General features: G+C 43.3%; 1 protein-coding gene across 1 annotated transcript; it reads left to right on the top strand.

The window, feature by feature from the left end:
* Positions 1-47,978: 47,978 nt before the first annotated feature.
* Positions 47,979-124,424, top strand: LOC126095413 (uncharacterized). The gene is made up of 8 exons (XM_049910211.1): positions 47,979-48,237; positions 56,575-56,785; positions 68,439-68,718; positions 87,668-87,839; positions 99,967-100,230; positions 112,521-112,748; positions 118,938-119,103; positions 124,076-124,424. Exons 1-8 carry the CDS (start codon positions 48,118-48,120, stop codon positions 124,213-124,215), a joined length of 1,581 nt encoding a protein of 526 aa, XP_049766168.1. The 5' UTR covers positions 47,979-48,117; the 3' UTR covers positions 124,216-124,424.
* The last annotated feature ends 19,755 nt before the right edge of the window (positions 124,425-144,179 follow it).

Below are 144,179 nucleotides of genomic sequence, written 5' to 3'. Positions count from 1 at the left end.
ATTCTACCACAAGACATATAACGTACCGTTATCTCAACGACCTGCTGTGTGGCAAGAATTAAAACAAATGTTAGACTGGAAGGTCACTGAACCATCCACCTCACCTTATTGTAGTCCTCTACTTGTTGTCAAAAAATCAAATGGAAGCATTAGGTTAGTGGTAGACGCACGAGCAATTAATGAAATAATTTTACCGGTTCACACAAAACCCGAAAATTTAGAAGAGCAATTACAGAAATTTCTAGATGCAAAATATTTTTCCACAACAGATCTCGCTAATTCGTTTTGGCAGGTGGGTATCACTCCTGATTCACGGAAATATACTGCATTTATGTTCGGGGGGCGAACCTATCAGTTTTGTGTTCTACCTTTCGGACTGAATGTCAGCTCTGGGGTATTCATTACAGCCCTGGATACCGTGCTTGGCGACGTTTTAGTTGAGACAGTCACACACTATATAGATGATATACTGATAGCTACACAGTCTTGGAAGGAACACGTTGGCACACTTCAAAGAATTTTAGAAAAATACGCACACCAAGATCTTAGAGCATTTCATGCTGAATAATGTCAGTCATACCCATCAAAATATTGCTAAGCAACTCGAAAAACTCTGTTGTTACAACACAGATAATAAGTAGTGTAGAAATTTTCATTTCAGCGGTTCCAGAGTCGCAGTTGAAGACAGAAGAACTCTTCTTTCAGCGCGCGCCTCCACCTGGAAGACGGAATATCAAAATAAAATTTATGATTACGTAGCAGTGAATGATATATTAATTTTTCACGGAACATTTGTTATTGTAGGTACCACTGACTTGGTATGACACCTGACGAACCGACAGACGTCATCTGTGAAGCGATCTTTTACTTTGAGAAATAGATTAGACGCACATCTCTCAACACGAAAAGCATCTATCAGTAGTCAAGGCCACACAGACACTCTACACACACGCACAAAACGCGAGGAATCGAACATTTTTTCTCTCTTACTATTTTGAATATTTATTGAGTAGTGAAAACGCCTGGTCTTGCCTACTGATGTAATGAATGTTGTGTCTAACCTATCTTAATTTCAGATGACATCACGTGACACAATGTAATAACCTATAGCTATGTAATGATGATGCAAACATGTTTATGTGCAACTGTATTATGTTTATGCTAAGAAAATATGTGACGTGTGTATGTATAATTACTTATTTTTTTTAACTGATGTATCATGTAACTGTTACTATGTAAAAAAAAATTTGAACAAAACGAGTGCCAAAAAGACATTGCATAGTGAACCTCTGTTCACGGACATTAACGAACATTACTAACTCTGCAACTACGCAGAAACCTATGTAAAAAAAAAAAAAAGGTTAATGCCATTCATTATGCAGCGTATCTATGTAAACGCGATGAATGATTTCTTTTATTAATAACTACGAACATTTAGGTGAGCTATATTCAGCAAAAAAAACTGAAAATGTGAAGTGCATAATTCGTGCATCGTCTAGTGACATTACTACAGTACCTAACTTCAAGATGTTAACTGGATTAAATGGACACAAAGTGCCTGTCCAGAAAACAACACGACGGGTGGAAGAATTTTGGTTGGAACTTCAGGGAATGAAATGTTCTCGAAATGTGACGGACACTCTTACCTGGACTGTCCAAGGATCGACGCCAGCTATGTGCCGTCCGAGGTTCTGCAACCAAGCTTCCACGGAATGTAAAAAAAAAACGAACTGCACGTGGACCAATTACTCGACGGGTCACGTCTGATCTGTAATGAGCAATGCCTTTAGTCACAACGAACTGCATCACAACGACTATAATGGAAATGGGAAATGGACACGCTTATGTATTAATCACGTTGTTATACAACGATGTTACTGTGATCAAAAAAAAAAAAAAAAACTTTACCACGACGATACAACCTGTAAAAAAAAAAAATTATTGTGCAGCAGATGAATATGAACTGTAATAACGACACGATGTGTATAGGTCAACGCACCTGAAACATACGGACATTTTTCTTTGAAGTATTTCAAAACAATACTATGTAACTAAGAACATTCAACAATCTAAGTTGTATTGTGTTATAACAAATATTGTAAATTTAAAACTAAGTTACCTGTCATAGAATGTAGTCTTCATATGTAATCTTGGTTGAATATTTTCTTTGTGCAACGACTGAGAAACGCGCGCACACGAACAATATGAACTGCAATACTGTGCCGCGTGATCTAACTGTACGATATAACGGCAGTGCCGGAGTCACACAGACGCTTCTGCGCATGCGCGCACTCTATCTGCCAACATAAGAACTTTTACGGCGCACCCGCGTCATTCAAATTTTGTATATAATGTGTATAATGTAAGTCATGTAAATAGTTGTAGATAACTTAGATTTTCTTGTGCCTTTAGGTGAATTGCTCGCCTGCAGGTGTGTCCTTTCGCCTCGCAATTCAGGGGGCAATATAAAGGCACATTTACATGCCGAGCGTGAGTTTCCTCGGAAACTCGAAATATTAATTAAATAAATAATCAGTGACAAATAAATAAAGCCTATGGCACACAACTGCAGCGCTGTGTCGCTGATAAAACAAAAGCACAATTACGTTACTCTTATGTTTGATTAAGAAAAAAGGAGAGAGCTCTGGTAGAAGTGGTGCGAGAAGCACGTATTTTATTCTATTGTCTGGCACACCGCCATATTTCATGTTATAGAAGAATACTGCGAGTTGCAACCAGACTAGGCACTCGATTCTGTAAAGAATTTATATTTATAAAAGTAAGTAGGATTATGAACTGTAGGCTTATTCATTGAATATATCTGATTTAACTAACTGTGTAACTTTTTTATGTTTAGTAGACAATCACCTCTGTACGACGTATTGGCATGGCTGGCAAATTATTGAAATATTGAGATTTAGATTATGAGTCCGCACCTACCGCAGCAGTCTTTGGAAACGATTTATTTACGAAGTCCGATTATTTCAGTTTTATTTCACGGTCAACTACGAGTAACATTGCCTTTATGAGAAAGTCATTGTCAAGCGTCTGATACCGAATAATTAAACGTCCACGTTCCAGATAAGCAAATATTTATTACAATTACAATCACAATCACCATCATACAGATAGAGTATAATTAATATTTAAATAATATATTTTATTTATTTTATTTATTTTATAGTTTGTTTAAGTATCCAATTAGAGCCAATTTGATGTATTGTTAATGTTTCATGTGTTGTTGTTTATTATTTTGTGTTTAGTCTTAATAAATCATATTGTTATTTTGGACAGAACTTTCATTCTGTTAATCAGTAGAGCAACCCCATCATTCCTCACTATGTTAATGAAACCTTCGTTTATTTAACTTATTTATCAAATTAAATTATTGCAGGTGCCAAACTCTCTTCTACTCCACTGGCAGGGTTGATTAGAGTCAGTTCGCGTATTTTTTTTATCCTTGTGCAACAGCAAAAGTTGGAGTTAGAATAGGGGGGCTTAGATCATCATGTACACATGTAGATTCTAGAAGAATTGAGTGTTAAATACACTGCTAGCCCCGGCACCTCGCAGTATAACGCCTGCACCCACAGGCAGTTAAATATAGAGGTCATCACTATCAGATAGCCATTTGGAAATGCTCCATAATGCCGTAAACTCTTTCAGTTTCCATATACTGAGATGTCTTCCACATTTCTGTCTATAAGAAACACCATCTCTCTCTTTTATTACAACTATTCTGGGTATTGTGGGAGCAGCTAAGTTTACGGCAAGCAATGTTCAGCTTCCTGAGAGATTCAAGGGATCGAAACGTGTTAATATCGGTCAAGTACCTGACACAGATCTCATATTCATGGTAGAAAAATGTATGTACTTCGATGTGTTGTAGCAACAAACAATGCACCAAACTGCTTCTGAAATAACAACACAAGATAGTCTGTGGGATATAGTCTTCCTCTGGTACAGGTGACAAAACCTCACACAGGCCTTTGGAAGGTACTTCGATCACTGGCCGCCTCCTCCATTGGACCAATACATGTATTCCAATATACCACATATTGTGGCTTTTATGACATTTCTTAATTTCAAAATTTCTAGCCTATGAATATGTTTAACATGTAAGCACAGCACAACGCAACAACGAAAAATAGATCTCAGGAGAAAGATAAAGACTGCATGCTAAAATTAATATTGAAATTAAAACAGATTTAACACTTCATTCATCCTCTTCTTCAATACTATGAGCTTCCTCGTGCTTCAAATCGTGGTAGAATTCGTGGTAAACCGTTTGAATAATGTTCATCTGGCAGATGAGAAACAGATCAGAAAATGTTTCCTGTGAAATTGGCAGTTATGACGAATATGGATATGGCAAGTCCCCTACAGCATGCCCTACACTTGGCCTGCGACCTCGAAACTTGTGCATTACATCAATAGTATTGTCATATGAGTCATGTTCACATTTATATGACATCGTCCGTGGTTCTTCCTCTCTCATTGCTCTTATACCAGATCATCTTACCCTTTCGACGTCTTCAGCTTTAGTCTAGTTTCGGACTATGGATGAAGCACCTTTGAAACCAAAGCAGTCCTTCTGTGACATCTCATGTACATCACACCTTTTTCCGTTTCGCTTGGCTGTTGCTGCAAGGGTGTACCACTGCAGTGGCACACAAATGTGAGCGCCTTCTTTTGCCCTCTCGACAGTACTGTGCATGTTATCTCCTTCATTCTGGGTGTGTCTCTTCTCAAGAAAATTATGGGTAATCGAATCAATTTATAGAGTACTAACATCGTACAGACACATGAAAAATATAAGCCTGTTTCAGTATTGACCACGCAATTGTCATAAAAGAAAGAAATATTCTTGTAGCCTTTCTCTCTTTGCTGCATTAGGAATCTGTAGACGTAGCTACTTATATCTAAGCTACCTCCAGTTGCCTTCTAACACGTAAAACACTTACCAGTTTCCTTTCGTACTGCCATGTTGAAGATAGACAGATTGTAGGTGCTCAGCTTTCTTCTGTAATAGAGAAAAGATACATCACAGTGTGGAGTGCTGAGTACCTACAGTAAATTAAAACGGGCACACAAAATGTACTGTCAATTTGCGCCTTCATCTTGTCAGCATCTTTTTCTGTTAGGCTCATGTATGTTTTTCAGATGTCATTGTATTTATTCCTGTAAAGCAGTCTTATTTTGTGATTTAGCATTCTTGTAGGCCTCACATTCACCACATGCATCCTTTTTAGGTTGGAAAAACCACGATTGTATTCTGCAGTGAAAACCATTTCATATCTTTTCTTGTATATTGTGATTCTACTTCAGCAAATGAATCTATATGATTTCTTATACCTTTCATAATGTTATTTGATATTCGTTGATGATTCTTGTGCTTTCCACGTTTTCTCTTACTCACTATACCTTCTGGACTAGTTTTCCCTAAAATTGTCTCTACCTACTGATCGGTAATAAGAAATTTCTGCAAAAACAGTTTTGCGTACCTCTACTACTTGATTTTCAAAAATAAATGTATACTGCAAAGTGCAAGTACTCCCGGACGTAATACCATCTTCCAAATTCTTTATATTTACACTTGCACCTTGCAGCTATTCCACAACCTAGGCCCATCAGCTTTTCTTGCATTTCTTTTCCGCTTGAATTAATGTATCCCTTTCCCTTCTGATAAGCTTCTTTTCTAATTTCTTTAAAGAATCCAAAAAACTGGTTCGAATGTAGCAGGTTAATTACACTTCCATAATATCAATTGCCTGTGCATTTATGTAGAGTTGCTTCGACAGTTTAATCAGGGTTGGTTGCTGACTGCTCACGAACGCTATTATCCATCCCATCTGAATTCTCAATTACGAGAGCCTACACTTTTTAGCAAGCACGTGAAAATCCTATAACAACAGTAATAATAATAATCATAATAACAATTTAGCCCAATATGTGCAATAATGCTTAGCCTACAATCATATTATTACCTTCTTGATTGTTGCTTGTTTACTGTCTAGGCGAACGACTACTCTTACGTAGTACATGTTCGTGTCTTGTGTTTTCTGATAAACAATCTGGTTACCGAAAATCGTTCCTTCTTGCTTTCTCTGAAGTCATTTGTAACATTAATCTGGAACGTCTCATTTTATGCTTTCAGCCAAAGGACAAAATGTAAGCTAGATTAGGCTGTATACAACAGACACATTGTATTGTAACCTGGTTCCTTGACTGTTACTACAACACGTTTAATATGAGCATTGAAATACAGTAATCATACGGCATGACTGGGTGACATTGGACAATAAACACAACACTAAATAGATAAAAAGCTTCAAACAAAACCTGCTGCTTCAGACAACTCCTTTTGTCGCGCATCACAAGGACGAAAGGCTTCAGTGAAACCAACATTAACTGTGCCGTGATATACAAATCTGTTTCGTTCTGCTCGATGAAAGAAAATCGCCAGAGCAGTTGCGATAAAAAGGCCACGCAACGAACCGAAGATAAGAGTGTAAAAGGATCGCAACGGCAGTCGCAACTGTATTGTACTGAAACTACACGGAGTTTGTAGCTACGATGATGGGATATCTTCTTTGTATGACGGATCAGTAAGCGGAGCTATATGGTTCAAATGGCTCTGAGCACTATGCGACTTAACTTCTGAAGTCATCAGTCGCCTAGAACTTAGAACTAATTAAACCTAACTAACCTAAGGTTCAAATGGTTCAAATGGCTCTGAGCACTATGGGACTCAATTGCAGGGGTCATCAGTCCCCTAGAACTTAGACCTACTTAAATCTAAGGACATCACACACATCCATGCCCGAGGCAGGATTCGAACCTGCGACCGTAGCGATCGCGCGGTTCCAGACTGTAGCGCCTAGAGCCGCTCGGCCACACCGGCCGGCAACTAACCTAAGGAAATCACACACATCCATGCCCGAGGCAGGATTCGAACCTGCGACCGTAGCTGTCGCTCGGTTCCAGACTGTAGCGCCTAGAACCGCACGGCCACTTCGGCCGACTAAGCGGAGCTGTTATCATTTTATTTCACAGACAGGAGACTAAGCTTGGGCAACACAGTGGTATTGTATCTTCATATTCTCCGTAAAGTGTAGTTACGTACCGTCGAGCGGTGGGAGAGCAACCTGACTGTCGCTCGTCATACGGTCCGAAAGCCTGAGGTGCCATTTCAGCTTTTACCACGACCCATTTGAATGTTATCTGCGGGATCCTTATACAATAACTGAACATCGAAGACATTGTACGCCCGGTTTTATCGTGAAAACCATCCCGGGCTTACGTTTCAGCAAGATAATGCATGCCAGCAAACGGCGACAGTTTCTGATACTTGTCTTTGTCCCAGAAGCTGAAAAAACCGCTACAGTATTTACCATCACACGACCGGTTTCGGACACTTATACGCCCATCTTCAGGTGTCGTAACTTGGTGCTGTGACTCCCGAGCGCCACAGTGGACGCGCACGAGGCGTATTGTACTACATACGAGATCAGAGCTTCTGGTACAATGCTCAGTTGCGGATGTTGCGCCAACAGGATAGTTTTCACTTGTCTTTGTGCTTGCTAAACACTACCTTAGCCAGATCTCTCCAGATCTCTCCCCAGTTCAAACATTTGGACCATTGTGGGCAGCGTACACCAACTAGTTTTTGATGTTGATGATCTCACGCACCAGTTTTATAGTATTTGGCACGATATCACCGAGGAGGACATCCAACAACTCCGTCAATCAATAACGAACCGAATATCTACACTATTGGTCATTAAAATTGCTACACCAAGAAGAAATGCAGATGATAAACGGGTATTCATTGGACAAATATATTATACTAGAACTGACATGTGACTACATTTTCACGCAATTTGGGTGCGTATATCCTGAGAAATCAGTACCCAGAACAACCACAAAAAAAAAATGGTTCAAATGGCTCTGAGCACTATGGGACTTAACATCAGTCCCCTAGAACTTAGAACTACTTAAACGTAACCAACCTAAGGACATCACACACATCCATGGCCGAGGCAGGATTCGAACCTGCGACCGCAGCGGTCACGCGGCTCCAGACAAGCGCCTGGAACCGCACGGCCACACCGGCAGGCGAACAACCAACTCTGTCCGTAATAACGGCCTTGATACGCCTGGGTATTGAGTCAAACAGAGCTTGGATGGCGTGTACAGGTACAGCTGCCCATGCAGCTTCAACGCGGTACCATAGTTCATCAACAGTAGTGATGGACGTATTGTGACGAGCCAGTTGCTCGTCCACCATTGACCAGACGTTTTCAATTGGTGAGAGATCTGGAGGATGTGCTGGCGAGGGCAGCAAACGAACATTTTCTGTATTCAGAAAGGCCCGTACAGGACCTGCAACATGCGGTCGTGCATTATCCTGCTGAAATGTAGGGTATCGCAGGGATCGAATGAAGGGTAGAGCCACGGGTCGCAACATATCTGAAATGTATCGTCCACTGTTCAAAGTCCGTCAGTGCGAACAAGAGGTGACCGAGACGTGTAACCAATGGCACTCCATACCATCACGCAGGGTGATACGCCAGTATGGCGCTTTCAATGTGTGGTCGCCGCGATGTCCCCAAACACGGATGCGCCATCATGATGCTGTAAACAGAACCTGGATTCATCCGAAACAATGACGTTTCGCCATTCGTGCACCCAGGTTCGTCGTTGAGTACACCATCGTAGGCGTTCCTGTCGGTGATGCAGCGTCAAGGGTGACAACAGCCATGGTCTCCGAGCTGATAGTCCATGCTGCTGCGAATTTCGTCGAACTGTTCGTGCAGATGGTTGTTGTCTTGCAAACGTCCCCATCCGTTGACTCAGGGATCGAGACGTGGCTGCACAATCCGTTACAGCCATGCGGATAATATGCCTATCACATCGACTGCTAGTGATACGAGGCCGTTGGGATCGAGCACGGCGTTCCGTATGACCCTCCTGAACCTGCCGATTCCATATTCTGCTAACAGTCGTTGGATGTCGACCAACGCGAGCGCCAATGTCGCGATACGAACCGCAATCGCGAAAGGCTACAATCCGATCTTTATCACAGTCGGAAACGTGATGGTACGCATTTCTCCTCCTTACACGAGGCATCACAACAACGTTTCACCAGGCAACGCGGGTCAACTGCTGTTTGTGTATGAGAAATCGGTTGGAAACTTTCCTCATGTCAGCACGTTGTGGGTGTCGCCACCGGCACCAGCCTTGTGTCAATCCTCTGAAAAGCTAATCATTTGCATATCACAGCATCTTCTTCCGGTCAGTTAAATTTCGCGTCTGTAGCACATCTTCGTGGTGTAGCAATTTTCATGGCCAGTAGTGTACTTGCACAATGGCGAGAGATAATCAATGCTTTATTGACTTCCTGAATTTGTGGAACTCTTTCTCTTCAATAAATCATCTAATTTTTCTGAAATTGTGATCATCTGTTTATATGCACATGTACATCACAGCTACCGATTTCCGTCCCTTTGGGGTAATTCCTTCGTGGTGCGTCGTTTTTCTTTGTCTTAGAGTGTATTTGCACTAATGTTTGTGGGAAACGGTTGCAGAGAGCTGATTGTGGTACTGGACCACGCAACATCCAGCGGTGTTGGGGAAGGTGAAGTGACTTGGCACTCAGTTCAGCACGAGGGCAATACACCGGTAGCCAAAATAAGTCCCGCCGCCTCTGGTCTTGAGCTGTAAACATTTAACAAGCTATGTATATTCGATTACTTTGTATTCTTGTTTGCGAAAATCCAGTTTTAATTAAAGTAACGCCGCATCTGAATTACTCTAAGTATTTCACAACAGCGAGGGAATTAACAGAGTATTAAGTGTAAACTGTGTTCTCAGAGTACATGAGCCGCTGGGTTGCAGCAGATATTTTTGACTCTGTTTTGTAGTTGGAACTTGGTCGAAGCGACAGAATATTTCAGTGTGAATTTTAATAGGCTGAAAAGTTTTATTTCACATGAAAATAATCACGAACAGAGCGAAATATTTACCCCTGGAATTTTATAAAAACAGACAACTGAGACTTTTGGACGACCTATGTAGAGCATAAGGTTACCAAAGGTTTTACGTAGTCAGATGCAGTAATTAGTTAGGACCATCATTTCAGTTAACCACTGCGCATTTGTTGGAGATGTACTTTAGGCGCCTACTGCAGGCGACTGACTTAGACTGCACTTACGATGTTACGATTCTTGTCGCGCCCACAACTGGAAGAGTGTGAAGAGACAGACAGTGTAACAAAATTCAATAAATCAGATCACAGTAGACAGACCATTACAAGGTATAGGAAGGAACTTCAGTACTTCTATATTCGACGTTCAAACGACTGGGTCTTCTGAGATATTTTCGCCAGTGGTTTCGTGCCGATTAGAGAGCGGTCTTCTGCTCCTAAGTGGCGCAAATTGCGGTTAATGTAACCCACACTCATGCCGTTTTAAACTAATTCTTACGAACACGATTATATAATTTAACAGACGAGTTAAATTTTACCACTGATGTTGAAGCACATTTGATAAATCTACATCCTCATGACTAATCTGCAATTGAAACGTAAGTGCTTGACAAAGGGTTCATAGAACCACTTTCAATCTATTTCTCGTTCCACTCTTGAATAGCACCTAAATCTTTCCATGCGACATCTGATTCCTCATATTTTATGTTGGCTGCCATTGGTCCATGTGCGGTTGAGAGTCATCAAAACACTGTCGCAATCGGCGTAAAAAGTTAGTGACTGAATTTTCGTGAAAATATCTCGTCCCAACGAGAAACGCCTTTCTTATAATCATTCACACACGACTTGCTTAACATATGCGGGACACTCTCACCGCTATTTCAGGACAATATGAAACGAGCTGCACGTCTTTCAATCTTAGCAATACCCTCCGTCAATCATATGTGTTAAGCATCTTTAGCGCGCAGCAGTTTTCCAGAAGGGGACAGACGAGCATAGTATAGGCAGCCTCTTACGTAGATTTGTTAATTTGAAGATGAAAGGAGGGGGAGGAGCGTAAATAAGACGGCAAATTGAGCAATATAACGGGGTCGCTTACATCACTACAGGCAAATGATTGAATGTCCTTCTGACCAACAGGCCTGTGTATCTCGAGCACTTAAAAGCCGAGCATGTGGCCTCTTGGAAGGTTTACATTCACGTTTGCCGCAATAGCACGCTTCCATTGCTCTATTCTACGTGAAACACTGGCAATGGCGTTGGCTCGAAGGCTGAAATTACAAAGACCATCTGCTGCTGAGCGCTGCTGGTGACCGATGTGCTCCAAACAATAGGGGCTAATTTATCACCACAGAGCGCTATTAACAGGGTCTTAAATGCCTGCTGCGCAGCTGCACAGAGAGTACGACCCAAATGTGGTTAGCCACACAGCAGACACTTCCTGATAACATAGCTTCCGCACAGTCAAATTACGTTAATAAGAAAGGCATTCGAGGAAGTAACACTTGTTCTATGGCCACAGATTGCCACTACATTACTTAACAGCACGTGTTGTAAAACACAGACATCATCGCTGGAAGGAAGGAAGTATAGCGTTTAGACTTTCGTCGGCCACAAGTACGTCATAACTTACAATGGTCATCTCATCCAAGACAGCATTCCTCTCGTCCCCACAGCAGAGCTAATCATCTCCTATGTGTCACTTTCAACCTGTCCCAAATCACCTACTCCTATAAATATAAGCCTCTTCCACGAAACGGTGATCTAACCGTGTGTATCTGCACTTACAGACACACAAGTCTTCCCAGATAACTCCTTACGTCCAGATCTCAGATGATTCAAAAGAGGAACTTGTAACATCGTCGAGTGACTCCATAATCTCCAACAAATGACGCTAGCAGCTCACTCAGTCTTTCACCTGAGTGCCACAGTGACATAGTGCTAGTGCAGTGGATACCGATGCCACCATACTCAGCACATTTCCACTCATAACGCTCCCCACTCTCTTACAAGCAGACCGAGATCGTGATCCATTGCCCAGATCATCTCAATGACAAATCTCTTCCCCTCACCGCTTTTCAATCCGCAGATCCATTCTGATAATGCATTTACTCCTACACTATACCCGGCACTAGCGACGGAGTCCGAGATACAAAGCTACCAATATAACCATAGTAGCTTAAAATGTTCATCACCTCCATCACACTATTCGTTATCGTATTAAGATCGCCAATTTGAGTTAGTTAAATATGCATCTTTTCATATTTTAATATTTCTGCTTTCCACTTTTATAGTGAAATTTGTAAATCAGTAGCTAAATAGCAGATATTAGCAGATGTCACTCTAGTAATTATAATAATAAAAGAAACGATGCCATTAGACACGTAGTGCGAAAGGCATTGCACAAGAACAAGAAAGGAAGTCAGCAGTACTGTTTTCAACGGAAGGCGATGAAGAGAGACCATGGAAAACCGTAATATGGATTGTCAGTCGAGGATGTCAGTATCACTACATTCGAGTAATAGTGCCCTAGATACCTGGACCATTCCCAGCACTTGGGCGATGAATGCCTTAAGACAGAAATTGTTAACATTTTGCAGGTAATTACACGAGAATGTGCGCGTTTATTACCCGAAATTTATTATACTAATAAAAATGTGTGCTGTATCAGCGCTGCGAGAAAATTTCAGAAAGTGAGATACACATATTACGATAAGTCAAGTAATTTTTATTGAAAGCTGCACTACGCGTCCAAGTGCCACACAAACATTCCACTGTTTACTTGTAGTTCAGGCACAGACCATTTATTAATATCGATATTAGACGGTCGATGCCAGTGACACTGAGGCTGATTGGAATAGATTGACACAACGCAATCCGGTCTTCGGACTTTAATTTAGATTCAACACCTACATAGTTCAATTTGTTACGTAATGGTTACTCACTTTCTGATGTAAGTGGTACGTTTCGTTGCTTAGAGTTCCTCGTGCACTTACTGTGCTGATAAAGCAGGATGTATCTTTGGACTCTGCCCTTTTGCCGTCATGTTTATCCCCACATTGCCGCTTAGACCTGTAGATAAAAACACATCTTTGTCATCAGGCGATGGCTCACAGAGCACACTGATAGCATAATCCGGATAAAACGACGCGGATCAATCATTTAGATAACTCCTGTTATATCTATAGGTGGATGGCTATCCTTTCCTAAATTTAATTCGCATCTTCCTACTATATTGTACCTCGAACATGTGTCACCTAATTGGCTCTTTGGCATTTTAGCTATTTCACAACGAAATGTGCCGCTACAGCATCATACAAGCACTACATACAGAGGGAATATATTCAAGTAATACTGGAAGATGACGTCAGAGAAACCGAACACACGCCCTCACACATCAATAACACTTTTGAATCACATCTTTGTTTCTCAGTTCATGGCACAGGAAACAAAAACTAGCTCTGAGTCTTGCGTATATGTTCATTTGCAATGTGAACAGATCCAGTTGGAAAAACCCCTCGTGAAACGACAAAATGCTTTATTTAACAAAAGGACTTTTTTCACAGATCTCTTGAGCAACGCTTATATGTGCGCGGATGCAGACGTGAAACCGTCGTGGCACACCATCGATGAGATCACTGAGCCAGCCCTTGTCCAGATTATCAAAATTTTCAATTGCTATTCTGCGTAAGTCGTGCAGAGTAGGTGATCCTTGTCGACGTCCTATAACAGCTCGTGTCAAAAGACGACACACATGTTCGTGGAATTTGTCCGGGGAACAGGGAGGCCACTCCATTCTGATGATCTACCATAATGAGAGAACGTGTTCACGGGATTAGCACGATGGGTATGAGAATTACCGTTCATCTTTATCTACACGAAACTGTCATAAAAATGTTGACGATACCGGCCCGCTACTGATTCCAGCATCTCGTAACCGTACCGCAGAGCAGCGAAATTAACTCCAACAACCATGATATGGTAAGGTGGCATCATGCAATTCCACCTCTGGACATCACTCCATCTTTTGCACATGTATCACACAGTGTTGGAGGCGTTTGATATTACCAGATTGTTTCTCCAAACACCTTGTCTGCGACAATCGGGGTATTAATGGTGCGAATTTCGTCTCCCAATCCTGGTGGCGTCCATTAAGCGTTACTTCTTGCCCATCAGTAACGGAGTCTATGGTGTTGTTCTGCACGACGTGGTGCTCGCCGTGGTTGTCGGGAAAGGAAACTCGCATCATTCAATCGTCTCCCAACAGTTTGATGCGGTAAATTACTTCCAGTAGCCTCTTGGAACGCCGAATTAAGTTCTGGAGCAGTTAGTCCACGGTTCGTTGGCTGAAAAGTCGTAGACATCGATCGTCCAGTGTCCTTATCGAAATGGCGGCCCGTGCGGTAAGTCCTTAAAACAGTACCCGTCAATTGGAACCGGTTTCCTGTCCACACCACATCACTTTAGACTCTGGTCCTCACGACGAGCAACTTCCTTAGTTCACAAAAATGGTTCAAATGGTTCGAATGGCTCTGAGCACTATGGAACTTAGCTTCTGAGGTCATCAGTCCCCTAGAACTTCTTAAACCTAACTAACCTAAGGACGTCACACACATCGATGCCCGAGGCAGGATTCGAACCTGCGACCGCAGCGGTCGCGCGGTTCCAGACTGAAGCGCCTAGAACCGCTCGGCCTCATCGGCCGGCCCATAGTTCACAAGCCTTCAGTGCGTGATGCGATGGCGTGAAGCCGATCACTGGTCGCTATTGTCGTTCGAGACGTGCTAGGTGTACACTCTACTTTTCCACAGAGAGTCTCTAGTCTCTAGTGGTGCTTTACTGTCAACTGAAATACTACAGTTCATTCTACTGCGGCGTTCTATCCATAGCTAGCGCACATGGTAACTGTGTGTGTTTATAAACAACATCATTGGTGACCTTCCGATCGTTGCAGGAACCAATAGCAACATCTGCACGACATAGAAGGGTGATGCAACACGTTTGTAAATGTTTGCAGTTCTGTGCAGTTGTGAAATGTAGAACCTATCACTCGTCGAAGGATAGGACGGCTACTAAGACTGGTTACGATGCCGCCAGTTAAGCTTTAAGTATGAAGTTGAATACTACTAAATGCCCGTGCTGTGTAAAGACCACAACTGCAGGAATTTTCCTCATTAAACATGTATTTGGAGGTGTGAACTGATAGTCGTACTGGACGATGCTGTATCGAATATGAGAGAAAACCAACAGCTGTTCTAGCAACATGACACTGTGGCTCGCTGTAACATGTAACAAGGAAACATCTCAACTTATTTGAAAAAGATACAAGAATTAAACCATCAACCAGAGACGAAGGATAAACACTCGGAACAATGAGCAGAACGCAGATTATGATTTAACGGAATAATCGTTGTTGTTGTTGTTGTGGTCTTCAGTCCTGAGACTGGTTTGATGCAGCTCTCCATGCTACTCTATCCTGTGCAAGCTTCTTCATCTCCCAGTATCTACTGCAACCTACATCCTTCTGAATCTGCTTAGTGTATTCATCTCTTGGTCTCCCTCTACGATTTTTACCCTCCACACTGCCCTCCAATGCTAAATTTGTGATCCCTTGATGCCTCAAAACATGTCCTACCAAACGATCCCTTCTTCTGGTCAACTTGTGCCACAAACTCCTCTTCTCCCCAATCCTATTCAGTACCTCCTCATTAGTTATGTGATCTAGCCATCTAATCTTCAGCATTCTTCTGTAGCACCACATTTCGAAAGCTTCTATTCTCTTCTTGTCCAAACTATTTATCGTCCATGTTTCACTTCCATACATGGCTACACTCCATACAAATACTTTCAGAAATGACTTCCTGACACTTAAATCTATACTCGATGTTAACAAATTCCTCTTCTTGAGAAACGCTTTCCTTGCCATTGCCAGTCTACATTTTATATCCTCTCTACTTCGACCATCATCGGTTATTTTACTCCCTAAATAGCAAAACTCCTTTACTACTTTAAGTTTCTCATTTCCTAATCTAATTCCCTCAGCATCACCCGACTTAATTTGACTACATTCCATTATCCTCGTTTTACTTTTGTTGATGTTCATCTTATATCCTACTTTCAAGACACTGTCCATTCCGTTCAACTGCTCTTCCAAGTCCTTTGCTGTCTCTGACAGAATTACAATGTCATCGGCGAACCTCAAAGTTTTTACTTCTTCTCCATGAATTTTAATACCTACTCCGAATTTTTCTTTTGTTTCCTTTACTGCTTGCTCAATATACAGATTGAATAACATCGGGGAGAGGCTACAACCCTGTCTTACTCCTTTCCCAACCACTGCTTCCCTTTCATGCCCCTCGACTCTGAACCACAATTCACTCTCGCAGGGAACGCTTGCGAAACAATCGTGCGATAAACTTTTGAGTGGTGTTCGTCGATGTGGGAAGCACACTAAGTTAGAGTAATGGAATAGATGGAGAAGACCCATAGGAGATCTTGGTGCTTCATCACGATGTTTTTCTACTCAGTGTGGAAGAGTCACAACAGTACTCGGTAAACTGTGGTGGGAAGCTTTACACTTAACATTAGGAGAGCTCACGTTCTAATACACATGAAGGAACTTATTACATCATAAATCTTACACAGTTTTCACGATGGAAAAACTACAGAAATTAAGGGGTGTACGGATGGTTACCGACAATATTTATTCTGGCGCATAGCCCACGGCCGGCCGGAGTGGCCGTGCGGTTCTAGGCGCTACAGTCTGGAACCGAGCGACCCTTACGGTCGCAGGTTCGAATCCTGCCTCGGGCATGGATGTGTGTGATGTCCTTAGGTTAGTTAGGTTTAATTAGTTCTAAGTTCTAGGTGACTGATGACCTCAGAAGTTAAGTCGCATAGTACTCAGAGCCATTTGAACCATAGCCCACGAAAGTACGGGCAAGGGGGAAAGTGATTATGATAAAGCAACATTCTTCCGACAGACACCGTACCGTGACTTCCAAATTACAGCTGTTGACACTGGTGTTCGTTTTCTATTCTTCAACTCTGATTATTAAAAAAGATCAGTCTGGAAATTTGGACTCCGTGAAAGTTAACATAACAAACAGAGGAAACAAGATTAGCATTTAAACGCCCCGTCCTGTCGAAGTGACGTCAACAGAGATGAAGCACAACCTTGGATAGGGAAAGCTGGGGAACGAAATCGGCTGTGTGGTTCCCACAGGAGTAATTCCGGCGTGTGAGTTATGTGATTTAGAAGAAACTAAACCTGTACGGTCGGAAGCTGATTTGAACCGCCCCGTTCCCGAAAGCGAATACAATGTAATGACACTGTCCCAGCTCACTTGGCGCCAGACGTAACAGGATAAAATGAATTGTATTAAACGAAATGTTTCCGTTTCCTTGTAATTAGCGTCTGAATATCACACTAAGTGCTGCGAGCGAAGAATAAAAGTCGCATGCACTCGACACCGACTATGAGGGAAAATTTACTGCTTATTCCTACAAGACAACCCTGAAATTTTTGTTCAAATGGTGATAGGAAGATTATTATTTTTTTTATTTTCCTGGCTGTCTATTTTATCCTGTGCACTGGCGTCGTGTGGGTCATGGACATTAATTACTGCAGTAGCTCTGATGTCTTATAATAGCCCATTATAATGAAACTATACATACGAGTGTACAAGAAACTAAGTTAATGCATCGTCAGTGTTGTTCTAATTTAGTGTACCAGCAACAAAAGTCCACTTGTCGTCAGCACAGCTAAGTCACAGCACCGGCGGTGCAGTTCATTTCCAGCAGTTGGTGCTCAAGTCATAATCAAGACAGAACGGTGCCTCACATATTTCATGCGATCTATGTCCACAGCAGACAGACTGCAGCATTCGGAAACAAAGCCCGCAATATCTGTACGCGAGAAGTCACAAAAATTAGCTTACTGTATCACTGAAAACTTAAATCAGTTCCCACGGTATGCGATTATTCCAAGATACAGAAAGATTTTAGGGCTCATGGATAATCGCTTAAAAATTATTGAACACCTTTGTTCATAAAAAAGATATGGTTCGATGTTACTGTCAAGGCGACATCTAATTGTGCCCTACAAATAAAGTCATAAAACAAGGACAATGAAGATGGCGTATGTCTAATATGTTTCTCCATTCGATTTCCGACCTGTTTCATAAATAGTAATGCAATTTTCACATAAAAAGGCAGTCTTTGTTACAGGTATTTATTTTAAATTTTAAGCGTTTCGCTTCTAGAGGCGCTTATTCAGAATTTCTTAAACAGCGTAAAAGGCACTAGTAAGTTAAGAAATAAAAGTTTTAATCAACTTCAGGTATGTTCTTGGCGCAGTTAGTTAAAGAGGAAATTATTTATTTTGTCAGTGGTCAACTTTTCGGTGACACATCATGCAAACCGGTCACATTACCTGCATGGTACATAGAAAAATGAAACGCCTTTATGGTTCGAAGTTCGTCGTGTTAATTCCTTAAAGTGGGCAGGTCGACCAGCCAAGTAATATGATTTCAACGTTTTCTCTAAATGCGTTATATAGTTCGATATACTCTCTCGTCTCACACACAGAATAATAGCGTCAACAGAGAGTGTTTGTTCTCTCGAACAGCTGACAACGAATCTCACCCTACACATTCGACGTGCGTAGTCATAAGGAAAACAGCAGTTACCTGTTGGTTGCCGGCCAAGGTTCTGGAGAACGGCAATCTCCTCAATAAAAGCCAGTCTGAATTTCTCAAAGAGAGATCTTGCGAAACTCAGTTCGCTCTGTTCCTCCATAAGATACACAGGGCGATAGACAACGGCGCTCAGTTTGATGTCGTGTTCCTTGACTACAAGAAGACATTTGGCACAGTCAGGAACTGCCGTTTAATGAAAGAAATACGAACTTGCTGAGTGTCAGACAGATTTCTTGCACATACACTCCTGGAAATTGAAATAAGAACACCGTGAATTCATTGTCCCAGGAAGGGGAAACTTTATTGACACATTCCTGGGGTCAGATACATCACATGATCACACTGACAGAACCACAGGCACACAGACACAGGCAACAGAGCATGCACAATGTCGGCACTAGTACAGTGTATATCCACCTTTCGCAGCAATGCAGGCTGCTATTCTCCCATGGAGACGATCGTAGAGATGCTGGATGTAGTCCTGTGGAACGGCTTGCCATGCTGTAAGTAGGCTGTTTATGTTTTCTTTATGTAAGTTTGCTGTTTATGTTTTCTTATTGGCAACGTTACGTAGCGCTCTCTGTATGAAAATCACTGGCTGTGCTGTGTGCAGTATGTGGCTAGTTTGCATTGTTGCCTGCCATTGTTGTCATGAACTGCTATAGCTGGATGTGAACAGCAGATTGCGTTGGGCAGTTGGAGGTGAGCCGCCAGCAGTGGTGGACGTGGGGAGAGAGATGGCGGAGTTTTGATAATCTGTAAGACTGAATGTCAATTATGAATATTAAGGTAAATACATTGTTTGTTCTCTATTAATATCTTTCATTTGCTAACTATCCCTATCAGTAGTTAGTACCTTCAGTAGTTTGAATCTTTTATTTAGCTGGCAGTAGTGGCGCTCGCTGTTTTGCAGTAGCTTGAGTAGCGAAGATTTTTGTGAGGTAAGTGATTTGTGAAAGGTATAGGTTAAAGTTAGTCAGGGCCATTGTTTTGTAGGGGTTATTGAAAGTCAGATTGCGTTGCGCTAAATAATATTGTGTGTCAGGTTAAGCACAGGCTTGTATAATTGTTCTAAGTGGACGTTTCACATGTAAAATTGTTCAAAGGGGACGTTTCATATGTCGACCCTTAGCCTAGGATACCTCACTGGAATCTTCTGATTTTTTTCTTGTAGTTTGTGTATTTAGTGTAGCTTTTGTTTATTGCTAGTGCGTAATTGTAGAGAGAATCTCCTTTGTAGTTGCAGTCTTTCATTGTTGTACTGTAAAACAGTTGTGGCATGCATGTAGATTTGCACCAAGTATTTCGCAGCTGCAATTAACTAGATATTATTTTCAGTGCTATGTTAATGTGTTCTCCTATTTTTGCTCTTCAAATTGTGTTTTTCTGTGTTATCGTGTGAAATATTGTCACAATAATGGCGTGTGAAAAACGTAACACTCGGCTCCAAAGTAAACTGAGAAACGACAGTGAAGACGAAAGCAATGTGTTAGCGCCACTGTGTAATGAGTTAACTAATGTTCAAAGTAGTAATTTGGTAACTGTGCATAGGGAAATGGAGCGGACGTCAAACAATGGCGTAGACAGTCAAACAGGTAGTGAACAGGGAAGCATTATCGATCGGTCGGTCGGCAACAGCTCGCCTCAGGAATCCGAAATGATAGGACACAATATTGCAAATACTGTAGATTCAGGTTTTGCGTCCTCACCGTTTTCTCAAATAAGTCAAGACACATTTTCAGCTTGTCAAAATGTGAATGTTGCCGGCGCAAATGCACTGCCGAAAAGAGTAGAGGAACAGATTCCAGACACTAATGCATTGTTATTACAACTAATGCAACAAATGGAACAAAATCAGAGACAGATGGGACAAAATCTTCAAAAGTTAGACACAATGGAACAAAATCTTAAAAAGTTAGACACAGTGGAACAAAATCTTAAAAAGTTAGACACAGTGGAACAAAATCTTAAAAAGTTAGACACAGTGGAACAAAATCTTCAAAAGTTAGACACAATGGAACAAAATCTTCGGAAGTTAGACACCACACTTGAACAAACACGTGAAGATCTAACTACTGAGTTACATAACATTGAATCGAAATGCCAAAAAGTCTGTAATGACGTAAAAACACAAATTTGTGAGCATTTTCAGCCTATTTTTTCGCGGCATGAAAATGCATTACAGAATCACGAAGCAGCCATAAAAGAGCTGCAAACTATTGTTCATGAAAATCATGAGACCTTGCAAGCTAAAATGGACTCAGTTGCATCTACCGATTCGGTTACGCAACTTGCAAAAACTCAGGAAAACTTAAAGGACACAGTAGAAAGACACATGGGGGAAATTAGTTCATTATCAGAGAAAGTAGCCGAACTTTCGGATCAGGTCACTAACTTATCTACAAAGGTAGATGATGATCTGAATGACACAAGACCCATAGCCTTCACTGACACAGAAGAGTATGAACAAATTAGAAAATTCAAACAAAATCAAAATCAAATCAATACACAGTACAAAAGAGAAATCCGGGAAGTACAAGATCAGTTGACACAGGTAATACAAGAATTACATATTTCAGAGGATACTCGCGCTCCAACACGGGAAGAGGAACTTAGAAATACGGAAAAGCCACAAAATAATAGCACAGGGCATTTCGGTAATTATGAAAGAAATTGGCAAGGTACACCGAATTTTGAGATGGAACCGACGAAACGACGTGACAATGACCGACATGCTACCCGCCGACACGATGATTTTGACTATAAGCTGTTCATTACTACACGTAAATTCAAAACATTTAAGAATTCTGGCAACGACATTCATCCACAAGCATGGCTCCATCAATTCTCTCATTGTTTCCCTCCCAACTGGTCATTGGAGCACAGGTTAGAATTTATGTGTGGCTACTTAGAGAATGAACCAGCTGTAAGAATGCGATCGGTCATTCACGATTGCCACAGTGAAGGAGAATTTTACCATGCCTTCCTCTCAGCATATTGGTCTCAAGCCACACAAGACCGCGTAAAACATAGCATCATGATGATGAAACACTTTGAACAATCTGAATTTTCCAGTCTTGTCAAATATTTTGAAGACATGTTGCACAAGAATCAGTACCTATCAAACCCATACAGCCCCTCAGAACTCATCCGCATTTGCTTAATCAAACTGCCTGAACATTTACGACATATTATTTTGGTAGGACGTTGCAAAGACGACATTGAAGCTTTTCAGGGATTGTTACAAGAACTGGAAATTGACACAGACAGTCGCGGGATGCGAAAACAGGAAAACAATCACTACAGGTCACATCCGTCTCAATTCCGTGACGACAGAAACAATAAATGGCCACGACAAACCTATTCTTACAACGTAAATCGTGACCAAAACAGACACCACCCATATGATAACCACTGGCAGAGTAATAGTTACAGGGAAAGATCACCTTTCCGCGGTAATGACTATCACAGAGACAATCAGAGAAACAGACAATATGGGAACCAAAATAACTATTATCAAGGGAGACAGAACAACTTTAGACGCAACGGTCCAGCACGCAGTTACGACTCAGGCAGAAATTCTCCACCACATGACCGACAAGAAAGAAACTATCGAACCTACCGACATGACGACAGACGATATGATCGTAACGACAGACCTGAATTGCATCAGAACTGGCGAGTTTTAAACAGAGCTGGGCCCTCTGGGCAAGGCGAATTTGTGGAAGTTAGGTCTCCAAATCCCAATAACGACGCGCGCCAACAAAGAGACAATAGGCGATGACTCACACCGCTGGCAGCCACAATATGTACTTATGAAACTGATGACGCTGCTGCCGTAGCTAGTAATTACGTAAAAATGGAAGACATTAGAGACATCTTACTCCAGGAACACGACGTAAAACATAACAACATTGCATATCCTGTGATCCACATTACTGTAAATGACGTAAAATTTACGGCAGTACTTGACTCTGCCAGTCCCATTTCAGTAATTAGTGAAACAGCTTTTAGCAAATGCAACAAATCGAACGATTGCCCCACACTTCCGTTACGTAAGATTAAATTACAAGGTGCAATCTTTGGAAAAAGTGTAGATGTACGCCAACAAACCAATTTAGAATTCTTTTGCCAAAGCCACAGCTTCTCTATGAACTTTCTTATTGTTCCATTATTGTCGACGGAAATTATACTGGGAGTAGACTTTTTGAATGAATACAAAGCAATTTTAAGCTTTCACGATGCTGAAATAAGTTTAGAGAAAGAAGGTATGTCAATAGCTTTGAAATTTGAAGACTGGCTCTCAAACCATGATGAGGAAATTAATCGGCTTTACCTTCTGTTAGATAACAGTTCGGAATTTTCTACGGAACTAGACACTAACAATCACTCTGCAAGTACTGACAGGGATGACATCGACGGCATATTTGAAACTAATGAGTTAATTCAGAATAAAATTCAAACAATTGAGAATTGTAATGACACTGATAGGCAGGACCTTTTTGAGATTTTACAAGCACATTCCACAGTTTTTACTCACAAAACAGGAACAATCAAGGGGTTTCAATACCAATTTCGTGTTCGTGAGCATACTAAATTTTGTGTTAGACCATACGTAATTCCAGCACATTATAGGGACCGTGTTAGAACAGAAATACAATCTATGCTTGACGAGGGCATTATTGAGCCTGCAGTAAGCTCATACAACAATCCGTTACATGTTGTTGAGAAGAAAAATGGATCGATCAGACTTGTCTTAGATTCGAGACAAATCAATACTATCATTATTCCTGAAACAGACAGGCCGCAGACGATGGAAGAACTTCTTCAAAATTTTAATGGTGTAAAAGTGTTGTCTTCCATTGATCTCAGATCCAGCTTTTATCAGATCGAACTTCATCCAGAATGTAGAAAATACACAGCTTTCCTTTGTTTCGGCGTTTGTTATCAGTTTCGGAAACTTCCTTTTGGTTTGAACATTTCTTCAGCAGCATTCATTCGCGGGTTAAATTCCATATTACCTGAGTTCTTAAAACGTCACATCACCTTATATGTGGACGATATTCTAATAGCAGAAGCTTCATGGGAACAACATAACCGCATACTCAACAGTTTGTTACGTATTTTTGCAGAATCTGGAATTACAGTTAACTTGGAAAAGTCTGAATTCGGTAGGACAAAGGTGAAGTTTTTGGGACATATTATTTCTTCTGAAGGCATTCAGCCGGATCCTGAAAAGTTAGAAGCAATCAGAGCCATTCCAGTTCCATCCACAAAAAGACAAGTCCGCAGTTTTCTAGGTCTCGTAAATTTTTACCGTCGTTTTCTGAATATGCAAATTCTAGTTACACCAAAACTTTGTTCTCTCACTGGAAAAAATACTATTTGGAACTGGGACGAACAAGCACAGTTGGAATTCAATTCTTTGAAAGAATCGCTACTTAACGCGCCAATACTAGCTCATCGAGATCTGTCACAAGATTTCTGCTTTAGCACGGATTCTTCTAAAGTCGGTCTTGGTGCCCATTTATTTCAAGAAGCCATAGAAAATGACACTACCATACAGAAAACCATTGCTTTTGCTAGCCGAGTGCTAACAAAATCTGAAAAAAATTATTCCGTTACTGAATTAGAAGCTTTAGCTATCGTTTGGGCATTTAACAAATTTCGTTTCTTTCTTTCTGGTAAGCACGTAAAAGTATACAGTGATCATCGTGCATTACAGTTTCTTATGTCTTCAAAATTAAATCATGATAGGTTAAAACGTTGGGCATTGTTTCTGCAAGAATTCCGCTTCACAATAGTCTACATTCCCGGCAAGGAGAACATTGTTGCGGACGCGCTGTCACGCGCACCGGCTGGGCTTGAGAAACGTAACACAGAAGGCAACCTCGAGAAAAATTTCAGTATTCTTTACATTCAGAAAGTCGCCTTTGAAAACTTCATCACCACATCTTTAAAGGACATTGCTCATGAACAAGATAAAGATCCGATTTGGAAAGATATCAAAAGTAAATGGCATGAAAAGACACACACTCAGATTCGGCATTATTACCTAGTTAGAAACAACATACTTTTCAAACGCTGCACTGTTGATGACAAGCTATGGGTACTTTGCATTCCAGACGATTTTGTTAATAAGCTCATTTGGTACATTCATTTCAGCTACGCACATTTTGGTCCACGAAAATGTTATCATATTCTTCGAACGACTTGTTATTTTAACAATATGGAAAAGCGAATTCGAAGAGTCTTGTCTATTTGTAAACTTTGTCAAAAGGCGAAACCATCTACTATCTCACATCGTGCTCCGTTGTTTCCTATTATTCCTTCCAAATTAAAAGAATTTGCTGCTGTTGATCTCTTGGGACCCCTTGTCACAACATCGAATGGATTTTCGTACGTTCTAGTCGCTGTTGAACTTACTTCAAAATTTGTTTCTTTCACTCCGTTACGTAAAGCCACTGGACGGTCTGTATCCAACGCCTTTGTTAAAAATTTCTTACGTGAAGTGGGACACGTTAGTAAAGTCATTTCAGATAACGGACCGCAATTCAGATCTGCTGTTTGGTCACGCATGCTTCGGAATCATAAAATCAAACCTGTTTTTATTTCATTGTATTCACCACACTGTAACCCGTCTGAACGGATTATGAAAGAAATCAATAAGCTTTGCAGACTTTATTGTCACAGAAAGCATCAGCATTGGGACAGATATTTACACTTATTTCAAAATGTGCTGAATGAAATGCCTCATGATTCCACTGCTTTACCACCTACTCTTGTACTGAAGAATGTAGAACCTCCGAACAGAATCAGAGAGCTTGTACCTTTCCCGAATACACGTAAACTTCGACACAAAGACATAATTGATTTGGCTCTTAAAAATATAAAATCTGCAGCAGACAAAAGGAGAAAACTACACGGTAAAGCAAATGCAAAGAAATTATGTATTGGTCAGAAAGTTCTCATTAAAGCTCATTCATTGTCACATAAGAAGAAACACTTGAGTCACAAATTCTTTCTAGTTTACAATGGACCTTACAGAATCCGACGTATACCACATGATAATTGCGTTGAAGTTGAAACTCTGCGTACTAGGAAGAGTAAAGGTTTACACCACATTTCTCATGTAAAACCATTTATTGACAGATAATCTGCTTTTTAACTTAGTCTTTGCAATTTTCACTTCACGCTACTTGTACAATTTGTCACACTGAGAATCTGTTAACATGCAACAATGTTTGAAGTTAAATATCCAGTAAGAACCAAGAGAACTTATTTAAACAGAAATTACGAATGCATTGTTATTGCGAACAGACGACACAGTGTAATTGTGTGTGTACATTCTTGCTTGTTAGTTGCACGATTAGAACATTTACCAGCACTGCTAATGAAATTTTCATGCAACATTTTGGTTTGCTTACGAGTGGATTCTGGATTTGGTGCTTTCTGTGAAATGCCAGATGACACAGTGGTTGGTTTGTGTGACAGCTACATGATTATATCACGACATTACTAATGAGTGACAATTTACAATGTTGCTTTTGCGGTGTATCTGTTTGATATCTGCACAGTTTTTCTGAATTCTTCTGTAAAGTAAAACATGTTTTAGTGGTGACTTTTGTGCTATTGCTACAAGGAGACAGCCTTTTCCGTAGCACAACAATACTTTACAGCACAGTAATTTCTTCATCGCAACAATAAGCATAATAACTAAGTTATCTATACGCAAAGCATTTCACTTTTGTTTATCATGAGGTAAGTACATTGACTTCTGCAGAACTTAGCTTTCGGAGGACAATAACTACGACACTTCCCAGAGATTATCTTACAGCAAGACGCACATTTAGCGCTACAGGACACGTATTTGAGTGATTAATTTTGTACTTAAAACATTTATTTTTAGAGATTTTTGAATTACAAAGAAAGTTTTTCGTGACACATTTCATTTCATTGCTGTAAGCTGTAATACCTGAGGATATAATTACAATAAACCTCAGGGGGGTACACGCCTACTTTGTGTACCATGTGTTTGGCAAGCACAAGGAGCCCTAGCTAATATGGTATTTGCTTATACAATTTAACACATCGGTACCATATTTCTCTAACACATAAATTACACAGCTATCTGATCATTTAACAGAGAAACAAACATCTTTTTACTACGTCAGTGACACATGTTTACGCAATTACAGAGTTGGATTACTTCACACTTAAGAAATTGTACTTTGTCTGTACTTTGTGAACTGTTCATATTTTTTCGGAACCATTGTGATATTATGAGAGCTTTGAATGATGTATTTGGTATGAGATCATGATTTTTAAAGTACGTTTGAGGTAGATGACACTACTGAAATGAGCAGAGAATTTTCTTTAGGTTTTGAAATCATTGGAGGAAGCTACGACGTTTTTGACATTTGACTGAGGTGTTATGATGTTATTTTTACGACGACGATGTGTATTATGCTGTTGAGGTATGTTTATGTCAATAAGATGATGCTACCATATATGAGGAAGGTGATTACCTGTTTATATGTATATGAATAATGAAAAGAAGATAGGGACTCTTGACTTGTGAAAAAGGTTGTTGGAAACCAAGAATCGTACTTTAAGAGTTATGAAATGTGTGTGTAAATGCGTGAATGAGACTGTCACTGCAGCGGAAACTGCTGTCGTAAATATTTCCGTAAGAAATTTAAGTGACCACCTGCACGTGCGTCGTCGGCACACAGCTGTGTCAGACACCTGGAGAACAAGCCATTAGAGTGAGGGCCTTTCCGGAAGCACAGGTAGAAAAACAAAAAAGGGGTTAACCATGCTATTGACAATCCTTTGTAGAGGGCATCGCTAATGCGACACGCTCGCTACTTGAAAACATATGATTTTTGTAATGCGTTGTGGGCACACAGCTGTGTCAAACACCTGGAGAACAAGCCATTAGGGCGTGCCTTTCATCGCTAATGCGACACCCTCGTTACTTAAAAACATATGATTACTCGCACTTTGTGCTAATTATTGAAATGCTTATGAATTGACAAGAAATATTCGTACATCTGCACACCTGATTATGACAAGAGTCTTTGTACGAGAGTTGAGAGCAATTAACTTATGAAATGAAATGTCACATGACTACTGAATGACATTTTTATGCTTTGGTTTGCGTAATTGCTTATTTCATTTGATATCTGGTTTCCAGCTGTGTTGCAGCATTAGTTTTATAAAATAAACTTAGATGCATTTGCTAATGTGAACTCTTTCTGTCAACAGATCTATTAAATAATTATTTTATGATCCACATTCTTTAAAAAAGGAGCACTTGGAAAGGAAAGAACAATAAGAAGGAACTAGTAACAGTAACACATAATTTTCTTTTCAAGTACATGGTAATATTTTTTTTACAATCAGTTGTTATGGTGCACCACTTTAATTACATAGACATTAAGATGTGAATATGCATTTCCCCTGTCTGCATTGTTGTTTTTACTGTAATATTTTTTCTGCTTGAGCTATGTCATGTTTAGGTATAAGTTGCTGCTGTTTGTCAGGCATAGTGTTACTGAATTTGACTTTGTGTTACTCTTCTAAGCTAGTTTTTCTTGTTTCCTGCATTGCCTTATATTAGTTGTAATATTGCACTTGCTTTGCTAATTTATGCTGCTTGCTTTGCCATCTCTATATTTTGTCATTGATGTTTGTGTTAATTATTTTTTTTTTTTGCTGCATTGCCTCGTCCCTTGGTATATATATCTGAGCTCAGTAGATTTAAGTTAGCTTAAGAGGGGGTAGACTATATAAGAAACTGACTATGGAGAATAGGTAAAGAATGCATTGCGAAGAAAGATTTGGGCCCCAATGAGTATTGTACAATCAGAAATAATTATTTTGAAAGAAATATGAATGGAATACAGGAAGGAGGTATAGGTAGGATTATCTTGGAAATAGATGATGAGGTAAGATAATGGAAAATAAATAATGAGGTAAGAAATATGTGAACATATAAATACAGAAAGCATGCTTGGATAGGATTTTTTTGGTGGAAGCAAAGGTTGAAATAAGACGAACGATCTATGGAATGAAGGGAGATCTCCAAGCAAAATACTGCAGTAAAACAAACCCTGTCCTTTCCTCTTTGCTGCTTTTTCCCAATATGTAATTGTGTGTTGTCCTTTCCTTTTTGTGTTATTCCGCTATATGTTTGTGTACCCTTGTGTATTTGTGTTTTTTTTCTGTCTTTATGTGTTTAGCTGATGAGAGCTATGTTGTAGAATTTTTCTAATATTCTGTTATTTTCTTTGTAAAGATGCTTAGACATTATTTATTCTGTTTTGTTTTAATGCTCATGTGTGAAGTTGACGTTTCAAAAGTGATTCTGATCTTTTATGTATGTACTCATGTCATCATTCCTGTAACACTGATGTATATGTTTATTTCTATTCTTTTGTAAAGCCTGTACTACAAATGTTATCTGTATTGTTATGTTTTTAATGATGTATTTTGTATCTTTGTAATTGTATTCTTATGTTATATAATTGTAATTGATGCCAGTTAATCAAATTAAGTAACTTGTAAGCATTCATTTCACTGCACACATTTCTGTTGGTCATAGTATATGGACGATATGTGAGAAGTAGGGACTGTTAGTGTTTGCACGTGTGTTAATAATTCAGCAAGGGACTGGATAACAGCATTGCTGGTTCTAAGGACAATTCCCAAAAACTTTGTGAATGCACAAGTGGTGGTTATGGACTTGCTCTATTATCCGCAAGACTCTTCAATGGTGATTGTGCACCTGCACAGTCACAACAGATGGCTGCTGGCCATCTCTACAAGGACTACAGTGGGTCTGCATCTCTGGTGGCCCACCAATACTCTCTACCAGGACTACAGTGGGTCTACTCTGTGATGACCTACCTACCAATATTCTTCGAAACGTCGACTGACTCTGCTGTGGGTTTGCTCTGTTGTGGCCCATTACCTGTCAGCATGTCAAGAGTCAGCACTGTCTTTCCCTTGGAAGGACAACACTACTTCTTCAAGACTGCATGGAAATCCACTACTTCTATGTGCAATTTCTTTTACTAATGAGACTTTGTGAAAAACAAAAACTGTAATTACTATTATGATGAACAATCTGGACTGTCTTTATGGACTGTGAGAAAATTTTAGCTTTTGACCAACATTGTATAAATAAGTGTGTGCATTTTATATCTTTGTTACTGTAATTATGAAAAAATTTTTCAAATCTGTATTGGCCACTGCCCAAAAACATTTGTAAAATTTTTTGTGGGGAGCATGGGGGCTATGTAAGTAGGCTGTTTATGTTTTCTTTATGTAAGTTTGCTGTTTATGTTTTCTTATTGGCAACGTTACGTAGCGCTCTCTGTATGAAAATCACTGGCTGTGCTGTGTGCAGTATGTGGCTAGTTTGCATTGTTGCCTGCCATTGTTGTCATGAACTGCTATAGCTGGATGTGAACAGCAGATTGCGTTGGGCAGTTGGAGGTGAGCCGCCAGCAGTGGTGGACGTGGGGAGAGAGATGGCGGAGTTTTGATAATCTGTAAGACTGAATGTCAATGGGTTCGATGACGGTTTGGATGTACCGTGCACTATTCAGTGTCCCCTCGACGATCACCAGTGGTGTACGGCCAGTGTAGGAGATCGCTCCCCACACCATGATGCCGGGTGTTGGCCCTGTGTGCCTCGGTCGTATGCAGTCCTGATTGTGGCGCTCACCTGCACGGCGCCAAACACGCATACGACCATCATTGGCACCAAGGCAGAAGCGACTCTCATCGCTGAAGACGACACGTCTCCATTCGTCCCTCCATTCATGCCTGTCGCGACACCACTGGAGGCGGGCTGCACGATGTTGGGGCGTGAGCGGAAGACGGCCTAACGGTGTGCGGGACCGTAGCCCAGCTTCATGGAGACGGTTGCGAATGGTCCTCGCCGATACCCCAGGAGCAACAGTGTCCCTAATTTGCTGGGAAGTGGCGGTGCGGTCCCCTACGGCACTGCGTAGGATCCTACGGTCTTGGCGTCTGGTCCCAGGTCGACGGGCACGTGCACCTTCCGCCGACCACTGGCCACAACATCGATGTACTGTGGAGACCTCACGCCCCACGTGTTGAGCAATTCGGCGGTACGTCCACCCGGCCTCCCGCATGCCCACTATACGCCCTCGCTCAAAGTCTGTCAACTGCACATATGGTTCACGTCCACGCTGTCGCGGCATGCTACCAGTGTTAAAGACTGCGATGGAGCTCCGTATGCCACGGCAAACTGGCTGACACTGACGGCGGCGGTGCACAAATGCTGCGCAGCTAGCGCCATTCGACGGCCAACACCGCGGTTCCTGGTGTGTTCGCTGTGCGGTGCGTGTGATCATTGCTTGTACAGCCCTCTCGCAGTGTCCGGAGCAAGTATGGTGGGTCTGACACACCGGTGTCAATGTGTTCTTTTTTCCATTTCCAGGAGTGTAGATCTCAACACGTCGCTGTTAACGGAACGAAATCGACAGGTGTGAACATTATTTCCGTAGTACCCCGAGGAATAGTGACAGGACCGTTACTATTTACAGTGCATATAAATGACGCAGTACAAAGCATCGGAAGTTCTTTAAGCCTTTTCGCAGATGATGCGATTGTGTACAAGAAAGTAGAAACGCCAGAAGACAGTATCGATCTGCAGAATGACCTGAAGAGGATTGATGAATGGTTTAGGCTCTGGCAGTTGATCCTGAACATAAATAAATGAATCATTCGACGCGTGCATAGGAGAAGAAATCCACTACTGTAAAACTTCACTACTAATGACAAATGGTTCAAATGGCTCTGAGCACTATGGAACTTAACAGCTGTGGTCATCAGTCCCCTAGAACTTAGAACTACTTAAACCTAACTAACCTAAGGACATCACACACATCCATGCCCGAGGCAGGATTCGAACCTGCGACCGTAGCAGTCGCACGGTTCCGAACTGCGCGCCTAGAACCGCGAGTACTAATGCCAAATTTCTGAAAACAGTAAGTACTGTAGAATATGCAGGAATAGCTATCAAGAGCGACCTTAACAAGCGTGACGACATAAAACAAAGAGAAGGAAAAACAGATACCACACCGAGATTCATAGCAAGAATTTTAAGGAAACAATACTCGGTCACGAAGGAAGTGGCTTACAAGGCGTTTGATCGACCGATTCTGGAGTATTGTTCAACAATTTGGGATTATTACCGGGTAGGACCGATAGACGAGATCGAGAAGATCCAACGAAGAACGGCGCGTTTCGTCACTGGGTAGTTTAGTCGGTACGGGGGCGTTACAGACATGCTCAAAGAACTCCTGTGGCAGATGTTACAAGAAAGGCGTTGCGCATCATGGAGAAGTTTTCTATTGAAATTTCGAGAGAGCACTTTCCGGGAAGAGTTGGACAACATAGTACTTCCTTCCTCATACATCTCGTGAAATGACTACAGCAAAAAGTATTCGAGAAGTTAGAGCTAATACAGAGATTTACCGACAATCATTCTTCCCACGCACCATCCGCGAGTGGAACAAGGAAGGGGATTAGTGGGTGGTGCGCCAGACGTACCCTCCGCCACACACCGTTAGGTGGTTTGCGGACTCTGATGTGACTGTAGATGTTTCCTACGTTCTTTGAAATTCATGCCACGACGAATCTATGCTTTGGTGCAAGAAAACAGTGCACGCCATTATATCCATCTGTTAACGTTGAACCGTGTAGATTTACTTGTATACATGGAAGTGTGATATTGTGAACTTACTGACGAAACATGCAGAAAATGTAATGGGCCAGAGTATCTGAAGGCAGCATACTATTCCTCTGACTCCATCCCATTGACCTGTCTAATGGTTGTTTTCTGTTTAGCCATTGTCACGAGAAAGGCGAATCCAGTGTCAGTTGTGTACTGCGTTAGCGGGAATCTTGTTAGTTATATTTAAAAAGCGGATATAAACACAACTGGCGACAGTGAAGGTAATGTAATATCTCGCATAGTTTCAGTATCTATGATACAGGGTAAAGTATTTTGGCTCCGTCTGATAAACATCAGAAAGCGAGCAAAGTTGAAAAGTCAAAGTACGAATGATCCCCGCAAGTGCGACGACAAGAGCAAAGTGCACCAGCGAAATTATTGCTACCGTACGCCTTCATTAAACGACCCGAGTTCAAAGATCATCTTACTCTGTCTCGAGTGTAATGCAGTGTAAGTACTTAATTTCTCCATAGTAAGATTGCAGATTATATCTCCGCGAGTTTATCGATGTTTAGTATTTCACGAAATGCGAGATAAAATAATTCACTCTTCAACAAAAATTAGTTTCTCAAGTGTATCAGAAGCCTTCTGATTGTAAGTTGCTAAGGTGCACACTTTTTTCCAGAGTCACTGACTAGTTTTTAGTCATAAAACTTCAAAGGCCCACTCATACTTGGAAGTTGAGCGTCCCTCAGATTACTTTGTTACAGTCATATAAGTTCACATTGTTGAAATAATTTAAGCTTAACGAAGTATAAAAGAGAATGAGTGTTGATTTTTATATTTAAGTAAAGCAGCCATCTGAACACGTCAGTGATTTAGTCCACAGTGGTACTAATTTCTGCTTCGCCCAATGAACCATGTAGAGTGCCAATTAGCCTACATGGCGGCCAACAGTTTACTGAGAAATCCACAAAACTGTGACTTTCAGCATTTCATATAATTGTTAAACGAATTTAAAAATTTTAAATTCTGTCACAATAATTTTATTGGCAAGTATAGTCTTAGTTTTACACAATAACACAAATATTACAGTTAGGACCTGTGTATATGTCTTGTGGTAGCGTAACTAATGGTGCACCAATTACCCAAACTATATTTATCTACAGAATGAATTTTCCACTCTGCAGCTGAGTGTATGCCGATAGGAAACTTCCTGGCAGATTACAATATCTCACAGGCTGTGGCTAAGCCATGTCTCCACATCATCCTTTCGTCCGGGAGTGCCAGTCTCGTAAGTTTCGCAGGATGTGATATACTGGCGGAAGTAAAATTATGAGGAGAGCAGTCGTGAGACGTACTCGTGTGGCTCAGTTGCTAGAGCACTTAACCACGAAAGGCAAGGCTCTCGTGCCACACACTTTTAAACTACCAATATGTTTTATATACACTACTGACCATTAAAATTGCTACACCAAGAAGAATGATAAACGGGTATTCATTGGACAAATATATTCTACTAGAACTGACATGTGATTACATTTTCACGCAATTTGGGTGCATAGATCCTGAGAAATCAGTACCCAGAACAACCACCTATGGCCGTAAAAATGGCCTTGATACGCCTGGGCATTGAGTCAAACAGAGCTTGGATGGCGTGTACAGGTACAGTTGCCCATCCAGCTTCAACACGATACCACAGTTCAGCAAGAGTAGTGACTGGCGTATTGTGACGAGCCAGTTGCTCGGCCACCATTGACCAGATGTTTTCAATTGGTGAGAGATGGAGAATGCGCTGGCCAGGGCAGCAGTCGAACGTTTTCTGTATCCGGAAAGGCCCGTACAGTACCTGCAACATGCGGTCTGCATTATCCTGCTGAAATGTAGCGTTTCGCAGAGATCGAATGAAGGGTAGAGCCATGGGTCGTAACACATCTGAAATGTAACGTCCACTGATCAAGTGCCGTCAGTGCGAACAAGAGGTGACCGAGACGTGTAACCAATGGCACCCCATACCATCAAGCCAGGTGATACGCCAGTATGGCGATGACGAATATATGTTTCCAATGTGCGTTCACCGCGATGTCGCCAAACATGGATGCGAGCATCATGATGCTATAACAGAACCTGGATCCATCCGAAAAAATGGCGTTTTGCCATTCGTGCGCCCAGGTTCGGCTTTGAGCACACCATCGCAGGCGCTCCTGTCTGTGATGCAGCGTCAGGGGTATACGCAGCCATGGTCTCCGGGCTGATAATCCATGCTGCTACAAACGTCGTCGTTGTCTTGCAAACGTCCCCATCTGTTGGCTCAGGGATCAAGACGTGGCTGCACGATCCGTTACAGCCATGCTTATAAGATGCCTGTCATCTCGACTGCTAGTGATACGAGGCCGTTGGGATCCACCACGGCGTTCCGTATTACTCCACTGAACCCACCGATTCCGTATTCTGCTAACAGTCATTGGATATGGACCAACGCGAGCAGCAATGTCGCGATACGATAAACGGCAATCGCGATAGGCTACAATCCAACCTTTTATCAAAGTCGGAAACGTGATGGTACGCATTTCTCCTCCTTACACGAGGCATCACAACAACGTTTCACCAGGCAACGTCGGTCAACTGCTGTTTGTGTATGAGAAATCGGTTGGAAACTTTCCTCATGTCAGCACGTTGTAGGTGTCGCCACCTGCGCCAACCATGTTCAAATGCTCTGAAAAGCTAGCCATTTGCATATCACAGCATTTTATTCCTTTCGGTTAAATTTCTCGTCTGTAGCACGTTATCGTCGTGGTGTAGCAATTTTAATGGCCAGTAGTGTATCCTTATTGTTTGGAATGAGAACACTTAGTAATTTGCAGCAAACGTTACACATAAATTCGAAACTTTTCGGAATTTTTTGACTCGTACAACCCTAAAAAATAACTAAAGTAAAAAAGGTTGTCGTTTATTATATTTCCGCCGTTCATGCAGTTAAACTTTGCCGTCAGGCATGATGTTTTAATGTATCACTTGTTTACTACTACCATTATTCGCAACGCATTTCAGTGACGGCATTCACACATACGACCGAATGTACCTCTAAAATTACGTCATGAGGCAACACGTAGTTCAGCAGGGTTGAGATGCGTGAAAAACTAGCTTATCATAAAACGGAGCACACTTTACCTAGTCTATGTTCATTCACTGTTTGATAATAAGAGCACATAGTGGCTTTCAAGATATTTTAAATAAAATTTCAAACGTTTTCTAAACTTTTTTTCGCTTAGAGATACACAAACTAATGTGTGAATAATCTGAACCTAATGAAACAAAAATAATTAGGGGTTTTGCGCTTTCACGCATAAAGTTTTTCTGTGCTGAATAGCAAATATTTGACGCATGAACTCATTTCTAAAGGAATAAGGTGTTTGGAGTTCCTTTATAGATAGGAGATCGATCCTTTAAAGATTCTGGAGGCGAAATTACTGGTTTATTACGAGTAAATTTACTTGTCCAGAGGTAAATGTAATGTCAAGTGTCGGCAAAAGTTCCAATGACATTCTGGAAAATGAACTCGAAACATCTTGATTGATGGCCCGGCTCCCTTAGGACGGACCAATGAAATCGCTGATTACCAGACAGAAAAGTATCATGTTCAGCGTGAAGCCCCCCGATAGCTTGATGGCGTCTTGTTATATTACGAGTCAGCAGTAAGAGACAACAGCGTAGTGGAGAAGAACGATTTATTTTGAATTCAGTTTTTGACGGACTTTGATTCATTTCAACATATCAACTCAGCGGTTGGCAAGTATTAAATACGTGATGAATGGCTATAAATGAATGTAAGTTCTGCAACTAAAGTCTCTACGTGCGCAAATGTTGTAGAAAAGCGAGCTTCCGACCGCGCTTGACAGAACGAGCAAGTTGCGGCAGAGTCCTCTCGCACCGGCACTAGTATACGTCGTCAGCATTCCGAGTCAGAGATATCATTATATCCAACTAGCCGCTATTCAACGAGACGAAGGCCGCCGATGAACTGCCATTTAATAGTTAAAAGCAATGGAATTTTGAACTGATTGTCTAAATTGATTCCCCTACGGTTTTTGGGATTTAGAAGTTCAATTCTGATTTGAGTCTCGCTAGGGAAGGCTACACTTAGAGCTGGTAGGTACAAGCTCTAATTAATCTGCATGTCTAACAGTCACCGGGAAAGACAATAGATATCAGATCTAGGTTGGATCGCGACTAATAAATTGTGTGAAAATATTAAATTTTTGAGTTGATGTTTCGTCAGTGTTGTCGATCAGAACATAGTGTGACCAAGTTGTTAGACGTGTTAAGCAGTGTATCTGCTTCAGTTTATATTGTTCCGCGAAAGAAAGTAAGGTACGTTACACTAATTGGTTCGAGTCGGATCATAGGACTGGAGAGATTTTTGCTACCATCGAATATGTGGAGGAACTGGTTAATTGAGGCTGCAGTTGAGTGGATAAAGTTTATTAGTGTTCACGTGGTGTGCGAAGAAACGGGATAGCATGCCGTTGTAAAGTTAAGCGCTAATTTTCGGAAACTGTGTTCCATATTTGGAGAAGTTGATCTTTGAAGGTGTTAGTCAGTCATTGGACTGGACTTAGAGTGCGATTCCTGGTATTCCTGGCTTGCACAAAACGCTAGAAGTCGATGCGTTTAAGTTGGTTGATGTATTCATGCACGCTCTAAGGTAACTGAGCGGTTGCGGCATTTGTTTGGACGCCCACTCTAGCGTAGTTGAGTGATGAGCGGTTTATGTTGGTGTATATTTTGAGTACGCACTACAGGGTTACTGATGTGTTAACTGTGATTTTGTATACCATTGAGTTTAAGTCTCAATTGGTGTTTTATAAAGCCAGGAACCAGGATCGACTCGACGTACGTAAAAGAGGACACAGTTATTGTTCCCCGTAAAATTTGTGACACTAATGTTTGATATTAGACTTTGTACCCTAGCGGAACCAATTAATATTATTCGACGATATTCAATTCCATTGCTTGGTAGGATTACGAATGGTCAGGTCAAAAACTAGACTCAAAGAATCAGTGTCATATTGAGATTTTACTACGATCTAGAAATCAGTAATTAGAGAAAAAATACATAATTAGATCTCATTAGAGAAAAGTATGATAACGTCTTTATTCACGTAACGGTTATTTCAAGGTTCAAAGAGAAAGAAATAAGAAAAAGGAAGAACAAGAAATAACGTTTACAGAACTTAAAGAGAATTAATAGTTGGCTATCGCAGGGATCAATATCGCTATATCTCTGGTTTGCAATGAAATCATAACTTTGGTTGCTACGTTCGGAATTATTGCAATAATAAACGGTTTCTTAAATTTAACGAAACAAGGATGTGTTGTGATTTACCGTAAGTAAGTGAAACGTTGACACGGCGAATATTTATTACGCGTTTTTAGATGATTGTCTTTTATAGTAGTGAGTGAAAGATCTTCGTTAAGTAAACTGTAACGATCGTTAGCGTGAACAGCGTGAATAACAAGCGATAGATATATTTCGGGCTCTTAAAGTTGTTTGATGTCAGTAACAGACATTAATAATTTGAATGATTACTAATAACGCCATAATTGGCGCAATTTTACTGAGAATTCTTTTACTGTTGTCGTCAGTAGCCACCCACGTTACGGCTCATTAACGATCGTATTTAGGTTTCAGATAACGAGCAGTGTGCACAAGATTTAATTAAATCCTAATTAGCATAAATATAAGTATTGATACTGAAGCGTGTTGACCCTTAACCACTTTAACATATAGAAACACTATTGACGAGTGTAATATTGGCACCGTGTGTACAGTGTAGTAGGGACGTGTAACCTGTGTACTGTTTTAGTCGGATGCAAAGTTTGTGCTCAGTTCCTATTACATTCACTCTATTAAACATCTTGGACTAAAATTTAACGATTTGAATTAGTACTCGGATGAGGGGTTGTCTAGTCTTGAAGGAGGGCTCCTTTCACTCTACAAATTAGAGACACGTATCGACACACCAATGTGCATAAATCTAAGTGGCATAGCACAGTACAGGTTCCTTGACTTTATTCGACATTAACTACGAAATGTGTAAATTCTGAATACTTTAACGTTGTGAGGAACGTAGTAGCACACTTGTCAGCACAAAAAAATGGCGTCATGCCATGCAGAAATCAATGGCACTAGAGCGTATACCGCTCCTCATAAAAGTGAACACTTATTTTTGTGAACGTAGTTGAAGGAAATGCGCTTATTGAAGCACGAAGCACGTACCATCTAAAAATAAACAAGATCTGCTCCGTATCTTTCCTTGGATTTCAGATATGAAAAAACCACTCGGTGCCGTGGTTGGGATTGGATGTTAAATGATAATAAGTACCTGATTGTCGTAGTTCCTAGTGCAATGACTCCGTAACAGACAGACTAAAAAGCTAGTTTCGTCGTCAGGATCAGGATAAATCTCATTTTCGGTAACTATATTTTGTTTTAATGCGTTAATTTATTTAATCTAGAGAAAACACGAATTAATGGAACTAACACTCCACTGCTCTTAATAAGAATTTTTTCAGCCTTCAAGAGGGAACAGCATGTGATTTATTCACCAGTTAATATGCCATCCAAAGCCCTTCAGCTTCAGTGACCATCTGCATCTTGCGAGGAAAGGACTCCACACCAGAAATAGACCTCTCATTTTATGTTACCTCCTATCGACTAGGTACGCTAGCTAGAGCGACGCTCCAAAATTCGGCAGATATTCTTTGTGCGGGGTCAGGCAAGTTTTATCGTATGGTTCGTGTGGTCTCCAGGTATAAGTCTTCAATAGAGCACAGGGTGTGATACAGATGGAGGCCAGTCGAGAAAGGATTTTTTTTTTTTACTTTTATGTTATTTTAATACCTGTACAAATCAGGTAGGCTGGCAGCGGCACACTACGCCGCTCTTCAGCCATAGTGTTGAAATAGTATAAGAACGGAGAATGATAAGGAACATAGCGACGGGCAAAAGAGAGAGGTCACAGAGACACCAAAAACACGGAGTCGTTCACACGTGATGATAACAACACTGAAAACAAGTTGACAAGGTGCACAGAACACTGATGAATCCGACGGCACAAGTGAACGTAGAAGCGGGACGGCGGACACTAAAAACACTAAACGACGTCACACACACGAGACACAGAAGGCGATGATCTCCGGCGCGTGAATGTTCACTATGCGTGTGCAAGTCCGGGGACCTGCCAAGAGAGGAGGAGGAGGAAGGGGAGTGGGAGAGCGAGAGGGGAGAGCAGAGATGCCACGGGCAGGGGAGATAGGGGGGAGGGAGGAACGGGGAGGGGAAGCGCGGGGGAAGAGGGGTGGAGGGAGGGGATGGGGGAAAAGGAAAGAGAAGGGAAGAGAAGAGAAGGGAGGGAGGGTTCCGAAAAGAAAGGACACCGGAAGTGGGGGGCGGGGCAGGGTCAAAGTTGATAGGAGGGGTAGATGGAGGGGATGAGGACATCATCAGGGAGGGGGAGCTGGCGGAAGCCACCTTGGGAGAGGGTAAGGAGGGTGGAGAGATGGAGACCGGGTGGGACGTGGGAATACAGGCGCGGCAGAGGGCGGGGATGGGAGAGGATCGGGGATATGAGTGGGTGAGGAAGATCAAGTTTACGGGAGGTGTACAGGATCCGTATCCTTTCAAGGAAAAGGAGGAGGTGGGGGAAGGGGATGAGATCATACAGGATCCGCGTGGGGGAGGGGAGACGGATGCGATAGGCAAGGCGGGGAGCATGGCGTTCAAGGATTTGGAGGGATTTATAAAAGGGAGGGGGGGTGGAGATCCAGGCTGGATGGGCGTAACAAAGGATAGGGTGGATGAGGGATTTATAGGTGTGGAGGATTGTGGAGGGGTCCAGACCCCACATGCGGCCGGAAAGGAACTTGAGGAGACGGAGTCGGCAACGTGCCTTGGCTTGGATTGTCTGGAGATGGGGAGTCCAGGACAGGCGACGGTCGAGGGTGACGCCAAGCTACTTAAGGGTGGGAGTGAGGGTGATAGGACGGCCATAGATGGTGAGATAGAAATCAAGGAGGCGGAAGGAAGGGGTGGTTTTGCCTACAATTATCGCCTGGGTTTTGGAGGGATTCGAGAAAGGAAATCTCACTGTGTGCTAAATAAACACTATTGCACCGTAGCTGAAACGCGCACTGGATCCTGATCTCGCTGAAAACAGATTAATTTCTCAGAATATAGTTGTCACACTAACGGGATCGTAATGTTACCCATAATATGAAAGTATTGGGCAGCATCGAGTCGGTCATCTATCGCGCGAAGCATTTCTTGCTCTCCTCGACGCATCCCGTGACTCGGAGGTTATCTATACAGATGGCTCGATGGTCGATGGCCGTGTGGGGTACGCTTACGCTCATGCGGACTATGTAGATCAGCGCTCCTTGCCGGACGGCTGCAGTGTTTACACCGCAGAGCTAACAGCCATTTTTCGTGCCCTTGAGCGTATTCGTACCAGCGCTGGGGAGTCTTTTGTCATTTGCAGTGACTCTCTCAGTAGTCTACAGGCTCTTGACCAGTGCTACCCACGCCATCCCATTGTTGTTGCCATCCAGGAGCGTGGACGTTCAGTGGTGTTCATATGGACCCCGGGACACGTTGGGATAGCGGGAAACGAACACGCCGACAAGTTAGCTAAAGAAGCCACCCGCAAACTGCTCTTGGAGATCGGCCTCCCGGCAACTGATCTCTGATCGGTGTTATGCCGTCGGGTCTTTGGGATGTGGGCATACGAATGGCGCACTCTGTCTGTACCCAACAAGCTGCGGCGTGTAAAGGAGACCACGACCGTGTGGGGTTCCTCCATGCGGGCCTCTCGCAGGGATTCTGTTATTCTCTGTAGGCTCCGCATTGGTCACTCTTGGCTGACGCATGGTCATCTGCTGCGTCGAGAGGACCCCCCTCATTGTCGCTGTGGTGCAACCATGACGGTGGCCCATCTGTTGTTGGAATGTCCTCTTTTAACCGCTCTCAGGCGTGCATTTAATCTCCAGGGTGATTTATCATCTCTTTTAGGTGACAATGTCTCTCTGGCAGATCGGGTTTTAAGTTTTATTCGCCCAAGCCGCTTTTATAGGTCCATTTAATTTTATTACATCACCCTCTTTTGTGCTGTATCTTTTACTTTGTTTTGTGTTCTAATTCGACTCCACCCTAATCTTTTAGGCTGGAGGTTTTAACGTGTTGCAGAGTGGCTGGCTCATCCTATTATTCTCGTGATCAGCCAGCCACAGTCCTCTGCTGTGCAGTTTTAATTCCTTCTGCCTTTGTTCTCTATGTAGTTTTTGTTACTGCGCTCCGTTTTCCGTGTTGTCTTACCATTGACCATGGGGCTTTTCTTCCCTCGGAATTTTTATTTTAGTGCTTCGCCTGACTGGTGGATGGTTTCACTGTGCTCTGTGTTTTTATGAAGCAAGGGACCGATGACCTTTGCAGTTTGGTCCCTTTAATCTTTAAACCAACCAACCAATCAACCATGTCAGCTGCACGGAAACCCACCCAGCCCCAAACCGCCACAGAACCAAGGTCCCTTCGAGAAGGCTCGCGGATGTACGGTATTTGGGATCAAAACGGACGACATGTGGTTCGTATGCTCATACTGGACCGTCATTCTCTGTGGAAAGCAATGTTTCGTATGAAAACATAGGTAGTACTTTTCGCTAGTCGGAAACGCTAATCGGTGGAGTCGTAACTTCCCCTTGATAAGCGACACGTTTGCCACATAACCATGTGGATCGACCTGGGTAACTGTGCTTAAGAAAGGATATTGCCGTGGTATGTTCTATATCTGTGTCTAATACTCTTACACGGCAGAATCACGCTACCACAAGCCTGTTCGAATCTCCAGTGTTACGATATCGTTTTATCCATCTCGCGCAGGGCTCACAGGCGTGTCATACCGGGTTGCAGGCTCTGAACCAGTCTAATTCGAGGAATACTCTGTTGTCTACGATGTAAGGCTCTTCAATAAAGTGGCGGGACTACAGCGAGGTGGTTCAGGTATCTGTTCTTGAATTGTGACTTTTATAGATCGGATGGTCCAATGACAGACATAACTTGTCGCGTTGGACTGTCAGTGAAATGCAGTGTACCGTAATACTGTGACCACATATGGGGATAACGTATTATTTGACTACACGCTCCAGAATGACATTCCCCTTCAGATAAGGTGATCCTGCAAGAAATTTAAGCAGCTTAGTCTCTCTAAATGTGATTATGCAGGCTTCAGCTCACCAGGCCTAAATTGAAAAAATATCGACATCAACAGAGCTTTATTACTTTGAAACACTCGTGTAGTCCGTGTTCTCTTACGGTTGAGAAATACGTTCTCTTAAGGCCAAAGACAAGCAGCGTATTAATGCATTTGAGCTTTGGTGCTGGTGCAAGATGCTGTGCGTAAACTGGACCGAAGGAAGAACTAATCTTGCCATTATTGAACAACGCAATATCCACAGGCGTCTTTCTCTTCGTAATAACCAAAAGTTCTCCAGTTCTTTAACCGTATTGTGAAAAGAGGTGGAGAAAATATATGAGACAACAATCATTGAGGGAAAGACAGAGTGCACGTAACCGAGAGGGGGGAGGGGAACACAGTGAGCAAGTGGATTGTTCGAATCAAAAAGACCTCTAATGTACCTCTGTAAGTAGGCTATTTATGTTGGTAACGCCACGTAGCGCTCTATATGAAAATCACTGACTGTGCTGTGTGAAGTCTGTGGCAGGTTGGCATTGTTTCACCTCTTCAGCACACTTTGAGAGGAGTTGGTAACCGACCGCAATGGGAAAGCTTGGTTCATGGAGTCACGACGCTCAGCAATGATCACGACTTATGACTGATGATGACTTCCAGCTAGAGTGTTGGCACATAGATAGCTGATGTCAGGACGTCATGATTTCAAATTCCTCTACCTATGTTTTATATTTTTCACGTGGATGATTAAAAGTGTTTAAAGAAACTAAAGATTGAGTTTATTTTGTGGAATAATTACAGAATAATGTAACAATGTAGGTAAGAATAACAGAAATCATAACGACTCTTGTTTCACATTCTAATTCAGGCTGTTTCTCATCGTTAACTAATTACACAGAGGCTCGTTTACATGACTATACACCAAGTTTCTTTTTCGGTGATTTTTATAGAAAAGAAATGTGCAAGTGACAAAAGTTCTTTTAACCAATATGTATTGCGGAGAAGATTTGTGTGTTAAAAGTGCTTTCGTGACATTTACCACTCGATGCGTTGTCAATCCGAAGCTGAGGAACAGACTGTGTGAACGATAATACCACAGGCCCCGTTTCCTTCTTATAGCCCCTGGTTGCATCGCATTTGTACTTGTATGGCACACAGGATAGGAGTTGAATGGGAAAGTGACCAGGTTTGAGTCTTGATCAGACATACGCATTTAACTTACATATCATTTGACGATCAGCATCTATATGAAACATCTTTCCAAATTATTTGCTGAAAGCAAGTTTCGTGGCGTCAACTGCAATGGGTATAGATGTATTACCCTACTGAGACATAAGAAAATTTGTACCTGATGCAGGTTTGAACCCAGACTTTCAGGTTGATGCGTGAGATTGCCTTAACCATTTCGACTGCACTTGCATGCCCCCCAGCCCAATCAAAACCTCCATACATTCGCTGCCCACGTCTTTACATAGTTGTATTATTACGTCTGCCTTTGAGTTCGCAACATTATTTGATTCACGCTGAAGGAGAACGACACCGCCACCAGGAATGGAGACCATTTTTATCGACCTATGTCCCGTCTCGGCTTACGATAGATACAATTTGAAGATCAGCAGCTGTATGAAATATTATTCCAAACGATTCAGCTGCGGTGGGTAGGCCACAGACATGACATATGGAGGTTTGTATCGGGCCGGGGAGCGTTCATGGATAGCTGAAAGGGTTATGGTAGCAGCTCACAATAGGCGGGAAGACCGGGTTCGAGTCCCATTCCGGCAGAAATTTTCATATGTCACATTGGGTAAAACAGCTATACGCACTGAAGATGACGTCACGAAATTCGTAGCGAGTAATTTGGAACATGTGTTTCAATCGTCACGGACGTTAACGGCGGCGTACACTTAGCTATCACTAATGTATATTTTGAGTAGTATCTCTTTATGAAAACTGGAAAACGATGGTTATTTCGATCCTGAAACAGTCTCTGAAACAAACACTATAATGACGTGACGGATATATTCCACGATGTGGGGACCTCTGACCAAATGATAAGGGTCCGATCACATGTGACAGCAGATATAAGATGACAATGAGCATGCTTGTATAAAGTAATTGCACACACCGTAATGCAAAGCACTTTGTAATCTGGTAACATAAGAGGGAAATTAAGTCAAGTTTACTGTGTCAAAAAAGACAGTCCTTCATTAGCCGTAGATGAGCCTTTGACTCCTTTTTAATCAAATCATTCGTCTCACTTATGAGGGAGAAGCTGAATTACCATTCCTCAAAACACCGGAGTTCTTCTGCGACATCTGGTTGCACATTAATTGAAACTGAACGCTACAGTTGACAATTACATTGCAATTTTATTCTCACAAAAGACTAAGAATAATATAAAAGTGGACTAATAAGGGAGATCCCTCAGAACAGGAATATGTATTTAAACCTTTTTACACAGAACATCTCGCATTTCTAACCACAACTGCGACGGCGTGTAATTGTATTGGTCTTGCTTTGTATTCAGCAGCGCTTCCTGTCTCGGACGAGCAGAAAGTAACTGCCGTGTTTAGTATACGTGCGTCAGTGTTGTCAGACATGTATAGCAAAAATCAAAGAAGCGAGTAACGTTTGGAACGTTTTAAATATTATGGGATCCAAGTAGAGAAGTAGTTATCTAACGGAAGACAGTGAAGGAAAGGACGATGGCATTTTCGTGATGTTCTCGGTGGATGTGATTATTCAGAAACGTTAATATTAATTTGACTACTCAACCGAAGTTATATCAGACAGGGCTGTGGATGAAGAAAGCGACTTTATAGATGGTAACAGGATTAATAGTGGTTAAGATTGTAGTGCTAGTGACAGTGGCGGCGACACTACGCCTCAATGACAAGCTAACAGTTATTTGCCAGAAAAGAAATCCAATGCTGTTAGCACTTAACAAAATTTTCTGAAGAACGTCTTGAACATATTTTTGATGATTATCATACAGTTCCACTTAAATCTGTGCCCTGCAACAACTCGTTATTGTAGATACATCCGTCTGCAGAAAGTACATGGAACATCTAAATAATAGTTGATTATGTGGAGCAAAAGTACGTAATGGAACTGGATACAAAACAACACATTCTATTCCATTTTACCATAGCAAGGAATGAAAGAAATTATGTCCATTACTGGCGCTTGAAATTTTAGGCAATGCAAAAAATAAGCGAAATTGGGTACACAAGTTTAAATGTTTTTCAGGTTTGAAAGCACATCTCAATGTAGACAAGGGTAACGTGCTGCGAATTCATAGAAAGGAAGATCCTTTATCCTTTAGCTAGAATATAGCAGGTCAGCAACTGGAAGCAGTTAATTCCATAAATTATCTGGTAGTAGGCATTAGTAGTGATTTGAAATGGAATGACCATATAAACTTAATCGTTGGTAAAGCAGATGCCAGACAGATTCATTGGAAGAATCCTAAGGAAATGCAGTCCGAAAACAAAGGAAGTAGGTTACAGTACACTTGCTGGCCCACTGCTTGATTACTGCTCACCGGTGTGGAACCCGTACCAGCTAGTGTTGATAGAAGAGGTAGAGAAGACCCAACGGAGAGCAGCGCGCTTCGTTACAGGATCATTTAGTAATCGCGAATCGTTACGGACATGATAGACAGACTCCAGTGGAAGACTCTGCAAGAGATACGCTCAGTACCTCGGTACGGGCTTTTGTTGAAGTTTCGAGAACATACCTTTACCGAGGAGTCAAGCAGTACATTACTCCCACCTACGTATACCTCGCGAAGGGACCATGAGGATAAAATCAGAGATATTCGAGTCCACACAGAGGCATACCGACAATCTTTCTTTCCACGAACAATACGAGACTGTACTAGAAGGGAGAACCGATAGAGGTACTCAGGGTACCCTCCGCCACACACCGTCAGGTGGCTTGCGGAGTATGGATGTAGATGTAGATGTAGATGTAGAGCGTGCCGTACATATATCACTGCTTTCATGACAGCCAGAAACGTAGAGGAAGACCAAGTTATTCACCATTCTGGGGTACGTTTTGTCGAAGAAATAAACCGGAAAACTGTTAGTTTCCAGATACAACAACAATGAATTTGGAACACTGGTCAAAGAAGATTTAAATATGAACTAACTTCTAATCAGACACTATCTAAAAAAGGGGGAAAAATCAACAGTGGCCTTTGTCCAGTGTGCACACAAAACAACTCATACTTATAAAACAGATGTCGAATTTTCAGTGATTGGACACCTAACAAAGAAACTGTAAATTTGTCTTCAGAAAAATACTTTCGGACCTAAGGTTAAAAAGGCTACTGAAATCACTCTTCCTTTAAACATACATTTCGATGCTGGCAGAAGTGATAAAATGTCAAAAGACTGTTTAAAATCCTTTTTCGTGAATACTGTTAATGGTAATGTTGCAAATAAATCGAGGTATACTACTTCGTAAGTCTTGGAGTGGTCACAAGCATATAACAAAAGTAAATGATTCATTTGCGGGTAAGGACATTGAATGCGTGATCATTCAGCCAAAAACAACAAAATACGTACATATATTTCCTCCGACAACAGAATATACATGCAAGAATGTAACAGACTCCATAAGGAGTGTCTTCAGTGACTTCGACACAAAATTAGGAAACAGAATTTTCACAATGAAAGTGCGTTCCATTGTTCAATACCCGTTGTCTGCTCCAGTGTTTCAGCCTATGCTTTATATCTCTGACAAGCACCTGGGTACTCCCGCACATGTTGCTGAATTCGAGAATATGAATTAAGTGGTGCTTGATTTGACAGCTCAAGAATATTTTTCTGAGGAATATCCAAATATTGCTTTCGCCAAACATGCCTATCGTGATTTCATGCATTTTGTGAGGAACCTCCAGTACATTTTTTAAGCCCGATAGTGGGCAAACCAAGAGTAACACAATCTACAGCTTTCACCATCCTAATGACAGTGATACGCAAAGCTTGTAGTTCGAGCCGAGATCTGTAAACTCGAATGACATGCGTCGCTATCTGAACTTTACTCCGCCAGGCCGAGCAAGAAGGACTCAGCAATCTCTGTCCCGTCACCTTTGCTCTGTTTATAATCACTATCTCGCAACTCTGTATTAAAAGAAAGTGCAGCATATGGTGCGATCTTTTATCTCCGCGTTATCAATGGCGGATGATGTAATAGGGAGAGTAACGCACTCGCTGATACACGGCCAGACACATTAAGCGCTTGCTTCCAGCTATCGACGACGTCGATCCATTCACGAGAAAATCCAAAGGTCAATGGACTACATCAAGATATCACTATATCACGGGCTGCAGTCACTGTGCACTTATAAAAGCCTTACTCAAGGAAAACCATCGCAGTTAGTTACTAGCTACATACACATACATAGTGAGACCAAGGTTTACTCTTCGTTTCTTCCTAGCACTCACCGAATCCGAACCAGCTATGGTCCAATCGAAAGACGACAAAATTCAGCGCGGTCCAAAGAGCAACGCACCGCTTCCCGACAACTTGGCTCGATACACTCTGGAGAAATTGCGCCAGCACGGAGACGCAGTTGCTCTGGTAAGTACTGGCTCTCCCTCTAAAACTTCATTGAACAACTATTCCACAGAACAGCCGTGGCGGAGACATTTAGTACATCAGCAACAATGTGGAATTAGTGAAAGACGCTTTCCGAATCCAGAGCGGTCACCCTGGCAGCTGGTATCATTGGTACACAAATAGTGATAAAAGTACAGCTCACAGCCTGTGACATGGCCGTGACTTTCTTTCTCCTTCCCGTCTCCTCTTTCGTAGGGGAGACCTCGTGGAAGCACGATGCGGGAATGAAAAGAAAAACTTCGGTCCGTAGAGGAGGACCAAGCAGATAAAATACATGCGTTCAGTTAAGCTGTCGCTGGTTCTCACCGCCATACCCGGATATAGCGAATATCGGATGGAGTGTCATACATCAGTTACAATGAATATTTACCTGTTTGTCTGCCATCAGTATTTCCGCTGGTTAAACCAGGTCTTGATTTCTTTGTACACAGCCATTCATATCATACTAGTTCTTCCAGTTATCTGCGCTACTTACTCCACATTTTACCGGTCTTCACAACATCCCCTCACCCCTTCCTTTATTTTCAAATCAGCTTTCACGGCCGCTTTCTCGAATATAGTGTCTTTCATCAGCAACCATTCTTTTAAATTTTTTTCATGGTTTTGTCTAGCTCGACATTTCAGATGCATACAGGGCTGCATTCCGGACGTTGTATTATTTCTACCACCGGAAAGTTTGCAACATTGGCATTTGAGTTAGAGACGATTTTGAAATAAGGTTATGGCTTCTGCGTCGTCAAAAATTTGGGAAGACGAGGTCTTTGGATCAAATAATCTAACGGGATACCGAAAATGGTGTTCTTGGCTAGGCAATTGCTGTTGCAAAATGAAATTAAGCGTGAAAACGAGAAAAGACGTCAGACGCAGCGACTTCCACTGGAGGAATGACAAACTGGATTAGCTAACTCGGACGACATGCGTCGCTGTCTGAACTTTACCCCGCTAGTCCGAGTTAAGAGGACTCAACAAATCTATGCCCCGTCACCTTTGCTCTGTTTATAATCACTATCTCACAACTCTGTATTAAAAGAAGGTGCAGCATACGGTGCGATCTATTATCTCCGCGCTATCAGTGGCGGATGCCTGTGAATATCCTGAGAAATATAGTCAGGTTTGCTACACGGCTGCGTCGATTTGACATTGGCGTTCAACAACGAGTTAAGCCGCACTGAGGATGTTGAAAGGCATACGTGAACCGTAATCATGCATGGCAGTGTCCCACACAATTGTTATCGTACTGTCCACCTAAGATGTTTGTCCTGACCTGTGAAGTTCTCAAGATACACTCGTGGGGTGGTTATATACATCGGATCTCGACTTTTTTTGTTTTTGTTTCTAAAGTGGGAGACAGTGACAACTAGGCTGACATAAGCACACCGGCAAATAATTAGTTAGCAAGTTAAAGGAGCACGCTGATCGTTTTGGAGCCCTCTAGGTCGTATACTAATGATATCAGGTGCTCATGTGATCCCCCACTGCCAAGGTCAAGTCACTGCAGGAAAGCGGTCTCTACTTGCCCATCGGTTGTACGGCACCATCAAAGTAAGGTGTATCGAAATGGACACGTAAGAGAATGAGAGAAAGTAGCTATCGTGCCTGGACGTGCCCAGATCACTGTAAACAAGATCAGTTTGTTGGTGAATCAACGTTGACCATACAACTTTCTGTAGAAAATGGTGTACTGTTCCCAGACATATAAAACGCCGTAGGAACAGTGGTCATTAGATTATAGTAACCGACAGGAACTGGAGGTGGGTACCACGCCTTGTCGATGACAAGAGGTTTTAAGCACGACAGGTGTTGTGGGTTGGCAGGAGAGCCAACACCGGTTTACTAGAGGAAGCCGCAAGGCACGTGTTTTAGCTCACGCAGGCTGGCGTGAGGTCTGGAACAGGACAAGAAAATCAGACTTTAGAAAAACGGACGTAGCTGGTGGAATACTTAACTTCAATCGATAAATGGTGAACGTCGCTCTTGACGGTACATTATTCATAATATCAATAGTAACTGGTAATGGCGCCTTGCTAGGTCGTAGCAAATAACATAGCTGAAGGCTATGCTAACTATCGTCTCAGCAAATGAGAGCGTATTTTGTCAGTGAACCATCGCTAGCAAAGTCGGTTGTACAACTGGGCGAGTGCTAGGAAGTCTCTCTAGACCTGCCGTGTGGCGGCGCTCGGTCTGCAATCACTGATAGTGATCCGACGTATACTAACGGACCGCGGCCGATTTAAAGGCTACCACCTAGCAAGTGTGGTGCCTGGCGGTGACACCACAACAGGTACTGTGGCCGACAGTGAATGGAGGGCCATCTCAACCTCTTTCCGAACTTACCGCATGCAATAAACATTTGTAGTCGGGTTCCTCCGAAAAGATCATTGTCTACACCATTGCACATGGCTGCGCCTCTTCACATAAACTGGATGATTGCTGACTGGAGACGGGTAGTGTAGTCCGACGAATCACGATTTTTCCTCTTTTCAAAAAATGGGTGGTTGATTGGTTTGGCATTAAAGGGAGTAAACTGTGTGGTTATGAGTCCCTGTTTCCTCAGCCACACAGGTCTCTGATTCAAATCATAGCCCAAAGGACTCAAATGATGTAAAACGATGAATGGACTACCAGACGAAAGAGGCCTTCAACCCGCACTGCGTGAATGGGCTGGCGCAGGCAGAAGATGGTTCTGTGATGTTTTGGTGGTGTTTCTCGTACCAGTATCAGCGCCCACTCGTTCAGACTACCGTAACCATTAACGAGGATGTTCATTTGAGTGTCACCCTAGGCCAGCGTTGCCCTTCCTTCTACATTTTGATGATGAGTATGCTGTGGACCGTGTAGTTCCCCACTGTAACGGCCTCGTTCACCGGGCTGCTTACATACGTCTTTGGTTTGATGAACATTGAGGCACATTATCGCACCAGTCTGCCCGCTAAAACACGCTGTTCGAACCGATAGAACCGATAGAAAATTCCTATGATAACTTGAAACAACACGTGAAACGTAGTATTCAACATTCTAGAAATCTGGTAGTTCTACCGAATCCAACAACCAATGAGTGGCTTCAACTGAAATACAGCATATCTCCTCATCACCGAATAGAGCCCATTATCAAGGCCAGGGACGATGTTCTTCGTTTTTAGCGTGGTTTCTCCTGGGTCGACAGATTTTTCTTTGTTCTCTGCGTGTCTGGTTCAGTATGCGTCGAGAAGGTTCACCACTTATCACTATGTTTACTTAGCAATCAATGTTTTCTTCGAAGATTCAAAGTCGATGCAGTAACAACATTTTTGTATCATTCTATTTTACTGCAATAAATAAGGTACACGCAACAAATAACTACATAGAGGTGAGATTATGATCATGAAATTCGCAGTCAGTTTCTACACGAAATATTGTTCAGCAAAACATTCGGGTGCTCAAGTCGCTACCTGGACTGTGTAGTAACTACAAGTAACGCATTTTTTGATACTCTTTGATATTGTATGAATGTTCGGAAATTTTGTGGAAAGTTGCTATGGGACCAAACTGCTGACGTTATTGGTCCCTAGGTTCACACACTACTTAATCTAACTTAAACTAACTTATGCTAAGAACAACACACACACCCATGCCCGAGGGAGGACTCGAACCTCCGACAGAGGGAGCCGCACAAACCGTGGCAAGGCGCCTCAGAACGCACGGCTACCCCGCGCGGCATCGAATGTTTGGCTTCGTACTTGAACGACAGCACTTGTACTTAACTAAACTTTTTATTATTATTATTATTATTATTATTATTTTGCATACTTCCTGAGTGCGAAAATTTAGGGTTACGTGTGTAGTTGCTGCGGTATGACCTCGTAATAAGAGAGTGGTTTGAAAAGTTCTCAGAATGGAATAGAAACTAGTTCTTACATCACTGAAACTTTTTTTTATTTTTCAATCTGGTCTCCTTGTAGATTAATGCAGTTGGTCCAACGATGTTCCAGTGCCTTGATCCCATCTCGAAAATGATTTTCCTCCAGGCCTGCAAAGTAGTTGCCAACTCCGGCAACTTCGATTGAAGTAAATCTTCGTCCACCACGAAAAATTTTCACTTTTGGGAAGAGATGGAAGTCTGACGGAGCCATATCAGGTGAATTTCCAGCATTTTGAATCGGAGATCCTTCATGACCATTTTGTGCACTTTTGCAATGATTTCTAGAATAGTGACACATCTTCGCCAACATCTAAGCTCTCCCGACCAAATTTAAATTCATTTATCCACTTGGCAACAGTTGAATATGAAGGAACAGAGTCCCCCAGTGTATTCTGGAAATGATATGGGCTTGTAATTTAGTGGATTACTTCTATTGTCTTTCTTGAAGGATTTAGCAAGAGCAGACTAATAGATGCCATTATGATTGGAGATAGTAACCCAGTTGGACAAGGATGGCAGAAAAAATAGGCCATGAATTGCCTAAAACTTAAAGAGTATAACAAAACGCTGGACTCTATTATATTGCTATCAACTTTTCTTTACGAAGTACTTAATCACTGCTGGAATCCATCTTCGCAAATTACTACGCGGGAACAACAACAGTGCCACGTCACCGCCACAGCTCTCTTCCAAGAGCACTGACGTGGCACGTGTTTACAGGCACCAGTCCAATGAATGTCACGTGAACAACTCGTTGCACTAGTGCTGACCTCTCGTGGTGATTCCGAGAACTTTTCAGACCACTCTTGTAGAAATTGAAACTAAAGTATTGCGCTGCACCATCAAAACAACAAAAATACTCCCTTACCAGTGACAGAAATTTTCAGTTTTTAGTTGTACGTTTCAGACAGACGTTCATTGCCTACGAGACAATCACACTCTGCAGTCTGCCATCATAACTATTATGATCTGAGTGCTGTTAGGTGTTACCTTTGTGAGTCCTCCATTCAAAATTTATACTTTTCAAATTGCAGTTCGTAGTAGTAGTAGTAGTAGTAGTAGCAGTAGAAGAAGAAGAAGAAGAAGAAGAAGTGCCAAGGAGATTACTACTCTTATTCAGTCCGAGCTTGTGCTCCATTTCAAGGAAGCCTATAATCAGTATGATGCAAAACTGTAATATTTATTCTTCGTTCCTTTGTCTTGGAAGATAGATTCGAGGATACATGTACATAAGGGAGTGATTACCACAATTAAAAAAATTGGGCTTATATTCACTTTGATTTGTGCTAAAAACCAATCATATAATAGAGACCAGCGTTTTGTTATACTCTTTAAGTTTTAGACAATTCATGGTCTACTTTTTCCGTCATCCTTGTCCAACTGGTCTACTAGCTCCAACCATAATGACATCTATTAGTCTGCTCTTGCTAAGCCCTTCAAGAAAGACAATAGGAGTAATCCACTAAATTACAGGCCCATATCATTAACGTCGATATACAGCTGGATTTTGGAACATATATTGTGTTCAAACATTATGAAATACCTCTAAGACAAAGGTTTATTGACATACAGTCAACACGAATTTAGAAAAATCGTTCTAATGAAACACAACTAGCTCTTTGCTCACACGAAGTGTTGGGTGCTATCGACAACAGATTTCATATTGATTCCGCATTTCTAGGTTTACAACAGGCTTTTGACACCGTACCTCAAGGGCGTCTGGTAATCAAATTGCGTGCTTATGGAATACCGTCTCAGTTATGTAAATGAATTCGTAATTTCCTGCAAAAGAGATCACAATTGGTAGTAACTGATGGGAAGTCGTCGAGTAAAACAAAAGTGATTTCTGGCGTTCGTCAGGGTACTGTTATAGGCTCTCTGCTGTTCCTTACCTGTATAGACTATTCTGGAGACAATCTGAGACAATGTCCTAGGTTGTTTTCAGAAGATATTGCCGTTTATCGTTCTAGTAAAGTCATCATAAGGTCAATATCAATTATAAAACGATTTAGATAAGGTATTTGTATGGTGCAAAAATTGGCAATTGACCTTAAATAATGAAAAGTGTGACGCCATCCATATGCTTACTAAAAGAATACGGCAAACATTTGTTACTCAATAAATCAATCAAATCTAAAGACTGCAAATTCAGCTAAAAACCTAAGAAATACAGTAACGAACTACATAAATTGGGAAGAACACATAGAAAGTGTTTTTGGGAAGGCGAAAAAAAGACTGTGTCAATTGGCGGAACACTTAGAAGACATAATAGATCTACTAAAGAGACTTTGTACACTACGACTGTCTGTCCTGTTTTGGAGTACTGCAGCACGGTGTGGGACCGTTACCAGATAAGATTAACATAGTACATCGAGAAAGCTCAAACAACTACAGCACGTTCTGCATTATCGAGAAATGGGCGACAGAATATCATGGACATGATACAGGTTTGGGGACATAATTAAAACAAACAAGTTTCTTATTGCGACGGGATCTCCTCACGAAATTCCAATGACCAGCTTTCTCTTCCGAATGATAAAATGTTTTGTTAACACCAACCTACATAGGGAGAAACGAACATCATAATAAAATAAGGGAAATCAGAGCTCTCACGGGAAGATGCAGATGTTATTTCCGCGTGCTGTTCGAGAGTGGATTAACAGTAATATTGTGAAGCTGATTCCATGAACACATATACATCTACAATTGTACTCCGCAAGACACCCAATGGTGTGTGGCGGAGGTCACTTTACGTGTCACTGTCATTACCTCCCATTCCTGTTCCAGTCGCGTATTGTTCGCGGGAAGAACGACTGCCGTAAAGCCTCCGTGCGCGCTCGAATCTCTCTGATTTTGCACTCGTGATCTGCTCGGGAGGTATAAGTAGGGGGAAGCAATATATTCGATACCTCATTCAGAAACGCAAGCTCTCGGAAGCTGGACAGAAAGCTACACCGCGATGCAGAGCACCTCTCTTGCAGAGTTTGCCACTTGAGTTTGCTAACCCAGTGACGAAACGCGCCGCTCTTCTTTGAATCTTCTCTATCTCCTCTGTCAACCCGACCTGGTACGCATCCCACACTGATGAGCAATACTCAAGTATAGGTCGAACGAGTGCTTTGTGAGCCACCTCCTTTGTTGATGGACCACAATTTCTAAGGACTCTCCCAATGAATCTCAACCTGGCACACGCCTTACCAACAATTAATCTTACATGATCATTCCACTTCAAATCGTTCCGTACGCATACGCCCAGATATTTTACGGAAATAATTGATACCGATGTTTGTTTCGCTATCATATAATCATACAATAAAGGATCCTTCTTTCTATGTATTCGCAATGCATTACATTTGTCTATGTTAAGTGTCAGTTGCCACTCCCTGCACCAAGTACCTATCCGCTGCAGATCTTCCTGCATTTCACTGCAATTTTCTAATGCTGCAACTTCTCTGTATACTACAGCATCATCCGCGTAAGGCCGCATGGAACTTCCGACACTATCTACTTGGTCATTCATATATATTGTGAAAAGCAATGGTCCCATAACACTCCCCTGTGGCACGCCAGAGGTTACTTTAATGTCTGTAGACGTCTCTCCATTGAGAACAACATGCTGTATTCTGTTTGCTAAAAACTCTTCAGTCCAGCCACACAGCTGGTCTGATATTCCGTAGGCTCTTACTTTGTTTATCAGGCGACAGTACGGGGCCGTATTGAACGCCTTCCGGAAGTCAAGGAAAATAGCGTCTACCTGGGAGCCTGTATGTAATATTTTCTGGGTCTCATGAACAAATAAAGCGAGTTGGGTGTCACACGATCGCTGTTTCCGGAACCCATGTTGATTCCTACAGAGTAGATTCTGGGTTTCCAGAAATGACACGATACGCGAGCAAAAAACCTGTTCTAAAATTCTACAACAGATCGATGTCAGAGTTATAGGCCTATAGTTTTGCGCATCTGCTCGATGACCCTTCTTGAAAACTGGAACTACCTGTGCTCTTTTCCAATCATTTGGAACCTTCCGTTGCTCTAGAGACTTGCGGTACACGGCTGTTAGAAGGGGGGCAAGTTCTTTTGCGTACTCTGTGTAGAATCGAATTGGTATCCCGTCAGGTCTAGTGGACTTTCCTCTGTTGAGTGATTTCAGTTGCTTTTCTATTCATTGGACATTTATTTCGATGTCAGCCATTTTTTCGTTCGTGCGAGGATTTAGAGAAGGAACTGCAGTGCGGTCTTCCTCTGCGAAGCAGGTTTGGAAAAAGCTCCGGGAGGCACTTAAGTGTGATTAATGATGTAGGTATAGATGCAGATAAATGATTTGTTAACGAGACAGGAGCTCGTATTCCAGTTAGCGAGACTGATGTGGACGTGGCTGAAGGCCTCGGCGCTTGCTGCAGGTGTACCCAGAGCTGGGCGGCAGGCAGGTGACGTACGGAGAGCTGGCGCGGTGGTCAGTGGCGGCGGCGAGCGAGCTGGGGCGGCTCGGCCTGCGCCCGGGCAGCATGCTGGCCGTGGCGAGCCTCGGAGGGCCGCACTTCACGCCGCTCTTCGTGGGCGCGCTGCTGGCGGGCGCCGTCGTGGCGCCCTTCAATCCCGGGTTCGACGACGGTACGTACAAGACCACCCCCGTCTCAGCAGGTGGTGCTCGAACGAACTCAATGGCAAAGCCAGTGAGACTGTTGAAATTGTAGTACACAGTGTGCACCAAAAGTCCGAGACTAAACTATGATGATGAATGGTAACGTATGTCGTCTTTCCTCGGTGTGCACAAATTGTTATTGTTTTGGTCTTCAGTGCAGAGACTGGTTTGATGCAGCTCTCCATGCTACTCTATCCTGTGCAAGCTTCTTCATCTCGCACTACCTACTGCAACCTACATCCTTCTGAATCTGTTTAGTGTATTCATTTCTTGGTCTCCCTCTACGATTTTTACACTCCACGCTGCCTTCCAATACTAAATTGGTGATCCCTTGACGCCTCAGAATATGCCCTACCAAGCTATCCCTTCTTCTCTAGTCAAGTTGTGCCACAAATTTCTCTTCTCTTCAATTCTATTCAGTACCTCCTCATTAGTTATGCGATCTACCCATCTAATCTTCGGAATTCTTCTGTAGCACCACATTTCGAAAGCTTCTATTCTCTTTTTGTCTGAACTATTTATCGTCCACGTGTCGCTTCCATACATGGCTACACTCCATACAAATACTTTCAGAAAAGACTTCCTTACACTTAAATCTATACGCGATGTTAACAAATTTCTCTTCTTCAGAAACGCTTTCCTTGCCATTGCCAGTCTACATTTTATATCTTCTCTACTTCGATCATCACTGTTATTTTGCTCCCCAAATAGCAAAACTCCTTTACTACTTCAAGTGTCTCATTTCCTAATCTAATTCCTGCAGCAACACCCGATTTAATTCGACTATTCCATTATCCTCGTTTTGCTTTTGTATTGTTCGCAACTTTCATTTGGACTGCTGTTGTGTTACTAATATTCAGTTGAACGTGTGACTGCATCTCATGTTCCAGCTGCTCATTGTTCCGATGGAAGTACATAGTCTGACACTGTCTAATGCAGGTCCCATTTTTAAGTGAAATTTTGTCGACATTGTAACAGAGCATAGAGTTTCGTTGTTATCATTAAGCTTCGACATTCAGCAATGACGTACACATTCTCTGCCTCAGTTACAACGATCTAAGTCACCCATCGCTTAAGACACGAATCGGATTAGGAAAAAGCGAGACTAAAATACCTGTCGTGTTATTCTAATACAGATTTCTCTAGTTATCTTCACCTCACTCTAGTTGGAGACACTATCCCTACTATAGATCATAATTATCTTTCAACCGAACAAGCACTCCATCTCTTAGTATGTCAACGTTGAAAAGACCACCAGCCTGCTTTTACTGCTGGTTCAGCATTGTGTAGTGTGCTGCCCGCTTCGCTGTTGATACCTTTATTCTTCTTTGTGGAGAGAAGTACAGACTACCCATTCTTTTCTTTTCATTTTCTTGTCCAGCCTGCTATCGCTGTTGACATCACGAGGCCCCTTTTGCAGGCACAGGATTTAGGGAATATACACTGACTGAAATGGAATCTGTAAAAAAAATGGCTCTGAGCACTATGGGACTTAACATTTATGGTCATCAGTCCCCTAGAACTTAGAACTACTTAAACCTAACTAACCTAAGGACATCACACAATACCCAGTCATCACGTGGAAAGTGTAATTCCATTAAACACCACTACTTACGTTCAAACGTGTGTGAATTCCTAAGGGGCCAAACTGCTGAGGTCATCGGTCCCTAGACTTACACACTACTTAAACTAACTTAACGCTAACGACAATACTCACACCAATGTCCGAGGGAGAACTGATGGGGCCCCACGATTAGTGACATGGCGCCTCTAACCTCGCGGGCACACCACTACGATATTTACCAAACTTTCTGAAAACGTTCCTCATATAACAGGTATTAAATAGTTAAAATTTTCATTCCATTCGACACTGATGTCCATTATGAACATCATTACGAAGTCTGACCTTCGTGGAAACGAATTTATGACGCGAGTTGTTTGGTTGCTTTGGAGAGTAAAGAAAGTCAACTGCAGGGTGGTCAGTCCCTTTTTCCTTAGTCAAACTGGTCTCGGATTAAAATCATTCCCCGAAAGACTCTGCAAAAGAGAACAACCCGTAAAACTAACTGGAAACCACACTGAAAGAGAAAACGAGAAAAGTAAGCCAAAAGGGGAAAGCATGCACTAAGAGGAAAAAAGCGGTGGAAGATGTTAAAATAATATAGCAAATGGCCTGGGCTAGCTGGTCGCAAGAATTAAAGAGAATGACCCAGGCACTCTCCAACACATTAAAATCTCCAGCCTGAAAAGACAAGGCTACAGAAACACAGATAGGGTAAAAAAGACGAACAGCGAGGCGAACAAACAGCAAGGAAAGAGCGAGGAAGAGGTACAATGGAGGGGGGGTGGGGGTGAAGGCCAGGGAGAGAAGGCCAGAAGTCCACCCCTAGATTGAGTGATAAAAACCCCCCTCACGAATAAAATGTAAAACTAGTTTAGCCGTTGAGGCAGTGTGACGGGAAGGTTAAAAGTCTGCATGAGGGCGGCTAAAATTGGACAGTCCTACAAGATGTGAACCACAGTCAAGTGGGAGCCACAGCGACACTGAGGTGGGTCCTCGAGATGGACCAGTTTCGGCTGAAAAAATGCGGAATTTGTTGTCGGACATCGTTGAACATTCTCGCAGCAGCCCCTACAGTTTCATGAAGTTCCGATAGGTGGCTTAGCCTTCAAAATGGTGTCTGCAACGGAGACGCGTTCCAAGCAGAAAGTTGAAACTGAGTTTCCCTTGGACGAAAATTGGAGCATTACTCATATTCATAGACACTTCCAAAATATCTACGAAGACGTGGCAGTGAATCGCTGGGCGAGGCATCTGTCATCATCGCAACTTGGTCTCGAAAACCGATCTCCCACCTGCGGATTGGCCACACACAGCTGTGACTCCTGCAGTGTTGAACATCAGCGTGTTCGTTGCCACAAAAATGCAAACTAACTTTTCCTTCTCCATGACAACGCAAGGCTTCACAGAAGTCTGCGCACGCTAGAGGGACTCACAAAACTTCAATGGACTGTTCTATCTCATCCATCCTACAGCCTGGATCTCGCGCCTTCCAACTCTCATCTCTACCTCACTGAAGGCTCACTCCGCCGGAAGCAGTACGTGGATGACGGGAAGGTTACTGATGCAGCAAGACATTGGCTCCAACGTCGACCCGTTGAGTGGTACCATGCGTATATACAGGCGCTCCCTGTAAGATGGAGTAAGGCCTTCGCGTTGAATGGAGAGTATGTTGCAGAAGACGATTCTGTAGCCCAACGAGTGCGCAGTAACATGGCTTATTGGTATCCTGAATAAAATAAGCCTGCTTCCAGAAAAAAATGTGTTACATTACTTATTGAACTCTCCTCGTACTTTGGTAGTAATTGTGACATGAAAGAAAAGTGCCTCCGAGTGTCATCTTGAGGGATATCTTCAGACATCTGAAAGAGATGCCGTGCACGATCGTGGAGATCACTGACTCGAAGCATCAAAAATGTTCTCTGTGAGTGACAAATAAGGGGAACAGACAGGCCAGTGAACGATCCACACACTCCGTGCCATGAACACTTTGGCGTGGATGTGAAAACCACGAAGAGGCGGGAGACTCATTGCAGAACACAGCAGAATACCACTCAATACCGAGCGAGGTGGCGCAGTGGTTAGCACACTGGACTCGCATTCGGGAGGACGACGGTTCAATCCCGTCTCCGGCCATCCTGATTTAGGTTTTCCGTGATTTCCCTAAATCGCTTCAGGCAAATGCCGGGATGGATCCTTTGAAAGGGCACGGCCGATTTCCTTCCCCATCCTTCCCTAACCCGAGCTTGCGCTCCGTCTCTAATGACCTCGTTGTCGACGGGACGTTAAACACTAAATCTCCTCCTCTCCTCCTCACCACTCAATGCCCCAGTTGACTCTTGCTCCACATCACACGAGCCTCAGTTTCCTGTGGCATGGATTCAGCAGTAACAGCTGCATGGGTAGTCGAGATTTCTGTAGTTCGTTCCCAGCGGTTCGTGGTAACATTCTGTCTGTAAACTGCGCTACAGTCGACTACTGGGACTGAACGAAAATATGTAGACGCCGCGAGAAATACCTGCTTGAACATGATGCAGATGCTAGTCAAGCCTGAAGGTTGCGCTGTTCTATTTGACCACGAACAGCACCTGTGCAACCTCCTCAATACGTTTCAAGTGTTAGTCTGGTCAGAACAGTGTTCTGTGTAGTTGTAAGTACATCACGTTGGAGCTAAGGCAACTCCAACGTGTGCAAATTGTTGGTGCCGTATGTTGTGTGCTTCCGTTACAGAGGCAGCCCAAGTGTTTTTGCTGTTTGAAGACTCACCGTATCGAAGAAGTCCAGGACTGCAAACGGACAGATCAATGGACGAGTGTGTGCCATGAGCCATGCGGAAATGAGTGGGGGACCTGCATTTAGCAGGCAAAGGTTGAGTTGCATTAGCACATTCTCGACATCTTTGCCAAGACATCCTCATTCCACCCCAGAAATGGTTATGGGCGTTAAAATCGGCCAGACGTAGAACAGGTGGGGGGAGTTAAGAAAGTAATGCAGCCAATACATGTCGTAGTCTGGAGGAAGGTTGTTGTTGTGGTCTTCAGTCCTGAGACTGGTTTGATGCAGCTCTCCATGCTACTCTATCATGTGCAAGCTTCTTCATCTTCCAGCACCTACTGCAACCTACATCCTTCTGTATCTGTTTGTTGTATTCATCTCTTGGTCTCCCTCTACGATTTTTACCCTCCACTCTGCCCTCCAATACTAAATTGGTGATCCCTTGATGCCTCAGAACATGTCCTACCAACTGATCCCTTCTTCTAGTCAAGTTGTGCCACAAACTTCTCTTCTCCCCAAACCTATTCAGTACTTCCACATTAGTTATGTGATCTACCCATCTAATCTTCAGCATTGTTCTGCAGCACCACATTTCGAATGCTTCTATTCTCTTCTTGTCCAAACTATTTATCGTCCATGTTTCACTTCCATACATGGCTACACTCCATACAAATACTTTCAGAAACGACTTCCTGACACTTAAATATATACTCGATGTTAATAAATTTCTCTTCTTCAGAAATGCTTTCCTTGCCATTGCCAGTCTACATTTTATATCCTCTCTACTTCGACCATCATCAGTTATTTTGCTCCCCAAATAGCAAAACTCCTTTACTACTTTAAGTGTCGCATATCCTAGTCTAATTCCCTCAGCATCACCCGACTTAATTCGACTACATTTCATTATCCTCGTTTTGCTTTTGTTGATGTTCATCTTATATCCTCCTTTCAAGACACTATCCATTCCATTCAGCTGCTCTTCCAAGTCCTTTGCTGTCTCTGACAGAATTACAATGTCATCGGCGAACCTCAAGGTTTTTATTTCTTCTCCATGGATTTTAATACCTACTCCGAATTTTTCTTTTGATTCCTTCACCGCTTTCTCAATATAGAGATTGAATAACATCGGGGAGAGGCTACAACCCTGTCTCACCCCCTTCCGAACCACTGCTTCCCTTTGATGTCTCTCGACTCTTATAACTGCCATCTGGTTTCTGTACAAATTGTAAATAGCTTTTCGCTCCCTGTATTTTACCCCTGCCACCTTCAGAATTTGAAAGAGAGTATTCCAGTCTACAATGTCAAAAGCTTTCTCTAAGTCAACAAATGCTAGAAATGTAGGTTTGCCTTTCCTTAATCTATTTTCTATGATAAGTCGTAGGGTCAGTATTGCCTCAAGTGCTCCAACATTTCTGCGGAATCCAAACTGATCTTCCCCGAGGTCGGCTTCTACTAGTTTTTTCATTCGTCCGTAAAGAATTCACGTTAGTATTTTGCAGCCGTGACTTATTAAACTGATAGTTCGGTAATTTTCACATCTGTCAACACCTGCTTTCTTTGGGATTGGAATTATTATATTCTTCTTGAAGTCTGAGGGTATTTCGCCTGTCTCATACATCTTGCTCACCAGATGGTAGAGTTTTATCAGGGCTGGCTCTCCCAAGGCCGTCAGTAGTTCTAATGGAATGTTGTCTACTCCCGGGGCCTTGTTTCGATTCAGGTCTTTCAGTGCTCTGTCAAACTCTTCACGCAGTATAGTATCTCCCATTTCATCTTCACCTACATCCTCTTCCATTTCCATAATATTGTCCTCATGTACATCGCCCTTGTATAGACCCTCTATATACTCCTTCCACCTTTCTGCTTTCCCTTCTTTGTTTAGAACTGAGTTTTCATCTGAGCTCTTTATATTCATACAAGTGGTTCTCTTTTCTCCAAAGGTCTCTTTAATTGTCCTGTAGGCAGTATGTATCTTACCCCTAGTGAGATAAGCCTCAACATCCTTACATTTGTCCTCTAGTCATCCCTGCTTAGCCATTTTGCACTCCCTGTCGATCTCATTTTTGAGACGTTTGTATTCCTTTTTGCCTGCTTCATTTACTGCATTTTTATATTTTCTCCTTTCATCAATTAAATTCAATATTTCTTCTGTTACCCAAGGATTTCTACTAGCCCTCGTCTTTTTACCTACTTCACTACTTCATTCCTCAAAGCTACCCATTCTTCTTCTACTGTATTTCTTTCCCCCTTTCTTGTCTATTGTTCCCTTATGCTCTTCCTGAAACTCTGTACAACCTCTGGTTTAGTCAGATTATCCATGTCTCATCTCCTTAAATTACCACTTTTTTGTAGTTTCTTCAGTTTTAATCTACAGTTTATAACCAACAGATTGTGGTCAGAGTCCACATCTGCCCCTGGAAATGCCTTACAATTTAAAACCTGGTTCGTAAATCTCTGTCTTACCATTATATAGTCTATCTGAAACCTGTCACTATCTCCAGGCTTCTTCCATGTATACAACCTTCTTTCATGATTCTTCAACCAAGTGTTACCTATGATTAAGTTATGCTTAGTGCAAAATTCTACCAGGCGGCTTCCTCTTTCAGGAAGGTAGGTGTTGTTAATTTCCTGCATTGTCCTCGCCATGACAGCCACAGTTTCCAAGGGTGTGTGAAGGGGCACGGGTTCGCTATTAACAGAGGTAAGGAGTATTCACCAGATACCTGTTATGGTCATTGAGATTATAGTAATACCTCCGATAGCCATGAAGGGTGGGGGTCCACATTACAGGAGACCAGGTTCCCTAAAGGTTTACACAGAAAGAATGTGTAATGCTTAAGAGTTGTCATAGCTCAGCCAGTTTCTTTGGAGGACGACGCTTTCTATAGTCTGGGAAGGCATGAAGGGGCTAAGGAGGTAGTTTACGCCACAGCGTCACCTGCTACCATCTGTTGAGGGTTTTTGGTCGCTGTATCCACTGTTTCTGTGGCCCTGATGAGGTCTTGGGTTCCATTTCATCCTCAGTATTGGAACTTGCAGGAAGCAGTGATGAAGGGGCAACCGGAATCTCTTTATTGTTTATCGTTTTCTTTTTCCTATCCACTCGCTTCTCTTTCGATTTCTCTGGCTGGAGGGCCTCTGTTTGTCTCAAGAACCAAAGATGATCGTGAAGCTCTACAACCAGCAGCTTGTGGCTCCTTGACCAATTGGCTGGCGTCTCGCTTCACAGCAGCAGATGCCTTGGAAGGTAGTGTCCTGACAGAACCCTTCCTTGCGAGAGAAGGCAATTGCTTCTCCATCTGAGGGGTTGGTACCGCTGTCCCCGATAGCTGGTGGGAGGCGGGGGGGGGGGGGGGGGGGGGTTGCTCCCGAAGTAGATGTTAGAGAAGCAATGGGAGAACGAGTGCCCCAACCATTAAGGGTGTAGATGTAGTCAGGCGGTTCTGTGGGCCCATTATACGAAGCACAGCTGGTGGGGTGACTATCACCAGGAAGGGAAAAGTTATCATAGCGACAGCGTACAATGATCTAATGCGCCATATTCCTTTTTTGCAGCTCTGTAAATCACCCTGTCCAGGGTTTTATATTCCATTATTTTCGAATCTTTCTGAAAAACGGTGCAGTCCAGCGAAGAGGGCGAATGGTGCTCTCTACAGTTGACACAAATGGTAGGAGGGACACAAGAGACGTTCGTGTGTGAAGGACGTCTGCAGTCCTGACATGTGGGGCTGTCGTTACAATATTTGAAGTACTGCATAGGGGGAGGAAAATAGGGTTTAATGTCACACTGATATATCATCACGTTGACATTTTCAAACACCGAATCACCTTCAAAAATCAAGATGAAGGCACTAGTAGCAACCTTGATGTCCTTACGTCTCCTATGTACATGCCTGATGAAGTGTACACCTCGTCGCTGTAGACTGTCGGACGACTCGTCATCGGGCTGCAAGAGGAGATCCCTGTGGAATATAATCCCCTGGACCCTGTTTAAGCTCTTATGGGGGATGATGGAAACTGGGACATTACGCAACTCGTCACAGTCAGGCAAATAACGTGACTGAGCAGGGGAGGCTGTTTTAATGAGGAGTGATCCATCCCTCATTTTGGACATTCCCATTTCTCCAAACTTGTCTTCTAAATGCTAGAAGGAGTACAGAGACTTTATTGTTAAAATGGATTCCCCATCAGAGCTTGTGCAAACTAACTGTTGAGGAGAGTATGTTTCTCCTTGATCCTTAGCCCTCAGTTGCTCCCGACGTGTAGCCACGGAAGGCAACGATTTGGGGTCACATCTGGCCTTTTCCGCGCTTAGAGACTGCTGGGACCCTTCGACCACAGCTATATTCACTCCATTGCGAGTCATCTGATGCTACCCACTCTGATGATGGGCTCTCCCCATAGGCACCACCCAGCCACAACAAAGGCCTACTGGCGATATGGCCATTACTGGGAGTCCTGATGCCCCAAGAAGACAGGCATCCACTCCTAGACATACGTGGGCAGTATGCAGCTCAGGCATCTGCACTGCGACCCATGTGTTATCAGGGGGCTACGACCAAGAGGATACATGACCCCCTGCCACCACCCCTTCCCCCACAATCGACTGGCTATCGCACTGGATACTGTATACAAAAGGAGCCATTATTATCGTGGGTGCAGGAGATGACAGCGTACTATGATGTAAAGTATGCACCCCGTAAGCCTTCCTTGTCCAGAACGCTGGATGATGGGAATAATTTTTCATTATAATAATAGGGTAGAAGAATGTCTCAGCACACGATGGATATACGATGCACCATGTAAGGCATCCTTCTCCAAATGGCCCGCACTTCTGTAAAACTTTGAAAATGTGGAGGTCACAATCCTAAAAGGGAACCATAACTGATTAGCTTGAAAAGTAGGAGACTCCTTTTAGTCGCCTCTTACGACAGGCAGGAATATTCGGGCCTATTCTAAATCCGCAGATGGATTTACAAAATGGTGACAAAATATACTAGGTCTACAACTTTGCTTCCGCCGTTTTTCCGAAGTTCGGAGCTTTATTGTGAAACTTACAAAAAAAAAATCATTCACAGTATTGCCCATCGCTGGCCACTACATTCTCCCATCTTTTCGATAGCTTACGAATCCCGTGGCGGAAGAACAGGGCGTCTTTTGTGGGTATCCATGAATCGATTCAATTTTGCACTTGGTCATATGATCGGAAGTGCTGGTCAGCCAGACTGTATGCCACAGATCGGAAAAGGTGGTTGTCAGAGAGAGAAACGTATGGAGAATACGGCGGGAGGGATAGGACTTCTCATTTCAACGTTTCCATGTATATTTTGACGGGATTTGCGAGATGGGCACTGACCTGCTGCAAAATTACCTTTACGTGTCTATCGTTATATTGTGGCCATTTGTGTTTCAGTGTTGGGCTGGAACGCATCAGTTGCTTTCGTTAATGATGTCCTGTGAATGTCTTCGTGTGTTTCAGTAGCTACGAAAACGTTGTACCTTCCACCGCCTTGCCGGTCTTCGACATCAAAATCACCGTCCTTAAGGCGTTGAAAACTTTCTCTGCACATTCATCCACTAATAATTCCCTCACTATTGGTCTTAGCCAGCATTTTAAGAGCCACAGTCGCAGATTTCTCCATGTTAAAGCAGAAAATTAAAACTTCCCGTTAATGGCGAGAAATGGATATGTAAGTTGACGTACTTAATCGAGAATAACCTTACGATGCAATCACAAATGCAATACTGGCCATTGAAATTGCTACACCCCGAAGATGACGTGCTACAGACGCGAAATTTAACCGACAGGAAGAAGATGCTGTGATATGCAAATGATTAGCTTTTCAGAACATTCACACAAGGTTGTCACCGGTGGCGACACCTATAACGTGCTGACATGAGGAAAGTTTCCAACCTATTTCTCTTACACAAACAGCAGTTGACCGACGTTGCCTGGTGAAACGAAACGTTGATGTGATGCCTCGTGTAAGAAGGAGAAATGCGTACCATCCCATTTCCGACTTTGTTAAAGGTTCAGGAGGGTAATGCGGAACGCCGTGCTGGATACCAACGGCCTCGTATCACAAGCAGTCGAGATGACAGGCATCTTATCCGCATGGCTGTGACGGATCGTACAGCTACGTGAAGTCCCTGAGTCAACAGATGGGGACGTTTGCAAGACAACAACCATCTGTACGAACAGTTCGATGACGTTTGCAGCAGCATGGACTATCAGCTCGGAGACCATGGCTGCGGTTACTCTTGACGCTGCACCACAGACAGGAGCGCCTACGATGGTGTACTCAACTACGAACGTGGGTGCACGAATAACAAAAAGTCATTTTTTCGGATGAATCCAGGTTGTGTTTACAGCATCAAGATGGTTGCATCCGTGTTTGGCGACATCGCGGTGAACGCACATTGGAAGCGTGTATTCGTCATCGCCATACTGTCGTATCACCCGGCGTGATGGTATGGGGTGCCATTGGTTACACGTCTCGGTCACCTCATGTTCGCATTGACGGCACTTTGAACAGTGGACGTTACATTTCAGATGTGTTACGACACGTGGCTCTAACCTTCATTAGATCTCTGCGAAACCCTACATTTCAGCAGGATAATGCACAACCGCATGTTGCACGTCCTGAACGGGACTTTCTGGATACAGAAAATGTTCGACCGCTGCTCTGGCCAGCACATTCTCCAGATCTCTCACCAACTGAAAACGTCTGGTCAATGGTGGCCGAGCAACTGGCTCTTCACAATACGCCAGTCACTACTCTTGATGAACTGAGGTATCGTGTTGAAGGTGTATGGGCAACTGTACCTGTACACGCCATCCAAGCCCTGTTTGACTCAATGCCCAGGCGTATCAAGGCCGTTATTACGTCCAGAGGTGGTTGTTCTGGGCACTGATTTCTCAGGATCTATGTACCCAAATTGGGTGAAAATGTAATCACATGTCAGTTCTAGTATAATATATTTGTCACATGAATACCCGTTTATCATCTGCATTTCTTCTTGGTATAGCAATTTTAATGGCCAGTAGTGTAGCATTATGTTTACAGATGCCTAAGCTTATTGTATTACATATACGACCAACCACCTGAAACCCACGTGCCGCTACTGCCGTCTATTGCAAAGCGGTGGAAGCAAAGTTGTAGACCTAATATTACATAAAAAATTTCCCCGTTACTCAATATTACAACATTAATAATGCAAAAAAATCTTATGTTAGAATTAAGACTGGCAACCATCTGATACCTTATTAAATGTTCTGTGTGTAGACGAGATGCGCCACGTGCTGGGGTTCCTGAAGCCACGTGTGCTGATTGCCGACGAGCCAAACGCCTTATACGAGAAGTGTTCGGCTACCGTGCTCAGCAGTGCAGACGTGGACGCGTGGCTGGAGGACAAAGCCGGCAGCGACGTCGACGTCGACCCACCGGTGGAGGCGGCGCAGCTGGAGTCTCCAGCCGCGGTGCTCTGCTCGTCTGGCACCACGGGCTACCCAAAGGGCGTCGAGATCTCTCACAGGGCTCTGCTCCAGCTGCTCGCTGTAGACAAGTAAGCACGCTAATCTCACTACAGTCATCCCTCAAGTTCTTCTCGTGCCATCGATAGAAGACATCAAAGCGTTACGATTACTTACGATAACGTAACATTGCACTGCTGGTTTGCTTGTGTTTCCTCAATCATTTGTACATCAGACAACTCATCAGCAGCAGAGATACAACGACTACCCAAAACATAATGACACCGCCCACCGCGAAGTCTGATGCCACCTGGTGGTGTTGCAGGCCCGTCACGCTTAACAATAGTACGCATGTGAAGCAGATACGGTACGGGGATCAGGCTAAATCTACATCTACATCTACATGGATACTCTGCAGATCACATTTAAGTGCCTGGCAGAGGGATCATCGAATCACCTTCACAAATCTCTATTATTCCAATCTCGTATAGCGCGCGGAAGGAATGAACACCTATATCTTTCCGTACGTGCTCTGATTTCCCTTATTCTATCTTTATGATCATTCCTCCTTATGTAAGTCGGTGTCAACAAAATATTTTCACTTTCGGAGGAGAAAGTTGGTGGTTGGAATTTCGTGAGAAGATTCAGTCGCAACGAAAAACGCCTTTCTTTTAATGATGTCCATCCCAAATCCTGTATCATTTCTGTGACGCTCTCTCCCATATTTCGCGATAATACAAAACCTGCTGCCATTCTTTGAACTTTTTCGATGTACTCAATCAGTCCTATGTGGTAAGGATCCCACACTGCGCAACAGTATTCTAAAAGAGGACGGACATGCGTAGTGTAGGCTGTCTCCTTAGTAAGTCTGTTTTCTAAGTGTCCTGGCAATGAAACGCAGTCTTTGGTTAGCCTTCCCCACAACATTTTCTATGTGTTCCTTCCAATTTAAATTGTTCGTAATTGTTATACCTAGGTACTTAGTTGAATTTACGGCTTTTAGGTTAGACTGATTTATCGTGGAACCGAAGTTTAACGAGTTCCTTTTTTGCACTCATGTGGATGACCTCACACTTTTCGTTATTTGAGGTCAACTGCCACTTTTCGCACCATTCCGATATTTCTTCTAAATCGTTTTCCAGTTTGTTTTGAACTTCTGATGACTTTATTAACGCTGTCGTTTATCGAAACGACAGCGTTACCTGCAAACAGCCGAAGACGGCTTCTCAAAATGTCCCTCAAATCGTTTATATAGATAAGGAACAGCAAAGTGCCTATAACACTACCTTGGGGAACGCCAAAAATCACTTCTGTTTTACTCGATGACTTTCCGTACTTTTATCTTTGTGATCATTCCTCCGTATGTAAGTCGGTGTCAACAAAATATTTTCGCATTCGGAGGAGAAAGTTGGTGATTGGACCTCTCTGACAGGAAATCACAGATCCACTCACATAACTGAGACGATATTCCATAAGCACGCAATTTCACTACGAGCCGCTTGTGTGGTACAGTGTCAAAAGCCTTCCGGAAATCCAGAAATACGGAATCGATCTGAAATCCCTTGTCAATAGCAGCATTTCATGTGAATAAAGAGCTAGTTGTGTTTCGCAGGAACGATGTTTTCTCAACTCATGTTGACTGTGTGTCAATAGACCGTTTTCTTCGAGGTAATTCATTACCTTCGAACACAATATATATTCTAAAATCCTGCTGTATATCGACGTTAACGATATGGGCCTGTAATTTAGTGGATTACTCCTACTACCTTTCTTGAATATTGGTGTGACCTGTGCAACTTCCCAGTCTTTGGGTACGGATCTTTCGTCGAGCGAACGGATGTATACGATTGTTAAGTAGGGAGCTGATGCATCAGCATACAGCGAAAGGAAGATATGCGCTGCGAATGGGGAAATCCATTGAGATAAGTGACTTTGACAAAGGGCAGATTATTGTTTCCTGAGCCTGTGAACGGATATCTCGAAAACTGAGAAGCTGTTAGACTTTTCACGTGCTACTGTCGTGAGCAGCTACGGTAAAAGTGTTGTGTCTAGACAAGACAGCCTAGACACAATGAGAGGAAGCCGAAAGGCACGCGCTTAAACTCACGCAGGCTGGCGTGAGGTCTGAAACAGGATACGTAATGAATGCTATAAAGAAAAGTACGTAGCTTCTGGAATACTTAACTTTAATCCACATTTGTAGAACATCGCTCTTGATGATACATTAATAGAATCTCGATATCTATACTGGTAATGGCGCCTTGCTAGGTCGTAGCAAATGTAGCTGAAGGCTATGCTAACTATCGTCTCGGCAAATGAGAGCGTAATTCTCAGTGAACCATGGCTAGCAACGTCGGCTGTACAACTGCGGCGAGTGCTAGTACGTCTCTCTAGACCTGCCGTGTGTGGCGCTCGGTCTGCAATTACTGACAGTGGCGACACGCGGGTCCGTCGTATACTAGCGGACCGCGGCCGATTTAAAAGCTACCACCTAGCAAGTGTGGTGTCTGGCGGTGACACCACAAAAAGTAGAAGGACAGTGAAACTACCACTAGGCGCAAAATGGTTGGACGTTCAAAACTCGCCACAAAACGTGGGGTTTGGAGGTTTCTCTGCTCTCCAAATTAGGACAGATGGTCATCTGTAGCATCTCTGCCGAAAGAGCGCATTGCTGGTGCACGCACAGTTGTTTCGGAGAGCACTGATCGTCGTACATTCCTGAACACGGAGATCCGCAGTAGACTACTCTTACTTGTTCACATGTTGACGCAATGACGTAGACAGTTATGATTGCAGTGGGCACGGTATCATCGGTATTTGACCGCCGATCAACTGAATCGCATTTTTGCTGCACTAGGTCGATTGTCGTCTCCATCGAGGTGAACGGCGGCTCGAAATGTGCAGTGCGCCGGTGGGAGTTATATTATGCTATGCTATATTATGCTATGGGAAATATTCTCCTGCGCTTGTACGGGACCTGTGGAGTAATCGAAGACACGTGGACAGCTGCGAACCATCCGCATCCCTTCATGCTACATGTCCTCTCCGACGGCAATGTTGTCTTTCAGCTATATAACAGTCCGTGTCTAGGAGCCAGAATCTTGCTGCAGTGGTCTGAGACGTGTTATAGTGACGTGGGGTCTAGCGGTAGCGTCTTTGATTAATAATCAAAGTACGACCTTGGTACGGGATTCGAAAACCGCCAATGCTTAAATTTTGATTAATAATCACCAATGGCCGCCCAAGACTTCCGGCATTCTACTAACGGGCGGACAGAGCTTCACGGCGCTCTCTTGTCCTTGGAGTGGAAAGCTGCCCCTAAAGGCGAAAGAATCAGCAAGATCAACAGCATGAAGATGCAGAAGCCAATGGAAGCCACTCCTTAAAGATAAACAATGTGTATCAACACGACATTCGGCCTGTAATTGACAAAGTGTCATGATGATCTCTCCATTGGCAAAAGATTCCGGAATAGCCCCCATTCGGATCTCTGGGAGGGGACTGCCAAGCGAAGAGGGAGGTGACCACGAGAGAAAGATTGAATAACCAACGAAAGGATAACGTTCTTCGAGTCGGGGAGTGGAATTTCAGAAGCTTGAACGTGGTGGGAAAGCTAGAAAATCTGAAAAGAGTTCAATCTAGATTTAGTAGGGGTCAGTGAAGTGAAATGAAAGAAAGACTAGGATTTCTGATCAGATGAGTATACAGTAGTATCAACAGTAGCGGAAATTGGTATAATGGGCGTAGGCGCTAAGCACTATGGGACTTAACATTTGAGGTCATCAGTCCCCTAGACTTAGAACTACTTAAACCTAACTAACCTAAGGACATCACACACAACCATGCCCGAGGCAGGATTCAAACCTGTGAGCGTAGCACCAGCGCGGTTCCGGACTCAAGCGCCTAAAACCGCTCGGCCACAACAACTGGCACGGGCGTGGGATTCGTTGTGAATAGGAAGGTAGGGCACGGAGTGTGTTACTGTGTACAATTCAGTGACAGGGTTGTTCTTATCACAATCGACAGGAAACCAGCACCGACAACGATAGTTCATGTATACATGCCAATGTCGCAAGATGAAGATGAGGAGACAGAAAAAGTATATGAGGATATTGAAAGGGCAATACAGTACTTAAGGGGACATGAGTATTTAATAGTCATTGGGGACAAATGGAAAAGGAGCACAAGAAAAGGCTACAGGAGAATATGGGCTTGGGAACAGGAATGAGAGAGGAGTCAGATTAATTGAGTTATGTAATAAATTCCAACTAGTAAAAAAGGATACTCTTGTTCAAGAATCAAAAAAGGATGTATCCTTGGAAAATGTCGGGTGATACGAGAAGATTTCAGTTGGATTGCATCATGGTCAGACAGAGATTTCGAAATCAGATTCTAAATTGTAAGTTGTACCGAGAAGGAGATATACACTCAGATAACAATATAGTAGTGATGAAGAGTAGGCTGAAGTTTTAGGAACAATCAACACGCAAAGAAGTGGGATACGAAAATACTAAGGAATGGCGAGATACGCTTGAAGTTCTCTAAGGCTGTACACTATGTGATGAAAAGTATCCGGACAACTGGCTGAAAATGAGCTACAAGTTCGTGGCGCCCAGCATCGGTAATGCTGGAATTCAATAAGGTGTAGGCCCACCCTTAGCCTTGATGACAGCTTCCACTCTCGCAGGCATACGTTCAATCAGATGCTGAAAGGTTTTTTGGGGAACGGCAGCCCATTCTTCACGGAGCGCTGCACTGAGGAGAGGTACCGATGTCGATCGGTGAGGCCTGGCACGAAGTCGGTGTTCCAGAACATGCCAAAGGTGTTCTGTAGGATTCAGGTCAGGACTCTGTGCAGGCCAGTCCATTACAGGAATGTTATTGTCGTGTAACCACTCCGCCACAGGCTGTGCTTCATGAACGATTGCTACATCGTGTTGGAAGATGTAATCGCCATTACTGAATTGCTCTTCAACATTGGAAATCAAGAAGGTGCTTAAAACATCAATGTAGGCCTATGCTGTGATAGTGCCACGCAAAACAACAAGGGGTGCAAGCCCCTTCCATGAAAAACACGACCACACCGTAACAACACCGGCTCCTAATTTTACATTTGGCACTACACACGCTGGCAGGTGACGTTCATCAGGCATTCGTCGTACCCACACCCTGCCATCGGATCGACACATTGTGTACCGTGATTCGTCACTCCACACAACGTTTTTCCACTATTCAATTTCAAACGTCCCCTTAGAAAAATTTATGAATGACTGTGCTGATAAACCTCTTACATTATTTGCTTTTCAAACACCTGCGCAAAACTGAACGTGCTCAGACATTACTCTCTTTACTTATTCTGAACACTAAACTGACACACAATATTTTTAGCGCAACGCAATCTGACTTTTAATAATCCCTACAAAAAAATGGTCCTGACTAACAATAACCTATACCTTTCATGAATCACTTATCTCATAAAAATCTTCATTACTCGAACTACTGCAATACAGCGGGCGCCAATACTGCCAGCTAAATAAAAGATTCTAACTACTGAAGTCACTAAGTACTGATAGGCATAGTTAGCAAATGAAAGATTTTGATAAAGAACAAACAATGTATTGACCTTAATAGTGTTCAAAGTCATAATATATAAATCCGCTCATGACATCCAGTCTTACAAATTTACTGTCTCTGATGGACACACGTCCAGATCATCCGCTCTCAAAACTCCGCCATCTATCTCCCCACATCCACCACTGCTGGCGGCTCACCTCCAACTGCGCAACGCTATGCGCTGTTAACAGCCAACTGCCCAACACTACAATAGCAAATTCCAACAATGCAAACCAGCCACAGACTGCACACAGCACAGCCAGTGATTTTCATATAGAGCGCTACGTGGTGTTACCAACATAAAAACCTAAACAGCCTACTTACAAATTGTATAATGTTTACGCTCCTTAAACCAAGCGAGGCGTCGTTTCGCATTTACCGGCATGATGTGTGGCGTATGAACAGCCGCTCAACCATGAAACACAAGTTTTCTCACCTCCCGCCTAACGTCCATAGTAATTGCAGTGGATCCTAATGCAGTTTCGAATTCCTGTTTGATGGTCTGGACAGATGTCTGCCTATTACGCATTACGACCCTCTTCAATTGTCAGCGGTCAGTCAACAGACGAGGTCGGCCTGTACGTTTTTGTGCTGTACATGTCCCTTCACGTTTTCACTTCATTATCACATCGGAACGAGTGGCCCTAGGTATGTTTAGGAGTGGGGAAATCTCGCCTACAGACGTATGACACAAGTAACACCCAGTCACCTGACCACTGTCGAAGTCCGTGAGTGCCGCGGAGGGCCCCATTCTGTTATCTCAAGATGTCTAATTAGACTGAGATCACTGATACAAAGTAGGTGGCAGCACAATGCACCTAATATGAAAAAAAAAACAACGTACGTTTTCGGGGGTTTGTGGATACTTTTGATCATGTAATGTAGATGCAGCAACAAGCAACAGCTCAGTCGGCAGTTCAGTTCAAGAGCAATGGACATCTCTAAAAATGGTCATCACAGAAGAAAACTTAGGTACAAAGAAGGTAACTGCGAACAAACCACGGGTAACAGAAGAAATAATTCAATTGATCGATGTGAGAAGAAAGTACGAGTACGAAAATGTTCACGGAAATTCAGGAATACAGAAATACAAATCTCTGAGAAATGAAATCAACAGGAAGTGCACGGAAGCTAAGACGAAATGGCTGCATGAAAAATGCGAAGAAATCGATAAGATAAGATTGTTGAAAGAACTGACTCAGTATATAGGAAAGTCAAAACAACCTTAGGGAAAATTTAAAAGTAAAGGTGGTAACTTAAGAGCGCCACGGGAATTCCACTGTTAAATGCAGAGGCGAGACCTGATAGGTGGAGAGAGTACACTTGGGGCCTCTATGAAGAGGAAGATTTGTCTGATGTGACAGAAGAAGAAGCAGGAGTCGATTTAGAAGAGTTAGGGGGTTCAGTACTAGAACAGTACTAGAATCAAGCTTTGGAGGACTTAAGATCAAATAAAGCAGAAAGGATAGGAAAAATTCCATCAATATTTCTAAAATCATTAGGGGAAGTGCCAATGAAACGACTGCTCATGTTGCTGTGTATAATGTGTGAGTCTTTCGACATACCATCTGGCTTTCGGAAAAATATCATCCACACAATTCCGAAGACTGCAAGAGCTGACAAGTGCGTGGATTATCGCACGATCAGCTTAACAGCTCATAAGTCCAAGTTGTTTACAATATTAATAAACAGAAGGATGGAAAATAAAATTGAAGACGTGTTAGAATGACGATCAGTTTGGTTTTAGGAAACGTAAAGGCTCCAGAGAGGCAATTCTGTCGTTGTGGTTGATATTGGAAGCAAGGCTAAGGAAAAAAACAAGAAATGTTCATAGAATTTTTTCGACTTGGAAAAAGCGTTCAGCAATGTAAAATGGTGCAAGATGTTCGAAATTCTGAGAGAAATAGGGGTAAGCTATAGGGAAAGATGAATTATGTACAGTATGTACAAGAGCCAAGTGGGAATAATGAAAGTGAACGACCAAAAACGAAGTACTCAGATTCAAAATTGTGTAATAGGGGGATGTAATCTTTCGGCCTTACTGTTCAATCTGTACATCGAAGAAGCAGTGATGGAATTAAAAGAATCAAAATTCAAGGTGAAAGGATATCAAGGATACGATTCGCTGATGACATTGCTATCCTGAATGAAAGTGAGGAAGAATTATACGATCTGCTGAATGGAACGAACAGTCTAATGAGTACACAATATGGACTGAGAGTAAATCAAAATGGTTCAAATGAGTCTGAGCTCTATGGAACTTAACATCTGTCCCCTAGAACTTAGAACTACTTAAACCTGACCAACCTAAGGACATCACACACATCCATGCCCGAGGCAGGATTCGAATCTGCGACCGTAGCGGTCGCGCGGTTCCAGACTGAAGCGCCTAGAACCGGTCGGCCACAACGGCCGGCGAGAGTAAATCGAAGAAAGACAAAAAGTAATGAGAAGTAGTAGATATGAGAACAGTGAGAAAGTTAACATCAGAGTTGATGGTCTTGAAGTAGACGAAGTTAAGGAATGTATCTGGGTCGTCATCGGGTGCCATCATCGCGTGCGCAAACCAGAGGCCCGTTATTTACGCGAATTACCTGATCTTTCCTTTGACATCTAATGCCACATTCCTCCACAAACCTACCAAAAAATTGTCGAGTTCCTGACACGCAGAATCAGTGACGTATTTCGATTCAAATACGGACAAACAAGGTATTAAGCAAGTGGACATAATGTTTTGACTTATCAGTGTAATTCAATTATATATAATGCTACAGCCTACCAATGAGTTTTAAAGCAGTGCAATAGAAATGTGATGTCGCGTATCATCATTAATGGGTTCAGGGCCCATTCAACTCACACTTTTTTAGGTCTGACTTGGTTCCCGGGCATTGCTTCTGGGAATAACAATTACAATTATTTTCGAATAATATCTCAGATGTACCTAACGATGCAACAAGGACACTTAGATACTGAGAAATAGTTTGCAGTAGTGTTTGATATATGTGTTTTATATCTACAAATTCGTACAAACGTCCCAAGCTAGCGTATGGTGGTTGGCGGAAGGTATCTAGTACCTCTACCAGTCATTCTCTTTCCTGTTCCATTCGCAAATGCAGGGAGGGAAAAACGGGTGTTCGTACATCTCCGGACGAGCCCTTGTTTCACTTATCTTGTCTCTACGCCCCTTACACGAATTGTACACTGCCGGCAGTAGAATCGTCCTGGAGTCAACAGAAATGTTGATTTTATAAATTTTATCTCTAGTGTTTCGCGAAAAGAATTATGTCTGTCCTCTTAGTACTTAATCGAGGAGCACGCCGCTGAACTGATTCGGTGTCTTCCTTTAATCGGCTCTGGTGGGGGACCCAAACTCTCGAGCAGTACTCAAGGATGCCTCGCACTGTTATTCGCTACGCAGTCTCTTTTATGGATGATCAGTGACTCCTTATAGCAGCTCCAGCACCGTGGCAAGGAGGTGCTCTTATGCTGTGTATCTGGACACATCGGGATGCAGGGAAACGACATACCCGAGAAAGGAGCCAAAGAAGCATGTCGGGATGGTGTTGTATGTCGATGTGCCTTCCGTTTGCGTGCTGTCGTTTCATTGCCTTACGGACGAATCATACGTCAGTGAGAAACAGGTTGGAGGTGACGGAAAACAACCTACGGTAACTCAAGTAGACGACACAGCCATGATGGACTCCATGCCAATTTCACCGATTGAAGAAAGTGCTGCTCACAGACTATGCATAGGATATATCTCTTTAACAAACGATTTCATCCAACAGCAGGAGGATCCACCACAGTATGAAGTGTGCCACTTTCGGTTCAGCATATTTCCTGTGGTGTCACCGCCAGACACCACACTTGCAAGGTGGTAGCCTTTAAATCGGCCGCGGTCCGTTAGTATGCGTCGGACCCGCGTGTCGCCACTATCAGTGATTGCAGACCGAGCGCCGCCACACGGCTAGGTGGTAGCCTTTAAATCGGCCGCGGTCCGTTAGTATACGTAGGACCCGCGTGTCGCCACTATCAGTGATTGCAGACCGAGCGCCGCCACACGGCAGGTCTACAGAGACTTCCTAGCACTCGCCCCAGTTGTACAATCGACTTTGCTAGCGATGGTTCACTGACAAAATACGCTCTCATTTGCCGAGACGATAGTTAGCGTAGCCTTCAGCTACGTCATTTGCTACGACCTAGCAAGGCGCCAGTAGCAGTTACTATTGATACTGTAATCATACCTCACGCCAGCCTGCGTGAGCTAAAACGCGTGCCTTTCGGCTTCCTCGAATAATACGGGGTTGGCTCTCCTGCCAACCCACAACATTTCCAGTATTTGTGTCTTATATACTAACATCAGGGCAGCCCTCTGTTTGGCTAGAGACCTGCCCGCCACCCTGGACGATAACGACATCAGCCTTAAATGGGCTCTGAAATTTTGTGAACTGTCGGACCTCATACCTAAAGTGCTTTGGCAGAGGCGCGGACGCAAGTACATATAAACTACTCAGCATGTGGGGACAAACTTGGTCGACCTACACCACCCTACTAAAATGGATGCTGACTTTTCGTCCGGGCGGTGATGGCCATGATGTCGAGTGTCCAACATCCAAAAGCATTTGTACATGATCTACACTTTCCTAAAATTCTGCCAATAAATCGAAGTCGTCCATTCGCCTTCCTTGGTACCTTCCTTGCGTGTTCGCTCCATTTCATACCACTTTGCAACGTTACGCCTGAATATTTAAATGATGTGACTGTGTCAAGCAGCAGACAACTAAAACTGTATTCTAGTATTACAGGACTTCCTGCTCATCTGCATTCACTTAGCTTTTGTTACTGGTCCGATGGAAAAGACCTTATTGTCGGTAGGCTAAATAAAACAATAAATAAAAAAAGAAGTCGACGGGCAAAGTACTCCAAAATTCTAATTCGGTTTTCATATTACATTGTAACCAATCTCACGAAGACTAGAAGGAAAAGGAAGATTAGGGCTTAGCGTCCCGTCGGCGAAGTTGTCATTGTAGATGAAACAAAAGCTCGGTTTCGCAACGGATGCGGACGCAAAGGGGGCGTGTGCTTTTCGAAGGAACAATTCTGGAATCCAGCGCGAATGAGTTAGGCAAATAATGAAGTACCTACAATATTTAATCAAAATATCCACAAAACCCTCTGTTGCACTCTTTATAACAGCCAGTGTTAGAAAGGAAAACAGCCCCAAATGGTATTTGTATTGAAGGGATTAAGGCGTTTCACGGCGTACATCTTGGAATTATGCTAGAAACTGAAAGACTGAGTGGCATCATATTTAACTAAAGAATGGAGACATTCGTGCTTAACAAGTAATGTACATAGGAAAGGTTTTATAGACGATGGTATGGGAATGAAAAAAAAGGCAGTGGACTACTTTAACAGTCCACTGAGTTAGTTAATTTATAGTAAACAGCAAATTAGATATTTCACGCCTAAAGTCAGTGAATATCATGTACTTATTGTGCAGTAGGTGCATTTCACATTTTACAGCTGTTCACAGAGGCACATCTACAATTTCTGCTGCTACGAGTGAAAAATACGTCATAACCATCTCGCCATCTTGCATGCAACTGCTCGATGTGATGAGCGTGTTCCACTAGAAGCAGTTGCGTAAAGACGGCCTTTCACCTGATGGTAACGACGATGTTGTTGATGACAGTACAACCATCGAAGCGTGTAGTGAACAAAATAACTAACACGCTTATAAACGACTCAGATGCCCTTATACATTAATTTGTTGCAAAGAACTCATTACAGTTCAGAAACGCTAAAAACATTCATAATAATATTTCCACACGAAACAGTGACATTACTTACTAATAATTTCTACTCATACGTGATAGAATTATGAAACGGCAAAAAATACAGGGTTATTACAAATGATTGAAGTTATTTCACAGCTCTACAATAACTTCATTATTTGAGATATTTTCACAATGCTTTGCACACACATACAAAAACTCAAAAAGTCTTTTTAGGCATTCACAAATGTTCGATATGTGCCCCTTTAGTGATTCGGCAGACATCAAGCCGATAATCAAGTTCCTCCCACACTCGGCGCAGCATGTCCCCATCAATGAGTTCGAAAGCATCGTTGATGCGAACTCGCAGTTCTGGCACGTTTCTTGGAAGAGGAGGTTTAAACACTGAATCTTTCACATAACCCCACAGAAAGAAATCGCATGGGGTTAAGTCGGGAGAGCGTGGAGGCCATGACATGAATTGCTGATCATGATCTCCACCACGACCGATCCATCGGTTTTCCAATCTCCTGTTTAAGAAATGCCGAACATCATGATGGAAGTGCACCATCCTGTTGAAAGATGAAGTCGGCGCTGTAGGTCTCTTGTGGCATGAGCCAATTTTCCAGCATGTTCAGATACACGTGTCCTGTAACGTTTTTTTCGCAGAAGAAAAAGGGGCCATAAACTTTAAACCGTGAGATTGCACAAAACACGTTAACTTTTGGTGAATTGCGAATTTGCTGCACGAATGCGTGAGGATTCTCTACCGCCCAGATTCGCACATTGTGTCTGTTCACTTCACCATTAAGAAAAAATGTTGCTTCATCACTGAAAACAAGTTTCGCACTGAACGCATCCTCTTCCATGAGCTGTTGCAACCGCGCCGAAAATTCAAAGCGTTTGACTTTGTCATCGGGTGTCAGGACTTGTAGCAATTGTAAACGGTAAGACTTCTGTTTTAGCCTTTTCCGTAAGATTTTCCAAACCGTCGGCTGTGGTACGTTTAGTTCCCCGCTTGCTTTATTCGTCGACTTCCGCGGGCTACGCGTGAAACTTGCCCGCACGCGTTCATCCGTTTCTTCGCTCACTGCGGGCCGACCCGTTGATTTCCCCATACAGATGCATCCAGAAGCTTTAAACTGCGCATACCATCGCCGAATAGAGTTAGCAGTTGGTGGATCTTTGTTGAACTTCGTCCTGAAGTGTCGTTGCACTGTTATGACTGACTGATGTGAGTGCATTTCAAGCACAACATACGCTTTCTCGGCTCCTGTCGCCATTTTGTCTCACTGCGCTCTCGAGCGCTCTGGCGGCAGAAACCTGAAGTGCTGCTTCAGCCGAACAAAACTTTATGAGTTTTTCTACGTATCTGTAGTGTGTCGTGACCATATGTCAATGAATGGAGTTACAGTAAATTTATGAAATCGCTTCAATCATTTGTAATAGCCCTGTAGTGTGTTGCGTACTAACGTAAACTGAATGATAAATATTGTATCACAACTGCCAACTTAGTTTATTTAATATATTTCTTCACACAGCTATTGGCGGTAATTTCTTCGCCTAGTCACTGCGAGAGAACTGTGTAGCATACGAGGAAAACAGTTTAAAGCACAAGAAATAACGTTGGTGATTCTGTTAATCGTTACAGACGGTTCAGTCTCTTACATGTAAATGTCCAACTGTTGACACACAACATTGTTCTGATTACAAACCAAGGCCCATGTATTAGCCGACGAAACAACGTATACTCCTCAGTTATTTAACAGTGAACCTGGAACGTCATTATGTCTGCATTTCTCATCCTTTTCATCTTTGACTGTGACATCTGAAAGTGGCGACAGCAGGAAAGACATCGCCACGAGTATGTTTCTCTGAACTACAAGGTGTACAACTTTGCTTCCACCGTTTTTTCCCAACATTTGAGGCTTTAATGAAACAAATTGGTTAGACATGTATAATTCAAAGTATTTTTCACGGCTGGCCTCCACTTTCTCCCATCTTTCGGGCAGTGAACGAATTCCGCGTCGAAAAAATTGTTCGTCTTTTGAAGCGATCCGCGAATCAATCCAATCTGTGACTTCTTCATGAGATCGGAAGTGTTGGTCAGCCAAGCCATGCGCCATTGATCTAAACAGGTGATAGAGGGATCAATGTCTGGACAATACGGCGCGTGGGGTAGGACTTCCCATTTTAACGTTTCCAAGTACGTTTTGACCTATTTTGCAACGTGGAGTCGAGCGTTGTCGTGCTGCAAAATCACTTTATCGTGTCTCGCTATATTTCGGCCGTTTGTCTTTTAATGCTCTGTTCAAACGCATTAATTGCGTTCGGTAATGAGCACCTTTGATCGTTTCATTTGGTTTTAACACCTCATAGTACACAACGCCGAGCTAGTCCCACCAAATGCAGATCATGATCTTGGAGCCGTGAATATTCGGTTTGGCCGTCGACGTGGAAGCATGGCCCTTGATTTTTTGCGTTTAGGGTTATCGTAATGAACCCATTTTTCGTCCCCGGTCACAATTCGATGCAGATATCCCTTCCGTTTCTACCTCTGAAGCAACTGTTCACAAACACACAAACACCGTTCCATGTCTCTTGGTTTCGGCTCGCACGGGACCCAAGTTCCTTATTTCTGAATCATGTCCATAGCCTTGAGACGTTTTGAAATGGCTTGCTGTGTCACTAATCGTGCCAATTATTCTTGAGTTCGACGCGAGTCTTCATTCAGCAACGTCTCCAATACTGCATCTTCGAAAACATTCTGTCTTCCACCATTATCTCGGGCTACGACGTTAAAATCACCGTTCTTGAATCGTTGAAACAACTCACGACACGTTATTTCACTAATGGCAAAAAAGGCATTTCTGGCCAAGAGAAGTCTACTAATATCAAATACCGGCCTTAATTTGAGGAAGAAATTTCTGAGGATGTACGTCTGGAGTACAGCATTGTATGGTAGTGAAACATGGACTGTGGGAAAACCGGAACAGAAGAGAATCGAAGCATTTGAGATGTGGTGCTATAGACGAATGTTGAAAATTAGGTGAACTGATAAGGTAAGGAATGAGGAGGTTCTACGCAGAATCGGAGAGGAAAGGAATATGTGGAAAACACTGATAAGGAGAAGGGACAGGATGATAGGACATCTGCTAAGACATGAGGGAATGACTTCCATGGTACTAGAGGGAGCTGTAGAGGGCAAAAACTGTAGCGGAAGACAGAGATTGGAATACGCCAAGCAAATAATTGAGGGCGTAGGTTTCAAGTGCTACTCTGAGATGAAGAGGCTAGCACAGGATAGGAATTCGTGGCGGGCCGCATCAAACCAGTCAGTAGACTGATGACAAAAAAAAAAAGAGTCCTTCCCGTACGTACTTGAGAGCATTCGATGATACTCAGCCTATGTTTTCTTCATATTGAAACAAAACAGTAAGACCTGCCGCAAATGACGGCAATTAGGTTCGTAAACTCACATTTTCAATCAAGAACAATTTTATGATGCAAACACCAATCGACTAATGTTTGAATGAGATTATGTTGACGAAGGTCCAAGCTAACTGCCTGATGTCTGCGATCTGTTTCTTTCTATCGCTACTTACCGTTGTCGCCACCTATAAGCAAACGGCGGAAGCAAAGTTGTACACCTTGTATAACAAAAACCTAACATAATCAGATAAGAACAATTATTATACGAAAAGCATAGTTAAACGATAACATTTTTGTCTTATATTCCTAAATTCCTCTCTTAGTTGAGGTTCTTGGAACTTTCTTAGTATTCTTTCGCAGAATAGCTGCAAGAGACTGCCATTTCAGGTATTTTTGAGTTTACGTAACACTCTCTCGTGAATCAAACAGATCTGATGATTACTTTAGATTAGATTAGATTAGACTGGGAATACCTTTTGTTCCAAAGGTCTATAGCGAGGAGATCCTCAAGAATGTGAGTCATAAAGCTTGTATATACAGTAATTATTTACAAAGAAAACGAGATATGCTAATATACCTTCTGTTATGCGTGATGAAACTACAGCTGCGGATATAATTGTGGGTTCATTGATTGCGCTGGGAAACTGCTGATCAGAACCACAAGTTTATGAAACATTAGTTCATTTTATTACAAGAATGATTAAAACATGTACCTGATTTTATACAGTCCATCGTCATAGGACTGTGTAGAATATCACAACTGTCTTTGACCAGTAAAGCATCGCTTGATGCACGCAGTTACAAACTCTTCTGTTGAAGTACAGATTCAACGTTTACAAAAGTACAGTTCCATCTGAGACTCGAATAGAACCAGGGTCCTAACTAGATGATGTTGACTGCTTGATTGGAGATGTAGAACTGGGGAGAGCAAGTCCATGTTCGGATCTACAGTGTGTATCAAAAAGAATTATCCGATTTGGCAATTCTTTATTTTTGAAACTAATATTGTTTTTTGATGAACGAGAAACTCAAAAAGTTTTTTTTCATACCTTTTCATAGGTGTTCAATATGCCCCCCTTGAGATGCACGACATATGCCAATCCGGGAATCAAATTGTTCTCACACTGCAGCGAGCATGTCTTGAGTTACAGCTTCCACAGCTGTTCACTTGCGATGTCTCAGTTCATTCACTGTTGCTGGTATCGGAGGCTTTTATAATCCCCCACAAAAAGTAATCACATACTGTCAGGTCCGGTGACCTTGGAAGCCACTAAAGTAAGGCTGAATCATTTGGTCTTGTGCGACCGATGCAGTGTTCAGTAATCCTTTGATTTAAAGATTCCCGCACTTCCAGATGCCAGTGCGGTGGTGCCGCATCCTGTTGGTAAATGAAGTCGATCGAATCTGTCTGCTACTGTGGGAAAAGAAAGTTCTCAAGCATATCGACAAAGAGCTTGCAGTAGCTGAATTTTGTATGCTTTCATGTGTATACGTCGACGCAACATACCAGACGGACATCGGGGGCATGTCGAACTGTCGAGCTCCACAGCGAAGGGAATTCTTCATGTGGTGTCACCGGCAGACACCACACTTGCTAGGTGGTAGCCTTTAAATCAGCCGCGGTCCGTTAGTATACGTCGAACCCGCGTGTCGCCACTATCAGTGACTGCAGACCGAGCGCCGCCACACGGCAGGTCTAGAGAGACTTTCTATCACTCGCCCTAGTTGTACAACCGACTTTGCTAGCGATGGTTCACTGACAAAATACGCTCTCATTTGCCGAGACGATAGTTAGCATAGCCTTCAGCTACGTCATTTGCTACGACCTAGCAAGTCGCCATTACCAGTTACTATTGATACTGAATCATGTACAGTCAAGAGCTACGCTCATCATTAATGGATTAAAGTTAAGTATTCTACCAGCTACGTCCGTTTTTTTTTCGAAAGTCTAATTTCCTTGTCCTGTTCCAGGCCTCACGCCAGCCTGCGTGAGCTAAAACGCGTGCCTTTCGGCTTCCTCTATTAACCCGGTGTTGGCTCTCCTGCCAACCCACAACACTTCAAATGTTCAAATGTGTGTGAAATCTTATGGGACTTAACTGATAAGGTCATCAGTCCCTCAGCTTACACACTACTTAACCCAAATTATCCTAAAGACAAACACACACACACCCATGGCCGAGGGAGGACTCGAACCTCCGCTGGGACCGAACGCAATTCTGCGGAATCCTTGTGAAACTATGGCAGGTGCGTTCGACGTCTGCGTCAGACACTCGGGGAGTGCCCGGCGATTTGCCTTTACCCACAGTGCCTGTTTGTTGAGATTGTTCATGCCATTGTCTAATGCTCTGTGCTGTAGGAGGATCCTCACCATACCTGGTACGAAAGTCATGCTGAATAGTTATTACTGACCCACACTCGCGCAAAACGTAGAAATGTAGAACACAAGACGCTTTCTGTTGTCACGGCGCCATCTTTACTAGAACTGAAGAGGGCACACGCTGCTGCTACCTAGCGGGAACCACGTAAAACTCGAGAGTCTGCTCTTTCCAACAGTACGTTGTTCACGTACATGTCTCAAAAACCATAACAGTTATGATTTTTTTTTTTTAAATCGGATGATTCTTTTTGATACACCCTGTATATTGACCTCCATGCTGCTGTGCTGAGAAAAGGGGCAGGCCGCAGTGGCCGAGCGGTTTCAGGCGCTTCAGTCCGGAACCGCGCGACTGCTACGGTCGCAGTTTCGAATCCTGCCTCGGGCATCGATGTGTGTGATGTCCTTAGGTTAGTTCGGTTTAACTAGTTCTAAGTTCTAGGGGACTGATGACCTGAGATGTTAAGTCCCATAGCGCTCAGAGCCTTTTTTTTTTTTTTTTTTGAGAAAAGGGGCGTGCCGTCTTCAGCCTCTCCCATCCGTCGTTGCGCATTGCAGCAACAAATCGCTGATGTCTGTGGTATCGAAGCATGTTGCTAACTTTGGCGTGCCCCAGCGATCTTTGGGTGACACCACACCTTCCACAGATCCAGAGTGAATTGTTCGTCATGGAAGTGGAATGAATCAAAGAAACTTTAAACATATTTTCATCAAAACGGCAATAGCATGACAATACATGCCATGTGGAAGAAACTAAGGTGGATAAGATAACTCTTAGGTTATTGTGGCCATGCATAATGGAAGAGAAAGTCAGAGTACAAAACTTATTTATTTTTATCACACTACGACACTGACGACGTACGGAAGTCTGATTTTATGTAACACTCACATGATTTGTTGTTATTAATAATCTATACACAACAGTTTGCTCTGCTAAGGAATTCGTCAACATAGTAGAAGGAGCTGGCCACCAGTAAATCTTTAATGCTCCTCTTAAACGGCACCTTATTAGTAGTTAATCTTTTTAGGACTGCTAGCAAGTTATCGAAAACATGTGATGATGAACCACGAACACCTTTCTTGACCGAAATAAGTAATTTTAAAACTTCGGGAAGATTATTCTTTTTTATAGTGATGATTCCATGAACTAAGCCTAACGTAAGACCATCGAACGGAGTGGTTTACAGGCAACTCTCATATCTCTGACACTTCATTGTAATGGACCCTATAGCCTAAATAACATATCTAGAGGCGCTCCTCTGTTTAAAATATTTCATTGTTAGTTGCTACGTCGGTAGTTCTAGTATTGTAGAATATCTGCTTTTTATAGTTGCACCTAATCTTCATCGCGTCCAATGGTCCGTGGAATGAAACTTACAGAGACAGGCATCGAAAGAGAGTGACTTCAAATGTTTCTCAGACACATATCCATCAAGCGAGGTTGAGGCTATGTGAAGAAACTACTTTTGTTTAGGAAGAACCAGTTCCAAACGTGACTGACGAGACGTTAAATTCTAACCTGCATTTTATCTTTCCAAATCGCTGTCCCATTTTGTGCCCCACTGAGCTCCTCTTTTCCCAACTTCCTCACAATTCCAGCGTCGCTCAAGAGCTCCTGAACCGAGCTTTATTCTTACAGGGCCGCTATTTTGATTCTTCTGCTACCAAAAAGTATCATTCAGATTAAATGCGCAGCCCTTTCCTCTGAATCTTGCTAACGCAAATTTTTGACTACAAAACCATTCCTGTGCGGCCTTGTCAGCTGGTTATTGCTTATTGTAATGGCTAGAAAATAAAAGTCACTGTGTGGTTAACACTGAAATGCTGTTTTCTTATTTACAGCGAGGAAGGAATGATGATAAACGCTGCTTTTGGCTCGTTCCTGCTTATGTCGCCTGTCTTCTGGGTTTCGTCAATAATGGTGCATTTACTGTGCCTCAACTCTGGGGCTAAGATCGTTGCCTTGCTCAGATTCAACGAACAGCTGTTTCTAAAGGTCCTGCGAGAGTACAACGTAAGTTCCTTTAACTTAAGTTTGATTTCTACAAATATGTACATGTGATCGATAGAATTAGAAATAAATGCTGAATTGGAGAGAGAGATCGCCTGCGAATGCGAGTGCTAGCCCGTGCTATGTGACTTTAATTTCAATTTTATCTCGCATCGGTTTCGGCGCGACAGTCGAATGCAGAACAACAAGACACGTGATGTTAGGCCAGTCATCTATTTGCGACACGTGGACTACTCCAAATGTGAGATCGGACAGTCTCTTGGCTTTCCATGCCCCAGTCTGTCCAGAATGCATCACGAGGATCTCTGTTCCGGGTAACCAGCCGATTCTGGAGTGATAATTACAGACGTCACCGTCAACTACCGCTCGATGCAGCTGTAGAGAGACGGGTTACAGAGGAGCATCCTGCTCGCCAGTTCATTGCTGGTATGCGAAAGCCATATCATCCGCAAACAAGGTCCTCGCTATAGGGGAAGATGCAGACCCCCTCCCCTTATGTCACAGGTGACAGAGGTCATTGCGGTTACGAGATAACAACGGTTCAAATGGCTCTGAGCACTATGGGACTTAACATCTATGGTCATCAGTCCCCTAGAACTTAGAACTACTTAAACCTAACTAACCTAAGGACAGCACACAACACCCAGCCATCACGAGGCAGAGAAAATCCCTGACCCCGCCGAGAATCGAACCCGAGAACCCGGGCGTGGGAAGCGAGAACGCTACCGCACGACAACGAGATGCGGGCGATAACAACGTAATTGGAGGCTTGAAACATGGAAAAACAAGTTGTCTGGAAAGTTACCATTGCCGTTGATTAATCTCGTCTGCATCAAAAATCACACGGCATGTGGTGGGCCTTGGACATCATCCATTCACAGATTTTCTAATACGTTGATATCGAAAAGGATGTATTACATAAATTAAATTGTGACACGGCAACAATTTACACCAAAAACAACTCAAAGAAAGTATTACATACAAAAGGTTGTAGCGGATGGGAAAAACGTAATAAATGAAAAACAACACTTAAACAACACTTTAACACCATCTTTGTCTTCAGGGGAACTGACACAGGCCACAGAACAGCGCCAAAACACACACACACACACACACACACACACACACACACACACACAAGTCGTCAGAACTCTTGCTACAGTTTTCAAAACATTCTCACAAGATTCTTGCGACACGCACGAACCGAATGTTGGTGTAATGTTTTGAATTTTGTAAAAGTTACGTTTTTCTGTGTTCAAAAGCAGCTGCAAGGCGTCCAAAGAACATGAGTACATGAGAAAATACGTAACAAAGTAGTCGGCACCAAAGCTGTATCTATAAAACAACCGCAGTTCCCAATAGCATAACGCTGACGAATATAGGTTCATTTTTTTCATATTTGCTAATAACAGCCACTTATACAGTTGCAGATGACATGCTGGATGCCGAAGAAAAGGAAACTAAACACGGCAAATATGTCGGAAACGACAGCAACAAATGGAGAAAACAATCCGTGACCTTAATTAAATAAGGCATAGTAAAAGTATTCACAAAATACAATATTTGGAACCAAACAGTAATGTTTATAACAAAGCTAATTTAGCATGTTTTAGAGTAAAAAAAAAACACTGATGGTGATGTTGATATTGTCGCTGAAACTAGCTTGCGAAAGAAAATAAATGAAACAAAAGACTTTTGTGACATAGCGAACCTTTCGCCCATTGACTGTAAGTTTGTCAAAGATCCACTTTTGCAGTTTCAGTCTTTCGCTCATTTTCTACTGGATAAAAACTGCAAGCAGTATAGATACAGATTTAAAGATACAATTAACATAAGACATACATTTCTTGCGGTGGAGTCACGAAAATCTTGATTAAAAGAGACAAATAATTAGTTCAACTTTTGTAGTCCTGTCTTCCTCAGTTGCGTGTAATATTACGGTATATTGGTAATTTTTACTTATGCACCGTCTGACAGCAACTGAATAAAACACCATTTTAGTGCCATACGCGTTTCGCCTTTATTTTCTGCAAGGCATCATCAGTGGCCTGGAATATGTGTATATGTTAGCTTTTTAATTTACATTTTTGTCACTGTGCCTATAGGTTATAAACAGTTCTGGTAGTTGGTATTTCCTAATAAGTAATAATGTTTTGAACTGTACTTACAGGTTGCGTGGACAATTTCTTACATATTACGCTCCTGTTGCATTTTTGGTGTTGTTCTTCTTCTTATGAATGCCAATTTGCGGTTTTTTCCCGCATACCGCAGCACTATGAACTGAACTCTTGTTTTAATGCAATGTTTTGGTTTCTGTTGCTGACTATCAAATGTTTTTGCCAAAGATCGAATGTTATTGCCAAACTTATGAGAGTAATTATTGGAGTATCTGTGGTCTGTTCGTGTATGCATTTGTGTGTGCGTTTGTGTATGTATGTGTGTGTGTGTCTTGGTGTGATTATTAATTTTTTTTGTGCTCTGTGTATGTGTGTGTGTGTGTGTGTGTGTGTGTGTGTGTTGTGGTGTGGTATATTTTTATTGTCTCTGCTTATGTGTGTGTGTGTGTGTATTTTGGTGTGGTATAATTTTTTGTTGTGTGTGTGGTTGTGTCCAGATGGTGTGGGGAAGAGTTTTTTTGTTTTATGTTATCATTTCCTTTATTAAGTGTAGTAGGGAGCCTGTGTTGATGTGTGTTTGTTCATTTATAACATGTTTGTTTTCTGCTATGGCTTTCTGGATGTGGAAGTTTTCTTCCGTTTGTATAAGATGTTTGTCATGGTTGCTTATTCTCATTATTTTGATTTCGTGTTCCATGTTTGTAGGATGATGGTTATAGTGTTTTAAATGCTCTTCAAATGTGGAATGGTTTGTTTCATACTTCCAACATCTGATATGTTCTTTGTATCTTCTTTCAAAATTCCAGCATGTCATGCCTATGTATACTGCATCACAACTTTGACATTCGAGTTTATATATTCCTGATTGTTGGAATTCCAGAAAGCCATAGCAGAAAACAAACATGTGATAAATGAACAAACACACATCAACACAGGCTCCCTACTACACTTAATAAAGGAAATGATAATATAAAACAATAAAATTATTCCCCACTCCATCTGGACACACACACACACACACACACACACACACACACACACACACACACTCACAAAAATTATACCACACGAAAATACACACATACACACACACACACAGAGCACAAAAAATAATAATAATCACACCACACACACACACACACACACACACACACACACACACACACACACACACACTCAGACACACACACACATATATACACAAACGCACACACAAATGCATACACGAACAGACCACAGATACTTCAATAATTACACTCATAAGTTTGGCAATAACATTCGATCTTTCGCAAAAACATTTGACAGTCAGCAACAGAAACCAAAACATCGCATTAAAACGAGCGTTCAGTTCATAGTGCTGTGGTATGCGTGAAAAAAACCGCAAATTGGCATTCGTAAGAAGAAGAACAACACCAAAAATGCAACAGGAGCGTAATATGTAAGAAATTGTCCACGCAACCTGTAAGTACAGTTCAAAACATTACTACTTAATAGGAAATACCGACCACCAGAACTGTTTACAACCTATAGGCACAGTGACAAAAATGTAAATTAAATAGCTAACATATGTACATATTCCAGGCCACTGATGATGCCTTGCATAAAATATAGGTGAAACGCGTATGGCACTAAAATGGTGTTTTATTCAGCTGCTGTCAGACGGTGCATAAGTAAAAATTACCAATATACCGAAATAATTAGTTGCGTGCTGTAAACACTGCAATACACATCAGTAAAATGAATAAAATCATGTCAGACTCTAGTGCTCGTGCCAACCTGGTCATATACACCATCTAAATATAGTATATAATGCGTCATTACGCTACGGAGACGCGTACTAAATCGCACAAATAAGTGCATCATTCTTCACTAAATTTACTGTTACTTGACAGACAGGATAAGTGCACGTAAAAGAGAATGATCACTGCACATGTCGGTTAACGAACAGTGTAGGTCAAAAACAGGTGGAAAAGAGCTCCAGCCAACATAGGCCATCTCCAAAGACTAGAACGCCGGCCCTTCACGCAGGCGTCCTCATACACAACTTCTGCCAGCATAGATAAATATACTCGTAGGTCCTAATCTTACGGTGATGAAAAAACGAGGTCAATTAAACTTTATTAACATCGGTAAAAATAAAATCAGACAAGAAACGCACATACCCATAAACGAGCGAATACCTTCAGCAGCACATAATTGTGAAGACATATGCAATAACAACACATAGTTGCAAAATGTCAAAGCGTCAAGGGTAACCGCAGCCATGGTCTCCGAGTTGACAGTTCATGCTGCTGCAAACGTCGTCGAACTGTTCGTGCAGATGGTTGTTGTGTTGCAAACGACCCCATCTGTTGACTCAGGGTTCGAGACGTGGCTGCATGATCCGTTACAGCCAAGCGGATAAGATGCCTGTCATCTCGACTGCTAGTGATACGAGACCGTTGGGATCCAGCACGGCGTTCCGTATTACCCTCCTGAACGCACCGATTCCATATTCCGCTAACAGTCATTGGATCTCGACCAACGCGAGCAGCAATATCGCGTTACGATAAATCGCAATTGCGACAGGCTACAATCCGACCTTTATCAAAGGCGGGTCCGCATTTCTCCTCCTTACACGAGGCATCACAACAACGTTTCACCAGGCAACGCCGGTCAATTGCTGTTTGTGTATGAGAAATCGGTTGGAAACATTCCTCATGTCAGCAGGTAGTAGGTGTCGCCACCGGCGCCAACTTTGTGTGAGTGCTCTGAAAAGCTAATTATTTACATATCACAGCATCTTCTTCCTGTCGGTTAAATTTCGCGTCTGTAACACGTCATCGTCGTGGTGTAGCAATTTTAATGGCCAGTAGTGTAACAAGTAAGGCACTTCATGATAATACAAGGAACATGTCAGTTAAAAAGTCAATTAAAATAAAAAAATATCATGACACAAAAGCATAAACAGAAAAGCATAAAAAAGCAGCCATACATACTATGGAATCTCATTCATTTGAGCATGTGTATAACACTTCATAATGCTGCAATGAACACGCCATATAACATCTTACTTATAGGAAGGAGTGTACAGTATGGGCCACGTCCATGCGTAACGTCGTAAAGAAATGTAAATACTTTTTACACAAGCACAATCACCATTTCAAACACGGTAAAAGAGCAACATCCTCAATCAAATGTTGTCACTGATATGTGCAGCAGTGGCGTTGCAAGCTGTCGGGCGGGGGTGGGGGGGGAGGGGAGGGTGTGTGTGCAAGGGGGAGCCTATCATGTGCTGGGTTCCACTTGCAGAGGGGCGCCAATTGATCTCCAAGACAAACAAGATTTTACGGAAAATATATTATTATCAAATTAAATTGTGCATATTGCTATATGTGTTTCTAGAGGGGGAGGGGGAGTGTCAGTAAAATGTAGTGTCGTACCAGGTTCCCCAGGCCGTGAGGAGAGGAGGAGGAGGGGGGGCTGGGCTGCCAACACTGTGTTTTGTGTTGTGCCCCGATGCACGTAAGGAGGGGGGTGGGGGTTTGGCAGTGGTGTTATCGCGGGTGCCAGTTATGTTCGCTACCCCACTGATGTGCTGCAAGCAAGATTTTTATTTCATGTGCTGATATTTCGTCTGTGACATAACGGTAAATTTAGCGAACAGTGTTGCAATCATTTGTGTGTTTTACATTGCATTCTCGTAACATATTAAAGCATTTTATGCTTTCTTTAGGTAGTGTGTGTGTCTGTGGTTGACACGTACACTAGAGACTCATATGATTTTTATTGCTTTTACTGAGGACTACCTGTCATTTTTACAGCACGTAAGTGATATATTGTCTCTTTCAATCGATTTTCTCGAACCCTACTGTCAGATACGTATGCAGCATCTTAACAGTACGTTTAACGCAGTGTATGTACTGTTTGCAGTTGTTACTCACTTGAAAACGACCAAATAGTTGACACTGCAATTGGTGGATTTTTAATAAACGTATGATCAGTCATCAAAAATGGTGTCTTTCAGAGAATTTTCCGAGACTGTGAACCCGCAATAAATATAGTTTGTACTTCGTACTAATAGGTAATTATTGTTCATGTTTAACTGGATTCGAAACGACATGTGGTTTGCAATCACTAAAAAAATTTTAAATGGCTCTGAGCACTATGGGACTTAACTTCTGAGGTCATCAGTCCTCTAGAACTTAGAACTACTTAAACCTAACTAACCTAAGGAAGTCACACACATCCATGCCGAGGCAAGATTCGAACCTGTGACCGTAGTGGTCGCGCGGTGCCAGACCGTAGCGCCTAGAACCCCTCGGCCACTCCGACAGGCTTCAATCACTAATGCCAGCCGTTCTTGCACGTGATTCAGTCCAGGGTTTCCGCTGGAGGCGCTGTCTAATGTTGAAGGAAGCGGAATATCGCCACTAAAAACTTCCTGAGATACTCGTCAGGGAGATACCACGGTCGTAATGGAACGCTCGGCAGTATTTGGCATGACGCTAGGAAAGGCGCAGTTTTCTTTTCCAACTGGATGTAACTCGCAGCCTCACTTTCTAGATTGGGCCTACACGTAGTACTTAGTTGTCCAATTCCTCCTTCACAAGCGTGTCGTAAGCCTTAGTGTCTCTTCGACCACACCAAAAGTCTCCTTTTACCACGAGGAAATAACTATGCTTCTTGTCTTAATACACCGATTAGTTGTTTGTGTTATTCAGATAGACTCGTGTAGATTTTTATATGGTTTAAAAATCGGACCACAGGTAGGTCTTTCGCCATCTCTCACATCCGGAAGATACAATCACCGAAAATGTGATCATGCGCAGCCAGCCGTTGAGACTCAGTGGTAACACAGTAAATTCGTATTCGTGAAAAAGGGTTCTAATCTTCTTCCAGGAGTTACGCATTTGTATTTTCCGGTGGTTTCCCTACACAGCTTAAGGCAAATGCTTGGACGGTTCCTCTCGAAAAGATACGGCCGATTCCGTTCTCCGTCGTTCCTCAGTATGAGTTTCTGACCGCGCGGGATTAGCCGAGCGGTCTGGGCGCTGCAGTGATGGACTTTGTGGCTGGTCCCGGTGGAGGTTCGAGTCCTCCCTCGGGCATAAGTGTGTGTGTTTGTCCTTAGGATAATTTAGGTTAAGTAGTGTGTAAGCTTAGGGACTGATGACCTTAGCAGTTTAGTCCCATAAGATTTCACACACACACGGTATGAGTTTGTGCTTAGTCTTTCATGACCTCGTCTTTACACGATAATCTTTCTTAACTCCTTCGTTACTTTCCATCCTTTATTGAATTACATGACCCCGTAAACAGTGCACTATCGTATCAGCTCCGAATGATGTCCGAATGACTTGAGGTAGGACATACGCCGATCTTTGTCAGTTATATGTCGACTTTCGTTGAGGGGTCACGGTGACACTCCACCGCTTTCGGTGTCGGTATCGCAACGCGACAGACGGTAAAGTTGGGTAGTGCGTGTCTCCACTTCAGTTGCTCATGACTATATACAGTTAAATTAAAATTATTTCACACAGCCATGGCAGTCACATCATGCTCGTAACTCTCTACTGTATGTAACTGCGAATGATACTTACAGTTTTTGTGTCGGTGCTGAGTGGTTAACGTTTGGGAAATAAAGTTGATCGAATCCGACGTCAGACTCTGCAACTCATGCCGACAGGTTTTCAGCTGACCAGGAATTGTACGCAATCATCTTTCCCATTACTGTGTTGATGGACTGCCGCTATTGACGCCATAGCTACTATTTCGATTACAATTTAGATTTTCGTGTTTGTGAGTCATCCAGTTGCTGTTGTGGGAGGAGTTTTATATTTGTTTACTCTCATGTTCTTTATGCTTGATTGAATTTCTCCTTCGAACCAAACACTGACGTAATAACAACGCCGTATGGCCACTGTCTTGGTGCCAAGTCTTCACAATTGAACGCCACTTTGCTGACTTAAGTGTCTGTGAGCCAATGGCGCCTGGCGTACTCCAGAGGGTACCCATCTAACTAATAATCGGACCCGAGGTTTCTTAAGGTCGGTTATAGGACGAGGACCGATTTTTCCAATTCGGCAAGTCCGTTGGCTCTAAAGCCTGGTGTCATATGCTATTACCTGTCGCTAGTTGCAAGCCTATTCCCTGTCTTCAGTTTTGGGTTGAACTCAGGACCTGCGAAACCTGTTGGCAACAGTTTCCTCAACATTACCAATTCACTTTAAAGGAGAAACTTAGTATCAAAACTATGGCGCAGCTTCTGAAGTTTGGCTGGTGATGGCACATACCTCTTCCCCATTTCTGATGTAGCGAAATTAAGGATTGTAGTAGTTCAGCAATTAAGAGCGAATTCTTCCATGACATTGCGGTCAAACGCAATGGGTAACATATTACGTTCATACATTCTATAACCTTCCTTACTTTGCTATACGTAGGTTGGCGTTTCAGCTTCCTAAAACATTGTTTTACTTTTCACTTTAAACAGTACAAAACCTATTCTCTTCCTTTTTTTTTCTTTTTTGGTCATCAGTCTACTGACTGGTTTGATGCGGCCCGCCACGAATTCCTTTCCTGTGCTAACCTCTTCATCTCAGAGTAGCACTTGCAACCTACGTCCTCAATTATTTGCTTGACGTATTCCAATGTCTTCCTCTACAGTTTTTGCCCTCTACAGCTCCCTCTAGTACCATGGAAGTCATTTCCTCATGTCTTAGCAGATGTCCTATCATCCTGTCCCTTCTCCTTATCAGTGTTTTCCACATATTCCTTTCCTCTCCGATTCTGCGTAGAACCTCCTCATTCCTTACTTAATCAGTCCACCTAATTTTCAACATTCGTCTATAGCACCACATCTCAAATGCTTTGATTCTCTTCTGTTCCGGTTTTCCCACAGTCCATGTTTCACTACCATACAGTGCTGTACTCCAGACGTACATCCTCAGAAATTTCTTCCTCAAATTAAGGCCGGTATTTGATATTAGTAGACTTCTCTTGGCCAGAAATGCCTTTTTTGCCATAGCGAGTCTGCTTTTGATGTCCTCCTCGCTCCGTCCGTCATTGGTTATTTTACTGCGTAGGTAGCAGAATTCCTTAACTTCATTGACTTCGTGACCATCAATCCTGATGTTAAGTTTCTCGCTGATCTCATTTCTACTACTTCTCATTACCTTCGTCATTCTCCGATTTACTCTCAAACCATACTGTGTACTCATTAGACTGTTCATTCCGTTCAGCAGATCATTTAATTCTTCTTCACTTTCACTCAGGATAGCAATGTCATCAGCGAATCGTATCATTGATATCCTTTCACCTTGTATTTTAATTCCACTCCTGAACCTTTCTTTTATTTCCATCATTGCTTCCTCGATGTACAGATTGAAGAGTAGGGGCGAAAGGCTACAGCCTTGTCTTACACCCTTCTTAACACGAGCACTTCGTTCTTGCTCGTCCACTCTTATTATTCCCTCTTGGTTGTTGTACATATTGTATATGACCCGTCTCTCCCTATAGCTGACCCTACTTTTTTCAGAATCTGGAACAGCTAGCACCATTTTATATTGTCGAACGCTTTTTCCAGGGCGACAAATCCTATGAAAGTGTCTTGATTTTTCTTTAGCCTTGCTTCCATTATTAGCCATAACGTCAGAATTGCCTCTTTCGACCCTTTACTTTTCCCTAAGGCAAACTAATCGTCACCTAGCGCATTCTCAATTTTCTTTTCCATTCTTCTGTATATTATTCTTGTAAGCAGCTTCGATGCATGAGCTGTTAAGCTGATTGTGCGGTAATTCTCTCACTTGTCAGCTCTTGCCGTCTTCGGAATTGTGTGGATGATGCTTTTCCGAAAGTCAGATGGTATATCGCCAGACTCATATATTCTACACACCAACGTGGATAGTCGTTTTGTTGCCACTTCTCCCAATGATTTTAGAAATATTGACGGAATGGTATCTATCCCTTCTGCCATATTTGACCGTAAGTCCTCGAAAGCTCTTTTAAATTCCGATTCTAATACTGGAGCCCCTATCTCTTCTAAATCGACTACTGTTTCTTCTTCTATCACATCAGACAAATCTTCACCCTCATAGAGGCTTTCAATGTATTCTTTCCACCTATCTGCTCTCTCCTCTGCATTTAACAGTGGAATTCCCGTTGCACTCTTAATGTTACCACCAAAGGTTGTTTTGACTTTCCTGTATGCTGAGTCTGTCCTTCCGACAATCATATCTTTTTCGATGTCTTCACATTTTTCCTGCAGCCATTTCGTCTTAGCTTCCCTGCACTTTCTATATATTTCATTCCTCAGCGACTTGTATTTCTGTATTCCTGATTTTCCCGGAACATGTTTGCACTTCCTCCTTTCATCAATTAACTGAAGTATTTCTTCTGTTACCCATGGTTTCTTCGCAGCTACCTTCTTTGTACCTACGTTTTCCTTCCCAACTTCTGTGATGGCCCTTTTTAGAGATGTCCATTCCTCTTCAACTGTACTGCCTACTGCGCTATTCCTTATTGCTGTATCTATAGCGTTAGAGAACTTCAAACGTATCTTGTCATTCCTTAGTACTTCCGTATCCCACTTCTTTGCGTATTGATTCTTCCTGACTAATGTCTTGAACTTCAGCCTACTCTTCATCACTACTATATTGTGATCTGAGTCTATATCTGCTCCTGGGTACGCCTTACAATCCAGTATCTGATTTCGGAATCTCTGTCTGACTATGATGTAATCTAATTGAAATCTTCCCGTATCTCCCGGTCTTTTCCATGTATACCTCCTCCTCTTGTGATTCTTGAACAGGGCATTCGCTATTACTAGCTGAAACCTGTTACAGAACTCAATTAGTCTTTCTCCTCTTTCATTCCTTGTCCCAAGCCCATATTCTCCTGTAACCTTTTCTTCTACTCCTTCCCCTACAACTGCATTCCAGTCGCCCATGACTTTTAGATTTTCGTCCCCCTTTACATACTGCATTACCCTTTCAATATCCTCATACACTTTCTATCTGTTCATCTTCAGCTTGCGACGTCGGCATGTATACCTGAACTATCGTTGTCGGTGTTGGTCTGCTGTCGATTCTGATTAGAACAACCCGGTCACTGAACTGTTCACAGTAACACACCCTCTGCCCTACCTTCCTATTCATAACGAATCCTACACCTGTTATACCATTTTCTGCTGCTGTTGATATTACCCGATACTCATCTGACCAGAAATCCTTGTCTTCCTTCCACTTCAGTTCACTGACCCCTACTATATCTAGATTGAGCCTTTGCATTTCCCTTTTCAGATTTTCTAGTTTCCCTACCACGTTCAAGCTTCTGACATTCCACGCCCCGACTCGTAGAACGTCGTCCTTTCGTTGATTATTCAATCTTTTTCTCATGGTAACCTCCCCCTTGGCAGTCCCCGCCCGGAGATCCGAATGGGGGACTATTCCGGAATCTTTTGCCAATGGAGAGATCATCATGACACTTCTTCAAATACAGGCCACATGTCCTGTGGATACACGTTACGTGTCTTTAATGCAGTGGTTTCCATTGCCTTCTCTTCCTACAGAACCTGTAAAATATATAAAAGTGTCTTCAGTATATTCTGAATGAAATAAATGCTTGTAACTGATTTTGTCTCTTGATAGTTGTTTAGGGGACATAGAGCAAAAGTGTCAAGTGCATGATACGATTTATCATATTTTATTAAACTCAGCGAACATGTCCAAACAGTTTATTTAAGTCGGTGATATACACAAGAAATATTGTTCAAATTCTGAAGTAATACCACGACGGCCTGCTGAATCACTTGAGAATAGCCTGAAACCTAAGCTTGACGAGGTCCACTATGGAAACACGGTAGTTGCTATTATTCTGAAGAATGTTGGGGTATACCCACTGAAACCTAGGTAAATTCTACGCAAACAGTGCAACTGAATCTGTTAATTAATAAATTTAAAATTATTAAAATATATACTACATCATTCCTCATTTTTACTCTAAGTTAATGTAAGTATCATAATAACTGTTTGCAGGTAGTTAACACAACCATGCCTCCATACCTCGGGGTGAAGTTATGCAAAATGAATCCCCGGCCCGACCTGGCTCCACTGAAGTTCATCATGTTCGGGGGGTCAGTGATGGACCCTGCCACGCAAGCGGAGGTGCAGAGCAAGTACAACGTCACGGTAGCGCAGGTGTACGGCATGACGGAGATGCTCATGACCATGGGCTGCGACTATACAAAGCCTACGCCGCTAGGTTCCGTGGGACAACCGAGGCGGGACGTCGAAGTCAAGGTATGTGCAGCTCAAGACTTTCTGTCCATCAGTACTCGCTCATTTGTTAAACACAAAACACTAATCCGGCATCAGCTCTTTGATTACTAACTGTTCCTTCAGTTTACGTACTCGTGAAGTAGGTGAAGTCATTTCTTAGTATCAGCTTCCTATTCTGCTTTTCATAATTCCGTAGGTACAACTCCCACCAGGCATTTTTAAAGACAGAGAATACTTAATATGAGTAATTTGACATAGGAACATATGATTTTATAGGGTCGCAAGTTGCTCATTTCTGTTACGAGCCGGCCGCGGTGGTCTCGCGGTTCTAGGCGCGCAGTCCGGAACCGCGCGACTGCTACGGTCGCAGGTTCGAATCCTGCCTCGGGCATGGATGTGTGTGATGTCCTTAGGTTAGTTAGGTTTAAGTAGTTCTAAGTTCTAGGGGACTGATGACCACAGCTGTTAAGTCCCATAGTGCTCAGAGCCATTTGAACCATTTTGATCTGTTACGAGAACGTTAAAATCGAAGCAAATTTCTTTCGCTAATATTACTAATTATGTTATTAACTATGAATTTCATTGGTATTTCAGGCACCATGGCTTATGTTCATATGCTATCCATCCAGAAAGTTCCCAAACAATTTCTCCAACAAAAACATTGTATGTGAGGTGAATTAGTTCTGTTCTGGAAAAGAAGTCAAATACGGGAACGTTTACGGCAAGCAGGTGGCCTGCCTTGACCTTCTCGCGTTTCCACGAATACTGAGATGGCCTCTGATGGGAAATGTGAGGTATAGACACCAAAATCTTCTTGAAAACACATTTCTACACTTTTCAAGAAATCGACCACTTCCATCAGGCTTGGTGGAGGTTTGCATCGCGTTTTCAAACCGGCATCAATGAGGCCTTATGCAAGGTGGTCCATTGATCATGACCGGGCCAAATATCTCACGAAATAAGCGTCAAACGAAAAAACTACAAAGAACAAAACTTGTCTAGCTTGAAGGAGAAAACTAGATGGCGCTATAGTTGGCCCGCTAGTTGGCGCTGACATAGGTCAAACGGATATCAACTGCGTTTTTCAAAATAGGAACCCCCATTTTTATTACATATTCGTGTAGTACGTAAAGAAATATGAATGACTTAGTTGGACCGCTTTTTTCGCTTTGTGATAAATGACGCTGTGATAGTCACAAACGAATGGCTCACAATTTTAGACGAACAGTTGGTAACAGGTCGGTTTTTTAAATTAAAATATAATACGCAGGTACGTTTCAACATTTTATTTCCGTTGTTCCAATGTGATACATGTACCTTTCTGAACTTATCATTTCTGAGAACGCATGTTGTTACAGCGTGATTACCTGTAAATACCACATTCATGCAATAAATGCTCAAAATGATGTCCGTCAACCTCAATGCATTTGGCAGTACGTGTAACGACATTCCTCTCAACAGCGAGTAGTTCGCCTTCCGTTATGTTCGCACACGCATTGGCAATGTGCTGACGCATGTTGTCAGGCGTTGTCGGTGGATCACGATAGCAAATATCCTTCAAGTTTCCCCACAGAAAGATATCCGGGGACGACAGATCCGGTGAACGTGCCGGCCATGGTATGGTGCTTCGACGACCAATCCACTTGTCATAAAATATGCTATTCAATACCGTTTCAACCGCACGCGAGCTATGTGCCGGACATCCATCATGTTGGAAGTACATCGCCATTCTGTCATGCAGTGAAACATCTTGTAGTAACATCGGTGGAACATTACGTAGGAAATCAGCATACATTGCACCATTTAGATTGCCATCGATAAAATGGAGGCCAATTATCCTTCCTCCCATAATGCCGCACCATACATTAACCCGCCAAGGTCACTGATGTTCCACTTGTCGCAGCCATCGTGGATTTTCCGCTTCCCAATATAGACGCATATTATGCCGGTTTACGTTACCGCTGTTGATGAATGACGCTTCGTCGCTAAATAGAACGCGTGCAAAAAATCTGTCATCGTCCCGTAATTTCTCTTGTGCCCAGTGGCAGAGCTGTACACGACGTTGAAAGTCATCGCCATGCAACTCCTGGTGCAATCGACAGAGCTAAAACACCTACTTGGGCATCATCATTTGTTGCAGGTCGTGGTTGACGTTTCACATGTGGCTGAACACTTCCTGTTTCCTTAAATAACGTAACTATCCGGCGAGCGGCCCGGACAGTTGGATGATGTCGTCCAGGATACCGAGCAGCTTACATAGCACAATTCCGTTGGGCATTTTGCTCAAAATAGCCATACATCAACACGATATCAACCTTTTTCGCAATTGGTAAACCGTCCATTTTAACACGGGTAATGTATAGCGAAGCAAATAACGTCCGCACTGGCGGAATGTTACGTGATACCACGTACTTATACGTTTGTGACTATTACAGCGCCATCTATCACAAATCGAAAAAAGTGGTCCAACTAAAACATTCATATTTCTTTACGTACTACATGAATATGGAATAAAAATGGGGGTTCCTATTTAAAAAAAAAACGCAGTTGATATCCGTTTGACCTATGGCAGCGCCATCTAGCGGGCCAAAAATAGCGCCATCTGGTTTCCCCGTTCAACCTAGACAAGTTTCGTTCTTTGTAGTTTTTTCATTTGACTTTTATTTCGTGAGGTACTTGGCCCGGTCACTATCAATGGACCGTCCTGTATAAGGTGAATATATCATGTGCGCACTTAACGTAGGCTGCCTTCTGTTCAACAATATCAAGTAAGAAATATTGATACTGACGGGAGAGTCAAAGGCGGCGAAACTACACATTTTTATAACATAGGGTCACACACTGAGGTAGCAACAGTCATGGAGTAACGATACGTACAGTACATACATAGACGCCGGTAGTATCGCACACACATAAAAGGGCAGTGCATTGGCGGAGCTGTCATTTGTACTCAGGTTATTTACCTCGATAGGTTTCCGACATGATTATGGGAGCGCAACGGTAATTAACAGACTTTAAACGCGGAATGCTCGTTGGAGTTAGACGCATGGGAGAATCCATTTCAGAAATCGTTACGGAGTTCAATATCAGCATCAAGAGTGAGCCAGAATACCAGATTTTAGGAATTACTGCTCACCATGGAGAACGCAGTGGTTGAAGACCTTCACGTAACGACCGAGAGCAGCGGTGTTTTCTTACAGTTGTCAGTGCTAACAGACAAGCAACACTCCTTGAAATAACCGCAGAAATAAATGTGGGACGTACGACGAACGTGTCCGTTAGGACAGTGCGCCAAAATTTGGCGTCAATGGGCTATGGCAGCAGACGACCGACGGAGGTACCTTTGGTAACGGCACGCCTGTCCTAAGCTGGCGACCACGTCGGTTGGACGCTAGACGACTGAAAACCGTGGCCTACTGAGATGAGTTCCAATTTTAGTTGGTAAGAGTTGATGATAGGGTTTGAGTGTGGCTCATATCCCACGAAGCCAAGGACCCAAGCTGTCAACGAGGCTCTCTGCAAGCAGGAGGTTGCTGAATAATGGTTTGAGCTGTGTTTACACGGATCATTGACTGTAAATGGTTATGTTCGGCTGGTTCGAGACTATTTGCGGCCTTTCATGGACTTAACGTTCCCAAACAACAATTGAATTTTAATGGCTGACAATGCTCCATGACACCGGGCCACAGTTGTTTCCGATTGGTCTGTAGAAATTCTGGATACGAAACTTCCTGGCAGATTAAAACTGTGTGCCGGACCGAGACTCTAACTCGGGACCTTTGCATTTAGCGGGCAAGTGCTCTACCATCTGAGCTACCCAAGCGCGAAAGCCCGCGAAAGGCAAAGGCCGAGAGTTAGAGTCCCGGTCCGGCACACAGTTTTAATCTGCCAGGAAGTTTCATATCAGAGCACACTCCGCTGCAGAATGAAAATCTCATTCTGGAAACATCCCCCAGGCTGTGGCTAAGCCATGTCTCCGCAGTATCCTTTCTTTCAGATGTGCTAGTTCTGCAAGGTTCGCAGGATCGCTTCTGTAAAGTTTTGAAGGTAAGAGACGAGATACTGGAAAAAGTAAAGCTGTGAGGAGGGGGCGTGAGACGTGCTTGGGTAGCTCAGATGGTCATCTCTAGAAACCTAACGCCGCAGGGACACGTTACTCGGGCGACCCTCTGCGGATGTGCAAAGGGACTATCGACACGGTGAAACTTTGTCATTTTAACCTCATGTGGAGATGACAGCTACTCGACCCCAGACATACAGAATAGGGACAGTGAATGTAAATACCATTAGATCGCCCGTGAAACAGCAGTTGTTTAGGGACATGATATACGCGTCGGATGTGGATATACTGATGGTGCAGGAAATATACATTCCTGAGTTCCAGGAAGTCCATGGATACATCTCCTACACCTCGCCGCACTCGAACAACGACAGTGGAACGGCGATGTTGGTCCGGGACGGGATTCCGGTTCGCGAACTGGCTTATCTACCTTCGGCACGAGGACTGGCGATAACTGTTAATGGAATTCGCATTCTCAATGTTTATGCCCCTTCCGGCACACACAAGGGACGGCCGTGTGCGAGATATTATTTGGAAGAGATTGTGCCCTTATTTACCGGCAGATTCGATCATTTCATTATAGGTGGTGACTTCAATTGTGTTTTAGCCCAAAAAGACCAGACTCCACATTACAATACCTGTCGTGAATTGCATGTGCTATGCCGGGATCTGGAGTTAAGCGACACCTGGGATATGATTCATAGGAACCGTGAGGGATATACTTTTTTTACCAGTCACTCGGCGAGCAGACTCGATCGAATATATGTTTTGGTTGGCCTACAGGATAAGGTGGTCGACGCGGAACGATGGCCTGCAGCATTTACTGATCATCTGGCTTACATTTGTACCATATCACTCCCTAGGTATAGTGTGTGGAGAAGACTCGGGACATGGAAGCTCAATTCGTCACTTATGGCGGACCCAGACTGTCGTTAGAGAGTCGAGGAGGTATGGGCCACATGTCAACGCCGTCTACCAACATATACCTCCGTGCTTCAATGGTGGCTCGAATGTACTAAGCCGGCAATAAGAAGAGCTCTAATACAGTATAGTCGGGATAAGACGAGATGGCAAAGAGATACTCTTGATTATTATTACACCATGCTTCGTGAGCTGTCCTTCCAGGTGCCGTCTGCAGAACATCATGCGGAAGTTCATCGTGTCAAGGCACAAATCCTATCGATCACGCGACGACGACTGGGTGGCATCCCAATACGGGCAAGATGTCTCGACACCATCACTGGGGAACGCACCTCGATGCACCATGTGTCGCGGGAATATAAACGTTACCGCCGGGCATTGCTAACAGTGCTTCACGGTTTAGATGGCCGTCAACTGAAAACACAACAGGACATTGCAAATGAATTTTTATAGCATTTTCGCCACCTCTATGCCGGTACACCGACGGACCGTCGGGTGGGGGAAAAGATGCTGCAACATCAGCAAACGACACTGACAGAGACGGATAAGGCAGCGCTTATGGAGCCACTCACAGAAGACGATATAAAGGTGGCATTCACAAAAGGAGCGGTCCATAAATCACCAGGGCCAGATGGGATTACGCTGGAGTTTTATCGAGAATTCGTGGACATGATGATGCCACAGCTGGTGTCGATGTACAATGAGGTGATGCGTCCGGACATGCCCCTACCGTCGGATTTTGTGACGGGCTTTCTTCTTCCCATCCCGAAGATGGCGGGGAGTCGCAGTGTTAATCAATATCGGCCTATGCTGAACGCCGACTATAAAATTTTTGCACGACTACTAGCGTCTCGTCTCAAGCTGGCGATATCCAGGACAACATCCCCTGATCAGGCTTGCCTAGGGGTGCGAAGCAACATCTCCTCGGCGTTAAGTGAATACCGTGACGTTATCGCCCTTGCGGAAACGTGTAAAATGCGAGCAGCGATGATATCTGTGGACTTCGATCGTGCGTTCGACAGGATAAACCATGACTTCTTGGCGTCAGTCATGAGCCGAATGGAGATTCCACCTGTTTTCATCTCCATCGTTATGAGGCTAATACGAGGGGCTACATCGAAGGTGATTGTAAACGGTCGGGAAGCGGGCTCGATTCCTATTCACAGCTCAGTCCGACAAGGGTGCCCACTCTCCATGATGCTGTTTGCTATAGCGCTTGAGCCGCTGATGTGTGTTATGAGGCGCTCACTTACTGGGATAGCGCTTAATGAGAACTCTTTCGTTTGTCGCGCATATGCGGACGACCTGATCCTTCTTGTCAGATCAGGACATGAAGTGCGTTAGGCTGTTGAAGACTCTTACGGGACGGCAGCAGGCAGTGTCGTTAACACGACGAAATCCAAAATTATGCGCATTGGACGGGGTCTGGAAGACGTACCGGGACCGTTTCAGACGGTGGAACCGCTGAGATGTCTGGGGATCACATTTACCCGTTCACTGCGGCGGTCAGCGGCGGCTTCTGCAGAATGTTCGTCTGGCGATACGCAACAACTCACTGAGAGCCTTTGACATGATCCAGCGTGTGGCATACACTAACGTTCACATAGCGTCACGATTGCCCCATTTAGCGCAGATCCTACCAATACCGAAGGGTATTGCAGACCGCCTCATGGCTGACTTTGGTTACTATGTTAATACTGGGATGTTATTTAAGATCAAATATGATACGTTAACGCTACAGTTCCGGAACGGTGACCTCAACCTCACAAACGTGCGAAACAAAGCTCTGGCGCTTTACGTGCGAGCGATGATGCGAAATTGGCAACAAAGGAAGCATACCATAACGTCAACTCTGATAGAAGTACTTGTTCCGCCTTCGTACGAACCCCCTATTGCGGTGGGCAATATTTCGCCTTCTCTTGCACACATTGCCTCATTTCTCGTTGATTACAGTTATGTTCGTCTGAAAGTACCTTCGACGAGAATACCCACGATTCGGGAGATCTATAGATGCTTGATGGATCACCATGGCCGCAACATAATGGAATTCAAATACCCGTCGAGAACGTGGAACCACATTTGGTGTGCAGTGCATACTCCATTACTGTCAACAGCAGCGAGATCTATGTGGTATATTCTTATAAACCGTAAACTTGTGACCAGGAGTCGATTACATACAATTCATATGGTCGATTCTCCTCTTTGCACAAAGTGTGGACTGTTAGCAACGGAAGAACATGGTTTAGTGTGTGGCGCAGCGAGGGACGTCTGGATGCTGACGCGTCGAATACTGGCCTTCCTTCGGCGCACTAACTACACAGAAATCACATCGGATGTACTTTTTCTACCGGACAAGACCTTTTTTCCTAAACAAAAGACGTATGCGGTCAATTGGATCGCCGGACATGCGACGAAATATTTGTATTCGTACGATATTAGGTGCGTGATGGATTATTGGATGTATTTACAAGAACAACACGAGCTCATACGGAGTCATACGAAATACAGGACTTACTTTTCCAATTTTTTAGGAAGTGTTTTCACAATTCGCCCGACAGCAGGGGCGTCGCAGTACTGAGGAGACTCCTGCAGCAGAACGACTAGAGATCCGCGGTTCAGTTAGATTGGCATATAGCACACTGAGAAGAAAACTGGCCCCTACCTGTTGGCGCCAGTTATGATTGGATTATGTTAACGTGAACAAAAAAACAAAAAAAAAGAAACAAAAAAATACACACACACACACACAACGATGGTAAACACCAAAACCGCCTCAGATAATGGTCCTTCGAATGGTCGACGCAGGAGAAATAAATACCTCCCACAAAGGCAGAAATGGTCAAGATTATATGGCTTTCTGCCAGATTTACGATGCGACACCGTGTGCTGCAGGGATTGTGATGCACATGATAACTTCATTTTCACTCCCGCCCGTGACTAGGATTGTCATTTACTTTATTCATGTTAAAAAAAAGAGGGCTGCCTTTACGTTGATTTTTTGGTTTACAACCGCGTTTTTATTTTTATAAAAAAGTGGTAATCATAAAAAGTAGAAAAAAATGAAAAAAGTGGTCAGCGTGACGGATTGCCGTCCTACGGGCCGGGTTTCGATTCTCGGCTGGTTCGGAGATTTTTCTCCGCTCAGGGATTAAAAAAAAAGATGATAGAGCACTTTCCCGCGAAAGGATAAGGTCCCCAGTTCGAGTCTCAATCCGGCAATTAATTTTAATCTGCCAGGAAGTTTCATATCAGCATATCAGCGCAGACTCCGCTGCATAGTGAAAATCTCATTCTAAATTCTGGACAGTTCGACCGAGTGATTTGGCCAACCAGAACGTTTAACATGAATCCCGTTGAACACTTATAAGACATAATCGAGAGGTCAGTTCGTGCACAAAGTACTGCAGCGACAACACTTTCGCAGTTATGGACGGTTATAGAGGCAGCATGACGCAATATTTCTTCACGAAGCTTCCAACGAGTTGCTGAGTTCACGCCTCGTCGAATTGCTGCCTAAAGGAGGCCCGACACGAAATTATGAGGTATCCCATGACTTCTGTCATATCAATGTATAAGAACATAGAAAAAAGTTTTTTTGAAATTTTTTATGTAATATGATATAGTAATAGAGAAACATATAAAAAATCAGAGACACAATAATGAAAAGGAGATTCGAGTTTTACAGTCGTATTTACAGATTGAATGACAACAGGTTAATTAAGGAAAATTTTAATTTAATTTAAATTAAAAAACACCACGGGATGGCTGGAAGAAACAAGAAAGGACCTGAGAAATCTTAGGCTCCTGATTAACACTGTAAAATTTCCTGTCCAACACCCTAGGAGAGTCCTGTCACAATCTAGGAGGGTGATGTCAAATGAACAGAGACAGGCCATCCGCCACCGCGTGAAGTAGTTGTGGGAAGACAAAAAGAAAAAAAAAAATTGTACCTTTGTCTTAGGTTCTAAACGGTCTATATTGGTTGAATCCTGTTATTAAAAAATATAGTAATTATGTTAATCTTAGATCATTCACTTATGTTCAATTTAAACGGATGTAACGAATAATTTTGGTTCTGAGAAAGACTGTGTGGGTGCTGCCCAAAATCCATTAATAAATTTAAAAAAAAGTCATTGCTTCCCTGACATACCATCAGTTCCTGCTACTAATGACCTGGTGGTGCTCACACACATTGAAGTATTAAGCGATGCGAAGCCTGTGCGGGTCTGCCACTCAGACGTACATACAGGGTGAAAAGTATTTAAACAGACAAACTCTGGGAGGTTGTCGGGGACATCAAAACAAATATTTTTCCCGAATGTCACTTTTTCCTATGAGGATTATTTAAACCGGTGGAGGCCGTATTACGCTCATCAGTTGTTAGAGGTAGTATTACGATCTTCATTTCTTAGAGGGCGTGTTACGCTCTCCAGTTGTAGGCAACTGCTGTCCACCAGTGTAGTAGTGCATTGTCTCTGTTTACTAATGGAGTGATACACCTGGAGTGAGTACACTGATATGATTGGTGCGTACTACGTAGCGCACCACAACGGACGAGTTGCACAGCAGGTTTATCAACAACAATATCCTAATCGCCCTATCCCGCATCATACGACCTTTGCTGCTGTGTACCAACGTCTGCGTGAGACCGGGTCATTTAGTAGATTACCTGGACAGGGACGCCGTCACACGGCAAGAACGCTGCAATTTGAGGAAGCTGTCTTGCAGCATGTGGAGCGGGATCCTTCAATCAGCACTCGTGCAATTGCACGTAACACGGGGACGAATCAGACGAATGTAAGAAGAGTCCTTCGAGAGCAATTGTTACGTACATTTCACTAACAGCGTGTCCACAACCTGGAACCAGTTGATTATCCACCCAGAACACAGTTTTTGCAGTGGTACCTGGAACAGTGTGAAATGCATCCTACATTTCCATCCTCTGTGTTGTTGACCGATGAAGCAACGTTCGGGTGTGATGGAGTCTACAACATGCACAGTTCGCATGTTTGTAGTGAGGATAACCCACATGCTAGAGTTACTAGGGCTCATCAAGTGTGCCGGCCGGTATGGCCGTGCGGTTAAAGGCGCTTCAGTCTGGAACCGCGTGACCGCTACGGTCGCAGGTTCGAATCCTGCCTCGGGCATGGATGTGTGTGATGTCCTTAGGTTAGTTAGGTTTAATTAGTTCTAAGTTCTAGGCGACTGATGACCTCAGAAGTTAAGTCGCGTAGTGCTCAGAGCCATTTGAACCAATCATCACGTGCGGTTCCTCGTTAATGTTTGGGTCGGCGTTGTTGGGGACTGTTTAATTGGGCCGTATCTGCTGCCTAGGCCATTAAATGGCAGGCACCATTACAATTTTCTCGCCAGAGCATTTCCAGCATTGCTGGAAGACGTCTCGCTCCATACAAGACAGCGCATGTTGTTCCAGTATGACGGGGCGCCGGCACATTTCAGTCGTCGTGTGCGTCGATTCCTGGACCGACGGTTCTCAGAAATGTGGATTGGCAGAGGTGGTCCGGTACCATGGCCTGCTAGATCCCCAGATATGTACCCTCTTTGTGTGGGGAGAGATGCGCAAACTTGTTTACACAACTCCTGTTGCATCAGAAGAGTATCTGGTTGCGCGGATAGTAGCACTAGCAGGAACAATTCAGGATACTCCTGGGGTTTTTGCCCGTGTCAGACAGAACATCATCCGACGGTGTAACCTTTGTTTATTTGTCAAAAGAGGCATTTTTGAAAATCTACTGTAACTGAAATTAATTTGTGTTAATGTGTTGTCTCTTGGTCATAAAAAAATGGAAAAGTGTTTGTTGGTTTAATTAATTTGCCACCAGAGAAATCTTCCTCTACCGGTTTAAATACACCCCATAGGAAAAAATGACATTAGGGAAAAATATTTGTTTTGATGTTCCCTAGAACCTCCCAGAGTTTGTCGGTTTAAATACTTTTCACCCTGTAAATCTACAGACATGACGGTTTCATTCTTCACAGAACTATTCCATCCTGCCAGGTGGCACGCTTCCTACGTCTCCTACGTGGTGACCATTTGCTCATAGGAAAGTCTTCTCCACACGGAAATAGTGCATGCAGTCTTAAACTGTGCGCCAATTCATAATAATACACTCCTGGAAATGGAAAAAAGAACACATTGACACCGGTGTGTCAGACCCAACATACTTGCTCCGGACACTGCGAGAGGGCTGTACAAGCAATGATCACACGCACGGCACAGCGGACACACCAGGAACCGCGGTGTTGGCCGTCGAATGGCGCTAGCTGCGCAGCATTTGTGCACCGCCGCACAGCGTGGACGTGAACCGTATGTGCAGTTGACGGACTTTGAGCGAGGGCGTATAGTGGGCATGCGGGAGGCCGGGTGGACGTACCGCCGAATTGCTCAACACGTGGGGCGTGAGGTCTCCACAGTACATCGATGTTGTCGCCAGTGGTCGGCGGAAGGTGCACGTGCCCGTCGACCTGGGACCGGACCGCAGCGACGCACGGATGCACGCCAAGACCGTAGGATCCTACGCAGTGCCGTAGGGGACCGCACCGCCACTTCCCAGTAAATTAGGGACACTGTTGCTCCTGGGGTATCGGCGAGGACCATTCACAACCGTCTGCATGAAGCTGGGCTACGGTCCCGCACACCTTTAGGCCGTCTTCCGCTCACGCCCCAACATCGTGCAGCCCGCCTCCAGTGGTGTCGCGACAGGCGTGAATCGAGGGACGAATGGAGACGTGTCGTCTTCAGCGATGAGAGTCGCTTCTGCCTTGGTGCCAATGATGGTCGTATGCGTGTTTGGCGCCGTGCAAGTGAGCGCCACAATCCCGTGCCACCCAACGTGCTCTAGAAGGTGTAAGTCAACTACCCTGGCCAGCAAGATCTCCGGATCTGTCCCCCATTGAGCATGTTTGGGACTGGATGAAGCGTCGTCTCACGCGGTCTGCACGTCCAGCACGAACGCTGGTCCAACTGAGGCGCCAGGTGGAAATGGCATGGCAAGCCGTTCCACAGGACTACATCCAGCATCTCTACGATCGTCTCCATGGGAGAATAGCAGCCTGCATTGCTGCGAAAGGTGGATATACACTGTACTAGTGCCGACATTGTGCATGCTCTGTTGCCTGTGTCTATGTGCCTGTGGTTCTGACAGTGTGATCATGTGATGTATCTGACCCCAGGAATGTGTCAATAAAGTTTCCCCTTCCTGGGACAATGAATTCACGGTGTTCTTATTTCAATTTCCAGGAGTGTACGATAAAGCGAGTTTGATGTGGTGTCCCAGCTAGATATAGTAACGGTGTGTGCTGTGTGCAGGTGGTGGACACCCACACGGGGGAGGCTCTGGGCCCCAGGCAGGAGGGCGAGCTGTGCTTCCGCGGTCCGACGGTGACCCGCGGCTACTACGACGACCCCGCCGCCACCGCTGCCGCCTTCGACGCGGATGGCTGGTTCCACACCGGAGATGTCGGCTACTACGACGACGACGGCTTCTTCTTCATAACCGACCGCATCAAAGACTTCATAAAGTACAAAGGACATCATGTAAGTACCGTCTCTCGTAAGCATAGCGGAAATAACGCACGTCGTTACGATCTCGTATCTCTCTCGGATGTGATATTACTTGCAAGAGAACTGCGTCACTATTAAGTCAAGTTAGATGGGTGCACGACATCTAGGTCTGAAGTGCGTATCACTTTATAGCTCGCGGCTTAAAGTCCACTCACACACGTACTAATGCATCTTCACGTGCGGAGGACAATTACGTAGTTAAACTACTGGCCATTAAAACTGCTACATCACGAAGATGACGTGCTACAGACGCGAAATTTAACCGACAGGAAGAAGATGCTGTCATATGCAAATGATTAACTTTTCAGAGCATTCACACAAAGTTGGCGCCGGTGGCGACACCTACAACGTGCTGGCATGAGGAAAGTTTTCAACTGATTTCTCATTCACCAACAACATTTCGCTGGCTCTCTATTTACTTTGCTTTGTTATTACTCGCGTAACATCTAATATATGAGATAAAATATGTTGCTACGAAAAGAGCCCCGAAATACTTTTTAGTGATGCTGTGCTGTGACTTTCTTTGGATCATTAATTTTAAACAAAACAAAATATATTATGTTCTTATTATTCTGGACCTGGCTTTCTACTAAAGGAATATTTTTCGTTACTGTAACTCGCCATAAAGTTCAACATGTCTTCATTACTTTACAGTTATTGGAAAGGTTAATGAAAATTATTTCGTTCTCAATACTGATGTTACAGTATGCAATGATTGTTCAACATCAAAATTTTGCATTGGATTTTTGTTAACAGTAAGACACCCATAAGTAGCACGACTAACACGAGAACATGAGACTATTATCATAGAAAAAGATGTTTTTACTATAAGGTTTGCCAGACCAGAACTACGCACAGCAAGATTTCTTTTATGTTACGAAGGTAAATTATCTTTTTGCACTGTTAATAATATATTATCAGCAGCCCGCGTCAACCTGTTAAACACATCATAAAGTCTGCTGCTCTGCTCTGCAATTCCGGAAGCTGAAAGAAATAACTTTAGTTCACTATTACCTGCCTGCTTCTTTGCGGTATGATTGATTTCATTTAATGCAGTTTGAATGCGCCGCGTTCGTTCATAGCGCAGCTCTGCACCACGAATAATATTTAAATAACTGGAAATGTCTTAAAGGGATGGGATAAACTACCAGGCAAGCTTATTACAAATAATAATACAAGTTTTCACTAAGTGACTCTATTCAAAACATTGAAACAAATTAAGTTATTACACACCTTTCCAAATCTATGTCTAATGGCGTCCTTCTCACAATCTTGACAAAAGAATGCTACGCAAGCGTACAATATAACGTCACAGGCTCTTCCTGCTCACGTAACTACAAGAAGACGACAGAGAAATTAATGTTCGGTTTTTACTATTTATAGTAGTCACATATTCTCATCTTTGTTTGATATTTAATAATTATCGTCTGTGGCGGTTTCAGTACTCGCCGACACAGATATTACTAAGAAAAAGTCCGTACATAATTCTATACAAGAACAAAACATGACACATAATGCTTTCTCTTTATTACATGAAGTTCACACGATCGTTTCCACGCAATTACAATCATCCAGTTCAATTATTCTTTTCTCCTTTTTTTTAACCACATGTAATATGTGTTTTTCTAAGAGACGTTACAAACAGTTGACCGGCGTTGCCTGGTGAAACGTTGTTGTGATGCCTCGTGTAAGAAGGACAGATGTGTACCACCACGTTTCCGACTTTGATAAATGTCGGATTGTAGCCCATGGCGACTGCGGTTTATCGTATCGCGACATTGCTTCTCGCGTTGGTCGAGATCCAATGACTGTTGGCAGAATATGGAATCGGTGCGTTCAGGAGGGAAATACGGAACGCCGTGCTGGATCCCAACGGCCTCGTATCACTAGCAGTCGAGATGACAGGCATCTTATCCGCATGGCTGTAACGGATCGTGCAGCCGCGTCACAATCCCTGAGTCAACAAATGGGGACGTTTGCAAGACAACAACCATCTGCACGAACAGTTCGACGACGTTTGCAGCAGCATGGACTATCAGCTCGGAGACCATAGCTGCGGTTACCCTTGACGCTGCATCACAGACAGGAGCGCCTGCGATGGTGTACTCATCAACGAACCTGGGTGCACGAATGGCAAAACGCCATTTTTTCGGATGAATCCAGGTTCTGTTTACAGCATCATGCTCGTCGCATCCGTGTTTGGCGACATCGCGGTGAACGCACATTGGAAGCGTGTAATCGTCATCACCATACTGGCGTATCACCCGGCTTGATGATATGGGGTGCCATTGGTTAACGTCTGGGTCACCTCTTGTTCGCATTGACGGCACATTGAACAGTGGACGTTACATTTCAGATGTGTTACGACCCGTGGCCTTACCCTTGACTCGATCCCTGCGAAACCCTACGTTTCAGCAGGATAATGCACGACCGCATGATGCAGGTCTTGTACGGGCCTTTCTGGATACAGAAAATGTTCGACTGCTGCCCTGGCCAGCACATTCTCCACATCTCTCACCAAATGAAAACGGTTGGTCAATGCTTACCGAGCAACTGGCTCGTCATAATACGCCAGTCACTACTCTTGATGAACTGTGGTATCGTGTTGAAGCTGCATGGGCAGCTGTACCTGTACACGCCATCCAAGCTCTGTTTGACTCAATGCCCAGGCGTATCAAGGCCGTTATTACGGCCAGAGGTGGTTGTTGTGGGCACTGATTTCTCAGGGTCTATGCACCCAAATTGCGTGAAAATGTAATCACATGTCAGTTCTAGTATAATATATTTGTGCAATGAATACCCGTTCACCATCTGCATTTCTTCTTGGTGTAGCAATTTTTATGGCCAGTAGTGTAGTTATTTACTTTCACGTTCCATGTATCATTTTGGATGATAAATCGTGATGTGGAACGAGTCATTTTACATTCATATTGAAAATTGATTTGTATATGTATTTGTACTCTAAACATCACCATATAATTCTTTTTTCCGAAATAAGAACAGGATTGAGTTAGCAGTTCCTACCCACCACCTTTTACACATTACAAGCATAGAAATTCCTCTACGGAATAGAAGGATTTGTCAGGGAGAAACTTTCTCAATTGATTTTAAATTTCTACCTTGCTGTCCGCTAGACATTTTATATCACTGGATAAGTGGTCAAAAATTTTTGTTGCAGCGTTGTGCACCCATTTCTTTGCTAAAGACAACCTTAATGTTGAGTAATGAATGTCATTTTTTCTTCTAGTATTTTGATTATGTACCTCATGGTTCCTTTTGGACTGTAGTGGTTTATTTACAACAAACTTCATGAGGCAATAAATATTATGGTAAGCAGTAGTCAGAATGCCCAACTACTTAAACAGATGTCTACAAGATGATCGCGGATGAGCACCACATATTATTCTTACAGCACGTTTTTGGACAATGAAGACCTGCTTTCTCAAAGATGGCTTACTACAGAACATTATACCATATGACATTACTGAATGAAAATGCGGGTAGGACTGAGGGCTGAGCTGCAGCTCTAAGAGGGAGTAACGGCTCGACGCAGTCTGGTAAACCTAGCAGTTTCATGCGTGAATAATCTGATGTTTTAACTTTGATACGCTTGAAAGCTAGTTTTATGTTGACATGATTAGCGGACACATGGCTGAGGCGCCGTATTTCAGCGGATAATACAAGGCCGATGATCAAATGACACGATACTCAGAGCGAAAATAAACTTCAGACTGGTTAGTTGAGCTTCAAATCCTTGTTTGGCCAGAGTCGTTTAGATATTTCCCCATATTCGTTATGTATTCCAGGCTAACACCAAAATGATTTCTTGCACAATCGTGTCTCCACTGTTCCTTTGTTGTACGTCTCCAAATTACTTCTGGAGTGACCTGAGGTCAGCAGAATTCTTTGTCGCTTGAAATTTTTTTTATCGAATGCTGGATTTTTTCTTTTTTTAATGTCCAATACTACACTAACTGCTTTCTCTCTTCCATTGTGCAATGGGTCACCAATGTTTGTTACCCTGTCGAAGAGTTCTTGTGTTCTGTACGACATTTTACACAACAGTTCAAAATGGTTCAAATGGCTCTGAGCACTATGGGACTAAACTGCTGAGTTCATCAGCCCCCTAGAACTTAGAACTACTTAAACCTAACTAACCTAAGGACATCACACACATCCATGCCCGAGGCAGGATTCAAACCTGCGATCGTAGCGGTCGCGGGGTTCCAGAATGTAGCACCAAGAACCGCTCGGCCACCCTGGCCGGCACACAACAGTAAGGAGACGTGAACCACAGAGTGGAGTGGTAACTACACAGGGGGAGAAATGATTAGCGAAGAAGTTAGCATAGAAAAAAGAAGATTTAATTAACTTGTATACCATCAAGGGCATAAAGACTCATTACAAATTATGCAACAATCTATCACAATGTCAACTAAGATGAGGCTCGCCGTACCAAGCACGAACGATGTTACCGTGCCGGTCAAAGCGGCCGAGTGGTTCTAGGCGCTACAGTCTGGAACCGCGCGACCTCTACAGTCGCAGGTTCGAATCCTACCTCAGGCACGGATAGTCCTTAGGTTAGTTAGGTTTAAGCAGTTCTAAGTTCTAGGGGACTGATGACTTCAGCAGTTAAGTCCCATAGTGCTCAGAGCCATTTTGAAGCCGACTAATAAATTACTAAATGAAGAGACGGTGTAAAAGGAAGGAAGGAACAGCATGAAGAATCATCACCAGAAAACATGACATAATTAAATAATAGGTACGACGCCCAGGATCTGATTTGGTACCAACTTGTAGCCTCCAATTGAATCCAGATCGTACTGTAATTGTACAAGTGGCATGCTATTCTCTTGGTCAAGTGGAACGAACGTACATCTCTCTTAGAAGGATGATGGTAGCCTCCCAGTAAGAAAAATTCAAGGAAATTACCCCTCCTATCTACATGCCCCACTTTTTTTATTTTATTTCAGTTAGTATAGTTGCAATTGCCTTGTCAAAAACTTTTTCATTATATGAATGTGTGGTGTCAAGCTTCTTTCGGACATGTCCAAAAGAATAGACACCACGCATTCATATAATTGGCTCTCCTCGATGGGCAATGAATTCACCAGCTTCAGTGCACAGCTACGTTCGACCTCCTGTGGGCATTTTACCACTCGCTAAACTTGTTTTCTTCTCAGAACAATTACTGTAATTTGTTGTACATGTAGTTATTTAATGTTCCATACATTTTACCTAAGTTCAACAGTTTTACACTGGATTTTCACTTAAACAATTCCTCTCACTGAAACCCTAAACAAACATTGAAGATGCACTAGTTTAAAACCTTTGGTCCTACAAGATAATTCAAGGCCACATACATTTATCTTTCCATCTCACAATGATGTAGCTGTTGAAACTCGGTTTTTAAATTAAAATAATAATACTATAACTTCCTGGCACATTAAAACTGTGTGCGGGACCGAGACTGGAACTCGGGACCTTTGCCTTTCGCGGACAAGTGCTCCACAAACTGAGCTACCCAAGCACGACTCACGCCCCCTCCTCACCGCTTTATTTCTGCCAGTACCTCGTCTCCTACCTTCCAAACTTTACAGAAGCTCTCCTGCGAACCTTGCAGAACTAGCACTCCTGAAAGAAAGGATATTGCGGAGACATGGCTTAGCCACAGCCTTGGGGATGTTTCCAGAATGAGATTTTCACTCTGCAGCGAAATGTGCGCTGATATGAAACTTCCTGGCAGATTAAAACAGTGTGCCGGACCGAGACTCGAACTCTGGACCTTTGCTTTTCGCCGGCTTTCGTGCTTGTGTAGCTCAGATGGTAGAGCACTTGCCCGCGAAAGGCAGAGGTCCCGAGTTGGAGTCTCGGTCCGGCACACTGTTTTAATCTGCCAGGAAGTTTCATATCAGCGCACACTCCGCTGCAGAGTGAAAATCTCATTCTGAATAAAATTGTAGACTATTACACAAGGGTCGAGTGTGTTTTCATTCATTATAAATAAAATACTCTACCAAGATCTAACAGAACATTCAGTCAATGGAAATACACATTTGTCATTGTGTGAAATACGCTGTAACCCTACTCTCTGTAGATACCAGGTGACTCGCCATCACGGGAGAGAGAGAGTACATTTCCTTCTTGGTGGTTACCTTGCAGGTGCCATCCGCGCAGCTGGAGGCGCTCCTGTGCCGACACCCGGCCGTGCTGGAGGCGGCGGTGGTGGGGGTGCCGGACCCTCTGGCTGCAGAGCTTCCCAGGGCCTACGTCGTGCTGAAGCCAGGCGAGCCCGCCTCTGAGGACCAAGTGGCACACTTTGTCGACAGTGAGTACGCTGGCCTCCGTAGTGCAAAGTAATGGAGCCCCTTACTGCTCTGCCATACGCTGCAAATTTGTCGGCTGCATTCTTCGTGATACAGAAATCACATATTCATCTGTTACATATTCCGTCCTTTAGGGCATGCAGCTCGGTTATTATTACTTTATTCTGTGGTGGTCTGTCAGAAAACTATTGCTTGTGAAGGTGAGTCCGTGACGTGCTACTGAGAATAAATTTGTGCCAATTTATTCTCTGATATGGGAAGAACTCCCCATGCCATGATATATTGTGATGTGCAAAGACTGTATGTAACTTTTGACGTAGCACATAGAATAAGCGTATTGAGAATGTGTGATTTTTCGTGAAGTTTCACGGAGTAAGTCTCTTCGGGTTCTAAGTTGAATAACATGAACCTCTTCAAGCGACGTTTCGACTGGCTTCGGCTGGTCCTGGCGGAGGTTCGAGTCCTCCCTCGGGCATGGGTAAGTGTGTTTGTCCTTAGGATAATTTAGGTTAAGTAGTGTGTAAGCTTAGGGACTGATGACCTCAGCAGTTAAGTCCCATAAGATTTCACACACATCTGAACATTTGAATTTTCGACTGGCTTCCTGTTCATTATCTTCAGGCGAAGCGAGAAAATAAAGAGTAGAAAAGTTTCCACAGGATGACGTTATTACCCGTCTGATAGCCCAAGAAGTTTCTATCAACAAAATTTATGCAGATTAACAAATAATGTACTACAGACGTAACTGCGCTAGTTATTAATAAATACAGAGCCACGCTGTGGAACGTTAGATATCACACTGGTCACGTGTCAGGTGGATGATTATCACAACAAGTGGCAGGGTGAAAAGGTAAAGAAACTAAGTCTCAGAAGACAAATATCTGTGATAGCGAAGATGTGACACATACACTCCTGGAAATTGAAATAAGAACACCGTGAATTCATTGTCCCAGGAAGGGGAAACTTTATTGACACATTCCTGGGGTCAGATACATCACATGATCACACTGACAGAACCACAGGCACATAGACACAGGCAACAGAGCATGCACAATGTCGGCACTAGTACAGTGTATATCCACCTTTCGCAGCAATGCAGGCTGCTATTCTCCCATGGAGACGATCGTAGAGATGCTGGATGTAGTCCTGTGGAACGGCTTGCCATGCCATTTCCACCTGGCGCCTCAGTTGGACCAGCGTTCGTGCTGGACGTGCAGACCGCGTGAGACGACGCTTCATCCAGTCCCAAACATGCTCAATGGGGGACAGATCCGGAGATCTTGCTGGTCAGGGTAGTTGACTTACACCTTCTAGAGCACGTTGGGTGGCACGGGATACATGCGGACGTGCATTGTCCTGTTGGAACAGCAAGTTCCCTTGCCAGTCTAGGAATGGTAGAACGATGGGTTCGATGTCGGTTTGGATGTACCGTGCACTATTCAGTGTCCCCTCGACGATCACCAGTGGTGTACGGCCAGTGTAGGAGATCGCTCCCCACACCATGATGCCGGGTGTTGGCCCTGTGTGCCTCGGTCGTATGCAGTCCTGATTGTGGCGCTCACTTGCACGGCGCCAAACACGCATACGACCATCATTGGCACCAAGGCAGAAGCGACTCTCATCGCTGAAGACGACACGTCTCCATTCGTCCCTCCATTCACGCCTGTCGCGACACCACTGGAGGCGGGCTGCACGATGTTGGGGCGTGAGCGGAAGACGGCCTAACGGTGTGCGGGACCGTAGCCCAGCTTCATGGAGACGGTTGCGAATGGTGCTCGCCGATACCCCAGGAGCAACAGTGTCCCTAATTTGCTGGGAAGTGGCGGTGCGGTCCCCTACGGCACTGCGTAGGATCCTACGGTCTTGGCGTGCATCCGTGCGTCGCTGCGGTCCGGTCCCAGGTCGACGGGCACGTGCAACTTCCGCCGACCACTGGCGACAACATCGATGTACTGTGGAGACCTCACGCCCCACGTGTTGAGCAATTCGGCGGTACGTCCACCCGGCCTCCCGCATGCCCACTATACGCCCTCGCTCAAAGTCCGTCAAGTGCACATACGGTTCACGTCCGCGCTGTCGCGGCATGCTACCAGTGTTAAAGACTGTGATGGAGCTCCGTATGCCACGGCAAACAGGCTGACACTGACGGCGGCGGTGCACAAATGCTGCGCAGATAGCGCCATTCGACGGCCAACACCGCGGTTCCTGGTGTGTCCGCTGTGCCGTGCGTGTGATCATTGCTTGTACAGCCCTCTCGCAGTGTCCGGAGCAAGTATGGTGGGTCTGACACACCGGTGTCAATGTGTTCTTTTTTCCATTTCCAGGAGTGTAGTTCGTTAAAAGGGTCTGGTCAACGCGAAATCAGTTTATCTACTGAATAAGGGATTTAATTTGCTGTAGATCCTGGGTGTAGGTATAGTTGACAACGACGCGTTTTGAATGTTTTGTCAAACTGTCAGACACGTGTATGTAGCAGTTGATGCACGAGCGTTAGCCGAGCGTTTATGAAGAGGACGTGAGAGTAAGCAAAAAAGGCTAGTTCATGCTGCATGCTGAAGTGAATCCTGCGTCGCTTTGTGTGCCAATGGAACGGTACCATTAGCTAGCAACTGGTTAAAACTATGGGTCATTCGCGAATCAAACTTAATATTTCCAGTAGCTCCGTGTTGAAGACCGTTTACTTCTCGTGAGCCTAGGAACTCAGCCGATTTCTGTGTATGGGGACCTGGAATTATAATAACATCTGGAGCTTTGTCGGAATTCTATTGAACTTAGACAAAATTAAGTGCACAGAAAGGAAAACCTATAATAATTTCGGTAAATGTCAAAAAACTTTTATTTTGCATTCGGGGACACGATTTACTGAACGTTAGAATAACACAGACTTGCTTAATTTTACTTTTAAGTCGTGTTTATGAGAATTACGTTCTGCTCTCAATACGTTGACACCCAAAGCTAACTTACTGGTATTGATGAGCATTTGGATGAAAATAAACTTTATTAAGTCGAACTTTAAACTGCGTTTCAGCGACAGTTTATATGAAGTGGTATGGAGCCACTTATACCAAATTTATACGGAGATATTTCATCATTTTGGACGAACTTTAATTTAATAAGAAACATATTGAGAGGATTTACGGCCAATTATAAACTGACGTCGAGTTAATATTGGCCACACGCTGTCCCACCGGTTGGTGATGAAACTAAAAATCGACCCCAAATACTATGAAAAACGACCATCAATACGGTTTTATTACAAAATGCACCACTTTTAAATTGTCCCTTTAGCGCCCTTCTGTGTACGTCAACTGTGAGGCATTTGCTTTGAATTTCACGGTAAATAGATGCCCACATGTTCTTGACACCGTCTAGATTAAATATGCATGAAGTTAGGCTTCGAAGTCAATCGCTCCTTGACAATAGGTGGATGTTCGTTAACCGCAATATTACAAGAAGAAATAATTATACCCAACCTGCATGTCCAGAAGCTGATGGTATATTGACTTCAACTTGAAAATTTTAGTAGGAGTAAAGCTGGGTTCAGGAGCTCAATGTGTGGCGTTGCAACTAAAGCTGACATTGGGACAGGAGCTGGGCAGAGGAGCCCAGAGTAGGATAGGATTTTGGAAATATAAAATACAGCCTAGAATTTAACGTCTCATCAGTAACGTTTCAAACCGATCCTCCCCAAACAACATCGTTTGGTACGAAAACCGTCGCCAGTTTGACGAAGGAATCAAAATATAGCTATACAGTATACTGAAGTAAATTAGGACGTTATTGCACAAGGTAACAGTTTCTTACAAAATATCATGTAGACATCAATATGATACATGGCTGGCCAGTATTTTATCATTTATACGTCATTAACAACGCCAGCAAAGGCTTTTTTTTTAAAGACGCATCCATGCATTTCTCTGATACCGTAAGGTAAATTTTGCAAAACCAACGTCAGGATGGTTAGACTGCACAGTCCGAATTAAAAGTATTACCCACTGGCATGCTTCCCTCTGTAGCGAAGCACGACACTATAAAAGCTTTACTAAGAGGTGAGTTGCATGAACTGTTTTCAAAAGTAATTTTTAATCGAGCGCCAGTGTACACCGATTAATCGACGTACTTCGACGTCGTATCGAAGTAAGACTATGGTATTACGTGTGTGTAACACATTCAACTTAAAGAGAAAGGACCACTGTGATATAGAACTGTAACTGGTCAACAGAATTTTCCAAGCAGTTTAGGCAGATGAAAGTAACTGGATTTTGTGGAAGAACTGTTATATATGTTGCCCTCAAATCACTAACTAGTTCACTTACTGCCACGTTGTGAATCTTATATCGTCTGCAAAACCTATCTTCAAAATGAGCCAAATTCTCGTGAATATGAACGAGATATATAGTGAGTCGATCACACAAACTCTGGAGTTCTGAAGTAAATGACTCAAATTTACCGGCAGGGTACTGGGACACTATAGTTGGTCTATTACAGGAATTATTTATAACACTCACTTATTGCTCAAGTGTGAAGTATACATAACATGCTAACAGAAGGCATGTAGCGTTTTCGGGGAACGCCGGCACGAATCTTCGTAGACTTGTTTGACTGACATTAGAAAGTGTAACTGAAGAGCAAGAAAATCTTAATTGTCGATAACTTTAAGAAAGGGGACGTGTATCACTCGAAACATGCTTGGAAAGTTTGCAGAAGTTGCAGTCCACTCATGACAGCTCGCACATCCGTTGAGTGGAACGGGAACAAAAAGTAATATGTGGCACAATAAAAGACACCCCATCTCATATTTTATACTGATTCACAGTAGACATATGCAGTATTAATGTAGATGATAGTTTAAGAATCTTTTTAAACCATAACAACAGAAATTTCTTACTTGCGCATTGTCATATTTTAAGACGTTTATTTTTTAACTACTGGCATATTCATTTATTAATCTCATTGTCTTCTTATTTATTGCAGGTCAAGTTTCTGATCACAAGAAATTACGAGGCGGAGTGGTCTTCATCGACAGACTGCCAAGGACTGCTGCAGGAAAAATTTCTAAAAAGCTGCTGACAGAAGAACTGAAGAAGCGAGGAAGTACAGCGACAACTAATTAATGTACTTGGACAATTATACAACTAAATACGTACGTGAGGGGTGCGAGGAACGGATTTCTTGTTATCCCTTGCGTATGAGCTGTTTCGACGTCACACATAAAGTACCTGAAAAAATTAAGCAAGTTTGTTGGGTGTAATGACTTGAGGAGCATATACTTCTTCTGAAGTGTTTATTCTCATCGCTTTGGCTTATTTATAATATTCTGTTCAGCGACAATGCACTTGTACAAAGACAGAAGAAGCTACTTGGACTTTTATTTTCTGTACTTTTTTTTATACTGTAGAATTATTTGAATAAAGATGCGTTACTTAATTTAATGTATGACCGAAGCAGATTTTTGTTGTTGTTTTGTTTTAGGGCGCAGAACCAACTGAGGCCATAAGCGCCCATATCATAATCTTAGAACACTAAGAAGTAAAAGAAGTTAAAAGAGACTACACGTTAGGCCCAGTCGACGGAAGGAAAGATAGCCAGAAACTAGGACTTCCCTTTGGAGAAAAGTCCACAAAACACGCCGTACAGACAGTGGAGGTCCTGAGCCAAAGATTAAATGTCCTCCACCTTATCACTACGACGGATAAAAAGTAAAACGTGGTCGAAAACCTGCTAGTCTTTCGCTTAAGCAACCGATAACTCAGACGGCGAACATGCACTGGAACGTAAACGGTTACGAAAAGGAGATTCGGTCATGAAATGGCGAACCGTCAAAAGTTGATGACAATGAGTACAAAGTGGTGGTGGATCACTACTTAGCAAATGGCGATGGTAAAAAGACAGTGCCCAATAAGCAACCTAGGTAACGAGAGTACCAAGAGGTCGGCTATACCTGTAGGAGAGGTTTAATTCCCCAGAGCCTGTTCCCTTGAAGAGAAGACCAGTGGTGTTGCCAAAGTGACGCGATCTGCCGACAGATGGCAACACGGTGATTAACCGAAGGAATGGAAGAGATAGCATGCAGAGGTAAGAGGACTGCAGCCTTGGCAACAACGTCAGCAGCCTTATTTCCCGTCAGACCGATGTGACCAGATACCCTCAACAGCGAGTAAGTGGAAGACTTCCTGGACCCGCTGCACTAATTGACAGTGTACAGAAAACAGAGGTTCTGAAGGGCATTGAGAGAACTGGAGCATACGACAATTAAAAAGCCTGTGTCGCTAGATGTAGTGGGTGGTCTGGTAGATGGCGAAGAACTCTACTGTAAAAATCGGGCAATGTTCCAGAAACAAATACCGTAAATGATCGATGCCAATGACGAAGGCACACCTCACATCGTGATCAGTCTTAGAACCATCAATGTACAAGTAGGTTCTGTAGATAAGTAGCGTGCGAAGGTCGACAAATCTAATGCAATAGATCGAATACGGAGCAGTTTCCTTAGGAATCGAATGAAGTCCAAGATAAACAAGGGCCGCCACACGAATCCAAGGTGGTGAAGGGTTCACATCCATTGGGAACATGGCAGGTAGTGTGAAATTAAGCTGACGAACGTGCAGACGAATAAATGAACCACCCATAGTCAACTTTAGAACGGACAAGGGATAAGCACAAATGGAGGAGGGTGGTCTCATCTCTTCTGCATGAAGTTCTGTTTAGGACACGTAGGACCTTGAGGGGCCGGATACAGCGAGCGACCAGGTAAGACGATAGGGAGGACCAAAAAAGTTTGCTATCAAGCGTGAGCCCCAGGAATTTCGTAGTTTCTTCGAAAGGAAGACCAAAAGGCCTAAGATGTAAAGACTGTGGAAGAAACCCATTGCGCCGCGAAAATTTAATACAGCCATTGTCGATGCTCCAGGAGTAAAGACGATCGATACATCATTGACGACGCTGCTCAAAGAGACAAGTCCGAGGGGAACTGCAATAGATCGCAAAAGTCATCGATGAAAACTGAGCCAGAGCTACACTATGTAGTCAAAAGTATCCGGACACCTGGCTGAAAATGACAAGTTCGTGGCGCCCTCCATCGGTAATGCTGGAATTCAATATGGTGTTGGGCCATCCTTAGCCTAGATGACAGCTTCCACTCTCGCAGGCGTATGTTCAATCAGATGCTAGAAACTTTCTTGGGGTAAGGCAACCTATCCTTCACTGAATGCTACACCGAGGTATGGGTTTCGATGTCAGTGGTTGAGGCCAGGAACGACGTCGGCATTCCAAAACATCCCAAAAGTGTTCTCTAGGATTCAGGTCAGGACCCGGTGCAGAACAGTCTGTTACAGGCAAGTTATTATCGTGTAATCACTCAGCCACAGGCCGCGCGTTATGAACATGTGCTCGATCGTGTTGAAAGATGCAGTCGCCATCCCCGAATTGCTATTCAACAGTGGGAAGCAAGAGGTGATTAAAACGTCAATGTAGGTCTATGCTGTGACATTGCCACGCAAAACAAAGGATGCAAGCCTCCTCCATGAAAAACACGACCACACCATAACACCACCGCCTCCGAATTTTATTGTTGGCACTACACACGCTGGCAGATGACGTTCACCAGGCATTCGCCATATCCACACCCTGCCACCGGATCGTCATATTGTGTACCGTGATTCGTCACTCCACACAACGTTTCCCCACTGTTCAATAGTCCAATGTTTGCGCTCCTCAGACCAATCCAGGCGTCGTTTGGCATTTACCAGCGTGATGTGTGGCCTATGAGCAGCCGCTGGGCCAGGAAATCCAAGTTTCCTCGCCTCATGCCCACCTGACATAGTACTTGCATTGGATCATGATGCAGCTTGGAATTCCTGCGTGATGGTCTGGATGGATGTCTGTCTTTTACGCATTACGTCCCTCTTCAACTGTCGGCGGTCTCTGTCAGTCAACAGACGGGGTCGTCCTGTATGCCTTTGTGCTGTACGTGTCCCTTCCAGTTCCCACTTTACTATCACATCGAAACCTAGGGATGCTTAGAAGTGTAGAAATCTCGCGTACAGACGTATGACAGAAGTGACACCCAATCACCTGACCACATTCGAAGTCCCTGATTTCCGCATAGTGCCCCATTCTGCTCTCTCACGATGTCTAATGACTACTGAGGTCGCTGAGTATCTGGCAATAGGCGGCAGCACAATGCACCTAATATGAAAAACTTATGATTTTGGGGTGTCCAGATACTTTTGATCACATTGTGTACCTGGCAGGATATTATCGACCATAACAGGGTTAATGGCTGTACGACAGAGGACGACGCTCAGGTCATAGGCTTGAGGCACTCTATTCACCTGGATAAAGGTGTCCGACAAGACCGAGCCCACATGTACCTTTTCAAAATTCCTGAAAGAAATATGGCACAGGATGCCAGTCCTCCAACAAGTTTTGTAGGCTTTTTCCAGAAAACTGTTCATGACATAGGTTAACAAAATGACGAGATGGTCAACTGCAGAATGGTTCGTTCAAAACTACATTGTGCAGTGGTTAGATTGCGCCTCGAGCCACCATGTTACCTGGCCATGAATCATACGTTCCATCACCTTGCCAACACACTAGAGATGGGGGATCCGCTCTTGAACTGATTCATAGAGTTGAATCTTTCAAAGGAGTGAACAATCAGTGATTCAGAAAAAAAGAGCGGTAGCTCCAAACGTTTCCCACAGCAGAGAGAGAGAGAGAGAGAGAGAGAGAGAGAGAGACGGAGCATATCAGCAGCGCCTCTGCTGGTCACAGCACAGTGCACGCCACACAACACAGCCAGCGCCGGCCTCTGCCCTGCTTCTACCGTGGCTGCCTGCATTGTGCAGTGCCCCATTGGATTTTGTGTTTCACATATGCCATGCCATCTCTGTGCGTCGTCTGCCGCGTGCAGTGTCTGGCGCAGCTTAACTTCGCATCGCACTCTGTCGGCGATCGTTTCAGTCGCACGTCCTGCCCTCTGGGCAGTTGATGCGAGCAACAGGACAGAGAGCCACCTAGCGGATAACATAGGAACTACTTGCAACAACCTGCTCGCAAGGGAACGGACGATTTGTCTCGGAGCAGGTGAGTGGTGGCCGTTCACCGCTCCCCCCACCCTCGGAACTCGCCCGCTCAACGCTCACCCCACCGTTCTCGACTCTAGCCAGAGCGCTGAGCAAAGCAACTCAGGTGTCACTCTGGTCTCTGCGGTCTTAGCTCATGCAGTAATACAGCTCGCAGCTCGACCTGCTCGACTCAGTGCTTCTGCATCGGAGTTCGTCTCTACTGGATATTGTTCTTCGTAGTAATACCGCTATGTATATTACATTATTATGTTATGTATACATAATTTGTTTTTATTTTATTTTTATTTGTTTAAACTGATCAGATTAGGTTGCTGACGACTCCTCTTACTATAGGATTTTTATTATGGACACTCGAATTTACACTTTAATTACGAGCGAACCGATAAACGTATCACAAAGTGTGATACACCAATATTTTCCTTGTTTTATTCTGCGTAAGGCTATATGCAGCACTTTCGTTTTACAGTCAAATTTATATATTTTTTTCTTATTCTGGTACGGATTTTGCGATTTTAGGCGTCTTCAGAAGGAAACGTTCACTTTAAAAATATATAGCTTGCGATGTATTTGTATGAGGTTAATGAAATTTTAATACATTATGGCCAAATATATTGTTAATGTAAATCTCAAGTTACAACATTTACCGATCACCCAGAAAACCACGATAGTGCAAAATAAATCAATAATCAAAATGTCATATCGTGGAAATTTCAATAAACAATACAAAATTCTTACTCATTATCTGTGTTACTTCAAAATAGGATCAAATAAGATCAAAATACAGGTATAGTACTGGAATAAACCAAGTTTAAAGGGCAACGTGCCTTCCATTTATTTTCTATTGTAAATGAGTAGTGAGTCATGAAAAAGAGCTAATTCATTTCAGGGAGTGAACAGTTCTGATCCGATCTCTGAAAAGAACAGTTTTGCCCATCTCTACAACACACCTGCTGAAAGAAGTGATGTGGTAGCTATAACGACCGTGTTCGTCCTTTTTGGACTCAGGTATTGGTGGCTTCACGCCAACGTCTGGGGAACGAGCACCCACCCAGATGTGACTCTATGCACACAGGAAAAAAGTGATTCCCATAAATGAAAGGTACTGCAACATCTGAATGTGAACATCGTCTCGCCCTCGGGGAGGGGAGAAGGGGGAGGGGAAGATCATAATGAAACGAGAGCGTGGTCTACCTACCTCATAGTAAAGGCGTAATTGTAGCATTCACGATTCTGAGAGGAGTAGGGTATCATCCGAGTCCCCTGCACTCGTTTCCGACGGAGAAAGGTGAGTTGTTAGTGGCCAGAGTCCGAAATCTGTGCAAAATAGGGGCCCAAGGTGTTGAAGATAGCAATAGGGTCCACAATGATATCATCTGGTACGGTCTGGCGGAAAATCAGGGAATGGAGCTTGATCCCAGAAAGCCTACATGGGTTGACCCACATGGCCGAATACGGAATGAAACTGTTAAAACAACTAGTAAATGAAATCCAGCTACCTTTTTTTCCTATCCCGAAGAATGCGACGACACTACATACGCAATTGTTTACAACGAATACAGTTCGTCATCGTAGGATGATGGTTAGAAACGCGGAGAGAACGTCTCCGGACGCGGATCGCGTCGCGGCACGCCGCAGTCCTCCAGGGATCCGGGACACAGCGCTGTAAGGATGAAAGAAGAGATGTTCGTCGAAGATCGCCAGGGAGGAACAAAGCCCCCAGTCGGTCTTATAAAACTTTACACAGGAGTGGGGTAGGAGTCAGAAAACAGACAGCCCATGGGAAATGGGTGCTCGAGTACGTGTCAGAGAGAATGGATCACTCGAGGTGACTGGCAAGCCGGGCAGTGGAGAACAAGTGGTCGAAAAGGGAAAAGCCGTGCGTGGAGTCTAAAAGGAATTTGGGTGCTCCAGCGTTAAGGCAGATGAGCTTGAGTTGATTGAGAAGGTCCTCCAAGAGGAAACCTCTCGGATAGGTTCTTGAAGAGCCCCAAGATGGATGGTGGGTGTTAAAGTCGCTGAGCAGCAAAAAGGGCGAGGGAGCTGACCAATAAGCTGGGGGAAGTCTGCCCTGGTGACAGCCATTGATAGAAGCATGTAGATATCACAAACAGAAAAGTTTAAATGAGGAATGAAAATGCGAACTGCAACAGCTTGCAGCCAGGTGGCCAATGAGTTGGTTTGGCTATGAACATTATCCCAGATGAGCAGCATGACTCCTCCGTGAGATGGAATGCCGTCCTTGGGAGGAAGGTCAAAGCGAACTGGAAGGAAATGCGAGAGGTCGTGAGGACGCAATTTTGTTTCTTGGAGACAGAAAACAACCGGACAGTGCGATCCCAAGAGCTGCTATAATTCGCCCTTGATGGGTCTAGTGCCACGAACGTTCCATTGCAGAAGAGTCGTAAAGGGAATGGGGAGAAGGCAACAAATGAAGGGTACTGACTTCAGCAGTTGCCGAGTGTCAGTCTTCGAAGACTCACTGCTACGGAGCACGCAGTCTGGAGGAGCTCGTTGCATAAAATCTACAGAGGCGTCGGTATTTTCCCTGGGTCGACCTGCGGATTCCAGGGCAGAAAAATGATAGGCGGTGCACACCGTCTAAATGGAAGTTGGCTGGGCTAGGGTATCACGTGGCTACATTGCTGAAGAGGATCCCCGAGGAACGAGAACGAGAACGAGAAGATTTATTCGATTTCTTAGAGCCTTTAAGGTTGGCAGACAACGATTCAGACGTTTGTCGGCTGGAGGGACCTAAAAGTTTTCATGGGAGTATTCCTTTTGTTCTTTCTGACCTACCAGTTGTGTAGCAACTGATTTCGTGACCAGGGGTGAAGATTTGGTGGCTTGTTCCACAGCTGTAGGAGAAGAAGACAAGGATACTGCAATAATACTGGTTGCAGTACTGAACTCTATATGGCCATGTCCTTCATGGAGTAAGGCGTAGCAAGAACAATAAATGCGAGACTTTCGACTAGCCAACAACTTAAGTTATAGATTAAGCTACTTTTTCCTTCACCTGTATCTCCTCGACGGCCTTTTCATCGAGATACACGGGACGTTCGTGGGATGAGGCGGGATGGTCGCTATTCCAATTGATACAGCGGGGAGAAGCCCTCGTGAGCATCCCTACTACAAGTAAAGCATTTGGTCGTGTTTTGACAGGACACGTGAGTGTGGTGTAGCGTTGACACTGGTACCAACACATCGGACCCTGATGACTTCATAGCACCACTCGATCAAACGTGCATCAACCTTTTTCATTACCCAACGGATCGCAGTGACGCTCTGATCTCAGAGTTAAGTTAGGATTTCTCCCTCGGTCAAACCATAAAGCAGCTTAGTTTAAACAACAGTGTATGTTTGGCCTTGACACGAACAGGTAACTGTGAAGGAACGAAGCTGTAAGCAGTTGTTAGGCTCGTAAATCACAATTGGTCTCCAGAAAAAAAGTTCCATTACATACGCAAAACAGGACTTCACAGGGCCTGCAACTGCATCAACACCTTTCTGAATAATAAACGGATTAACCATACACCATAGCAAAGGACTGACCTCCTTCATCACGTAATGCCACGAGGAACCAAGGTGCAGCTGGGGGAGTCTCCTATAGCCTCATTCTGTTTACGTTTAGAAGAAGTAGACTGAGATGATGATTGAATCATTGCGAAAAGATCCCCTCATTGCCAGCGTATGTGTTGGTGCGCTCCTATCAACTGGTGGTCCCCCCAGAAGGGGGCTTACTTGCATTAGGTGACTGTTCACACTTCACGTCAGATCCCCCCCCCCCCCCCCCCAAACTCCAGACAGAGGAACGAATTGGCAATTGGAAAGGTAACAGCTCAGGCGATCACTCTTCCCTGGGCCTGGCCTGTACCAGTGGGTACGTGCGAATCATACGTGTCGACCCGGGATCGGTATTACGCATACGGAGGAGAAAAATAAAAGGAGGAGGATAGACATGCAGCACGGGAAGAGAAGGTGCTGCAAAGGCCGAGGCTCTGTAGTAACCAAGCACGAACTCACCAAAAAGTGGTCAGTCTTTTGGGGAGACCGGAGCAGATATAATGTGTCGGCAAATACTGTCAGAAATAAAAAAAAAAGTCCGCAAAGGGGCCACAGAGATTTCATTTCGCGCCAGCAAAAGGCTTTTTCTTTTCTTTTTTTTTGCGGATCAGTGACAACGAGGGATTGTGTCGTACTGGGATTCGAACAGGGGATATCTTGCCTACCAGGCAGTTATTTTCTTTTTCATTTCACAACTTACAATTCATGATGCAATTTTTTTCTATGCTTGTAGCGACAGGAAAGAACGGACGTAGTCAGCTTAAGGCTGGGTGGATACGAGATGGGTAAGGGTCGAATCCCGAGGCCTGGTCACGATGCCCAATCACAGTGACGATCTCACATACGGTGCTGGCCTTCTTTTTTTAAAATCTTTATTTTTTGTTGAAACCTTACAACTTGCTTCTGAGAGTGAAAGAAACAAAACAAAACTTATTCCTACACAGTTTGCGCCACATAAAAAGGAAAAAAAGAATCGTTTCCAGTCGTGGCCCGCAATAATTTTTGTTTATTAACTGAATACAGAAACAAGACAAACAGAACCACAAAAATGAAATCAAGTCTCTAACAGTACAGGAAAAAGAAGAGTCTTATCAACGTCCAGAAGGTGTGAAGGAATGGTAACAGAAAGTTGGGAACAGACACTACTTCCTGACGATGGAGAAGAAGGCGAGAAGATGATCAGCGTAGGTTACGGGAAATGTTATGGGAAGAGTATAGGAACAATAAACTTGTGCACCCCTTCGCCCAAGAAGAAATTAGGTATATAATTTCAAGATTGAAAAAGAAAAAATTTCCGGGATCGGACGAGATGTCTGCTGAAGTAATACAAGCCTTATGTGAACTATTAGATAGTTACTTGTGCGATATGTGCAATGGGTGTCTCTTGCAAGGAAGGAATCCTGCACCGTGGAAGAACGCTGAAGTGGTAATAATTAGTAAAAATCAAGATAAGGATCCAATGATAACCAAATCCTAAAGATTAATTAATCTTTTGAGGGTTCTCGGCAAGATGTATGAAAAGCTATTATGCAAATGATTACAAGATCACAGACTGATACACGGAATGAGCCTTTACCAGTACGGATTTAGAAGAGGCAAGTCAACTGAAAACGCAGTTAATAACGCGGTTTCGCTAGCGACAGATACTCATTCTATGTACGCTCTAGCGATGATGACTGATATTGCTGGCGCTTTCGGTAACCTATGGTGGGCGTCTTCCTTTGGCTGCCTTAGAGATCGAGTGTACAGAAACGCTGTATAATTGTCTGAGAGGTTATTTCCGCGGGCGACATGCTTCTTTAGCAGGCTCAGGAAAGGAAATAATGAAGACAATAACAAACGATTGTCAGCAGGGAACAGTGTATGGTCTGGAGTTTCGAGATGTAGCAGTGGAGTCCATACTACAGAAGTTACATGAGAACGGTTAAGAGTTCAACTAGGCATGCTACTAAGATTAACGGGCCCCTACTGCACTACCCCGAATGATGCTGGTGGTATTTATAGATAACGTGATGTTCGCCGTAAGTGGTGACACCAGAAGAATTGTAGAAGATAAATGTAATGCGGCCCTCCACGAACTTGAGGGCTGGTGTAAAAGTGTTTAATTGTCGGTAGTACCTCACAAAACAACGCACTTCCTGCTGAAAGGGTTCCTAATAAGAAACCCTAAAATGAAATTTAATGACGTAACGATTAGGAGAAGCGCAGTAACTAGATATCTAGGAGTATTTTTGGACTAACCTCGTAGTTTTGCACATTATATAGAGGAAGCAGGCAGGAAAGGTACCAACGAACGGATAAAATTATAATCATTGCAAATAGACAAAAAATGGTTCAAATGGCTCTGAGCACTATGGGACTTACCTGCTGTGGTCATCAGTCCCCTAGAACTTATTACTACTTACTTATCTAACTTAAGGACATCACACACATCCATGCCCGAGGCAGGATGCGAACCTGCGAGAGTAGCGGTCGCGCGGTTCCAGACAATAGCGCCTAGAACCACTCGGCCAATCCGGCAGGGGCAAATAGACAATGTCGGCTTCCCTTGAACACAAAGTATACCACTAATCTATATTAGCATCAGTCGTAGGCTATGGTGAGAGCGTCTCGGCTCATAGACTGCAGCTGGTGAAGCCAGCCTCAGTGAGAAGAGGTCAACGAGGCATGCTACTAAGATTAACGGGCGCCTACTACACTACCCAGAATGATGCTTTGTTAGTAATTCTAGGAATATGTCCGCTGGACTTGGAAATTAGGAAAAGTGGAACCTCTTACTGGTTAAAACAAAGGCAGTGAAATGAAAGTACGAAGGGTGCTTGGAACTGAGGCCAATACGAAAAAGGCAATAAAAGATCGCATATTACAACGTGGCAAAATGAACGGGGCACTTCGGGACTGCACGCTCTGTAGAGATGCGGCGGGTAATGGATGTCAGGTATTAAAGATATGGGATCGCAAAGCATCACTAAGGAGCGAGTCGGCATGGGCCACCTTGGACTATACCGCAGCTGCAGGAAGGCCATATAAGACTTCTCGAGCCATTCAACCGTAAGTCGTCATGCTACCGTTCAGGCTAGACAACATAATCTACAGATGGAGAGAAGATGACTGAGGTCGACGACCACAGAATGAAATAATGTCCCAAGAATCTATATTGCGTTGGTGCGAATGGTCATGGAAGTGCAGACTTTAAGAAGCATCAATGATGAGTGGAATCACTCGTTACAGTGGAAACGCTGCTGACGGCTGCCCAACGCCCAAGGAATCCAGCAGACTATGGCTATTGATCGGGGTGCCGTGAGGGCGGATCCAGCGGCGAAAACAACCATCTGCAATCAAATACACGAAAATAAACGAACAAACAGGTTACAAGTTCTGTAGTACTCGTAGATTAGTAGCTTGGTAATTGGTTAAGAGTTTCAATGTTGTTCTGTGGTAATAGAAGTAGTTGCAGTTTCTTTAACCTTTAAAAAAAGAATCAAATATCAGAAATAAATACGAGGGTCACCCCCAAAGAAATGCACACTATTTTTGTAAAAATACAGTTTTCATTCTGCATGTGTGAAAGTTATACAGTGTGTAGATACATCCTTTCCGCTTGTGTTCACACTTAGTTCAATCTGTTCCCGTGAGTGGCGCCGTCATAGCATGTCTTCAAGACGGCTGCTACACTCGACGTTCGTCAGAAATGTGCTGTCATAGAATTCCTGTGCTGCGAAAACGAGACAGTGGGAAACATCCACAAGAGGTTGAAAAAGGTGTATGGAGATGCTGTTGGCGATCGCAGTACAGTTAGTCTGTGGGCAAGCAGGTTACGTGGTGAAAGCGGGCACGGCAATATTGAGGATTGTCCTCGCAGCTGCGGGCCTCGTACTGCACGCACTCCAGACAATGTGCAGAGAGTTAACGAATTAGTGACTGCTGACAGACGCATCACAAATTGTCACGCTACTTTTAGATAGGGGAAGGAAGTGTTTGTAGAGTACTGAAAGTGTTGGCGTTAAAAAATGTTTGTGCCAGGTGGGTTCCCAGGATGTTGGCAGTACGAGAATGGTGGAGATGAATTTCTTGGAAGAATTGTGACAGGTGATGAAACATGGCTCCATCGTTTTTCACCAGAGACGAAGAGGCAATAAATGGAGTGACATCATGCAAATTCACCGAAGAAAAAAAATTCAAAACCACAACTTCTGCTGGAAAAGTTATGGCTACAGTGTTTTTCGATTCCAAATGACTATTGCTTGTGGACCTCATGTCAGTCAAAAAACCATGGAAGCGATCACAAAACTCGGATGGACAACACTGAAACACCCGCCTTACAGTCCTGACCTGGCTTCATGTGACTGTCTTCTCTTTGAGAAACTGAAAGACTCTCTTCGTGGAACAAGGTTTGAAGATGATGACTCCATTGTGCACGCTGCCAAACAGTGGCGCTGACAGGTTGGTCCAGAATTTTACCGTTCGGGTATACAAGATGGCGGAAGGCAATTGAGAGGGATGGAAATTATGTGGAGAAATGAAAATATTGTTCCTAAAGGATCTATCAACACACTCTAAAACTTTCAAACATGTAGAATAAAAGATGAATTTAAAAAAAATAGTGTGCATTTCTTTTGGAGTGACCCTCGTAATTAATATAGAAATTATAACTATCCAAGGGAATGTGATTTGTGCGGCGTATTTTAGATTTTTAGATAATATGCTGTAATTATGAAGAATAAATAAATAGTAAATACACATGATACAGGACCATGACGAAAGTACCACGGAGACCGGTTAACTAAACCCCTTTCTTGTCAAGTTTACCAAAAGCAAGACAACAGGAATGAAAGATTAGAACAGAAAGGGGAGTCTACACTTCGTGCAACTTCTTAACAATTAAATACCAGACCCAGCATATTCGTTAAAAGCTCACGATAGTGTGGCACCCCCTGCCATGTGCAACAGGCCGTAACCAAATGCACAATGATGCTGGTCATACTCGCTCCCCAAGTAATGAACGTAACGCCCGATTGGACCACACAACAGTTTATCTGTTTCTGGCAATAGGGACGCCAAAGAACAAGCGCGATTTGGAAACCATTTTGACATACAGATGCGACTGGGAAAGAATATCAGCCCCTCAAGTACCTGACATCAATAAAAAATTCCCAAATATACCGTAATTTATTATTTATTCTGTCAACATCTACTGGAGTGGTTACTTCGCAGGACGGAGTGAGGGGGAAAAAAACGAGATGTAAGTGATTGGTGGACACGTAGACACGTTAAACAGTGCTTCGAAGAAATAAAACAGAATTCTTGACACGAATATCAGGGAAGCCCAAACCTCCCATCAGCTGGGGTCTCGCCGTAATCTCATAGCGCAAAAATATATTATCGGCAGATAAACTTACCTTATAATCGTAACTTTCGGCACATCATCGCAAGAAGTGGAACATTTGTGCAAGAAAATAGACTTTGCTCAACACGTAAGTTTCCATGGTCCGAGCTTTATGAAGTAACAAGAGGCACCGATGCTCCTGTTTAAGCACCGCGCTTTGAAACCTGTCAGTGACGCAGTTCTAGTCAAACACAGCCGCCTTCCTTGGACAACGTTCAATAATAACAGCCAACGATCGATGCTGGGCTACCGCCACAGTCTATGGAATATCAACCTCGTCAAATTCTCACAGATTGAGGAACCAAAATTTGCGGTCGTTAATCTGTGCACCCGCAAAACAATAAAATGCATCCAAAACGTCCTCGAACACCGGCATGTCGTCATGAGTACGAAGAAGTACCATAACGTCATCGGCATACGCGTGATGAACCCTTCTCCCAATAAAGACTAGCCACCGTATCGAGAAGTTATGGAGTGCAACAGCGGTTACAGAAATAGCATGAATAACGACATATACATGGGTCTTCCATGCAGGACACCTTGTAACCTCCCAACAGAAAAAATATATATAATTATAACATTCACATTTAGTGTAGCCTCCCAACAGAATACTTCTGTAACCTTGCAATAAAAATGTGACTAACTTCTTAATAAGAAATGTGACTCATATATAACCTTTCAATAAGTAACTGACTGTGAATCTAAACTGGTAAATTTGGACGTCATCAGTACTGCGTCATGGTTGTAAAAGATCATTCTGAATAAATTGAAAATTCTTACCTCAATGAAGTCGCTGGATAACGCGTATATATCTGCTCCTATAAGAAATTTTTGTGGCACAGCACAGTGCAATGCTGGCCGCTAGATTTGTCATGTATAAAAAGAAACAACTGATTTTTTCTTTATGATAATCAGGATGACCATGGATTGCAGAAATTAGTAAATTCTTTAAATTCAGATGAATAAGTGTCAAAAAGTTAATTTTATAGAAAAAGATTATTATTAAAAGATTTTTTAAAAACATTTACATGGGACTTGATATAACAATAGTACAAATTTAGTTGTAACGAAGTAGATATGCGCGCGGCTGTTTTTACCTTATACTACATTGCTCAGGCACGACCGGCCCAACCGCCCGACTGCGAGCTACTACTTACTCGTCCTGCTACAGACACTGCTCTTACTGCATAGCCGGCCGGTGTGGCCGTGCGGTTAAAGGCGCTTCAGTCTGGAACCGCGTGACCGCTCCGGTCGCAGATTCGAATCCTGCCTCGGGCATGGATGTATGTGATGTCCTTAGGTTAGTTAGGTTTAATTAGTTCTAAGTTCTAGGCGACTGACGATCTCAGCAGTTAAGTCGCATAGTGCCCAGAGCCATTTGAACCATTTCTTACTGCATACAACACTGCTCTCTGGTCTGAGATTCTCTTATAGCTTACATATCGCAGGAAGAGCGTGAACAATCCATCGAAATTACATCTGATCGAGTGCGCTAGCAACAAATTCCTTAGTCATGGACGTCTTACAACCTCGACACACTTCTATGGGGGAGTAAGATGATCTTTCACACCAACACAAGTCTGAATATCAGTAATTGGAGAGGTGAATATCTGTCGTGAAACATCATTAAAGCCAAGAACCGTCAGCACTTGCAACAGAAAGTAACGACTACCTCGGTGAAACTCATGTTTAAAATCAATTAAAAGTGAAGTTCCTGACACAGGAACAGTGCAAGCAATAGAGAGGAGATCACGACATTCAGCAGTAGGAGTCAGGAGAGTACGACATGGGAGATAACATTGATAATGCACGACAATGTCAACAAGCAAATCCGACAAATGGCTATTTATCGCCTATCCTATTATTCAATTGTCAGAATCGAGTAGAGTTATCGGTCGCACCTGGTCCATGGACAGACGTCCCGTCTTTTTTGGAATTAAAATAATTTTTCCTACCTTACAGGAGGACATGATGTGCACCACTAGCACCACTTCATTCACTGTAGATGTTAAAACCTAACATAAAATTCTTGGGGGAGCCCATCCTGTGCTGGCATAAGCTGTCGCCAGTACACCAGTCGGCAAAGATGTAGCAAGAAGATCGATATTAGGGGCACCTATCAGGAGAGAGGCCAAAGATAGGCTTGCAAGCAACACACTGCCAACGCCCTCCCGACCGCAAGTATTTAGATCGCCGCCACTGATCGGAGGGCTGGCATAAGCTGTCGCCAGTACACCAGTCGGCAAAGATGTAGCAAGAAGATCGATATTAGGGGCACCTATCGGGAGAGAGGCCAAAGATAGGCTTGCAAGCAACACACTGCCAACGCCCTCCCAACCGCAAGTATTTAGATCGCCGCCACTGATCAGAGGGCTGGCATAAGCTGTCGCCAGTACACCAGTCGGCAAAGATGTAGCAAGAAGATCGATATTAGGGGCACCTATCAGGAGAGAGGCCAAAGATAGGCTTGCAAGCAACACACTGCCAACGCCTCCCCGACCGCAAGTATTCAGATCGCCACCACTGATCGGAGGGCTCAGTAGCAATCTCAGTCTCAGTTACTGGCGCACTAGCTCGAACTCCAAGTGTTAGTCTGACAGTACATAGCAGGACTTGTACTTCACCAGCAGTGAGCCTAACGTGAACTATTAGAGAAGTGCTTGTACCACAACACTTGGAATCTATATGTTGTGTACATAGGTCCGTGTAGTCAGCGCGAACACAACTTTCCCACTACAGCGCGCCCTGCTAAGCACAACAGCGCAGGCGCAGCGCTCGTCCATCTCCGCACTACGAGATGGCGCTGCCTTAGAGACAGACCAAATTCTGCTTCCGCCGATCCGTATATTAATATATAACGCAGCCAATGAGATTGCTGCTAATGTAGAACCTTTTCTCCTCGCGGATCACACTCGCGCAGTGATACCTGAACAGGTGAGGTATTATAATGAGTGTACAGACCTCCAATTAGTCAGTCTGCATTTGCCTTAACCAGTCTGTACCAGTCTGCATTAGTCTGTACCAGTCTATAGTCAAGTTTCAGTCTGCACCTAAGAAGATTATCATATTCCTGTACATAGCTATGGAGATAAATGTATAGACACTTTGTCAAGTATCAGATATGTGAGAATTAGATTAACGTACCAAGACCAAAGGAACTTCAGATTGTCAATTGTAAACAGCATCCAGAATCAAGTTACGTAATGTCTATGCTTTTTATTATTTTAATAAATGTGTGTGAAAATTAACCAAGTTCTGTTTTAAAGTTGGTCACTGTCAATCTGCTACTCTAAGCGTGCAAGTGGCATTTCTATCGTCTGCCCTAATGGCAGAAGATAAACACGCCACGATAAGACCACGAGACATATTGCTGACACTCGCCTACTTCGTTAGAGCGACAAGTCAAATGATCTGATGGTGTGTGTACCGAAGGTCTTACAGTACATACACCACACTATAGAAGTAGCTTCCTGTTTCAGAAAATAAAGAACCCTGTTAATACATGTGTGCAGATGTGTTTTAGATAGAGCTCCAGACTATGATAATTGCACCTACTATTTATATTTACCTATATATGTCTTCATCATCGTATGTTGTATCTAGGGAGAAACGTGACACTTCCGACGGGGAGAACAGGCGACTTATTGAGCAGTTGGACGCTGACGGGCAGAGGCGGTTCGAGAACAGTTAGAATAGTGAAGAAGATATAGACCGCTCAGATGTTGAGGATGAAGAAGAGGTCGTGGTAGTAAATGAGCATGACAGCGGTTCAGAGGTTTCTGGAGAGGAAGCAGATGAAATGGATATTGATGATACTGGTGAGGATTTCTTTTTTTTTACATCGGAAAAGACAAGGAAACTATTTGGTGCAGCAAACCCCCAGTCAAAGCTGCTTCAAGAGTACCAGCGAAGAATATCATTAAAATTTTTCCCAGCCCAAAGCGGATTTGCAGGGATACTCCGAAACCCATACATGCACTTCTCAAATTTATAGGCTATGACATTATTGATACAATTGTAGAGTGTCCCAACGCTTTTATTGTGAACAAAAGGGACGAAGTAAAACACTCAAGAGATCGGGACTGTAAGGACAGTACACGAGATAAGATTATGGGTATTTTGGGTATTTTATTCCGAGTTGGATTAAAGCATGGGAACTGTGCAAACTGCAGAGAGCGGTGGGAAGATGATGGAACAGGTACGATCAGAAGGGCGACATGGAGTTATAAGCGCTTCCTGTTCTTGCTTAAATCAGTGAGGTTTGATTATCTGTGTACAAGAATGGAGAGAGAGAGAGAGAACTGACAGGCTCACAGCCGTCCGCAATATTTATGACAGGATTTTGGCCAACTGTAGGAATAATTACAGTCATTGTGAATTCACAACAACTGACGAGATGATGTTCGTATTTAGGGGTAGATGTGGTTTTGTCCAAAATATGCCTAGCAAACCGGCCAAATATGGACAAATATTGTGCAATATGTGACAGTAAAACATGTTATACATAAAATTTCGAGGTGTACTGTGGAAATCAGAGGCCAGGCCCTATTGATGTATCAAATAAACCCTACGATGTAGTTCAAAGACTTTCAAGACATTCAACGTTCCAACAGGAACATTACAATGGATAGTTACTACACTAGTGTGCCATTAGCTGATATCCTTCTTGAGAAAGGACTAACTGTCAAAGTTAATAAAAGAGAAATCCCTCCTGAATTTATCTCAAAATCACGGGAAATCGGTTCATGTTTTTATGAGTTTCAGTACGATAAAACACGTATTTCCATCCAGAGCAAGCGAAGGAAATGTGTACTCCTATCGACTATGCATGACCGCCAAGTTACCGATGAAATGACGGCTATACCACTGATCAACACCGATTATAATTCTACCAGTGGAGGTGTCGATACAGTCGATAAAATGTGCGTTGCTTACTCAACTGCATGGCAAACAAGGACCTGGCCTCCAATGATTTTTTCAGTTTTTTGGACCTGGCTGGCATAAAATCACAAGTGGTATTTCTCCAAAATAGCCTCGAATCCACGATACGCCGTCTCGACTTTCTCAGTGAATTAGCGCTCGAACTTTTAGAGGCTCATTTGAAAATAAGGGCTCAGATGTGCACACTTCCAAAAGATAGCCGACTGTTTCTTGTAAAATACCGCGAGTCATCCCAACCAATTACAGTCCCAGACGCTGCAAAAAGAAATGGACCATATCATTTATGTGAAAGAAAAGGGTTTGTGTATGTGCGTAGCAGCAGACTGTAATTTTGATAACGATAGCAGTTGAATTCTTAAGGGAAACCATTGTTCAAATGGTTGAAATGGCTCTAAGAACTATGGGACTTAAAATCTGAGGTCATCAGTCCTCTAGACTTAGAACTACGTAAACCTAACTAACCTCCTAACTAACTTAAGGACATCACACACATCCATGCCCGAGGCAGGATTCGAACCTGCGACCGTAGCAGCCACGTGGTTTAGGACTGAAGCCCCTAGAACTGCTAGGCCACCACGGCCGGCTGCACAGTTATCACATGTAATGACTGCAAACAATTTGTTTGGAAGAAGCACTCAAGACTTACTGCAACGCGTAAAGATTGTGATATGTTTGAAAATTTTCCATTCCTAAGTTTTCTATTTATCTCGATTTTCAAGAAAGAACCTTACGAACCTACAAATTATGTTCAGACCAGTAGTGGTCTATTCAGTTACTGTACTCTTGCTCAGTGTTGTTTATTCTGATAATGTTTTCAGCGTAAGCAGCCATCTACTGTATCGCCTGTCAAATTCTGATTATGTTTTATTATAGGTTTGATTTGTAATCTTGTGAAATGGGCTATATTCAAAAGGTGTACATTTGAGAGGTTCCATGCCCTCTTTTGCATGTCTCCTCTCATCTTCGTCAATTTTATTAATAATCTATGTCATTGCACGGTAGTAACAGACCGAATAAGGTTATTGTAATGAGAGTATTTGTACTGAGAGCTCAAAAAAAATACTTTTCACTTGATTCCTAAACATATTGTTTTACTTTCCTGGGTGGCCTGTGCGAGGCAAGCATCGGAGGTCGCGGCACACTGCGTTTCCGGTTGGGGGCTGCACTTTCCTGAATCCTGAGGGGTTCGTACAATAGGCTTAAGGGGCTCCGGAAAGGCTCAAAATCATGAAAAGTTCAATTTTTACTTTTTTGCGTTTTCTGAATCTGCAGACTATTACCTTTTAATAGATATATAATTTATTCAATTCCGAAGACTACAACTATTTTTAAATTTTTTTTGAAATGTGTTCTACATGGGCGTGACCCACTGTGGCGCTGTTAAACTGCTGTCAAATGGTGTTATTATTAACGTCCGTGTTCATCAGGTACATTTTAGTGATGTGAGATAAAGTATGTGTTGTGGCTAAACCCATTTTCAGAGACTTAGCAGCACCTGAACTGTTGAAAAAGTGTATTCACGGAAAAACTCAAAACCCCAATGAAAGTGTAAATAGTGTTATATGGTCGAGAATCCCCAAGACTGTATTTGTTGGAATAGAAACACTTCACTTTGGTGTGTATGATGCTGTTGCGACTTTCAATGATGGCAACATTGTAAGGTGCAAGGTATTTAGAAATATGGGAATGAAGATAGGTTCTAACATGGTACGAGCGATGCTTGCTTTAGACAAGGAACGCCTTCGGGCTGCAGACAGGGCTGTAAAGAGTCTAGAAATACAAGCAAGAGTAAACAGGAGGAGGAACAAGAGGAAGCTGGAGGAGGAGTTTGCAGAGGATGAAGATAATCCATCCTATGGACCTGGAATGCACTAAAAAGTTAATCCAATCTTTGTCGCTCGATTCCCAAAACTTTTATTTGCTCATACTAATTACATGTTTTCTAAGGATCTTCCAAACATATTTGTTTCAAACTTTTAGTAAATGTTACACAGTACCTTCCGCATAATTTAACACAGCATTTTTCCAAAAAACTGTATATTTTTGAATATATAAATAAAAAATTGCAGAAAAATGTTATGAATTTTCATTACGATTG

This window comes from Schistocerca cancellata, chromosome 8 (assembly GCF_023864275.1).
Source record: "Schistocerca cancellata isolate TAMUIC-IGC-003103 chromosome 8, iqSchCanc2.1, whole genome shotgun sequence".
Classification (NCBI taxonomy): Eukaryota; Metazoa; Arthropoda; class Insecta; order Orthoptera; family Acrididae; genus Schistocerca; species Schistocerca cancellata.
This window is presented reverse-complemented; position numbering and strand designations above follow the sequence as displayed.

Excerpts from the sequence above, each read along its gene's own strand:
- LOC126095413 (XM_049910211.1), top strand. The coding sequence starts at position 48,118 with ATGGTCCAATCGAAAGACGACAAAATTCAGCGCGGTCCAAAGAGCAAC. Across the intron at positions 48,238-56,574 it reads ACGGAGACGCAGTTGCTCTG|GTGTACCCAGAGCTGGGCGG; the intron begins GTAAGTACTGGC and ends CGCTTGCTGCAG. Across the intron at positions 112,749-118,937 it reads TAAAGTACAAAGGACATCAT|GTGCCATCCGCGCAGCTGGA; the intron begins GTAAGTACCGTC and ends GTTACCTTGCAG.